The 144,179-nt window shown below is 45.4% G+C and overlaps 2 protein-coding genes across 2 annotated transcripts in view; one reads left to right on the top strand and one right to left on the bottom strand.

Annotated features, from left to right (window-relative positions):
* Positions 1 to 57,002: 57,002 nt before the first annotated feature.
* Positions 57,003 to 97,217, bottom strand: LOC119650900 (pickpocket protein 19-like). Its single transcript, XM_038054080.1, has 7 exons — positions 97,180 to 97,217; positions 77,040 to 77,661; positions 76,673 to 76,805; positions 76,556 to 76,609; positions 76,342 to 76,477; positions 63,890 to 63,990; positions 57,003 to 57,208 (listed from the first exon to the last, which is right to left on the bottom strand). The coding sequence occupies exons 1-7, from the start codon at positions 97,215 to 97,217 to the stop codon at positions 57,003 to 57,005; spliced, it is 1,290 nt and encodes a 429-aa protein (XP_037910008.1).
* A 44,678-nt stretch (positions 97,218 to 141,895) lies between these two features.
* LOC119650901 (degenerin del-1-like) overlaps positions 141,896 to 144,179 on the top strand; it is a 13,674-nt gene continuing 11,390 nt past the window's right edge. Inside the window, exons 1-2 of the mRNA XM_038054081.1 lie at positions 141,896 to 142,011; positions 142,148 to 142,286. Of these exons, the coding sequence (XP_037910009.1) occupies positions 141,921 to 142,011; positions 142,148 to 142,286 (230 nt within the window). The 5' untranslated portion in view covers positions 141,896 to 141,920. The remainder of the gene's footprint in view (positions 142,012 to 142,147; positions 142,287 to 144,179) is intronic.

Here is a 144,179-nt window from a genome sequence, read left to right on the forward strand (position 1 = left end):
CTCTTTCTGTACACGAAACGTCGCGAAAGTGAACACTGGGAGGTTTGTCGAAAATTTTGGAACAAGGGCCGCGCTGGAGGGTATGTCCAGGAGATCGGACTCGGGCATGTAAAATAGTGTGAGCAACTGGCGTGATATGAGGGTAATATTTATTCGCAAACGATGGAAACCCACCTACACAGATGGAAGGTAACAGACTGGCTCGCCGTCCGGCATCCACAGTCAACTCTACTCAGAAGATAGCCCAGATAGCCTACCATGCGAAAGTTGCATCTACGATAATTGAAAGGGCAAGTTCCAAGGAGAACATTCGAATAGTGTTGGGTGTTCGCTCAGGAGCCCTGGGTGTAGCGGGGGCAGATTAACAGTCTGCAAGGAGGAAGCATGCAGATACTTTTGTGAAAAACGGAGAGCTTTCATAATTCTAAAACGTGATTTAAAATATGTATGTCTTTCAGTGTTCCTGCCCCGGGCAACTTGTAGCTATCCAAGTCACACTGTAAATCTGGAGAAGCATTTGAGAGGCAGTCGTGGCATCGAGATACTTCCTAGGAATCGACATATGGGTTCCAGCGGAAGAAGTCGCTAGAATGGTGAAGTACCGTGAGAAGAGGGCGTTACCACTTCTCCTCGGCTGCGATGTTAACGCCCATCACGAAGTCTGAGGAAGCAAGGTGAGTGCTTTCTTGAATTTATTCCTAACAATAAGCTAGAAACATATAACTTAGGGAACACTCCAACAATCGGACCAGCACTAGACAAGAGATATTAGACACAACTCTAGGAAATACTCTAACGAACGGGTTGGTCAGGAATTGGAGGGTGTCAGATGAACCCTCTATGTCTGATCACAGAATAATTAGTTTCGGCATTGAGGGTAACTCCGAAATAAAAAGAAAAATAGGGAGTCCCAGGAGAACGGGTTCGGAATCCTATGCAACGCATCTGAGTAACAACATGGCTGAACTTCAAGGGGGCGGTGACATCAGGGTCGAACTGGAACTAGAAACAGTAGTGGAAAACCTCAACACAGTCGTCATTAACGCATTTAAGGCCAGCTGTTTGGCTAAGACTGTTAAGTCATTAATAGATGTACCATGGTGGAACAGGAACCTGACCAGAATGAGAAAAGTGATATGAAAACTCTTCAACCTGGCAAAACAAACTGCGTACTGGCCGAGGTGCAGAAATGCACTGACTGCGTATAGCAACGCGATCAAGGAAGCAAAACGGAACAACTTCTGGGAATTCTATGAAAGGATCGAACAAATCACAGAAGCAATCAGGCTCTGTCTGCTTGAAGGAGGATGATTTGACATTTACCGAGAATGAGGAGGACAGATTACACCTACTTTTCAGGACTCCCTTCTCGGGGTCCTATCCCATGGCAGCAGGCGACAACATTCTGCCTGACACAAAAACAACGAATAAAAGGAGAAGAAAAGAGAACTGGAAACTGGCAAAAGAGGTATGTTCAGAAGCTAAGACAAGGTGGGAAGTGGGAGCTTTTGAACCACAAAAATAACCCAGACTAGATGGCATTTTCCCAGCACTAATCCGGAACGCATGTGCTACGGGATGTCAGAGAAACAAAAAAATAGCACTGTGTGCGTTTTTGGATATCGAAGGAGCATTTGTCAACACATCGCACACAGAGATACAAGATGTCCTGAGCCCCAAGGGAGTGACAAACACCCTAGCTTTCTGGACTGGCAAAATTATAGAGGGTAGGCAAATAGAAGTACCTACAGGTATAAATTCTATTGCCATGAATACTACTCAAGGTTGTCCACAGGGCGGGGTACTATCGCCGCTTATGTGGAATATGGTAGTGGACGAACTCCTGGACGTGCTAACAAATACTGGAATTCAAGTCTAGGGTTACGCGGGCGACATTATTTTAATCTGTAGGAACAAATATGAGGATACCCTATGTGATAGAATCCAAACTGAACTAAGGGTTACTAGCGCCTGGTGCAGAAAGGTGGGACTGCGTATCAATCCGGCAAAAACTACCATAGTACCATTCACTAGGAAACGGCTACATGAAATGGAAGTGAAACGAGAAACAGAGGTCAAATATTTTGAAATTACGATGGACTAAAAATTACTCTGGAAGACACATGTCGGAAACACTTGTCGGAAATGAGGACATAACCAACGGCATCCCTCAAACTCCTTCTGGGATTAACCCCTATTTCCATCTGCACATACAGATGCACGCAAGGAGGACAATATTCGTGATGGGCGGGAATATCAGTGAGGCGGGGGGCTGCTTAAGTCGATGGTTTAAACCAGCAGTTGATTTCCTGGTACACTGATGGTGCCATTGGTCCGAGAAAAATACACTTGGACCAATGGGTAAGCACACTAGAATATTTATATTCTCGTCGACAGCGAATGCCTTGAGGAACTGGATACGCTCAGCTTGCACAATAATATCTGGGTACTCTGGGTCAGGCCATGTTGGGCTGGAAGGAAATGAGGCAGCGGATAAACCAGCCAAGAAGGGAGCACGAACGCCTTTACACGGGCCAGAATCCTTCTCGGGAATCGGAAGTAGGTTCATGGATATGCCATTCAAATATGAAGACGAGCGGATGAGGGAACTATACTGGACCGGCCTATTAGGAATGGAGCAGTACAGGGTACCTATTGGGGGATACGAACCAAAGCGCACAAACGATTGCTTAAACCTCACAAAGAAGAACCTCCGAATTATAGTGGAAATTCTCACTGGTCACTGCCGCAAAACTATCACTAAGGAAGCTAGGGATATCTACGGACGCTGCCTGCAGGTTCTATGCGGAATGTGATGAAACCTCTATGCACGTTCCGAGACGGTGTTCGGCACTTGTGCAAAGTAAGTCGAGGCATCTGGGAGAACACTTAATACCAGATGCAAAGTTTAAAGATGAAAGAACCATGGGGCGAGTCCGTCTCCTTGTTTTAATCCGCATTTCTTTAGGAAGCATTGCGTTCACGCGCCAAACACCTTTTCATGGAATTCAGTCTTAACCATCAACAGTTTGGTTGTTCGTACCAGTTTTTGTGGTAGGCGGAACCCGCGCATGATAAGATCTAGTACTTCTCACTTGATGCTCATATAATACGCTTGAAGGAAGTCGACGTAGAGCCGATGCACATCGTTATTGAACTCATAGCACTTTTCCAGTAGTTGTTTGAACATGAAAATTTGGTCCATTTTGGATCGTCCTTTTCGAAAGCCACCAATTAATTTGTCCGTATATGTCTCTAACCTAGCTTGGACGATTTTCGTCAGGGTCTTGTAGGACATGCACAACAATTTTCGCCTATTGGCACTGAAAATAATCGAAGAAGTCGCATCCTGAATTTCTATTCATTCACTTCAGAATCGAGCTATCAGACATATTCATAGTGCATGGTCTTCAGAAGTTATAAAGGGAGCTGTATATTTTGCGGAATACGGGAGCCATAAAGCAAGTAGCAATTCACATTGATTATCAAATTCTAGAGTATCAAATCGGAAAATCTAGTTCACTTTAAGCTTCCTTGCACTCGCAAACAAGCATGCCACTGATTATGGTCCTTGAGTCTTCGATTGTCCAAATCGGTCCTTTTGAGTAATACATATGTCTCAATGTAATTTCTGTTGGCATGTTGCATCCATGTTAGAATCATTAATGACTGCGGTCATACCGGTAGTGGCCCTTTCACCCGATCCGGGTATGACATTTAGGTCTCTTCCTGCAAGTTTAAATCCTCTTCACAAATTGAATTTTCCTGCAGTTGCAGCCTGCATTTTGCAGTTTCAATTTCAGTGTGGAATAAAGGATTCAGAGGCCTTCGTTACTATCGTTGGTCTTTCATTCGACATTCTCCATTTATTTTTCCACTCCATTTGATAATAACTCTGGGTGAAACAATGCAATCGGCGACGCTAATTCCATCAGATTGATTTTCATGGGTTATGGATGTCCTGATGTCGTATTGGAAGACCCAGTTACAGGTTGATTCAGATATACCAAGACGACATTTTACCTTCTAATTGTCTAGTAGCCGTAATTGTCGATGTAACATTCAGAATTTTACCTTGATTTTTAAAGAGTCAATTTCCGAAGAGTGACACTTGCGAAAAGGATAAAAATATCGCACTACATTTGAACCTTTGGAAGTAGGCAGTTCATATCGTATCCAGAAGATTTTCGGTTTACATATCACTCCTCTCAACTATTCCACTGAGGATATTCCAATTTACGACTGGGATTCCATCATGCCCACCGGTAATTCACCCCTAATCCCACGTATATCTTGCCGGCTCAATCTCACTCACCTATTAAACTATCAACAAAGTCAGTAGATATGCAACAAGTTAGTGATTGCCAGGATTACTACTGCCGCACTGTAACCGTATGTCTTAATCTACAGACATATGTGGAATACGGAATTGGGTTTACTACGTATTGAATACAACCACAGGATTCTTCCTCCATTCAGCTTGCGGTCATTACAGTGTTATAGCTCCCCCGAGTATATTTTAAAGCCGTTGCTCAAGTTCATGCCACCCCATAAAACCTATCATCCAATTTACGGTAATCATTTCGATAAGTTCTTTGCTTTTCATCTGATGTTGCACTTTTTCTAGGTTAATTGCATATTGCAATCGACAATCCCGAAAAGGGATTCGCATCAGTGGGAAAGAATGTCCCTATTCCCGTAGTGACCAACGAACAATAGCAGTAAACGGTATTGCAAGGAAAGAACACAGAAGGACGAAACAGAACAATATTTTTCTTTGTTTTCCTAAGTTTCTACCCTTGTAACATTTTCCTTTCATTGTGTCGCTCGCCGGAATCAATGATCCGAAGGGTAATAGAATTACGGGCCACAAGGACACAAGGATATTGTGTCCCTGTGCTTACATACATGGCACATTCCTCCCCATTTTCTCGTTGGAGTTCCAGCCCCAGACGATGGCAGCCTGATGCGATGTTATTTTGCTGTTTTGATGCTTTCCAGTCACATTCAGAAAGTCTACGGATCTGGGGTGGATCGCGAAGGATTAATAATCGCTTGTCCAACATTTTACGCTGTCGTCAAGTACAAGAAGGCCCAGGGCTAAATTACATCATATTGAATTGAATTTGAGCTGAGACGTTGTCGTCTGGAATGTAAATGAATGGGAAAAGTTAAGAGCATTTTCCAGGGAAGGATGAAGAAAGCATCACTAGTTTTTGGAGAAAGGAAGACTCGACAGCCAATTTATAAACTATTTCGGAAATTTTCAATATACTACAGGAGCGCAAGGAAGGGAAGTATGTGACTGAAAGCATGTATCAGGGTTGCTTGATAAGTAGCTGGGTTTAATGTGAAAGAGAAGGGTCTGAGTTTTGCAGCTTACATTCTCAGACTTTTGCCAATTTCGCAACTCGTAGTAGTTTTCTTCAATATCCTTTAAAGTAGCATTTTTTTCACCAATTTTTGTTGAGTCACACGGCTTGAGTGTATTGATTTACCCCTTTCCAGTTTATCTCATTCTATGACATTTCTTTGCATCTTTTTCATTAACTTTAGGGAAAAAGATGCAAACATCTACAAATGGTAGTTCCGCATCAAATAAGTGAACTGTAGAAAGAATGCCTTCTACGATGGAGATGACTTAGCTCATCTAATCCAAATCATTTCGCCTCCTTTGGCACTAAGTTTCCACATTGAAGGTTGAAAACTGACACCTAATCCCTTAACAGAACAACATATGTGATCTTTCCGTGGATTAAACGGCTTGAAACAAGCAGCAGGTCTAAGGTAGAAAATGGTCCAAACGTTATATGTGGTTATCATTGACTGTTAAATGGGGATTAACACTAAGCGCAGTTGTTGACAGCTCACTGAAATATGTTCCAGCTCCCTCCAGGACATCCCGAGAAGTTTTGTCTTATCCTCCAGTTGAGGCAATTCACTCGTCTCCCATTTTGGAATAATAAATTCCATTGTTTGGTAGGAGCCGCAACGAAGCTGACATCCTTTCTTAATTTATGACCTATTCACTGCCAATTTGAAATAGTAATAAAAAAAATTTAAAAAAAAAAAATTTAAAACTTTCTCCTACCGAAACATCAACAGCGCCTTGAATAGGGAGTTGACCTCATGCCAACGATCTGTGGCTATCGAAAATGGACTATAATTCTGAAATTGTGGACGCTCCTCGATAACGGCGAGGGTTCCCAGAATACTCGCTTTCCCCAACTCGAGATATAAGCTCCAACTCCAAAGGTACAAGCTGGACATTCTAGACCTAAGCGAAGTAAGATGGTAGGACTCTACTCCCTCTTGCCTCAATAATGTCAATGGGCTTTTGTACTCCGGAATCCCTTGTTTGGACATGCAACAGGGAAACACCGTCTTAGTGACCGTGTCGATAAAGCCTCTATCCACTCATCATTGATAAATCAGCTGGGTTTGAACAGACATACTCCGCACGAGCAATCAGATCGGCCACTGTGCGTAACATGAGCGACGCTGACTTCGGCTTCGAAAGGCGTCACCATCTTATGATCGCTTACTTTCGCTTGCGAGTACTGTTAGCCATTTCTTACAGAGTTGAAGAAATATGACACCTCAAATTCAGCATTGACCGCTTGAATGAATTAGTTTTTGTTCGACAGTAGGTGAGTCTTGCTGATCGACGATATCGATGACCACTGAGTCGCGATATAAAAATGCTCCTTTCTCGGGTGATCTCAGGCCATCGGCCACGCCCCGAAGGGAAGACCCAAACTTAACTGGCGTCGCGGAACCGATGAACCGAAGTCCTTCCGTTCCGTTCATCGATTCGTTTCCTTCGCTATGAGGGATAATGGGTACGACGCACTCGAAATTCTATATCTATCGAAATCCCTAAAGTTAAACGTTGTATGCGTCGTGACGAAAAGGAGTTTGTTATTGCGCTGGTCCGGCAAATGGAAGATGCTGCAAAAAGCAATGATTGAAAGAGTGTATACCGCATCACAAAATAACATGTGGGAGCAAACCTTTCAATGGTCTTGCAAAGAATGATAACAGTAGACCCCTCATCTACGATGACGAGCAACTGAACCATATCACATCCGATGAGGTTCCTCATCTTGTGAATAACAAGGTAAGTCACCGTTTCATATGAATAGGGATTATTCCTCCACGCAGACGGGAAATCATTCCAATCATACGGAAATCCTGGCAATCCAGAACCTTTCCCAGAGAAAAGAGAGTGGGTAGGGGATGATCGTTACGATCCTAAAGAATATCTATATGGTTGCCTTTCACCCAAATTCCTTTCACTTTATTGGAGGAAAGATGCCTTCTTCCGTATCAGCATGTTACGGTGAGGATATTTTTCATTCACAAGAGGAGAAGCTTCACCGGATTCAATAGGGTTAAGGACCTGGTAAAGTGTTCTTTCCAGCTCTTCAGTTGTTCAACGCCGTGAACGACAAGTCGCCCGAAAAATCCGCGACCACATGCAAACTCTTTCGTGATGCGGTATGCAGTTCTGAAATTATTGCGATGTATGGCATCTTCAGCTTGCCTGACCTGAATTCTCTTTTATCACAGCGTACGCTGCGATGAACTTCTTGGTGTTTCGCTCGGTATCCCCTTCCCGAGAAAAGAGCATTTTTGATGGCGGCCCAATGCTCGTCGATATTCTCAGGAGCGTTACTCAGTAGATCTGCCATTCGGTCAGCAAGATAACTCTCCCGGGGTCGAGCGACAGCTGGGTCATAGTAGCAGTAGATGTTGAACTTATGGGGTCGCAGCTCCCCAACCCGGCGAAAAGTGGCGGGCGCAAACGAACATAGGCGACCAACAAATGGTGATCGCTTACGAGGTCGATGCCAGCGCCTCTTTTGTTACACACATTCAGAAGAAAACTCCTAAATCTACTGCTAATCACGACGTAGGCATTCTGATTGCTCGTACGACCTTTTGGCAGACTCTGTGCTCAAACAGTGTGCCACTAATGACGAGCGATGGAAGTTGCAGAAATTCATGAACCTCCCATCATTACCATTACGGTCGTTACAGTCGCGCTTGCCTATCATATGTCAGAGGAAAGGGCTTGGCATTTAGATCACCTATTTCGATCACAATGTCACCTTTAGGAGGCTTTCACTAAACCGCATTTAATTGCTCATTGAAAGCTTCTTTCTGACTCCATCGGAGTACGCAGAGCGGTAGTTAGCTGGCGGTTCTCCGTCTCGGGCTGATTCCAGTTAACCCGTTGAGGAGTTCCGTCCCCACGTACTCGAGGAGGGTGATCAGACCCGAGTCTGCAAGGAACTCATCTGAAGTGGCTCTGCCACGAAGCCTCACCGGAGGTTATCTGGTACCATGGGAACCGGGATGGCCCTCTGAGAGCATATGCTCCAGGAGAATTCCTGGAGGATGTGTTCTCGGCCCGGTTATTGGCGGTTGGCCCCTAGTGGAAGTTTCATGGTGGTTGCGGTTATGCCTACATCGCGGGCAGAGCTCCTCGGAGCTCAAGCGTGGAGTTGCGCTGTACAACTCGTGCGCCGTACCCCTTAGTTGCGGCAAAGGTGTTAGATAGGCCTCGCATCCACTGGTATGAATGCTGAGCCTGCACTCAGTATAAACCAGAACCGCTGTGCTTGCATGGCGGGGCTCTGATTGTGGTCACAAAATCAATCCGCGTTCGAAGAGGACCGTGGGATTATGCCTTCATGGCAGGTACTCACGTTAAACCCCCAGGACTTTCGTGACTCCATCGGAAGTCTTCGTTGGTGCGTCGCATTGAGCAATTGTGATGCGCCTTAACCTGGGCCGAAATCTAGCAGTTAGAAGTCTATCAGAAACCGACTCCCAAGTCAAAACCGGAAACTGGATTCACGTCTGGTACTACTTGACTTTCCAGAGTATAAAAGCACGTTGCCGCAAGAGGGAGAGGAGTCCCACCATCTTACTTCGCTTAGGCTCAAAATGTCCTGCTCATATCGTTAGAATTCTAACTCAAGTGGGAGAAAGCGAGCATGCTGAGGGCCCTCGTTACCATTGTCAAGAAGCGTGCGCACATTCCAGAAACCTAGCATAGTCCGTTTTCGTTAGCGAAAGGTCGTTGCGGTGAGGTCAGTCCCTATCCGAAGCGTTGTTGATGTTTCGGCAGTAGAGTTTGAAAATTTTCAGGTTGCTAGCCCACAAATTTCTATCCCTTTTAGTCGCCTTTTACGACAAGCAGGGAAGGCTTTGAGTATATTCTTGAGCCCCAACTCACACGGCGGTCTGTATCCGTACTGATTGGGATAATTTGAAGGGCATCTGCACGCTCGCTGCTGTCGCAAAAATAATTTCTAGAGAGAGTCTCCTACGTTGACCATATCAGGCATTTGGCGTGCTCTAAGCAATAGGTGCATTCTGAAGAAGCTAATAGCTATTATCAGAGCCATATATGATAGCGCGAAACGTCACATGCTGCCATCAATATTATTTCTTCTTGTTATCAGCGACATACCTCATACTGCCTTGTTCCGAGAACGTAAGGTAATTCAGTGGGCTATGGCATCTTTCATCGAATATCGACTACGCTGATTCTGTTTCTAGATCCAATACTGTGGATTTACTCTGGGTACTTGGTCATTGTGGTGTAGAGGGAAATGAAATCTCAGATGTTTTAGCAAGAGAGGGTTCACCTTTCCCCATGCCTGGACCGGGGGGGTGTCAATAGCATTGGCTGATGCTGCTATCAAAAACTGCGACCAAGCTTCCCATAATGGCAGGTGGCGAAGCCTTAATGCTGCTAGATAGACCAAACTCTTCCTGTCAGAACCAAAGAAACATATTGCAAAGTTTATCCTTTCGAAAACCAGGAAGACTTGCAGAAGTATTGTGGGCATTCTGACTGGCCATAATTCAGTAGCTGGGCATATGTTCAGAATAGGAATTATCCAAGATGATACGTGTCCACCGTGTGCGTGCCACATCTATGGACGCATCAGACGTCAGATTTTTGGTGCTGATGTGCTCCAACTGCAACGGGTAGCATCACATCCACTAACGGAAATCCTGTGATACATAAACGAATCCGTGATATTCCGTTAAACGAGGGAATCGAGTACAATGGACCACTAAGGTCTGAGTGCTCAGAGGCGTTGCCTTTCCCCCACCTCAAACATAAACACACTGATGATATCTGCACGCTTTCTCACCGGGTCATCGACTTTGGCCAGACGACTCTGGATTAGGAAACAGAGGCAAGTAAAGTAGGACTGAAGATAAATACCCACAAAACCAAAGTTCTGCATCCGATGGAACAACACCCTCTCCCTATCTGCATCAATTGGCAGATATATATCTAAGAAGTGTGGTTCCTGCCGATGGTGGCACTAAACTGGATGCAGCTCGGCGCATTAACAGCGCTAGATCCGCTTTCGCTGACTTATCTAAAATCTAGGTATGCAGGTATCAATACACCCTGATAAAGTTGAGTATATTCAGGGCTAATGCTCTTTCTTGGTTGCTATATGGGACTAGCACATGAAAAATGAACCTCACTGTCACTCGAAAGATATTTCGTGAGCACCTGTCTGTGACGAATTATCGAAGTACGCTGGGATGATATAATTTCGAACAAACAGCTTTGTCGGCACATAGGCCCTGTCATGCGCAGTAAATGTGATCGGAATGCGTGACGGGGGATACATCACACATTAAGAGGGGGCGACAATTGCATCGCTGATTATGCCATGCAGAGAAATCCACTCTCCCAAGATGAGCGACGGATGGGTTGCCTCAAGAATACTTGCCACAGCAAAGTAGAGAGTACGCGGTTCTTGGAAAGTTCGGGGGGGGGGGGTGAGACGGGCTGAAACGTATTTCAGGTAACCGCAAACGATGGCGCGTAGGTATGACTGACACGCTACAGGCCACCAAGGACTAAATGGCAATCATGTATTAGACCGCAAAAATTTACCTGCCGTGACGAATTGGAGCTCTGAGGTGGCCAGAATCAAGTATCCGACGAGAAGCTCTACATGGAGGCATCGAAAACGTTGCACTCACCCGGAATTGCTGGTCGGGATGCAGTGGACGAATGATTCAAAGTCTAGTTAGGGTGATCGGACTAATAAAGTTGTTGCTTGCCACAACGGGGCTCTGATTGTGGTCACAAAACCAATCTGGGACTTAACAAGACCGTGAAGTTAGGTCTAAATAATGACTACTCACGTAAAACCTCTTCGACGTAACCACCGTGGCGCTTTTTCAATATGGACGAGATGGGGCTCTTTACACCACAGCTCGGCTCCGTGATATCAGCTGAACGAAGAGGGCCAATAAAGCTTGCCACTACAATCAGCGTTATGGGAACTGCGAAACACGCGCTCTATCCAGTTTAAGTTTTTCAAGAAAGATTTGTAAGTGGTATTCCCTAGAAAATGGTCCAGCGGCGAGTATTGGAATAGGAGGTAACATTTTCCATTGGCATATTATGGATTATCAAACTGGCAATGATACATGAAATAGTCGCTGAAAGTACTTAGTTTGCGCAGAAAGAGAACCACGAAGAAATGTGGGTCTCTTCAGGTGGGACCAATTTCCTCCAAATTGATCAAGCGTTAATCGGACACCGCCTCCTCTTAACCTTGATTGATGTCTGAAGCTAAACAATGGCCAGGACAAATTTGGGCCACGGTCTAACTAGCATGATACCCCAGTCTTGAACCTCAAAGAACTCGAGCGGAGGCAAAGGTCAATTACGAACTTTGCCGAATGAGGAAGTGGCCTTATAGACGGAAAGGGGAAGCCTGTGAACGTGAGAAGTACAGGGAGGAGCTACACCAGGAAGTTTTGCCTACAAGTTAGAAGAATTAAACCACATACGCTTCGATGATGGATTGGCCATATCAACTAAAGACACGATAACCAAACCGGACAAAATGACATCCTTAACGAAAAGGTGGCATGCCAGCTTGCGGTAGCCAAAATATATCTTGGAATCTCACTGTACAGGACTCCTTTTTATACTTTCAATGCTGAAGTGAACTATATATAACTATAACTTCGCAACTTTCTCGTTGAGCTACTGAATGCAATTGTTTCCCGTTGGACCTATCATTTTCCTCCAAGTTCATATTGCGCTGACAACCACATCAGTACAGTAAGCGTAATATTACTGACAATATAATCTCCAAAGTTCACTGAATTAAACTTGACTCCAATGTCAACGCTCAATGTCTGCCTTCAATTAATTAATTTGAAAGACATCTACCACTTTCAAGAATGCCACTCGTGCGGAATCTAACTTGGCTGAATCTATATCTAATAATTGTGTAATTAAATTCCCTAAAGGACGAACGAGCAGCCGATGAACGAGCGAGTATTTGAACGTTAATTGAGATGGTTTATTCACCAGACAGTGGAAAGTTTATTCACTGGCGAATAAAATAAAAGACCATTTAATGTACTTTGATCCTGTGCTCCTTAAAGCGAAACGGTTGAACTCCTCCAACGGAGTACCTACGTTCGTCGGGAACCTCAGGAGCGCGGCTCGCATCACTTAAAATATATCTCGGGGTTCATAAATAGCTGCCAAAGAAAGGAAAGCTTTCTATTGGATTCTGGTTGAAGATTAAGGATAATCGGCAATTCAAGGATATCTCCGGAGTGAATTTCTTGGCGGTTAGTCCACTTGGTTGAAGACGGTGGTAATACAAAAATTAAGCTATAACACGATTTTCGCCAATACACTTAGCGTCCATTAACATTCCGGACTGAGATAATTTTCCCATTTTGCCGGTAAATTACACTTGTTCTGGTTGTTGGAGGATTTCAGGCGAAGGAGCTTTGAAAAGAAAAGTGTCTCAAGTAGACCTGAATGATTTGGAGTATTATTTTCAGCGCAGCCTTATATCCTCGTGAAGCTCAGTTGAAGTGATTTGTATTAAACATCCATTGGCGATTAGGGAGAAGTATCTGCTGGTACTTACGGGCAGAGTATTTTGAGGTAATGGTCGCTGAACGTCTCTGTTTTATGCATACTGAAATGTATCCAAGAATGAAGTGTAAGATATTTGGATGGATTATAACTCTATGTTATCCATATCTCAATTTGTGGCCCCTACTAAGCCCCGCTGGAATTGCATACTGGTAGACACAAAGGGTTGTAAAGGAAGAGGGGTCACAATAGCGTCTCAGGTGCGGAAATGTAGGGCCTTTGTGGTCTTGCAGATTACCCACTGGGGAAGCTATCGCCAAACCTTTTGGTTATGTATCAAATGCGCACTCATCAAATGAGGAGAAGGAAATTCTGTGTTCGGTGCAGCGGGAGTTGTTTAATCTTAATGGACCAGACATTCCCAGGCTCTATTATTCTTCAGCAGTTCCGAGGATCCTATTTGAAATCAACGATGGGATTAAGTACCGACTGTGTACTGATACGTCGCTACTATAACTTGTGTATTGTTGCGTAGTTACGGCTGTCAGGTGACATGGTCAGAAGGTTCGATGATATTATTAGTTTGGAGAAGAATTGGAGGGGCCCCAGTCAAGATCGGCTGCAAAATTATTAGTACATGAAGTTCACCAGTATGTATGGTTGGCGGCATATAGCATATATCAGGTAATTAGCCGGCCAGCCTCACTGCTAGAATTAGCTACCTTATTCGTACTTCGAGACGAACAACATTTTGTCTGAGAAGCAGAAGGGCTGCCGAGACAATCAAGAGGTTGCAAAGAGCAACTCTTTATTGACTCAATAGTTGAAGGACAGCAATTAGATTCTAAAGAAATCTGCGCCAAGGGTTCCGACAGCTTCCCACGTACCTGTATAATCGATGTGCTATGTCTGTATCAAAAACTTGTTTTTGGCAACAGTCATGGAAGAGTGGCATGTCACCATGGAAGTAGTTGTAATTACCGATGTAAACGACTACTATACTTTGGGGGCGACGAGGCGGTTTTGGTATTGTAGCAATGAGAGAAGCATTCATAACCTGCATGGCCTGAGTAATAAGGGGATTGGAATGTGTCTGAATGGTTTTGGACCAGAAGACGAAGCAAAAATTAGGAGAGGTCTATTAAGCTGCTTGTAATAGAACAACTAAATTTCCTGGGGCTCTTTACTTTTAGATGGCATACAGGGATTTGCTGTAGTCTACATAACGATGAAATCTATGAGTGATACCACGAGCGTCTGGTTGTGGATAAAATCCGACTCAACAGGTTGCGGTGGGTGGGTCACTTAATCCGTATGGATAAGGATGATCCAGCCTGGAAAGTCTATATGGGCAATATATATGGTAGAAAAAGAAGACGAGGCAGACCATGCCTGAGATGGAGTAATGGCGTAGGTGAGGACGCCAGACAGCTTTTAGGGATATCGAAATGGTGGACCTCGGCTGTCTGGAGTTTCTTATTAAGGCAGGCCTAGACCGGATATCGGGTGTTGCGCCGTTGATGGTGATGATACAGGGATTTGCAGGAACCATTGGGACGGTCTATTGCCTTCCAAAAATGGAATAGGTGGGCAAGGTGGAAATTCATTGTTACCCCTCGATAATTGACTTCCTTCACGGTGGAAACGTGTGTATAAAGGATTTTGTGGGAAAAGACCGCAACGTCTCTCTTCATTTTCAGCACCATCCTCATGTCGTTTCATACTTCCATGGATTAAGGGATACTTTTCAACGAACAACGTATAGGTAAAGCTCGTCCAAATATCATCTCGGACAAGCTTTGCCAAAACGAGTGTTTTGGGTGGGACGTGTAAACGATCAAGTTATCCACGTACTGTAGGATTTTGATGGAATTAGGTAGGCCAGTGGTGAATTAGAGAATCAGGGTGGCTCAAAGGACTGAACATTGGGGGGATGCCTGCTGGGCATAGAAATGTATGAGTATGAAAAGTGCTTAGGGTTTTCTTTGGCTCTGAGGCAGAGCATGGACGGAAACTTCTCTCCGTTTGAAAGACAAAAAGCGCATGATCAACTGAGAGATTAAGTGTGGAAGTCGAGAAGTGTGCAATTGGACTCACACTGCTATTGGATAATGGATTTGATTCTCTACTCGACATATTGGCGAAGGAAGAAACGATGGAGGTAGGGTTATACCTATAAGGATTAAAAGGGCCTTAATTTTTTTCATGAATTGGAGTTGTTGAAAGTTGAGGAAACGTGAGGAGCATATTTTTTTAGAACTATGGATGGAATATAGTTAGGACCTAATGGTTTCTTGTTTTTAAATGTCATGATCGACACCGATGTTCGGCATGATCAGGTTTATGGAAGGAAGTTCTACCAGTAACCCATGCGATGCATGGAATGAGCGAAGAGGTTTTATGTGGACTGGATTCGATAGAAAGATAGGATTGACTGGAGTTGGCAGATTGTTTTGATGGCCGGGGTTGCTTAAATTTGGCAGGATATTGGCCTGCTCGAGCAGGGGGATGGTTTTTCTGATTTCCCTGAATATGATATGATTCAGCTCGATGTTGGCATTTGTGGTGGTAGTTGGGGTATAGGGACGAAATTATAGAAAATGGTGGACTATTTCCCCAGTGAACTGGTGTTTGGCGTTTAAGCCTTTACAGATTATTAGAAACAAAGTTTTAACTTGTGATCTTATTGGTTGGCATAGAAAGTAGGAATCCTGGAAATCGAGGGACCGGTCCCAATTATAAATGCCAGTACTGAAGTCCGAGTACGATTGAGTTTGAATAGAAATGAGAGCAACTTCAAATGATTTAAAGCTGCTGGAAGGCGGGATATATTAGTAACGAAGGAATTCCTCGGCGATAAGGAAGGCTCAACAACCACCGATGGAGAAAATATTGGATGATCGCCTCTTAATACGGAAAAGATTAAACTTGGTGAAAACTCAGTTTGCGTTTATGGTGCAACCTGATTTCCCACAGGAGCTTATGGAAAACTCGTGCTTGCGATCTCAGCATGTTGAAGTTGATATTCAACCCAAGGGCCCTAACATCCATTAATAGAAAGCAGGATACTACTCGTGGTGTTGAGGATCATTGCAAGATGCGAATTCGAGGAGATCAGGATTGGATACGTTGAATGCGTTGGCTGGGTGGGTTTGGACGGATAGTATATGTACTTTTCGGCGTCTTCTGCGAATGACACAGACATAACTCTGGCAGTTCTTGCATTGCAATATATGCTTGTTTTTGTTGATTCAAAACGAAGAACGGTATTATTAATGGCTTAAATATTTGTTCTTTGGAGAACAGCAAGTCAAATGTGATCAGCCCAATCGAATGTTCATTGTTTTTGCCCAGGTTGTGACCAAGGGCTCAATGCTCACGGCATTATAAGCCTATTGCTTACCACCAGGATTTTCTTGGCTGTAGAGTGGTCTTTGTGGGTTTCAGTAATGAATTGACGGGAATTACCTGACTTGTTAATCAGGTTATTGTCAGGAAAGATACGAGGAATGGTTTGCTTGATTTATTTCAAATCATTCAGAGGTCGCACTACAATGAGGGGGAATTTTTCTACTCACTTCCTAGATTTCAAGTCGCTGATAATTGTGTTGCTGGAGATTGCGTGGCTGGTTTGTTAACTAGTGTTTTCTGCTTTGGTCTTGCGTAGAGTGCTTCCTACATCATTTGGGGCTGTTGTTGTTGAGGTACTGACATCGTTTGCGGGGTTGAGTCCTTTAAACGCCTATTTAACCACCACTTCATGAAAGATTATGGTTGCTTGGACTCCCCGGTTTAAATCCTCCTGCGTTTTGTTTAATGAAAGCGCCTCCTCGACTTTCTTCGACTTTGCTCTTTCATCAGAATTAGTTGGTTCTCGATAATATTATCCGCTACAAGTATTATGCTCAAATCCCTCACCGCTTCCGTAGATATCCTGAAACTCTCACACAGCCAAGTTTAAATCATGCAGAAGTACCCGATTCTGCAAACATGCTCGATGTTTGCACCACTACGAAAGCCCCTCTATTGCTTTTAGGTAGGTAAGACCATCTTAGTCTAGATATTTCAGTGAAGATGTCATGATCCATTCAAGGCCACTATGTCTTTCAATTAAGATGGGATGAAAGAGGTATCCGATATTCTGACAAAAAACTGTGAATGACCAAATGCAACCCCGGACACCGCTCGCGACTTGAAATGCTGCGCCGGCATATGTAGGTTGTAATGATAACAGCTGCTAATTTCTCCGGAACACCCCTCCCTCCTCTTCCGCCCTGTTATGTTAGCCACTGTCATTGTACTAACTGAAAGCACCCAAATATTCATTGTCGCATTGAGAAACATCGTTCAGAATCTAAATGTGCATTTCCTTCTTCCAGTCCATGAGAAAGGTGCCGAATTCCCCCCATTCATGGATAAATAGGGGCAGCAGATTAAGCTTCAGGTTTTGCGATGAACACCTCCGCCGGGAAATCGTGAAAGCTGCCAGCTTTACTCCGCTTAAACGTTTCGATTACTGAAATGATTTCATTTCTGTTTGGAGGAGCTTGACTGTATGTTGTATGACTGACAGCCGTCTCGGAGTGTTTCTTCCACTTCTTCAGATGATAACCATAGGGGAAGCTTGCCGTTAACGGTACACACAAAACTATCGAAAGATTTGCGATTACCTGCAAAGCTCTTTCGATATCACCACTATCTGCGGTAGTTACTGGTTAGCCTAATCAAGGCAATGGTAAAATTTCTTTTGTCATGGTAAACGCTACGCTGCTTTTTTTGTATTCCCACCTGCTTACGTTTATCAATCTGCCTTCGAAAATTCATATTTCTTACGGCATCCTTTTGAGACGCGACTCATCAATTCACCAATACCGACAATAAAAGCACTCAGTGTGCATCAAAATTGGCCGGTGGATGCAGCTGTTGAGATGCCCAAAAGGATAATCCGGGCTGACTACCACGAGAAAATGGCTTACGTGGAATTTATACAAATCAGAGAAAATTGACCGTGTATGTCCGTCGACACATAAGCGTTAGGCCAAAGGGGAACGAACATTGTCAGTTTGGCATGGTTTATGGCATGGCGGCATGCCGACAAAATAAGGAAGCAGACACCGTTATCGTCAATAATCCTTGCTATGGAGCGACCTTAACGAACTTTCTGCGGTTAGAGCTCGACAACATTGATATTTCCGAGCTGTGCTTCCAACAAAACGGGGCTGTATGCCATACAAGCGAAACACCGTGGCGAACGTTTCTCAACTGGTTGCCGCGTTTATAATGGGGCTAATGCTACTAAGCCAACCACTTTGTACGAGCTCGAGACCCATATTTGTGACGATATTGATGAAATATGATCGCATATATTGGATAAACTCATCAAAAATAGGACCGTTCGGTTGAAATACCGCCAAAAAGTGATGTGCTATTCCATATTGATCAATCCCGCTGCCCTTCCAAAATTCTGCAGGTTAACTCTGCTCTAAACTAGTGATCAGGAATTTGACTCCGCTTCTCGAAACTCTTAATATTAACGGAAATACGAGCTTTTAAATCATTCCAAAAAAACTCCACCACTTTTTGACCATCGCCTCCTGGACACATATATGATTCCGCAGGTCTAGCTCTTCTTTATAGTAATGATCTCGGCTTTCACTTCTTTCCAAGAAATTCTCAATATTAACACAAATACGGGCGGACGATTCCGCCACTTTTCGGCCATTTTCCCACCTCCTAGAGGTCCGAACTCCTATATCATTCTGCAGGTCTAATTCTCCTGAATACTAATAATTACACATTTCACTCCATTTCTCGAAATTCTAAATGTTAACAGTAATTCGGACGGTTGAAATTTTTCAAAAGATAAAGGCAGGTAAAGGTATTTCAAGGCATTTCAAGTTTTCAAAAGATTTCTCCACCTTTCGGCCATTTTTTAATCTCCTACACCCGCCAACCCCATTTTACACGTCTAAATATCGCGCCTCAAAATTCTCAATATTAACAAAGAAACTGGCGTTTAAAATGTTTCAAAGGACTGGCTCACTTTTCTTTCAGTCCTACTTCCTACACCCCCCAAACCCTATACCATTCTGCAGGTCTAAATCCACTCAAAACTGGTGATCACGGATTTGGGTTCTTTTCTCAGTATTCTCAATATTTACGAAGATAAGGGCGAATCCTCCAATTTTTGGCCATTTCCCCACCAGCTAAATCTGCAGGTCTAGCTCTTCTCTAAACTAGTGATCACGAATTAAGCTCCTTTTCTGGAAATCCTCAATATTAACGGGGATATTGGCATTTAAATTTTTCAAAGATGCCTCTCCTGTTTATTTGATCAGCTATCCTTGATGTTTCACCAAAACCATCAGCCATAATTATACGAGGTCTATCCAATTGTCCATATGACTAGCGATGCAAAGCATAGAAATAATAAGAAGAAAACCAGTTTTTTCATTGATAGTAAACCGAGTGTTTTTTGGCATAGGACATTGCTTTTTTTTAGGATTTTTCCAAAATAAAACGTAAAAAAAATAAAAGTATTCATAACTAGGGATCCTAGTATCTAACTTGCAATTTACGATACAAGAACTCATAAGAATACTACGTTTGCAGACGGAATACCAAGGCAATGGAAGGAAGAGATTACCAAATAGATTCACCGGTCGACACCGGAACAAGCACAAAGCAGGACGGAGTTCCTACTTTTGAACCTGTCAGTGAACTCTTTCTACTTATTTCAAAAGGGAAATCTATGGATATAGTGTTCGTCGAAATGCAGCCAATTTAACAGTCGGAAAATATTGCAACCCCCCAACCCAATATTCTCAATACTCTCGACCACTATAAAGAGACACGCTTACTTCAAACTACTTCCATTAGCCGTTTCTAAAAATATCCTAAAAGATTATCATCACCCCCAATAAAGTTGATAAGTAATTTGAAATTGAATCAAAATCTACATCAAATTCTGAAAAAGATTTCGCGTGTTGAAAACGTCTTGTCGCTAAGATGATGGAGCGCATAAAAACAAGTGTAAATATTCCCTTAGTGAGCTTTGATTACACACCGGAGGGTAGCACATAAAATTTCCCGACCTGTACACAACATCTAAGGTGGCCCACGTATAGTAGGTAATCTATTATCATCCCTCGGGAGGGAATTAATATTAAGAGGTCGTACGGAAAGATTGATGGAATGAATATACTATGCGTGGTGGAGACAGGGTGAACCTTGCTTCTGTTTATCGTTTACAGAATAAGGACGACCACGAGCCCCTAGATTAATTATGTAAGTAGAAAATCAACACTTAATGAACGATAAGTTGATAAACTCATAACGGCAAAGTTTATTTGATTCCTCTCATTTCGTATATTTATCAGATGGAATAAATAGAGGAAGTAATGCAATAAAGAATTAATGGTCTGACCGTACAAATGATATTATCTGAAGATACATATGTTTGGGCATTCGATGGGACTGTGCGTTAAGGGATGATGGCCCCTTTGTGTGAATGACATCGATAGTCACGGCAGCTGTAGACATTCGAAGCGCCATATATGGGGCCGTAAAACATCATCATAAACTCCAGGCTTAGGTTTTAGAAATATAATAACGAGTGTGGTGTCACTGAGGAAATTTTGTGATATTAAACTAGTAAGCATTGGGTATTCATCCTTGACATCAACGGTATCATTTATCAAGGCCAAAATATCTGATTTATGATAAATATTGTACTAAATCTTCAATACCGGCGACTAAACCGAAGAAATCTAGAAAAGTATCCGCAGAAAATCGATCCCTTAATATTTCTGTCCGACAGCTGGTGGGCAGTTTCCACATACTTTTCCACTAAAAACGGTCAACATAATTAGGGTGAAAATGAGCAGCCTCAAGCTCAAGTTGTTTAGGTGAAAGAGACGCACCAATTCACTGTAAATTCAATAGAGCCCAAAATGAATTCACACCAAATATTAATCAAGAGGTCATAGGAAGTCACTCCTTGGGTAGACCATAAACTTCCTGGCATAGTAGCAGAAACTATTAGCCTAAGCGAAGCTTACTCTATCAGTACGCTAAGATGCAGATACTTCTCCATCTTTCCCTCTCAAACGAACAATATCGAGTTTGGCCCTAACTTAAAAAAACGACCTCTCTTTTTTTCAAGGATTATCTCTATTTCATCTCATCAACAGCAACTGCTATCCGGTCTAGGACTACAGTAGTAAGGAATTCCAGATATCCCTAGCTGTCTCTCGTAAGCCGTCACTCTCTCTAAGGCAAGGTCTGTCACGTCTTCTTTTTCTACCATAGATATTGCACTTATAGATTTTCTGGGTTGATCATCCCCTCCCATGTGGACTAAGTGACCCGCCCATCATTGTCTTATACAGTAAGAGCTCCGGCCCTATGGTAAGATGCATCAAACGCGACAGTTTGGTATGCTGAAATAGGCTCTGTTGGCACCCAACAATCATGCGCCAATTTCGCTCAAGAAGATACAAGAAATTATCAACTATCTCAAAGTTGTACTCTCCTATCTTTATTCTTGTCACTTAACCAGTCTCATTTGATACTGTTGCCACTTTGGTTTTTGGTGCTGATGTTTCCTCCATGTAGTTTGTCTTGCCTTCATTAATGTGCAGCCTAAAATTTCGCTCCAACCACCAAATGTTCGATCTGGATGAAGCTAGATTATACATCTCAGGTTATTTCTCCTATAGTGTCAATATTGTCAGCATTGGCTCGTAGTTGAGTGGAATTGAAGTAGCGTAGTCAGTCTTGTTAATTTGGTGAGGATACCGGTTTCTCTCACGGTTGAGTCATAGTTTCGCACTGGCTATACTATGTAGCATAGGCGGCTTTGAAGTTGATGAAAAGATGGTGCAACTGATGACCATTTTCCAACAGTTTTTCCATCCAAAAACTCATTTCCTGGGGTCGTTATTATCCGATGCTATAAAAACTAGAAAAATAACACTGTCTGCTTTTAGACGTCGAAGTTTTCGAGATGCGCTAACTTCCAAGGGAGTTGAGAATCCTTTGGGCTATTGACTGGGCAGGATATTAGGGAGCAGGCAAGTAGAAGTGCTGACTGGTGCAAATGTCTGACGAAATTGACACTGAATTAGTCTATAGAGGCACAAAGGTACCCTATGTGTCTGCAATGCAAGGCGTGGAGGTGAAATGAGAAGCAGAGGTCAAATATTTGTGAATTACACTCGACCAAAAACTACACTGAAAGGGGCATGTTGGGAACATCTATATGTCAAAAAGCTACAAGGAATTCAAAGTGTGGGTCCATAATAATAATAATAATAATAATCGTTGGCACAACAATCCATATTGGATCAGGGCCTTGAAGTGTGTTAGAGCACTTCATTTAAAACCGTAACGGTACACTACAGAGCACTGTAGGAGGCAATGTGGTCAGCATTACGCTCGCCCGAGATTATTACCCTAATTTGACTCAGGTACTCATTCACAGCTGAGTCGACTGGTATCCGACGTTAAATCACGATACAAACCCCACTGCCGCCAGCGAGATTTGAACCGCGACCTTCCGTACGACAGCCTCGCGCTCTAACCACTCAGCTATCTGGACCATAACAGGAACGAAATGGGGGTGCACCCTCCAGGTACTACGCTGAATGATCGCCTATGAAGTGGTTATCTTGACAGACAGAACCAAGCTCAGCCCAAAAGCCAAGGACTTACACAAACTTCAAAGAAGACATGGTCAACGGCAGCCTTGGAAATCTTTCTGGGCTCGACTCTTGTTTGTCCCCACGTAGGGGTTAAATTAGCGACTGATTGCTTGCTACACTGACAGGTCCCTTACAATATAGGGAGCGGATGTGGAGGTCATTGTTCGAAGGAAAATGTACCTTGAACCAATGGCTAAATACAGTAGCATATTTCAGCCGGAATTCAACCTCGAAGCTATTAGGACACTTAGGTTTAAGCAGTTGAACTCCAAACTAGGCTGGGAATATGTTAATAAATTGAAACTCACGCAATAAAGTCCATATATACTGGCTTCCAGGCCACATTAGGTTAGAATGTAATGAGATAGCGGAGCCATTTCAGGAGAGGACCCGGAATGCCGCTATACGGAGCAGAACCTTTTTATGAAATCGGAAAGGGACTTATGACTATGAGGCTAAGAAAAGAAAACGATCGGCGGGAAGAATTATACTGGGCGACCTTACCAGAAATGGAATAGTCCTGGGCACTGATTGAAAGACATGAACCCAAGCGCACGGAGGATTGATTAAACTTGAGGATCATAGTAAAAATATTCCCTGGTCATAGCAGGCTTAATTATCAGCTGGAGAAGCGAGGGACATCTGCGGATACTGTCTGCAGATTCTGCAACGAGAATGGTAAAACCTCCATAGATATTCTAGGGCAACGAACGTTACTTGACTAAAGTAGTTTAATATCTCTGGGAGGATACTTAATAGAAGATGTCAGGCTGGAATACCTGGAAGTAGAAAAAATCTTATAGCTATTAGGTTTACTGTACCAATTACCTAGCTCCCTATTCGAAGTCGCTAAATCTCCCATCAGGTGCGTTCCTTGGTGGAAAGGAAACGCCCACCTGTTGGTAACTATGAGAATCATACAAAAAAACCGAAATTGAGGAGAAGGGGAGAAAAAAGGGCTTTGGAAACTTAATACCGGAGTACCACTACTCCGTAGTGAGATACTTAGCTACTGTGTCATCAAATTTTAAAAAAGCAGTGGAGGGAGTAGAACTGGTTTCGTTCTCTGTTTAGAAAAACTTCGATTATACGGAGATACCTACCCATGCGTATACAAGCCCTTGCGATTGATTGTGATACCTCCTTTGGACACTATGTAGTGGAAAAATTCACAAAGAAGGAAACTACAACTGTTAACAACTACAAACCACAAGCGGCTTTTAACGCACTAGGTAACAAAGTTAAGGAGCTCTGCAAATTTATTCGAATATAACGACCACGATAAGAGACCTCATATTGGTTTACGGAAGGTCCCCAGGACCCCAACTCTCACGAGAGTGAAACATGTAATAAAGACAGCTGAAGTTATTGGCGAGACTCACGTAGCGACAATTCAGTAAGAAGGAAGTGGACCTCAAAAGAAGGATGGGAAAGCCTGGGTAAAGATGGCACCTAGGAACGCGAGAGATCGATGGAGAAGACGACTAGAGATTGTCATCATCTACAAGTGAGGTGAATGATCATATACTGACACTTTCTGGAGAGTGAAGGGAGACCCGGTACGCAGGTATGTGCCGGCTTAGGAAGTAGGTGGAACTGACACGGTGCATTAAAGTCTTTTTTTTGCGGTGATGGAAATCTTCCAAAGACACTGGTGCACATGTCCTCCACGTGAGAATTTCAAACACTAAAACAACCCCCTAACTCCTATCCCCTTCCCCGCGGAACCACCGCACAGCGTTTCATCGTATCCTCTCCCTTTATCCATCGATTGCTTTCTCGACCGCTCTTTTCCCGTCCCCTCTGCCTTTCTCAAACTGTACTGAGTCTAGTCTAGTCTAGTTTTCCTGGCAAGCAAGCATTTTACTCCAATTATAATATATTTTCCGTTGCCACTGTTCCTCTCAATGTCTCCCCTAGATTCTTCCTTCCCTCTGCGAATCTTGGACAAGGGAAAAAAACATGCTCCGGGTCTTCCGGAATACCATCACAGCTGGGACAGTTGGGTGAGGTGTCAAGTTTAAACGTATTGAGGTGAGAGAAACTCCATGAAATCATAGTTTATCTCACCATACATTCTCTGCGTCCATACCTTTATGCTGGAAATCAATCTGTGGGTCCATCGACTCTTCTTCACCCAATCCCACCGCTGTTGCCACCCGCTTACCGATTCCTCCCTTTAGCCGTTTTTCACGTGCCGATCAGAGGAAAAATCGGGTCCATCATAGATAATCATCTCGTCGGCCAAAATGTCGATCGGCATCATTCCAATTACCGCGTAGGCCGCTTCTTCTGATATGGTTCTATAACCACAGTACACTCTGAAGACGGTCTTGATAATAAACCCCGTTCATATTTTGAGCATTGCATACGCTGCGTGGAGCAGTATAGAGCTCACCACTCTGACTATAAGCAGTGTACGAGTGCATTGGGGGCCCCCAAAATTTTGCATTATCCTTGCCATGCTAACATTGGACGATTTGGTTCAAACATGTTGTAAGCGCTCCTTGAAATTCAGCCCCCCATCATCACTCCAAGGTATTTAATTGGTGATTTTGAAATGGGGATATGCCTTTCCGTTCGGATACGGGCAGTGGCTTCCTTACGCCGCTTTGTGATAAGCACCGCCTCATTTTTTTCCGCCACGAGTGCAAGACTTGATCTTTCAGCCACTTGTTTATAGCAGTGATTGTTTCGGATGAATACAATTCCACATCCACTAACAGTCACCGCTATGTCATCGGCATAACCCGCTATTGTGGTCTCGCTGGCAACTGGAATGTTGAGGATATCATTATACATGATGTTCACAACAGCAGCCTCAGCGGTATTCTTTGGTTCCATTGTCTATGTCGTACCAGAGCCTTCTCAGTTCTACCTGTTAAATAGCTATCGATTAGCGCGGGTACACTAATCGCCGCCATTGGCTTCCTTACTGGGTTCCAACTGGCAGATCTCACGCATTTTACACGTCAATCACATCGCAATACTTGCTAATGCCGCCCCTTCCGCGCATCGCGTTTTCAGCCACGTCAGTGGACCAGTTTGATTGCGTCAACGGTTGATCTGGGCGTACGCAAGACGAATTGTCTAATAAGTCTCCAAGATTCTCTACAGCCGGAAGCAATCTGTTGTAGATTATTCACTCGAATATTTTCTCCATAATGTCCAATAAACTTATAGGTCTGTAGGAAGACTGTTTACTAAGAGGTTTCCCAGGTTTAGCAAACAATACTAGGAGCTTCGTTGCACCAACGCTTCATAGATTTTGAGAAAGCTTTCGATAGCGTGACCTGGAGTGCTTTACATAGAATGGGCATTCCGGAGAAGCTGGTAGCTATTTTCAGAGCGACATATTATATATCACGTGTTGCATCGAGGTAAAATCTCCTAGGATTTGAAGTCCGCCAGGCTTATACCCCGACACCGATATTATTTCCTTTTTTTATCCATGACGTACCCATGCTGCCTTGTCCGGAGGACGTGGAAGAATTCAATTGACGATGACATCTTTCCTCAAACACCTCGACTACGCTGATGAAATGTGTTTGCTCCCCCACCGGGTCATAGACCTTGCCCAAATGGCACCTGATTTGTAAGGAGAGGCAAGTGGAGCTGAAGATAAACACCAACAAAACTAAGATTCTTAGCCTAGTGGGTCATCGAATTCTCCCTATCTTCTTCAATAGCCTCGATTAATTAGCGTTATTTCTGCCAACGCTATCATCGAACTGGATGTCACCTGACGCATTAGCAGCACTGGATCTGCTTTCGCTGTCTTGTCTAAAATCCGTGGAATTATTTTAATTCCAAGATCAAGTTGAGACTGTTCAGTGCTAGCCTTCTTTCTGTATATATCATATATGGACATATACAGCTTTAAGTCTTCTTCAAAACCTGCCTGCGTTGAAGAACTCATGCCTGTCACATGTCAGCAAGTATTTAGCAGGGGCGACAATTACATTACTACTATGCCGTGCGGTGGAAATCACTCTCCCAAGATGGCTGACGGCTGGGTCGCCCCACGGGCACTTGGTGCAGAACAATAGAGAAGAGGAGCGGCCATCTCTAAAAGTTGTGAGGAATACCAAAGCGCATTTAGGTAACCGGGAACGAGTGCGGGTAGGTGTGGTTGACACGCTATACCCCACCAAGAGGTAAATGGCAACCATATATAATATATTAGAACATGAAACTGGAATAAGTGGCAACAGGCCGGACATTTTTATTGTCGGCAAGGATGTAAGGTCACCACGAAGTAGGAAGCTCGAGTCTTTGGAAAAGAAGCTCGACCTTACAACCGAGTCAGCAAAAAGCGCTGCGGAAGCCCATGCTCAAACTGCCATCATCGACCTAACAATTGAAGAAGCTCTCAATCTGTCACCATCAGGGAGAGAGCAGACTGGGTTATGTGTCGGTTTAGCAAGCAGGTGAAATGAAACAGTACTTTAGAACTTTGGATTCGGGGCAGAGCGAAAATATGCACCAGTGCGAAAGATACCCTCAATCACTGCCGGGCGACCTACTCTCGACAACCACTCGCGATGTCGATATGCCCACAATTAGTGAGCTTTATCAAATTTATCTCCCAGGAACTAGTTTCTGGTACGGGACATATAACCATGTCATCACTGCGGGGGTACGATAGGGCACCGTACTGGGTCAACTGCTGTAGAATGTCATGTATAATGAAGTACTTGGGCTTCTCGTTCCAGAGGAGGCTAAGATCGCTGCTTTTGCTGACGATCTGATTGTAGTTGTTATAGCAAATCACTCAATAGATGGAGGTCTACGTGGCACAAAAAAGTGTTGGGCTGACGCTGTTGAATGAGCAAACGGAAGTGGTCTCAGTTACAATTCGTAGGAAGAAGAACACTCTGACAGTGGAAGTCGGTGGATATAACTACATCTGTAAGTGGGTTATCAGATACCCGGAGATAGCTATGCTGACAAACTGAAATTCAAGGAGCACCTAGAATATGCATGTCAAAAGGCAAATTGGTGCTGCTTTTAGAACTACATTACATGAGGGAGTACTGGTGGTTGGTCTACCATTTAAGATGTATGGAGGGGCACATAGAATGCAAAATTTCTCATCGTATGAGCTCTATTAATGCAGATGACACGAGCCTTTGAAGGGTCGGTGGACGCCCAAGCTCATTTCCAGCATTAGGGTATGGCGTGATTGGAAATACGGCGAGACCAATTGTCGTATTACCCACTTCCTTACAAGACATGGTGCTTGCTAGAGGGAGTATTCGAAACGCTTCACCTTGGATGAGTTGACGAATTATCCTTGATGCAGCAGCATACCGGTAAGTCCAGGCGGAAAGAGATAACTAAGCCAAGCGCTAGGAAGGAGCATGAGTTTGGTGGAGATGATACTGAGGTCCAAGGAGAGCTACCTTCAAATCGTAGAGTCGTAGTTAGGTCGAGGGAAGACGAGAAGTGAAGTAATACATAAATTGTCATTTCTCGGGGTTGGGAGAGAAGAGACATGGTGGTTCTTTGTGGGTGCGAATCGCACACATGCCCGCACTAGTTCAGACGTGCGATTTATATACCTCCGTGTACGGACAAAAAAAAAACACTATGATGTTAGCAGGAGGAGGGAAGGCCGGGAGTTTCCACCTTCGTAAAAAAAAGACAGGCAAACGGATAAACATGGCGGTAGACAATACACGCAACTTTAAAAACGAGGGTTCCCTGGAAGCCCTAATGTGTCTGAACGAGGAAATAAGAGTGAAGTTCTAAAAAACATGGGGTGAAAGATCCGAGATTGAAAAATCCTGAAATGTTGATGGACATAATCTAGAAATAACGATGACTCTTCCAATGGAACCCGCTTTTTATAGAACCATTCCCAGCAGAAGGACTGAAAAGTGTCAAACCAATATTAAATTGAAAAGATAACTTGCTAATTTCATTTCAAACACTATCGCAACAGATTAGTTACGGAACAAGAAAGACATTTTGCTCGGAACATGTAGTTGAAAATGGCTTCCATCCCTACCAGTGGAAACTCAATTCGGATAATCTGTTTTTCATTGATTCCCTCGCATTCAAATTTAATTCACACGACTATATGCCATCTGTCGTACGCCAAATGGCATTTTCATGTAAATCCATCTTTCACTAGATACCAAACCCGGGAAATTGTAGTTTTCTGTCACATCTTTCAGATATGACTCGTCTTAAATTGCATCCGAGAAAAACTCTTGTGGAAGTCTCCACTACAGAAACACATATCCCTGAAATTTAAATTCGCAAATATTCTGTGCTTGCATTTGGCTCAGATTCTCTAATGGAAAGAAAAACTGCCATCTGCACTTATGGGTAAGTACCTCCTCCTCCTCCTCTGCCATGTTCAAGCTATGGAACTAGTTAGCGTCCGAAGACAGGAACTGTGATAGTGGGAAACAGGACGGAATCGGAAATGTTCACACGGAAACATACCAATCTGAAAGAGCGTATTGAAAAGTTACGGAAAGAGTTTTGCAGAAGTTACGGGTGTTGAGTTGCCAATGGGGATTTTCCGGACTTTTGAGAAAGGGTTGTTTGTTGTCTGGTTGTAGTCTTTGTTGTTTGTTTATTGCTAGGGGATGCCTAGCTTTTCAGAATGTGTCCCTCCGCACCGTTCGATCCCAGTTCCGTTTGCTTGTATTAACCTTAGACTTTGGTTGTAATATTGAAAACTTTATTGAGGGAAGCACCATACAGGAGGGCTGAAAACTATGGACCAGGCTGAACTCCCTGGATAACTCTACATACTCATTTAAATGCGCCAACACAGTCTACATGCAATTTGGTTTCGATTCAACTTTGGCGAAACCTTCATGTACGACTCTACTTATGGCGGCAGGAACTTTTCGGAATGGAGTTCTCAAGCATCCACAACCATTTACATGCCACGAGAGAATTCTACAAAACTTTTCCGACCAAGTTGAGTCAGGCATTTGCTACGAAGTTGAAGATGATGCATGTCCTGATTTCCCCATTTGCACAGAATATCGGGAAAGTGCATTTCTATTCTCTGGCCACGATTTGCATATGGCATTAGCAGAAGAGATTCTGCTTGTTTTCCTGATTTGCATATGATCGAAGAGGGAGGGACACTATTGTCGTGCTTTGGCTGTTCTGTCGGTTTCCAAGATTATATGCAATTTGCAAAGTATGATTGGAATGATGGACGGTATCTGACGCTAAGATATTCAATACTCTTGGCTTCCCAGGGAGGGAATATTTGAATATATTTGAAATTCCAATGGCAGAAGCCCTGATGTGATCAATTTTCCTGCTGTAGATTGATAGTAAATGGAGTGCTGAATGTTTGAAAACAAGGAGACAAGATGGTAAAACATTGTGCTGAAGCACCAGACGAGGTGATGATAATGATAACTGTGGGATTTGCACACGTTTTCCATCAATTAGTCCCTGCAACAGTTTAAAATGACTCCGTGGAAGCAATGCTAACCATTCCCAGCCAAACAAAAGTAGCGCCATCAGAGTGGAAGGACGAAACTGAACATTGTCTGCTGCTTCCAGCTCGACCTGATTCTTTATTCATTACATGTTGCCGCATCTCTTTACTGTGTGTTTGCTTTCACCCTCGGAAAATATACATTCCGGTGAAAATAAACATCGCGAGCCTCTCCCCGGGTTTCCATTCCAATTTAAATACGCTATCATAACTTTCACAACGGTATCAGACTTGTCACAAAATCAACTTTTTGATATTCTCATTTTGACTGGGAGCTGCGAGGCGAGTGCGAAGGGGTTGTTTCCAACGCCTACCCAGGATCTATTTCGCTACTTTCCCCGACCTATACTCCACGTATGCGACTACAATTCCATAGGATCCGCGCGCTCCATATGCAAATCAAGAGCTCGAATTCCGTCAAGCAGAAAAAGCTTACGTGAGTGATTTTATATGTTCCATGTCAAGGATTGTTATCCTTGTTTTTGTCGTTCTGCATATATTTATTATTTGACTTTGAAAGAAGCTTTCTGATACTTTAATACGTTTATCCCACCTTCTGGAGACGTCCTGACGTGTGTGAGTTCCACGTCTGAAAGGTGGAATTGCTTCTTCCTTTCAAGGATGTTCGCTGGAGTGCAACGCTTGTTGATTATAGTTGGCTTTTTCGCTGGCACTACACATTTGTTTTGTTTTGTGCTGAACAAAGAGTTTATGCGGAAAATGAGAAGTTGCATCTGTTGGGATGGTAGACACGAAAGAATCCAATATGTGCTGTGTAAACTGCCTCTGGGACGAGACTGTATGTTTGTCTTCATTCTTTCTGAAATTATTCTCCGTTGTTTACCTCACTTAGTTTCAATGTTTTGTTTACCTTGAGAAACCATAGGGATGTAGGCGGGTATTTATTACCCACAGGGAGACGATTATTCTGACAAGAAGTACATAGATCGTCAGAATGAAACTTGCATTTGTCACACTGTCAGGGTTTGTCCGATTCCTTGTCTGTCTTCCTCTCTCTCTTTGACAACTGTCTCAAAAACGGTTACCACTATCGACAAAAAATTTAGTTTAAAGGTTGGAACAATGGCTGCTATAGGCAGCTCATCAGATGCTACCTTACCCCTACCATTAAGTAGATGACGGACCCGGAATTTTTGGTCTCTACATGACGAAGCATTTTCTCATATTGTCCAATAGGCATATAGATCTGTAGGAAGATAGCTCATCAGGAGACTTACCAGCTTTAAGCGACACTAACCTGAAAAGTTTCCATATCCTAGGAAATTTTCCATCAACCTAGCGTGTCTCAAACAACTCCACAAATATGTCCACCTTCGACTTAAAAGCAGCATAAGGGCTTAAGTATTTCGTCGTTACAGCCGCATATAAGGATCTTCGGGGCGGCAAGCAGTTGATAGTCTTATGCGGAATAGAGCCTTCTGATAGCCAACCTATCTCTCCCTGGGGTTGATACGTGGCTAGCCAGGAACCAAGCCAATCGTCTATCAAGACGATTAACGAAACGCTACGGTTCTAAACTGAGGAGTAGAAATACATTTCTCCTAATCCTGATGTTTGAAAACTGACTGTTTTCAAACGGAACGTCAATGATATCTGGTTGCCGCAGTGAATAAGCCTGGTCTGGGCTATGGGATAGCGGACATCCTAACTCCCACATAGGTGGGATTCAAATGAGTACTCCTGTAACAAACAATATATTAAAAACAAGAAACAAGCCGGACCCCTTTCCGCACACAAACTGGCCTATAAGGCGGAAGCAAATCTCCGCAACGCTGAGAGCCACGTGACCACACCTAAGAAGGGACAAGTTAGGAGGTCAAGCAGTCAAGCCAAAGTCAACATTAGACTACTGCAAATATCGCAACCAACAAATACCCTCGGTCCCAAGTCAAGGACCGGCAGGTATAAGTGTGAGGTCACAGTGATGCAGGAGCTAAATGGTATCTGCGCTATGTGAAGGAAGCCTGAAACCAGAGGAGGCCCTTAAGAGGACTCAGGACTGACCTAACGCTTCAGCATCAGAACTAAGAAAGCGGGGAGGAGCAGATATTAGCCCGCCAAAGGCAATTGCTACCAAGTAACCTAAACCGAGCAACTAGGTCAAGAATCAGATAGTGTTGGATGAGCCTTGTATGTCGGATCACAAAATAATAATTGAATTTTTGGCTTGGTGGCGGAAATCTTCAGCTCTGACTCTCTGCCGACAATTTTCAACTTTCTTTTTAGCATTCTGCTACCAATGCTAGAAATGATGATTCTCATTGTGTTTTTCTTCTTTTTAGGCTTTTTTGGCACCGTCTTAGTCTACCCTAACGTACTATTTGACATCACCTTACTTGGCGTCGCTAGCATTTTTGACACTATTTTTCGAATTCCATTGTTTTTCCTCCATCTGCGAGTATACGGTTGACTGCATCGCCGTCGAAAGAGTAATTTTTGAGTCTCCTTTCCCCTCTTCTCTCGATTACGCATCTTGCAGGTCGGACTTCTGTTCCGCAGTCTCTTTTCCCAGAATACCCTCCAATCTTATTTCTACATATTTCGGGGCGCTTACAGGGCCCCTTTGATCCAGGTATCTTTCCGCATTAGATGTTGGGGGGGATCTCATAATCTTTGAGCCTCAACTGAAGAAATCCGGCTCTCGATCCCAAAGAGTCACCCCTGACCTTTTTCGCTCGGATGCAGTAGGTAGTTATAACGGTTTGTGATACCTACTATTCTTACTTGAGGCATCCTTCTAGGCTTTCTCTAAGGGTATTGTAGCAAGTGACGTAATGGCTTTAAAAAAGTCCTTGTCTAAGCTGCATAAAACATTAGATGATACAGTGGCCAAACTGTTCACCGGAATGGAGTGATAAAGACGACTGGGAGCTTGCTTGTTTACTCCCAAATGTTCCCGGTACTGGAGTTCCGGCAGCAACTGCATCGTGAGTTTGCACCCTCTTTCTTGGTCTATATTCGTTTATTATACTGGGTGTTGTTCCCACAGCCATTTTTCCCTTAGTGGGCGTTTTCATTCCACCTGCCCGACCTTCTCATAAATATGCTTATGCACACCGTACAAGTACTAAATATTTTTGTTGTTTACAAGTACGCATATTTCGCCGGCTACTTGCTGTCTTTATTAGTGCTTGGGTTTGAATCAGGGAAAAATTGTTTTATTCTACTAGGTATGGGGGGCGGTGGTATTTAAACCCTTAATCAGTTCTTCCACAAATTACTCGTCAGTGTTGTAAAAGTTTGCTGGCTTTCGACCACGTCTAACTTCCTTATATCCCTTATGCGCTTCATCAATCCCACCCTAGAATATTAGTGCACTCAAACCGAGTAAAGCAACTGGGCTTGATGATTTCCACTCACACGGAAATCCTGGGAACACGAAATCATTCACAGAGAGTGGAGGAAGGGGGTGATAGTAGATCGCGGACACTCACCTTGACTGTGGCAAATGTGGGGGTATCTGCGTGTTAACTGGCGTTACAAAGTTAATAGACAAAATAATCCTGGAACGCAGCAGATAGCAACGCGAGAGTTTAATCTAAAGCCTTCCGTATTGACTACATCGGACCATTTGGGAACAGTGCGCGAAGTTTAGATCCTCGATTCACCTACTGTTCATCGATTTCCAACATGCTTTCGATAGTGTGAACGTGGAAAGCATCTGGCATGCTCTACTGAAGAGGTGCATTCTGGCGAAATGGGTCAATAACGCGGAGTTCACTCAAATGCGCTTGAACTAGCCCCAGTACTCCCCGAGACGCCCGGACTCCTCCCTTACTGATTTCCGTTAAGTGTTCTAAAAGGACTCACTCGTTGGCCATCTTGGAGGAATAGATTATACCTAGCCGACTACAAAATTTTCGCCACTCCTTAATATATGACTGACTGCCTTCCGATTACATCGCCCTGGTGGGACATGCCTGCGCGCTGACAAAGCCTTTTTGTTTGAAGTAGTACGAGTTCACTGTACTTCAAGTGTTTGAGTGACAATGGTGGTTACCATCCTCTTTCACGTCCTCCACACAAGGCAGAATGAAAAACGTCACCGATAACGAGAAGAAATAATATCGGTGACAAAATGCAATCCTGAAGAACTCCGCTTTCGGCCTAAAATTCCTCTGAGATTTTACCTGGATGCAGCGCATGAAATTTTGCGCCATTACATGTCGTCTTGATAATAATCCTGCGTGAAGCACACCGACTACAACCCCTGTTCATGCTGTCGAAAGCTTTCTCGAAATCAATGAAAGGTTGTTGAAGCGAGGATCTAAACTCTGTGCACTATTCCAAAATGATCCATAGGGTAATGGTGTGGTTAATGAAGGAGGATCCGGAGCAGAAAACAACCTGCTCTCTGTCGATCAAGCTTCCGAGATGTTCTTTGATGCGCTCCAGGATTATTTTAGTTATTATCTTTGCAACGGCAGGGAACACGCATACTATTCCAAGTGTCACACTCAAAACAAGCGCACTTCTTTGGGATTTTGATGGGAGTGACCCTTCTTTCATTCTCTAGGATGACCCTTCTTTCATTCTCTAGTATGCAAATTTGCAGAAACTTCAGGTGCAGTGATGAATAACACAGCGATGAGACAGTTGCGAGCAAATTTACTCTGCTTGAGTGAAGAAACGGTCCGTATCGGCATGTTGCGGGGACCAGCCATTTCATGCACAATCGAAGGAGCTTCACCGGATGTGATACGGTTAAGATTCACCGTGAAGTGTTCTTTCCCCCTGTTCACTTGGCACTCAATGTCCCTCACGGCACCATTAAAAGATGATGGAAGTTTTTTCGTGATGTGGCATCTACGTCGAAATCATTGCGTTTGGCGACATCTTCGGCTTCTCTGATCAAAAAAATTTTTTTGCAACAGTGCCTACTATGCTGAAGTTTCTCTGATTTTATACGGTATCGGATTTCGAGTGCGGCACGCTCCCTATCATTCACAGCTGTCAATGGAGCCTTCAGTCTCATTCGTTCATCGATCCATTTCCACGATTCCGTAGTCAGCTAGATCTTCTGATACCCCTTCGAGATATGGCCAACAACCTGCGCAGGACCCAGGGTAGGACATTTTTTATGGCGACCCAATCGATATTCTGAGCCGAGTTGTTCAAGGTAGACGCCGTCCAACCAGCAGCTGAATCATACAAATGGCTGATGGTGAACTGGGGCGGTTACAGTTCTCCAACCCTGCGAGAAGTGGCGGACGCAACATACATGCGGCCATCAGATAGTGATCCCGTTTGAGGTAGATGTCAGTGTCACTCTTGTTACATATATCTAAAAGATAATTCCTAAATCAGCAGTTGATCTGAAAGAGGTCGATATGGTTACTCGTACGGTGCCGATCAGTCAAAATCCAACGAATTTTTTGGCAGGCTTTGTGCTTGAACAATGTGTCACCAATGACGAGGGGGATATCCATAAACCTACCACCCCATATACGAACAAAGTACGGTGAGAACCCATCTCGGCATTCAGATCACCCATCACGATCACAATGTCACTTTTAGGAAGCCGCTCCTTAACTGTTTGCATCCTTTTCACCACATTGGAAATGTCCGTTGGTGTATAACATGGTACAAATGCGATGCACTTTAATATGCACCGGAAATATTCAGTCAGAATCCTCGTAGAGACTGGCTCCCAGGTCAAGAGACCATACTTTGTGGCAGCCAACAGAAACAACCCTATATCGGGTTCGCGACTGTTATTACTTGGTTTTCCTGAATAATGGTAAATTGCCGTCTGAGGCAGTACTCTTCAGAGTCCCACCATCTTACTTTACTTATACCCATAACATCCAGTTTATATCATTGGGATCCTCACTCGAGTTGGAGAAAATCAGCATTCTGACTACCCTCGATGCCTGCCGTTCTCCAGAAGCCTGCGCACATTCTATATCCCAGTCATAGTCCGTTTTCAATAGCGAAAGGTCTTTCGCATCAGGTCAGCCCCTATCTGAGGCATTGTTGACATTTCGGCAGCAATGACATGTCGAAATTGGCAGCATGCCTGTCTCCCAATTTCTTGTCTTTTACGACAAGCTGAGTAGACTTTGAGTGTATTCTTAAGTCCTAACACACAGAATGACATATCATAGCGCAAAATGTCATATTCTGAATTGAGGTAAAATCTCAGAAGAATTTGAGGTTTAAAGCGGAGTTCGAAAGGCCTGCAACCTGACACCGCTATTATTTCTTCTTGTTGTTGGTGCCGCTCTTCATTCTATTTTGTCCGGAGGACTTGGAGGAGTTCAATGGGTCATGGCATCTTTTCTTGAACACATCGGCAACAATGATGACATCTACTTGCTCCCTTACCGGGCTATGAACCTTGACCCAATAGCCCTGGAGAGAAGCCAGTTGAGCTGAACTGACGATGGTCGACGCTCGAAAAATTCTAGATCCATTTGGGGGGGGGGGGCTGACAAAGCTAGCGCAAGCAGTGGAGACCACAAATGGGTCGATATAAGAGCTCTTGACGAAGAATATTAGAAGAGGATTGCAAGCGTCTCGGGAAGTTCAAGCGCATTTTAGTGGATCGTGTACGGTGGCGGCAAGTGCTGTTGATGCACTTTGGTCCACAAAGGGGTGAATAGCAACTATATATAGGCGCTTTTGACACACCCTTCGACACACAATCGTGCGCTGTATACGACTTATGTTCTGTACCAAATTCGGTCGGTGGAACTTCCTTCCGCCGGTATCCCTCCATCCTCCTCCTGCCACGTTCAGCCAGAACTGATAACAATGAGATCTTTGCAATGGACCATTGCATAGGGTACCTGACTCGAGTCTTGATTGTAATCAATCTTGTGAAACTATCTGAAGTGGGTGGCGTGTGAACAACTCGCAACCCAAAACCCATTTCATTGGAGGTAGACTATCCTGCTTCATTAGAACGATATATTATATCGAAATATTTTCCTACTAATATCCATTTTGGTTACTGCTGGGGCCGTTCCAACATATTCACGTGACCATTTACTCGAAATCGTCCCCAGGTCGTAGGCATCACTCCGACGCATCGGTGCTGATGCTTAGTTAGCATCCATTGCATCTGGAATAGTGTGCACAATCGGCCCGGGCAGAGGATATATTGGTAAAAGCACCTCCGTTTCATCGGGGTTATGAATCTACGCCAATAAATAAACGTGAGCATTTCCGCAACTCTTCCTTGCGATCAAAATTAGTGATAACCTCCCTCGCACCAATAAAATTCATACGATTCAGTTATTCGCTATCTAAATTCGCCAGAAAAGCCTGATTGTTTTAGATTGATTAATTTTATTATTTCCTCCTGGTTTCCAGCCAAAGTTCAAGAACCTTTTCAAGCAATACCAGCAGTCTCCCTTAACAATTCGTTTGGTTTAGTGGCCATCCCGAAAATTTATAATGTCAACGATCTAAATTTCCTCGAAGCACAATGTAGCTAGGGGATGAAAAATTAAGATGAGTTTCGGCAATTCTCCATCTCACATAAATTCCGTTTTTGAAACTACACTTCCTTTTAATGTAATGAAACGTTTTGTAGTTTTTTTTTTATCTTGCGAATTCATCTATAAATTCACAGAATGCGAAGAAGATTATATTCTAGATATTTCAAGAAAATGAATTATGAGAATATTTGCCTGAAGCATGAGAAATGGAGCGTTTTCCAAATGTTTGTTTTCCGGATATGAATTCAAAATTTTCCTTTCGGGATCTTGATTTTATGATGAATTTTGCCCAGCCTGGAGGAGAAGCAATTTACTCGGATAATATTCAAAAACATATGAACTGAACTGTGGTAGACAGCTTCTGAGCGCTTCCATGCAGACTATTTTAGGAGACGCCGAATGTCGGTTATATATTTTCCCCCCACCCTGTCTGTCTCAAAAATGGTTCGTTACAAAGCCAGAACAAAGAATAAAATCTTAGAAGAACACAATCGCGGAACCTTTGGCTTCATCGGATATTCTGCAAAATAAATTCTCAGCCGATATCGTCCTGTTCCGAAATGCCCGACTATTGATGCGATACTCTCGTGAAGTCCATTTCCAGCTTCTATTCCAGTCATTGAAATATTGAGCCAGCATTTTACGACCTCGAAATTGCCGAAGCGGCTGTGTTCTGGAGGATCGTAAATTTTCGAATCACTCACATAATGGGCACATTACAAAGGACTGCAGTTGGAGGACACCAGACCACCTATTACATCCACGATATCGTATGGAAAGCACAATATAACGACTATTAGCCATCAGCAGACTCTCCTCGTAAATATTGGGCCCGCCGGCATAGGAATCGCCATTTCGATGATTCCTTGTTTTGGGTCACATCAATCTTCCAGTCGCGGGTCAAAGCATATTCTTTCTGGACTTTGCCCAAATCCCTCAGATTCAGTCACCTGGGTGAATGCTGAAAAAGGTAGCTTTGAAGAAAAATTGACCACTTCGATGCCGGTCACATCCATTTTCGGTTATCTTGAGCGATTTGGGTTTCCGTTTTCCTTTCGGAAAGGTCTACAGTTTGTCTTATGAAAAATGGATGTTGTATTCAAATATTTATGGCAACGTGAATTCTGAAGGACGTGACTTTTGTTATGCAAAATCAGATTTAGGATGAATGAATGAGGATCAAACAATCTATTGGTTATTACACTATACAAGCTATCAAGGTACAGGTGATAAAAAAATATTGATTCTCTATTCAGCTCTGAGAGAATAAATACTTCCGACAGGATATCGTGGAAAAATTCAAGCTCTCTTGAAAATCGGCACAATTTCAACTAGCCTTTTCTTAGCGAAAACGAGCTTTGCCGAGATTGACATACCCAGGGTAAAAACGCCATGACAACCAATTATAATACAACTAAAAACACGATCCGGTTGGCACCCAGTCCTCAAAGGAAGAGCCAAAGCAAGCTCCCATTTGTCAGAGGCTCACTTGCTGAGGCTAAAGTTACCTGCGGGTGAGCATCTGCCTTCCGCCTTCTTCCAAAATATTGCCATCGGGCAAACCACTTTCGAGTGAACCGCCTCCAGGCAAACCACACGCAACTCCTCAGTGCAAAGGGCAGAAAAGTAGGTTTAGCCTATATCGCATAAGTCCTCCTTTCCAGCCATTTCCATGAGAAGATGCCGGACTTTCGGCGCGGGTTCGTTAATCTGAAGGACGCCGTTTCGGGCACGGAGGGGCCAATCCTCGAGACGGTGATTTTAATGCTAGGGCATGTCTCAGGCAGACTCCAGAAAGAAACGGGTGCTGGAAATTGCGGGGAGAACCGGGCTCGTAGTTTTATAGACCGGATCTATGCCAACTTTCCGGCGTCCCGATTGCGAAGGAAGCATCCCTGACATCACTTTTGCGTCAGAATCTAAGCCACCATCGTTGGATCGGTGGCGAGTTTTAGAAGAATTCCTGGCAAGTGTTTCATCAGTGCATCGTGTTCAAAGTGGTTCACGCTACTTGCCGGGGTAACCAACCCGGCGCTCCCCTTGCGCGGGGAATGTCACGAGGGTGAACATCAGGAAATTCGTCGAAGTTTCAGGAATAGGCAGAGTCACGCTGGAGTGCGCTCCCAGGGGTGTTAGCTTTACAGCTGACACTGTCGTAAACTCCGTGATGAACCTGATAACGACAGCATGTGAGGCTTCCATGTGCCGGAGGGACCCCAGTCGTGACAAGCTTTCTATATACTAGTTGACGTCAGAAATTGCTGACCTTCGGAGGGCCTGTCACAAGCTGCGCAGTTTGGCAAAATATTTACACGCCAGCCAGGATCGTGGCTAACAGAACCTGGTCAACGAGGTGAATGAAGGACCATGTGGACTTGGCTATAAACTAATCACCCACAAAAATGGAGCTCTGCGGAAGCCCTGCATACTAAGCACCGACCAGATGGACCGTATTGTACGGACATTATTCCCCAGACATCTGGTAAGGATAGATATCAAATGCATGAGGATTGCCCACTTCTCACATTGTGAGAGCTCGAAGAAGCGGTTCTCACCACGAAAAACAAGAAAGCGCCAGGTCCTGATGGTAACTTACAAACTGCTGTCGCGACAACGGCCAGACTTGCTGCTCGGGACGTTCAACGTTTGCTTGAAGAAGGACATTTTTCCTTCTTGCTGGGAAAGAGACCCGAAGCTGCCGTCTCCATACCGACCGCTGTATATGTTTGACACGACTGTGGAAGTGCTCGAAAAGCTCTTCAGGAGTGGACTCGCTGAATCGATTCGCGCTGCCGGGGACTTATCCCCAAGGCAGTTTGGGTTCAGAACAGGGAGATCCACGGTGGATACTGTTATGGAGGTCGTGGACGCGGTTCGCCGAGCCGAGACACACAGTCACCGATCTCGGCGGATAGTGCTCCTCATAATGCTTGATGTCAGAAATGCGTTCAATTCCGTAAGACGGAAACATTCTTCACACACTAGACACTAGACACACTAGACAGTAATTCCCACGTGCCGACTTATCTCTTCCGGATATTGAGGGTTTATCGGAGAAATCGCTCCTGCTATATAAAATGCTAGAAGGCCACAGGAGAATGGAGATCTCGTTGGAAGTATCACAGGGATGAGTCCTAGGACCGCACCTCTAGAACGCTTCCTAAGATGATTTCTGAAACTCGAAATCTCAGAAGAGTCGTACCTGGTCGGTTAAGCAGACGATGTTGGGCAGTTGTTGCCGGATGCACTGTTGAACAGGCACAAAGCAGACTTGGGATATTGATGAGACGAGAAAGTGGATGAGGGATTGTTCATGGTTTCAGCCTTGCATTGGAAAAACCGAAGTAGTCATCTTGACCAAAAAGAGAAGCTCAACCCTGCGTCCCATATGGCTTGTCGACTATAGAGTCACAAGGAGACGCCTTTTTATGGGAGCTGTTCTGCTCAATGGCGCAGTGGTATGGGCTGATGCCCTTGACAAGAAGGTGCATTGTAGCACCGCACTGAAGCGCAGAGAGGGGAAGCTTTGCGTGATTGTCGCACTGTCTCAGAACCGGCCGTGATGGTGATCGCGGGAGTGATCTCCGTTGCACTCCTTAGCAAGGAGGTAAAGGTATCTACAGCCGCAACTGTGAAAACTTAAGAGAGGTGATTGCACGTGAAGGACGTCAACACACCCTTGCGGACCAGTAACTCTCTTGTCAAAGTGAGACAAGTAGCAGATGGACTGCACGACTCATTGACAATTTAGATCTGTGGCTGAACCAAACGCACGGTGGAAGTGATTGCTTCCTTCTCCCACTTCTAAGTGGCAATGGAGGTTTTCAGTCTTACCTGCGCAAGATGTGAAAAAGATTGGGAAGGCGCGATCTCCTGACTGTGTGTTCTGCAATGGAGTAGCGGACGACCCTGAACACACATTTTTCTTTTGTGAAAGGTGGAACTGAATATTACGGATACGGAGGAGCTCTCTCCAGACAACATTATCAAAAAGATAATGAGGAGTGCAGGCAGCTGGAGTCCTATTGCGCCCTACGTTCGGGGCCTTCTTATTGCGTAGAAGATTGAACTCGGCGGAGGAACCGGATGGCGAAGGGTTCCCTGAACTAACTACTCCTTTCCTCCCCTCCTCTCCCATTGGTGAAAGGAATTCCCTGACTTGAAGGCTCTCAAAGCTGGGGGAGCCGGAGGGCTAGCCTGCATTAATGTGGGCTTGGGGTCCGTGAGCACGGTGAATAGCCTGCCCTTAAGAGAAAAACGAAAATATTTTATGGCGAGGTACGCCGCGAGTACTTCACGATTGTAGGCGCTGTAGTTACGTTGAGCTATTTTGAATTGTTTTGAAAAGAAGCTCAACGGTTGCCAGGTTTGATTCAGCCGTTGGTGAGGAACAGCCAGCAATGTTGCATCAACACGCTATTATTTGACCGATTCAAACGCATGGACGGCCTCAGCAGACCACGCAACCTCGCGGGAGTCTTTAATTTGGACCCAGACAAGTAGGCTTTCAAAATCGCTTAGTGATGAGCATCATTGGGCAAGAAACAACGACAGAAGTTTAACATGCCCAAGAACCTTCACAGATCCTTTACCGTGGTTGCCAGGGGAAAGCTCTTTATCGCCTCAACCTCGTTTGGGTCATTTTGGACACCGTCAGGATATCAAGTGACCGAGAAGTTTTATCTACCTCTGGAGATATCTGCATTTCTCAACGTTTAGGACAAGGCAGCCTCAAGGAAACCTTGCAAAATGCACTCGAGATGTTCCAAGCGCTCAGATTCTGAAGAGGAAACGTTCAAAACATCATCCATGTACACGATGATGATGATGATGATGATGATGATGAACTTCTGAAAAGCCTGCGCAGAGTTGCACGAGCCGAAATCAGTTTATCAAAGTCTTGTTCTGCAAGTCAACCAGTGGCCCATAGTGACACAGAAAGTCTGCGCCTAAAATGGGGATGCTGATATCCGCCAGAACGAAACGCCACGAAAACGTTCGGTGCAGTCCGAGACTCACGTCCACCTGCCTATAGCCATAGGTGCGGATATGAGAAGAGTTCACGACCGCTAGCCGTAGGTTTTCCGGAATTAGGGTGTTTGGACAGGGTACTGGGAGAACCGACACCGGAGCGCCCGTATCGACCAAGAAGCAATGTCTGCTTAGGGGATCGAAAATTGTAAGGTGAGGTGGTACTGCGCTTTGGGTAGCCGTCGCCAAGACACCCAGCGAGCCTAGTTTTCGGTACTTTAAACGTACATTTGGTGATACATTTAGTCGCTTGGGCTCCGTATTTCCGTTGGTTCTAGGAAATCGTCTAGGCCGTGCGATTACACGGATGCCCACTTCAAGCAGCAGACCTCGACCGTGATCGCGTTCGACATCTATCTCCCGAACACAAAGTATCAACCGTCGCTGCGAGCGTCGGTTAGTGTAGTCACCATCGACTTAAGCTCGTCAACCTCTCGAGTTGTGTCACGGGAAATTTTCACGACCACGGGGCACGCATACACCTCGTGTACTTTGTCAGTCGTGGAGGACCACAATTCCAGCGATCCCAAGTCTGCGCAGGATAAGATGACGCAGATACTCTCTGGGAGTCGTTGCAGCCAGAGAGACTTTGGCAGTTCAGAGCCGACCTTATCCCTTATCCTTATCCCAACCCAGCTGCTTCATTTCTCGTAGCAATTTCTTGGGGGTACGGTCGTCTATCATCAGCTCATTCAGCAAACGATTAAGCTCTGCTTCCCCATTCACTGAAAGGGGCCAAATCAGCTGCTCCTCCAAGCGGCCGTACGAGTACTCCCCGTCCGTGACGAGTCCTGTAGTCTCCTTGTTAAGACCGATGGACGCGTGGTTGCACCTAATGGTGTCCGGTATGACTCCGCCAGCGCAAATTGCGCCTCCAGTTGGCGGAGCCACGCAGCTGGATTGCGTCGCCAAAAGAGGGGCACCCTAACCGTGCCTTCCGCACGACATAGTTCTGCAGATTCAAAGGAGAGCGAAGAAAAAGAAGTGAAAAGGGAAGGGACGGAACACGGGAGCAGGGGAGCACAGGAGTTGCTTTCGCAACCGTTCAATGCGGCTTAGAAGCACGGTGGTGCTCAGGTTCGCACCTCTGATGTGCTGCCACACTGGTACCTAGGACATGAGTGCGGGGCTATCGCATGCAGTGAGAACTAACCCGAAACCGAAACCGATTACTTCTGGCAGACTGGCCCAAATACAATAGCCGCGGTATTTAGAGAATTACTGCCCAGAGTTCCTAGATTTTATCTCACTTAACTCTAGCACATGCAACTTATATCGTTAAAAAGTTTATTGAAGTTCGAGTAAGCGAGCATTCTTTGGATAGTTGACACCATCATTGAGCTTTCCCCCGTGCTAGCTTCCACCGGCTGACAAAAGCGAAAGGTTATATATAGTCGAGAAATTAATCCACTTCGAAAGCGTGGTAGCTGTTTCCGAAATATTAGGAATTCCGCCTCTAGTGATAAGCAAGGAATACTTGGAGTGAACTTTAAACCCCCAATTTCCAGGGTTGAGACACTACCTCAGCAGGGCACCGACTACCCTTCTTAATATTGTAGTAAAAACCATTGGTCCCCGTGGTGCTAGCGCTACCTATCCTACAAGAGACTACTGACTGACTATTCAAATTGTCAGGCCTCTTCCTTCCTCTTCTCTCAAACGGGCTTGGAACCGTCTATACCGGAGTTCATTTTGCCTGCGATGTTGACCTTGAAATACGGTCTGCACGATGACTCCGAAAAAAGCCAACCATTTCTTTCATACTCATTTTCATTCATATATTTTCTACACATATTATCCCAGCTTTGCCCCCCCCCCCCCCCATCCCTGCAAACAAAACATTTTAAATCTCCTAAAAGGACTATCATTATTATCATATTTGAATCCCAAAAGGAATGTGTTCCCACATACACAAAAAATTCAGACAGAAAGGAATCTCCTCTCCTACCTTGGAATGAAGTTGTTTGGGCCAATAATGAAATGCCATACGATTCCGATTCTTTGAAGGACAAGATGTTGACCATTATCAGGAGGAGAATGAGAGTCGTAAAAAATAAGAGCCTCGAATTCGAAAGGAGCATCGGGCGGCGGAAATGTCTCAAGTTATCGAAAAGCAAGACCACGTAATCAGAAGGGAAAAAGGTTTCATAAGTCGAAACACAAAAACAAAAATGAAATTGTGAAAAAGGATCAATGGAAAAGGAAATTATCACCAAGTCACAAGAACCGATAGCAACTGTTCGATAATGTTTGGTCTGCGGGATGACGATAATGTCCGGGAACCTTGAAAAAACAATCTCACCAAGGTTACCAAATGAAACAAAAAACACATCAAGGACGCTACCAAATCCTTGGCTACTACGCATCGTTGGATCTCAATGGAAGATTTAAGATGAAAGCTCCTTGAATGCTTTAATTCCGATATAAACGCCAGATCAAATGTAGTGAGTTTGATTTATAACTTAATTAAACTGAGTGTCCCGAATGCTTTGGACATTATACTAGTTTGGGGGGCCACAAGCGTTGTTGCTGGGCGTCCTGTCCACTAGATAGTAGTGCTATTACTAGGGGGCAAACTCTTCGTCCTTTTCCGACATTTCTGGATATGCGATTGATGTCTTGACCAATTAGTAATTAAGATTTTTTAATTTGAATGACCACATTGAGCAGAGTCAGTGCAGACCCCAAAACATACTCACAGATCTGTAAAAAAATTCCTCATTATTTCCAGCTTAATTAAAATTGAATCCTGCAAATATCCCAACTTGAAGAAAGCCGTAAGCAGCAGTTACCTACGCAATTTTGATTCAATTTGCTTTTAAACAGGATTACACATAGGGAATAAGGATAAAGAGCCAACTTTTTCTGTCAAACACGCGCTCTTATTTGAGTTGGAGGCTAACCTTCCTTTAATCCTGAGAAAATGGAAGCTGAAGACGTAGAGGTGCTTTTTTTTTCAAAAGGATGTGGAAGAGTATAATTGAAATTCATATGGAAATAGTGCTGAAAGCTTTTTTCCTGAGTTTGTTTATTTCATGGCTCCCACCAGCCTTAACTAGGATTGAGTAGGTACTAATTTGTGAGTAGAAGGCACTTTAAATATCCTTCAGGCAATTGCATCCATTATTTATTCAGTCATCAAATTGAGGGAATTCAAAGGAACTTACAGCCTTACAAATTGCTCATAGCTGAAAAAAGAGGGAATTCTCGAAGGAGCAGCGTCCCATCTTCCAGGATAACCCACGTCTTCGTATGTTGATAATCGTCAAGTCATTCATAGGGACGTTGTGTAATCTTAAATGCCAATCTCCTCTCCTTAAATAGCAGAGCGAAAGATTTTTCGTTCGTCGCATGTCTAGATGTTGTTAAAGCACAAGAAACTTTGCTTCCTTCAATAAATCAATTGAATGTCACTGTCAGGATATCCTTCTACGACGTTTTGCCTGGTGTCTCTTGGATATGATGACGATGGCGACGACAGTGAGTTTTCGAGAGAATCTCACTCCCTTTCATGATGATTATTCATGTATCCTTCATGCACGTACATTCCCATATGTATGTCCTTTGTATGACAAAATGATTTATTGTTGATTCAGCTCATCGCCCTTCTCGACAGCAAGTTCAAAGTCAAGTTTACGATGATTTTCAAGTGTAAATCTATTAAGCGGCATCTCGAGAAAATCCTCTTTTCATGATAGCATTTTTAGAAGCTTCCGGGATTTGAAATGGGAGAGTTACCATTTTTATTCCTTTTCATTATTTTATCAAAAATTAGGTAATACCTGCAGAAGTGCGTGAGATTCTCATCGACTGAAAGCACTTTCTCTGTCCATATCCCCGAAGGACTACCAAAAAGTATTGTTTCGCGAAAGGGGTACATACCAGCAGGTTGAAATCACGCGCCCGTCACATTTTCCAGACTCGATCCAGTTCCTTTTTGGACCACGGTTATTTTTGCGTTCCCTACGCTCGAATTTGTTTCCGACTTCAGCACTTCCTCCACGAGATTATAATGTCCAATAACTACGTTGAGGAGGTCATTCAACCTTCCGCCTTTAATCCGTGAATCTCGAATAATGGAACATAACATGCTAAGGGTCCTCAGAAGTTGGGGCTTGTTCGGAACAGTCGGGAGACTTCAATCCTCTAAACGATGCAAATGCCTTCTGTAACTACTGTGCCCCGTTCGGACCTGTTTTAGGTGGTAATTCAATTTTCCGTGTTTTCGCTGAACCTATCTCTTAATACAGGGAGTCAGTGCATTGACCCAGGGACTTCATCCGGAGTCCTCTCAGCGTTGTTTCCATTTCCTGTACAATCCTTTTCTGTGGCTTTTCGGAAGCTTGCAGTCATCCCGGAAGGATTCGCCCTCGTTTTTTGGTAGAGACAATACGCCTCATTGGTTAGAAGATTCATGGGAATTATTCCCGTGATGATCCACGCTGTCTCACTCATGATTTGACAGTATGAATGGTTTCACTTCCATCCGCATTTTCGGGCTGCTTCGTAACTGCAACCACTACCGATTGATTCGCAAAATCAACCCTTAACACGCGAAATCCAATCATTCCGTCATTTATTTACTATTTACTAACGACCAACGTCAAACCAGACCTTCTACCATTGCTATTGCATCAGCCGAAGAACGGGTTCGACGGAATCCATACTGTCGCTCCAATAAACCGCCTGCTAGCTCAACGAACCGGGGTAGCCTCTTTTAGGTCACGATCTTCAACATCTTCCCATAAGATAGATGGGTCGATATGAAGAGGGTACGCCAAATGTTTTGTGGGGATTCGGTAGCAGAACCATTCCCTCACCATCATTATCAATAACAGCGCAACAACCGATATCTGGTTTAGGTCTTCCTTAGTAAGGGACTTCAGACATCCCGGTCTTGTGCTGAGGTTCACCAATTCTATGCCCTTAAAAGCTATCTGGAGTCGTGGCCTGTGCGATTGCTACATCCCAGGCAAAGTTGTTTCAGAATGTGGTGGTACGGAGCTTAATGTCGTAATGATAATATGAGATTAGGCGGTGGCCAGGGCCATTCTTTGTGGTCAGAGGCGACCAAGAGGGGTGAACTACACCAAGAATCTTAAAAAAAGTGACGAAATTGATCTTGAAAGTCCGGTCGCAAATACTGAAGCTTCTCCGAAGTGTTCCATCGATAGGTGTTCCCTTCCCTCTATGATAGCCAGGCTCCGGAATATGAGGATCTCCTTTCAACCCATCAAACCCGCATCATGTGGCCGTAACCAATCCGCGGGTCCTATCTCGTTGGCATAGTGCTCCGAGCTCGAATAACAACACCACTCAGAATCCCCTCTGACAATCAGGTGAGAGTGAATACTGAAGCCATTCACATCAGAGCCCTCCGCAACACCTATAAGAGGGAAATAGATGTCGCAATAACCGCACTCAAGAGAAATCCTGTAGATGAAGCGTCAACAAATGGTCTTCACAATCACCTGAAGAACGTTATCATAAATACGCCTACAAACATACTTGGCCCCAGCCGCAAAAAACTCAGACCCTGCCTGACATGAAACAATGGCATAGACCAGGACGACAGGGAGGTTTTAAGGATATCGGAAACGGCGCAAAACCGGGATGTCTTGAGTTCCTTATTAACGCAGGCCTGGACTGGATACCTGTTGTTGCACCGTTATTAATGACGGAAAGGTTACTAAAGGGGATGGAGGGTTTTGAATCCTTTTTATGATTTGAAAACAGCACACCATACCACGGATGTGCAAAAGCTCTTTGGCGACGATATTGATACTACCCAAAATTCTCACATATGCCGACTTCAATGAGGATTTTAATGACATAAGCTGATCATTCTCGGGTTAAGTAAAGCTGGTAGAATCTTTAGAAGCACTCCTCTTCCCAATGTGGCACCCTGCTGAAATGCTGTAACATCCCTGACAAAAGTGAGCGTAAATTCAGTACTGGATTCCTCCTTAATGCATCCACTAAGCGCGCCTTCATGACGAGGAGCCGCTATCAGACAAAGTATTAACTGGAAAAGTCTGGTCCGGAATGAGGAATACCTGAATGGTCTAGTGTAGATCTTCAACGGAAACTTCCGATACCGAGGAGAAGGAACCCTTCTATAAGCAAAGGAATGCAGCCCAAGAAAGATTTTGTAAAGGTGATATTAGGATCGTGATGCGTGGTCTGAATTCTTAGATGGGTTCTTGTAATACCTCGGTCATGTGATAAAGAAGGAATGACGAGCAGTTAGGTTTCAATTGACCGGCATCGCACATCTAATCAGATTGAGCACATCGAGATCAAGGATCGGGGGTGAAGGGCCTCCTAGACCCAACTCATATATTTCCTTGCTCCAGCAATATTTCGGTAGAGGGAAAACTCTATTGTTAAACAGACGTCAAATATCTTGAACAGCAAGTCTGAGGAGACCACATGTTCCTTTGGCACAAGTGACGTTATTGGTATTACTACCCGTTGAGGCTTTATAAGATCTGGCCGACTTTTGAAACTTGAAAACGGATCGACGAACATAGAGAACTGGAGACCCTTATTGCCGCTGCGAGTTGCTGGCGAACTTGATGCATTTAGGCTGCGATACTTCGGTAAATCTCGGGAAGTATAGCATACTGTGCATCATAATGCGCCAGTACAGAAGGGAATATATTAATGCTGTAGTCAAGGAGACAGATGCTGCTATAAATGAAAATGATTTCAGCGCACAGGGTACCTCCTGAAAGAACTTTCAGGTGGTCACAGTTCTTTTGGTAGTCAGTCTTATGACCCTTCATTCACGACCGTAAGTGGGTGGAGGCCGAAAGTTGACCGCATAACATCATCAATGAACTCGGGGGCATAAAGCCTGTGTACCTCATGATCTCCCGTGAAACTGTTGCTCACAGCTTCTGCAGCTCCTGAGCTTCTGCTTCCTGCCCCATTCGTCAATCTTGGAAATCTGAGACCTTTTCCAAAGAGAGGAAGACGGGCATGATTACCAAAACTCCGGAAAGGGCGCCCGTCTTTGGTAAGACAATTATACTCACTATGATCTGAATACTCACTTCTCGTGGGATCCTCTTCTTGACATTGTATAAGTTGATGCAACAATCGATAATTAGCTCCTATCTTGTGTCGAGCTAGCCTAGATCCTTGCTTCCCATCGGCAGTTCCTTCTGCGAATTTCTCTCGTAGAAGCAACAGACTACTCAGCCTGACGTCGATGTGTGTAAGATAACTTTGTTATTGATATCTTTGAAGGTCTAATGAGTTTTCTTCCAGGAAAAAAGGACCTTTATAATTCTGAGAGAATGTGGTTGCTTGGAGGAATATGAAAAATCGAAGTATATATTGTAGTTGCAAATGATACCTATGCTCAAATAAGAGCAGATTGCTCCTATAGGTTCTTATACCATGGGTTCATCTAGCGGAAGTTCAGATGAATTTTCTCGCCCTTTCCTAAATATTTCTATGAACTTATCTCTCTCGTCCTTGCACATGGTAACTCACAACACCAAATGCTATAAGTAGGCAATTTGTTTTGTAAATTTTCCAACAACTTAGCGAGTTCTTCAACAATCTTCCAGAATGTACTTTTCCAACCGGAACCGAAACATCGGGAATGGGTGACGTTATAGGACATATTTTTGCACCACGTCTGGTAAATTGAATACGGTTCGAGAAGCAACAGAATGATCCTTGCGTGATAGGTTTCACATCATTTCCCCCATTCTCTCGAACGGGTGCCGACAGAAAAAAAATTGATGATTTTGCACAGTGTCCTGGACGTGCTTTTTCCTTTTGATAAAAATTCACCATCCCGAATTCGATAAGAGTCTTATAAATGGGAGCCATTCTTCACTCTTTTCTTCCCCCGGGAAAGAGGAAGGGGCGAAAATAATCGTATAACTGAAAATATACACGAAATACATAAGATTTGAAACGTCAACAGAAGTTTGATGACCAAATGATGATTTTAGGAACACCTCCATCCATTTCGTGTGTATTTGGTATGCAAAAGGTACCAGGGATCGGATATTTTCACTTCATTGTGAAAAGGGAAAAATATAATTTAGTTTGGCCGGAAAAGTTGAGAAGAAAAGCTGATCTGACATACTTTGAATTTTAAATACCAATGGATAGGAGGACGAAGCTTCATATTTAAATAACACTGAGACGCTTCCTGCTTCAGTGTGATTACAAAGGACGCCCACACTATTAGAGGAGCAATGAATTCAACCATGGAGAATATGGGAATATGGTTCGGATAAATTAGTGGAAACCGCATCCACGAATAGTTTAAGGCAGTAGATTTTTGAGTATATGGAGAAGTGCCCTCCTTTCTCTTGAAATTGATGGGAAGGGACTGGATAGCACTATCAACCAGATGAGTTACTCGTCTTTTCATTGTGCAAACCAATTCGAAAGTTTACTTTGTAGTTCTGGGTGAGTGAACCCAACATGACCTCTCTTAGTACCTGTGATAAGAGCTCTTCAATAATTGGGAAAATGGATTCAATTAAGATGTTGGATGATAGCCTGCGCCTGAAGGAGCTCGCTTCGAATAGAAATGAGTATTTCAACAGATGTATATGTGTGTGTGGTGGGGGAGAAGCTACAGCTTCTGAGCGCTCAGACCGTGTTGGCCCATTGTACTCGCCACCCCCGTCTAACGGAATATTCCGGATTCGTTAACGTATCGCAGGATTTCTGTTAGTGGATGTGATGCTACCCGTCACAATTGGAGAACATCGGCACCAAAGATCTGATGCCTGATGCGTCCATAGGCGGGACATTCACATAGGAAATGCTCCGTGGATTCCGCTTCCTCATTACAGGAGGGACACGTATCACCTTCGGTAATTCCTATTCTGAACATATGCCCAGTTAATGAATTATGGCCTGCCAGAATGCCCACAATACACCTGCAAGTCCTCCTGCTTTTCGACAGGATAAACTTTGCGGTACGTATGTTGGGTTCTGGCAGGAAAAGTTTGGTGTGTCGAGCAGCATTTAAGCTCTGCCACCTGTCATTGTGGGACGCTAGTTCCCAGTTTTTGAAAACAGATTTAGCCAATGCTACTGATACCCCAATTGCTGGCTCCGGTCCCTGCATAGGGGAGATTGACCCCTCTTTCGCTAAAGCGTCCGAGATTTCGTTTCCCTCTACGCCACAGTGACCAGGTGCGCAGAGTAGTTCCACCGTATTGAATCTAGACACAGAATTCAAACGGTTTCTGCATTCCTGAACGATTGTCGAGGTGATCAAAGTACTACTCAACGCCCTCAATACAGCTTGGCTATCATTGCAGACTGCGATGCGCCTGCCCTTCAACCGCTTGTCAATCACCCAGTTTGCCGCCCTTAGGATCGTGTAAATTTTGGCTTGAAAAACCGTTGCATATTGTCCCAAAAGAAAAGCCCATTTCTGGTTTTTATTCGAGAGATAGACCCCGACTCCAGAACCCTCTTCTGTTTGTGAGCCATCGGTGCAGAAGACTTCCGTATATCTCGCCACGCATTCCTCTAGGACTTCCCAGTTCTCTCTACAGATTTATGCGGACACCAGAATCGAAAGGGATTGTAAGAACTGGATTCAGTACTCCCAGTAACTCTTCCAATGCTCTGTACCCCCACATCCGTTGTTTCCCCATAGATTTAACGAATTAGTCTACGAGCTGCTCTCATTGCAATGCTTTGAATAAACAAATCTAAGATCTACAAATTGAGTAATGCATTTAGAGCTGTGTTGGACGTCTTGCTCACGGCACCGTAACGGTTTACGGTGAAAACCTTTTTTGTCTTACCTTAATCCACCACAATACGGATACATAAGCGAACATCGGTTAAATGATAGCAACATATATCCACATTACTACCTGAGGCCTAAGTCCCCATGTCAAGGCAAAGAACCGCCTCCACAGCCAATAAGCTATGAGACCCCGTTTCAACTTTATTTCTACATATTTGTTCCAAAGAAGCTGTTGGTCTAGAATAGCTTGCAGATATTTCACTTCTTCGGAGAGTTGAAGGGTTGTACCCCTCATCTCTGGAAGGCAAAGACCATTCAGTTTCCTCCTTTTTGTAAATAATACAATTGTGGTTTACTCCATGTCCATGCCTGAGAAACACACACCATTCCGAGATCTCGATCAACAGCCAGCGCAGCCAAGTCATCCGCATAAGCTTGAACGTGTATTGACAGATTTTGCAGTTCGCATAGTAGTGAATTGATCAGCATACTCCACCTCCTTGAGGGCAGCCTTTCATCGCTTCCGTTGTTAAGTAGCGATCAATACCCATTTCAGCACACAATAATCTCTGCGTTAGCATAGCGTAGATCCACTTTATTAGAGTTTCGTCAACACCATACTCTCTGGCGGCATCACAGAGTTTTTGGAAGGGCGCACCGTCAAAAGTCCCTTCAATGTCCACGAACACCACCATCGCGTACTCAACCTTCAGTGTTGCATCCTCTATCTTTGAAACCAAAGAATGAAGAGCAGTCTCACAGGATTTTCCACGTTGGTACGCAAGTTAGTTTTCATTTAGGGGATGCGACTCTAACGCATTCTCACAAATGTGACGTTTAACCAGTCTCGCCAGACATTTTAGCGAAAATGATGTTAGGCTGATTTGCCCGAAGTTCTTTGGATTAGAATGGTCACCTTTCCCAGGCTTTGGTATAAAGACTACCTTCACCTACTGCTAAGAGGAAGTCACGTAGCCCAGAGCAAGACGACCTCGAAAGATATTTCTTAGAAGTTGCTCTAAGTTCTCTATACCCTCCTTTAGTATCGCTGAGTAGATGCCATCCATGCGAGGTGCTTTGAAGTGTTCAAATAATAGTATAGGAGCTCTCGCTTTTTCATTGGTAACAAACGCGCTGGCAGTGTTCCAATTTCCCTTGCAACACCTCCGTGTTGAAGGATTTGCAGAAACCGCCAATTCTCTTCCTCCCACTTTTGAGACCTGTTCTCTCGGGTTTTATACTTCCAAGAGAGTCGGTATAGACTCAACTCTGGAGTTCGTGAAACAACCATCCTATTTTCTAAGAGAATCCAACTTGGTCAACTCATCCTTATTAAGGACTCTGCACAACCTGGAAGTCTGCCTTTCACCTTCTAGTTCCTCACAGTATGCTCTAAAAGAGTCTCGTTTCGAACGTTTTACGAGCCTTTTGTATTCACACTGTGAGTTTCGGAAGTTATTTAGATGTCGTCTGGTTGATTTCCTAAGTCTCTGCAGTTCTCGGTTCCACCATGGAACCGTATTACCACGTTAGCAACTGACAAGCCTTTTCAAACCACTCTAAAAGTGTGTGATTCAGAGTTTTCAATTAATCTTCTATCGCCAAAGGAGTCCTTAGTTGCCTAGGGAGCTCAACTTTGTCGCCAAGAAGTTCATTGATCTTCGTCCAATCCGTTTTCCCGGGATTCCGGCTTTGTATTAGAGGCTGTTCGACTGTCGACGGAGAGCACAAAGAATGATAGGGTAAGTAGCTTCCTATTTTTAAAATCCCCAAGTATGATTTTGATATCATATCTGGGACAAGCTTCGAGGGCATCCTTCTCCGTCTCTACAATCTCCTCTGTAAGGGCGTGAACGTTAATGAGACTTATGAATTTGTCTCGCAAGCGCAGAGTGCATAGCCTTCCGCTTATGTTTTCAAAGCCTATAACGCGCAAATCGTTATTCCGTTGTCGTTGCCGGGTTCGTCATTGTGTCCTCCGTCCTGTCCGAAGCTCCTGCTGTGGTTTCGTAACAAGTTGTTTTCTGTGTAGGTATGACAGCCCTATCCAACCCCTAACCTTTTTTTTTTTTTGAGGAGGTGGAAATCTTCAAAAGACACTGGTCTGGACACACCAGCGTGTGGGATTTTTACCCACTAAAACCACCCCCGACTCCCTCCCTGCCCCGTGGAACCACCATAAGGTATTACATCACGGGGCGGAGTCCGCTCACTCCAGCTTAATTCCATTTCTTCTATACTCGGCGTACGTGACCGCGCTTTTCTGCTTTCCTCTGCCTTTCGAAATTTATCTTGAATAGATGCGATCATGGAGTTGACCGCATCCCAATTCTCTACCAGCACCTCTACTAGAGTCTCCTCTAGATTCCTCCTTTCTTCCACAAATCGCGGACAGTGGAAGAATACATGCTCTGGGTCTTCTAGGACTCCTTCGAAATTTGGACAGTCGGGTGTCCCATGTCCCGTGAGAAACTGGGTGAGATTATAATTAATCTCACCGTGTCGTCTCTTCAACCACTCCTTGATGGCAGGAATGAGCCTGTGAGTCCACCGACCCTTTCTCGAGCGTTCCCACCGTTCTTGCCATCTATTTATGGATCTCTCCCTCTCAGCGTTCTTTGTCTGCAATAAGGGAGAGATTGGCTTCGCATTGTATATATTCGCCATTTCATCTGCCAAGATGTCAAGGAGCATCATTCCAGAGATGACGAATGCTGCGTCATCTGACACAGTCCTGAAGGCAGAGCATACCCTCAGGGCTGTCCTCCTGTAGACTGCATTCAGTTTGTTGGTATTAACTGACATTCGCAATGTCTCGCTCCAAACTGGGTCACCACCCTGGCTATAAGCAACTTAGAAGTATGCCGTGGCCCTCCCACGTTCGGCATAATCCTGGCCAGGGCCATACTGGCAGTGGATGATTTATCACACACATACTGTACGTGTTGCTTATAGCTGAACTTCCTGTCTATCACCACGCCCAAGTATTTGATGGTCGGCTTGGAAGTGATGATATGATTCCCGATTCTAACACGGGCGTAATTTCTTTTCCGGCGCTTCGTGATGAGGACCGCTTCTGTTTTTTCCTCCGCAAGCGTCAGACCAGAGCTCTCCAACCAGCATTTGATAACACTGATTGCCTCGCTTGAGTATAACTCAGCATCTTCGAGATGCTTTGGGGCAACAACCAGTGCTATGTCGTCAGCGTAACCCACCACTGTGGCTTCCTCCGGAAGGGGAAGATTAAGTACATCATTGTACATGATGTTCCACAATAGTGGGCCCAATATGGAGCCCTGTGGGACACCCGCGGAAACAACATACTCCTGGGGTCCGTCATCAGTGTCATACCAGAGCCTCCTTTCAGTTAAGTAACTATCGACGATAGCAGCAAGATAGGCGGGAATACCAACGTTCGCTAGGGATTTGCGTATTAGATTCCAATTGGGCGAATTGAATGCATTTTTCATGTCCAGGGTTGCTACCACGCAATATTTGCTGGTACTACTCTCCGTGAATTGCATCTTCGGCCAAGCCAATAACCAATTTGATGGCATCAATGGTTGATCTGGCTTTTCGGAACCCATACTGCCGATCTGAAAGGCCGCCTTGGCTCTCAACAACCGGGAGTAATCTATTATAGATTACCCGCTCTAACATTTTCCCCACCGTGTCCAAAAGACATATGGGTCGGTATGACGATGGTTCACCTGGAGGTTTACCAGGCTTAGGCAGAAGTACCAACTTTTGTCGCTTCCAAGCCGCTGGAAATATTCCTTCGGACATGTAAGCTTCGAACAACTCAGCGAACATGTCCGGCCTTGATTTCACGGCAAGCTTAAGGGCCTTATTCGGTACTCCGTCCAGGCCCGGCGCTCAATTGTCTCCTATTCTGCTGCAGATCTCCAGCAGCTCGTCTCTGGTGACTGGCGGAATTGCCGTCACATTCAGAGGTGATCCAACCCCTAACCTGGAGGACCAGTTGTTACAATTAGTCCCGTTTTTAAGCGTGGGAGACTCGCCTTCATTTTTCGCCGTCTGCAGCTATTCGTTAAGAAAGAGCTCCCAGCGGTTACCACGTGGAGGTGGAGATAGGGTTTAGTAGTACCAACAGCACCAACAGCTACTGGTGTTGGTTCAGCGGGCGTTTGCCAGGTTTTATGCTCCATCGTGGGTACCACTACACGTTTCGTCCTGGAACCTATACTACCCTTTGACCGCCCAGTATTACATGACCAAATTTTTCCAAAAATTGTCCAAGAGAGAGGGTTTGAAAACATAAAGGAAACATATCAAAGATACGATTTCTAACATTTTTCTGTATTCATTTCTGTTTAAATTTTATTTAAATTTAATTAATTTAAAGTCCGCAATAAGAAAATTTCTAAAAAGGTGTTTGTGCCAAAAATAATGCTATCTGCAGAACAATCTATTTTGTACATTTCAGAAAATTATTTAGGTGATCTCTAGTGTTACAAATCTTTCAAAATTAGTACCAACAAATATTGTGTTAGTTTCCTTATGTAAAATCTTGTCTAATTAGAAAAACTGGAAAATTGTGACTCTGAACTGAAGAAATATTAGTTTTCCCAGAAAATGTTCTTTTTGCTTACACTGAACTCCAAGCAACACTTCTAACAGACAAAAATAGATTTTCACGATTTTTCGTCCCCTAGTAATCCTCAACGAATATTTCGCTAGGAGCAACGGCAAGAATCCTCCGGGAGGCTGCAGATACTTTATTTGCTCTTGATGTTTTCATTTTATCAATTTGGTCGCGCATGTACACCCAAAATCCAATAGTGAAATAGTAGATCAACTCAACTCCGCTGAGGATAGACGCACCAATAAATAGTCCTGCAATACCACCAAAGGCGACTGAAATGATACATAATAAAAAAACAATTAATAAACATGGGCAATAAAAGTCCTTCCTTCACTTCCCATCACCTGGTTCTAACTAGAGCTGGGCAATCGGAAAGGACGTGCATCAGGGTCTTGCTTTCCACACCGCAAAACAGTGAGCCCGTATTATAGGCCTTGCCGAATCAGTTGATTTGGGCCCGTATCCTGATGTACGCATTCGCTCGTATCTGGCGACGCTCGGCTCTAAGTGCTGGAAGGTCACCACCGAGGGTACCCCTAGGCAGTCGAAATTCGTCGCGAGACTCGGGAAGGAACACGGATAGTCCCCGGATCGGCAAGAATGCGGATGTTGTAAAAGACGAGCGTCGAAGGAAGCACCCTGCAACAGCGTTTCTTTCACTGGGAGAACGCATACATGAACTCTAATAGTTCATCAAGGAGAGACGGAACATCCACCAAAATAGCAGGGCTCTAATACGGAGGAGCAAAGCGCCCAAGCATAAGGACCGAAGAAGACACAGGTAACGACTCCTCAACATAAGGTAGAACGCGGACAAACGGAGAAAGGACGGAATAAGTAAACCCATTGGTACCCAGCAAGCGGCCAAGAAGGCAAAAGCCTCTTCGCCGAAGAAACCGGCCTAAGGTTCGGGTAGTTTGCGGCCCTAACTTTGACAAAAGATTAAGAGTCTACAGTTGGTAACTCGGATAATGGAGAAAGCTGGGCGGAAAAATGCGGCCCAATGAGAAGAAAGAAGGTTCGTCGGGAAATAATTATTGGCAGACCTGGGCCTGGGGTATGAGGCGTACATAGAAAGGGGATCTAATGCTGGAGGTATGCAAATCCAACCAGGAAACAATGAATAGTTTTCACGGCCAAATGGAAAAGATGCTAGATGAGTTACAGAAGTGAAACCTTGAACCTCGAGTGCAAAGACCTAGACGAGGTCACATCACGAGAGGATATCTCTGTCGCGCTAAGAAAACAATTCAACTCTAGCGGAATAGGCTAGAGGCTAGAGGATGAAGAAGGCGCACGGAGATACTCAGACAACAATTATTACCTTGCCAGTTGAAACAAGGGTTAAACCGATTACCGCTGGCAAAGTAAACACAAGTTGGGTCGTATGCCGACTTAGGGCGCAAGTATCTCTCAAGCGATGCTTTAGGTTCCTTGATTTCGGCCACTTTACAGCACTAATAGATACTAATCAACCTTAACCACCGCAGCTCAAGACTTGCTCTCGCAAACCATTCGAGGGTCGAATGTGACTATGAGAAGATGCTAAACGGCTTGGTATTAGATGCTAGACACCGCAGCCCCAAAATCATTGCCGACAACTTCAACACGGGACCTTGGACTGGGAAAGTCGAGTGACGAACACCAGGAGCCAAATCCTGCGTGAAATGTTCGCGGAGCTGGACGTCGTAATAGCTAACGTTGGATGGATGCCCACGATTCGAGGCAGAGGGTTAAGCTCGATCGCCGACCTGACTTACCTCAGTACTCGCTTGGGGTTTAGAAGTAGGTCACGAACTGAAAGGACTGCGCTAGAAAAAGTGAGCGAGCAATGCCAGCGGGTAACTGAGACATGCGACTATATAATACCACGACGAAAGTTCCTTCACAATAATAACAAAAATACTGGTAGAACCAAGAAATCTCTCTGTTGAGAGCATTGTGTCTGCGAGCGAAGAGGTATTACCAAAGGACAAGGGGGAAGCTGGACCATCGGCAGTTGGAGAAAGAATACCGTGATCTTCAAAGTACTCTCAAGAAGACTATATGGGAAAGTAAGGGAAATCGCTACAAGCAGTTGTGCCTTGAGGCAAATACGAACCGATAGGGCACTGCTTACAAGGTTTTAATGAGCAAGATTCGTGGACAAAAATCATTCCAAGTGACATGCCCGTGGCTCTTATTCGAAATTATGGCTCTTCTTCTGCCGCAACAGGAAGAAAATGGACCTCAGTCAACGGTTCAACAGGACGCCTCCCAATCCGCGGGGAAACCGAGGAGCAAGTACAAGAGATTTGTGGACGAATTGGGTATAATGAGGCTCAGGGATTGTGAACAAAGGCCTGAAGTTGTCTGTTAAAATCAGGCCCGCATGTCTCGTAAGCACATTTGAATCGTTCATGGCGGAAGTCATGTTTCCCGCAGAGCGACCGCTACCGGCAGTTTACAGTCTTGTAGACAGTATAGGTTTTATAGAGCGCAGTCCACGGTCGATACAGTAGCAAGAGTCGTGGATCTGGCTCGGGAGACATCGGCGGCTGGTTGGTGCTGCGCGGTGGTGATGCGGAATGCCAGGAATGCCTTCAACTCGTCCAACTGGGGTTGGCAACGTTGAATGGTTTTGCATACCCCCTCGCGATGGTAGTAGTTGCAAAATTCTCCGCCTGGACGTAGAACTGTTAGATGAAACCATTCACGCAATCAAATCATGACCACAAGTGGCGAAAATACAGCTGGTGGACGATAAAGCGGAGACGGTGCTTATTACCAAACGCATAAAAAAAAATTCTGTCAAAGTCAGGTAGTTTCAAAAACTATCACTAGATACCTGAGCTAATGATCGATGCCTTGTTGAGCTTCAAGGATAATGAGCAATGTCGCAGGCCAAAATCTATTCACCGGTTGCTTATCCCAGGAGTCGTGAAATCCATTCTGCTAAATGCGGTTTCTATCTGGGCGGGCGCATTGGACAACACAGCGAACCAGAGAAGGGTCATTTCATCATATCGGCCAATGCGCTGACGGCGTGCAGTGCATATAGGATAGTGTCTATTGGGGCAGTGTGTGCCATCGCGGGGATGATTCTCTCAGATCTTCTAACAAATGAGGCATACTGTCTTTACCGGAGAAGGAGGGTGGATCAGGCCGAAGTAACTGCGGCTTCTAAAAACCCACTGGGAAGAACCTGAACGGGAGATGGCAGCAACGATGAGATATTTCCGAAAAAGGGCGCTGGACCTGAGATCTGTCCAGGCTCAGGAAGCTGACGAGGTAGGTCTTCAAAGACCTCCTGAGGAAGTAGAAGTTCGCCATCAAGACTGCCAAGAGTCAGTCCTGTTTGAATTACTCTCAAAACGTTAGAAGCACCGCAAGGCTCAATAAAATTCTTTCCAAGGAACACAGGAGTTCATACCTCCTCAAGCAGTCGAAAGGCTCCTGGACGGAATCTTCTGGTACAACCCTGGAGTTACTGAATCAGATGCACTTCCCCACCAGTGAGTTGGAGCCTCACCTGGAGGGTATGCAGCAAGAAATTGTTATGCCGTGGCTTGTGGAAATTTACCAGCGCTTGATTTATTTGGGATGGGTACCTTGGAGGCACGCGTGCGTGTGTTTCATACAGAAAGCATACAGGCACGGTCATGGATCCGCGAAGGGCTTTCGATCAATCACACGCACCTCTTTCATTTTGAGGACCGTAGAGAGAGTCCTAAACATCCACTTAAAGAGGATTATGGAGAGAAAGCCTGGCTCTAAATCTACCCCCCCCCTTCTCTTAGAGCTATGGGTGTTCTGCAATCCTGCCTAATAGATGCTTGTAATGTACTCCTGGATTCCAGACTTCTACATTAAATACGCTAAGCATGCAGTGCTGGAAGACTATGTTTGTTCGTTATTTGGAGAATGGCCACGGTAACTTTCTAAACAAAATATCTCGGAAATCTTGAGCATTCTTCACGGACTACCCCTCATGCAAGCAAGTTTGCTGTTGACTTTTCAAGCAGAGCAGAGTACAAGACTGGCTGCGTGTTGCAAGGCGATGACACAGTATTCCTCACCAACAGATCAAAGATTGTCCGTGAAGTCGGTGCGGAAGTTTTCTCGGATACACACACTGCAGCCGAATCGAGCAGTCTCCCTGGATTCGCCAGTATATTCTAAGCGGAAGTTCTGGCGATACTGGAAACGTGTCGATGGCTGATGCATGATCCGAGCCCCAAGTGTAGAATATCAATTCTGACCAACAGTCAAGCCATTAAGGGCTTGTGATTAGTGGCGACATCCTCCAGGTTCAAGTTCACCCTATTCTGCGTTCCCGGTCGTAGGAACATAGAAGGGAAAGAGCGAGCAGACGGAATGGTCAGCAGGGCTCTGCTCTTGCAATCCCTCGATATGCTCAATCTGTGTTTGGGTGACGACTGTTAAGGGTGAAATCTACTTAGGAGTTGCGGACCTCAGATGGCGAAGGTCCGCCAACAGTGACAAACCAAGGAGGATTTGGTCTACCTTTAATAAGACCCGATCATGAGAGACCCTGTGCTAGAGGCGTGAACTTGCTATAGGGGACCGTGCCGAAGTAGCGGGGAAGTAGGATTTCCCAGCTCTACTTAGAACCAGACTACGAAAACCATTCTTTGACGATCTCAGATAAATCTCTAGTTTCTAGGTCGAGGAGCAGCTGTCCTTCGTAAACGCTAGTAGCTCTGAAGATTCGATCCTTCTGAACCCTGCCCCTTTACTCTTACCACAGCAATATTGACCTTTGGAGCTGGTGGTATCAGAACGGGGCACTTCAGAGCGGCCACTGACACCTACCTAGCTACCTCCATTACTTTTTTTAAAGTTTTAACTTTGGTGCGATATGATGCGATTGGTGCGAATAGGTGTACTGAGAAGTTTAGCTTCAACAGCCTAACCAAGCTTTCTCAATCCAAAACTCCTACCTTAATACGACGTCGATGTTTCCCTTCCTGAAGGAAACTAGCAAAGTTTGGCGAGTCATCTTTGGAGGTTGGTTTCCACTGACCGATACTACTGATACTGTTTGCCACTTTTGCAACACCAATTTCTGTCTTTTCCAACATTTCATGGAGTAGGTAGTCGTTATGACCATTTTAACGAAGGGTCTTTTTCAGCAAAAGAGTAATATAAGAGTAGATGGTGCCCACTACGCTGTCATTCATTGCCCTGTCTCCTGATTGGCAAACAACTTGTCCTCCGATAGCGCACCTATCATTATTTATTCTCATCCCCGTATGAAGCAATCTCTTTGTCCGCGATTATTACCCTGATTTGAATCATTCACAGCTGACTCGACTGGTATCCGACGTCAGGTCAGAATATAAACCCCGCTGCGACCGGTAAGATTTTAACCGCGACTTTCCATACAACAGCGCATTGCTGTAACCAGTGAGCTATGCGGACAACAAATATACAAATAGGAAGGACTTTTAAACAATGAAATTCACTACGCTACACCCGTTACCTATCATCGAGGTTTTGCTGCAGGAGATGTGAGACAAAGTCTTTCCTACGATCGATTTCCGCAAGTCCTCATACCGAATATTGATCGTAGTCAAGGACACCCCGAAAATGACGATCGCAGCTCCATTCCGCCTCTTGGAATTCACCCGGTCAACAATGGGTACTTGCAGCACAACCCAGTTGCTCCAACGGCCCATGGGTCATCTCCTGCGGGACTGTCCGTTTGCGCGATGCTACTTGGAGGACATACTTATGACTTCGGATGACCTCCGTCATCTGCAACAGCCTCTTTCCCCCCTATCTCTCGTGCAAGTACGTAATTAGCTCCATTGTATCGTCAAGAAAGTGCCGCGTAGTCTAGACGCCCAAAGCTAAAGTTGCCCTTTGAAACAGCAACCCACTACTCGCCAACGCGGCGACAACCTCGTTCTTGGTGCCGAACTCGATTTTGGTCCCGAGAATGGATGAATCAAACACCGCCATCAACGACTCCCTTGAACAGAAACTTCACCGTGATATCTGGCGTCTCCTGGGTTCCCTCTCCAGGAATTTATCAAGTTCATGAAGGGAACAGACAATCAGATAGCAGCTCTATATCTTCATATTCATTCCAAAAACGATTATCAAAGCCCAAGCGAATGAACAAGGAATCAACCATATAGTCGGAAACCTCAAGGAAGTATTTCCGTACTTGAACACTGATGACAAGCTATGAACCTATTCAACCAAGGAGTCTCGCCAGAATCATCAGTCCCGCGATCCATATAGCCCTTCGAAGGACTACCAAATAAGCGGGTATCGTTCAGTCAGTAACTAATTGACTGTGGCGACACCAACCCCGATTCCAGTCTCGCCTGAAAGCATAAATTCAAACCGACACCTATCATTGCCGTTGGTAGCGCACCCTTAAGCCGAACTCTCCTCTCACAGCAGTTGACAAGAACTGTTCCTTGGCAGTAATAATTCGAGGATAAAAGGAAGAAGTCCTTCGAGATCTCGTTTTCCCTCTCTTTAGGGTCTTCGCCTAGCGAAAGATATGACGTTCTCCGAGGCTCTAAGCTTGAATATTTCAATCTTAACTAGTGGACCCTTTAGTTTTTTTTTTATCGATGACTCTCTCTCTCTCTCATGGTAACTATGTATTCACACTTAATTACAAAACTTCATTCTGCAATTAATTATAGAACATTTGATTCAATTCGAGACGTGTTAATAATCGACGCAAATCCTTCTGATTCTGAAGCTTGACTGACTCCGGTGACTACTTTGACATGAAACTTCCCACTTACGCACAAGTCATCTGTTGTCAAGTATTCTAACTAAATATAGACCCTACTATTAGACATTTTTTGTGTCCTAGCTAAGTGTCATTACTAGGATTTTAATTGTTTTCAAACATACAAGTGATTTTCGGAATAATATTTCATATCGTTTCTGGATGTGCAGCTTCTTATTTTACTATAACTTACCGACTAAATCCAACCATCCAAAAACAACTTCAGTTCTGTATTTGGTTAAGGTACTATACTTGTAGTGAAAATTCAAGTAAATCCGCTCTTGCTTCATTCGCCTGAAAGACAATTTTTAATTAAAAATCTTGACCATGTTCATAAAAGTTATAAAATTATAAATAGGGTACACCAAATTCATGATTTAGAAGAGCAAGTCAACCAAGTCCCTATCTTTGTCCTGACAAGTCGATGCACACCGATGTTGAGTCAATGAGAACGGTGTCCTGGTAGTAGACGGCAAACATCAATCACAAATATTGGCCAACCCAAAGTCGATTCAACACCATGAGGGGTGTCTACCTAAACGTCAGTAAAGGCTGCTCTACCCTATAAACTCAATCTGAAGGTTAAAGGATACCTACTACTGTGTTGGTTTAATTAAAACCAACTCAGCGTTTTCGCTTTCTTCCAGTGCCCCCTGCTTGCTGGAAGAAAGGCTTCAGTCTGTCCAAGGAGATCCATTTGGGCGTGCCACCGACGTACGTCCAAATTGAGCGAGTGCTCCTAACGCTCGTATGGTGACCGCAGCGGCTTCCCGAAGGCATCAGCCCTCACCAGAAAGGGGTTACAAAATGTTCCCCAGGGATGAGGATCGCAGGCTGCATATGACGAGATGGCGGAGGTGACTTTAATTTGGAAACGGCCTCTCGTATTTGGCGCAACAATCCGGTCTTTCCAAGGCCGTCTTCTTTGTCGAGGACCAGTTCAGCAGGGAGTCGAAGGTTCCCCCCGTATACCAGCTCCGCAGGGCTGCCAGCAAATTCTTCGCGGACGGTTGAACGGTTGTTTCGTTCTGTATGGCCTCCAAGCAAAACGAAAGACAAGACCGGCGTCCAGAAAGGCTCATTGCGAGCCATAATGGCTTTTCAAGCTCCAGCAAGAGAGTAGATTCAAATTGCATTCCCCTGTCTGTGATGATGGTGCCGGGAACACCAAAACACGGAATTCACTTTCGACAGAGAGCCTCATGGACAGCCAGAAATACTTGCTAGAGACTAGCAATGCTCCTGGTCGTCGTTGCCCCTAGACGTCGAACTGTCCCACGACTAGCGCAATTACGGACCCAGCCACCAAGTCAGATGACTCCCGCCGGTTATCCGTACCGGACCTCAAGTATCTCCTTCTTATTAAGTGGATTTGCATTTTATCCCTGGCTGTCAGGTATGGGGATAGCTTTCTCAGTGAGTAATCTGCAAGACTGCAAAGTTCCTGCACTCTCCCCACCTGCTCCCTGAGATGCTGCGGTGGCGTGTAAGAACCATTGGCTAACAACACTCTCCCTATTTATATACAAAGCATTTGGGCTTTCTCGCGTGGGAGAAAGATTGTACCAGGAACTCATTCCCGATGGGCAGATATATTATTCTAGGGTAGTTGCATTTGACCGATCTGACAATTAAACAGGTCCATAAGGCTAAACAGCATTCCAAGTCGGGCTTACATGTATATTTACATTTACAGACATACTACATTCCTGCTTTGTAACAGATGGTGAAGGAGTCGGAAGGAAGAAAATAAAATGTAAATTATGGAAAGCAGTGGATCCAGGGTGAGCATTGGTATACTGCGTGGACAACAGCCAACGAACACCAGTGCTCAAAGAGCAGGGACCATCAAAAGCACGTCTGAGATAAATATAACAGACTTCAGGAAGGAGACAGGTCTCAGTGGTGCCGGTGTTAAATGGTACCTGCGCTATCTGAAGCAAGGCCTGAAACCAAAAGAGGCCCTTAAGAAGACTCAGGACAGACCTAAGCCATCTCTAACGGAGCCGAGAAAGCGGTGAGCAGCAGAGATCAGCCCGCATGAAGGGAATGCTCCCAAAAAATCCAAACCTGAAACCAAGGGGGGAAAAACCCGGGCAGGTCAGGAATGAAGGCAGGACCCAGGAAGCCCGCCATTAGCTATGCTAGTGCGGTCAAGAGCATTCGACTGGCCATACTGCCAAAAAGGTTTCCCGAGCAAATACTGATTCGTGAGGAGCAGGAAATCATTGAGGACCTTGTCGTCAAGCAAATGATCAAGGGTTGGACGTCGAAACTGGTGTTCACCGGAATACGCTTTCGACTAGGCCTTATACTGGTGGACTGCGCGACAGAGGACACCGCAGAATGGGTTAGAACCATAGTTCCTAGATTGCCACGCCGGGAAGGGGTGGAACTGTCAACATGTGCTGGGGATGATATACCAGGAGCACACATGGTGATAGTTTTTCCCCCAAAGGCCGTGGCAATAGAAACGGAAAACCTTATGAGCCTCCTAATTGCTCAGAATGAAGATCTTCATACTCGACTATGGAGAGTCTTCAGAAGCAAGGTAGAGGACAAGGGTAAACTCCTCACGATCGGCGTAGATGACCGATCCCTGGGGGCAATTAAACGTCGGAGTTGTCATATCAACTACCGATTTGGCAACATACCCGTGCATGTGCACAGGGAAAAGCCGAGGAAAGAGACCTCGGAGGAGGCATTGGGTGGAAAACTTACCGAGCTCCCTGAAGAAGTATCGAAAGCCATTGAGGCGGGAAGGACTGGATCAACCAGGAAAATAGACCTGCTGCCTAGTGAAGAGCAGAAGCTGGACGACCTAGACCTAGGACTCCTAGGGCTCAGGGTGGACAGCAACGCGCCATATCGGAGGAGGAGGGTGACACTCCGACAGTGGAGAAGAGATCCAAACAATAACGGAACCAATGGCCAGCACTAAGATAGCCCAGATAAACCTCCACCATGCGAGAGCTGCATCTGCAGTGATTGCAAGGGCAAATTCCAAGGAGAACATTGGAATAGTGCTGGCTCAGGAGCCCTGGGTGTACCGGGGGCAGATTCGCTGTCTGCAAGGAGGAGACATGCAGGTAATTTGGGACTCCTCCTGTGAAAAACCAAGAGCTTGCATAATTCTTAAACGTAATTTAAAATACATATGTCTTTCGAGGTCTTAACCGGGGACCGTGTGGCTATCCAAGTCTCATTGGAAGCCGGGAGGAGCACTCGACAGGCAGTTGTGGCATCGGGATACATCCCAGGAGACGAGAGTCGGGCTCCACCGGAAGAAGTCGCAAAACTGACGAAGTATTGCGAGGAGAGGGCGTTACCACTTCTTCTCGGCTGCGATACCAACGCCCACGGCGAAGTCTGGGGAAGCAGCGACACCAGGTCAAATATTTGGGAATTACGCTAGACCAAAAATTACTCTGGAAGACACATGTCGGAAACACTTGACGGAAGCCACGAGGACTCTGATGACTTGCAGATCCATAGGAGGAAAAAAATGGGGTTGCAACCCGAAGATACTACTTTGGATATATACTGCAATAGTAAGGCCAATGATTACCTATGGAGCGGCAATCTGGGCAGAAAGAACCGAACTCAGCACACAAGCCAGGGAATTACATAAACTCCAAAGGCTGGGTTGCGTGTGTATCAGTAGGGCAATGAGGACATGCCCAACGGCATCTCTGGAGGTGCTTCTGGGATTATCCCCTCTCCATCTGCACATACAGATGCAGGCAAGGAGATCAATATTCAGGATCGCCGGTAGTACGAGTGAGGCGGGGAGCTACCTAAATCGCAGGAAGATTGATATTCCTTCTAGGCGGTATCCCGAATTACTGATACCGAGGGACAACATGACAACGAGGTTTCACCTCGATAAGAAGTTTGAAACACGTTGGAGTAACAAGGCAAACTGGGAGAGCGTGGCTGCGACATACGACTTAAACCAGCAACTGATTACTTGGTACACTGACGGATCCCTCACAGCAGAGGGAGCGGGTGCCGGTGTCATTGGTCCAAGGAAAATATACTTTGAGCCAATGGGCAGGTACACTAGCATATTCCAGGCGGAAATATATCCTGTAGACAGATGTGTCTCCTTTAATCTCCAAAGGAACCACAACGAGCAGAACGTTGCTATTCTCACCGATAGCCAAGCAGTAATCAAGGCAGTTAGTTCGAACTAGGTGAACTCTAAACTGGTATGGGAATGCCTTGAGAGACTGAATACACTCGGCTCGTCCAAAAAGTCTGGATACTTTGGGTTCCAGGCCATGCTGGGTTGGAAGGCAATGAGGCAGCGGACGAACTAGTCAAGAAGGGAGCAAGGACGTCTTTACACGGGCCAGAACCCTTCTGTGGAATCGGAAACGGTTTCATGGCTATGAATCTAAGAAATGAAGAGAATCGGTTGAGGAAACTATACTGGGCGGGCCTACCAGGGATGGAGCAGTCCAGGGTGCTTATTGGGGGATACGAAACGATGAGTACAAAGGATTGCTTAAACCTCACCAAAAAGAACCTCCGAATCATTGGGGGAATTCCCACTGGTCATTGTCGGCTGAACTATTACCTAGGGAAGCTAGGGATATCTACGGACACTGCCTGCAGGTTTTGTGAGGAAGAGGACGAAACCTATATACACGTCCTGGGACAGTGTTCGGCACTTGTGGAAAGTAGGTCCAGGCATCTGGGAGAACACTTAATACCAGATGCAAAGCTGAAAGATCTGGAAGTGGGGAACATACTAAAGTTCCTAACGGTTACAGGCCTGCTTAAGATACTATGATCAATAGGTACATTATAACCAGTAAATGGGGGACCCTAGTTCTTCAAGGACGCGGTGCGACTTTCCCTTAACAGAATAATAATAAAAGATGGCGAAGGAGTTGGAAAGAAGAAAATAAAATGTAAATTATGGAAAAGGAACCGCCATCGTCAATCGCCTTCATCTATAGTTCAGGAAACAGCGAGTTAGACCAAGTCCTAGTAGGAATCCGGCGAAGGAAGGGAAAACCCTTCAAATAACTACGAATGTGCTTAGAGATGGAGTCTCCCTGAAATAATGCTGGTCTGATGTAAAAAAATGTCCCAAAGAGAGAAAAGGTAGTTTATCGAGTAACCATTGCTGGAGTTCGATACTTCGGTTACGATGACCGTCTTGTTGTTGGTGGTGCGCAATACTCTTTGCCCACCTCATTCGCAATAATATGTATAGGTAGTGGTAGAGACTAAAGTGTCCGTATCCGCCGTTTCTCAAAGATTTCATCTGTCAATTGCATTAAATTTAGACTCTCCAATCAACTCTCTTTCTCTCTCTTCCTCTGCCATATGAATTCCAGCCTAAAAATTGTCAAACACAGTCCTGCATTGAAACGTGAATTGCAGACTATGTATCTAACAGAGTCCAGTGCATAAATGCTTGTACTAGCTCGCAGGACAGATCAAATCTGTGTCGCAAATGTGGAGAACAAGACCATTTGGCAAAGGACTGCAACGGAATGCCCAAGTGCGTACTTTGCCTGGAAGCAAAAAATAGTGACAGCACCCACATTGCAGGAAGCAGTAAATGCTCAGTGTTCAGAAAGGCGTTCATAAATAAGGCCAAATGAAGTTTATGCAACTCAATCTGAATCACTGTCGAGCGGCCCAAGACCTACTTTCCCAAAGCGTATTCGAGAACAACGTCGACGTTGCGATTGTATCTGAACAATACGAAAATCTGCATAGCGGAGTGTGGATAGCAGATAAAAACAGTAAGGCGGCGATACAGAGCTGCGGAAGCCAAGCTATAGTAGATACGAAAAAACATCCAGAGGACGGGTTCACCCGTGCCAAGATTGGAAGGATTTACATCTACAGCTGTTACGCAGCACCGAGCCTCATATTAGAGGAATTCACGTCATTGCTGGAGAAACTATCTTTCAGTGCAAGTCGCTACAATCCCGGCGACTTTAACGCAAGAGGACGAATATTGCTGGAGACATTCTCGCGCTTGAACGTGGTACTTGCTCTGGGTGAGCCAACACATTCCGGAGGGGAGAATTGCAATCGGTGGTAGACCTCACCTCCGTCAGTGATACTCTAATCAGAGACTTGCAGTGGCGTGTCAGCGAGGAGTACACACACAGCGATCATCAGGCTATCATCTTTCAAACCTCCCAAAGGAATAATTTGAAGCCATTAAAACGAATAACGATGAGCCGGGTAACTAAGAGATTCGACGCAGAAATGTTCAAGGAGGTACTTCTGGAAGATAACATACGTTGCTATCGGGAAGCGCACAAAACAAAGTTTCACAGGTCGTGGAAAAATTGCAGCGGGCATGCGATGCTGCTATGCCTCGACGTAGCACTTTCCGAGGACGAAATCCTAATTTTTGGTGGAATTCCGAAATTTAGGAATGCCAGAAAAAGTGCCTCAAAGCTAGGAGTGCAAGTAGCTATCGCAAAGAGCAAATCCGAACATATCAAGCGGATGTGTACTGAAGCTGACTCTGACCCATGGGGTGGCGCATATAGGTCGGTGATGTCATCACTAAAAGGCAAGCGCTCCTCACCAATTACTTGCCCAGAGTTGTTGCAGAATATAGTGAAGACTCTATTCCCAGTGGATGTGAACGGTACGAGTCTGCCTGCAGTACATTTAAATTCCAACGAAGTTCCGATAGTAGTAAATGAGGAGGTTCTAGACGCAGCAAAAAGATTGACTGAAAAAAAGACTCCAGGACCGGATGGAATCCCTAACATTGCCCTGAAAGTAGCTGCCAGGAGAGCGCCAGGTATGTTTGCCCAAGTTTTCACGGCATGCCTTAGGGAAGGAAAATTCCCCGAGCAATGGAAGGTACAAAAGCTAATACTCATTCCAAAGGTAGGTAAACGATTCGGTAACCCCTCCTCATGTATGCCTGGTCAATACCATTCGCAAACTATTTGAACGAGTAATATATAACAGACTGCTCGCTATTGCGAAAAAGGAAGGAGACTTTCCGACAAACAATTCGGATTTCGTAAGGCAAAATCAACTGTCGACGCAATCGGCAAGCTGACTGGCTTGGCTCAGGCTGCAATAGTAAAAGGAAAATGCTGTGCAGTAATAACCCTAGACATAAACAAATCGGAATACCGGGAGCTCGCGCTTCGGGTATAAAGGTTGGTATAAAGGTAGATGGATTTTTTTCAAACTTGACCAAACTATGCATTATGTTCTTCATTATACGCATGCCAAATTTTGTACTTCTGTGATGAACATAAGGGGGGTGCCGGGTAAATTTCTAAAATGTGGAAATATACTATTATTAACTTTATTTGTGCAGATATCGGAACCGGATATATTTTGATGCCTAGATTTCGTAGAGCTGCACCACTGTGATTTTTTTCAGATTTTTCGGTTGCATAGGTTCTGAGAACGAGACCTGTTACACTTTTTGAGGGTCATATTTTGAGCCCTCACTCCCCTATGTTTCACCCAATATCACAAATTGAACCAGTTTCGAAAAGTACTAAATGAGCCCTTTCATTTGATACCCCACATGGCTACATTCTGTGAAAAAAAGTTTGCACCCTCCATTCACATGTATGGCGAAGAACCCAGAAAGGGGATCTCATGTTCGAGCTGAAAAGAGATCCACCGCTGGCAAAACTGATGACTTTCGCACTCAGGTGAAAAACTCCCTTGGGGAGAATGCCGCAGTGCGTGCCCAAAAACATGAGATCTATATACAATGTAAGGACCTCGATGAAGTGACATCGAAAGGTGAAATTTGTACTGCTCTGAAGGAGCAATTCAAGTTGAAAGAACTTACCGAGGAGTCTGTTGTGGGCTTACGAAAAGCCTACGGTGGTACTCAAACGGCCATCATACGAGTACCAGCGGAGGCAGCGCAGATGTTGTTGGCTGCCGGAAGGGTTCGGATTGGATGGGTTGTCTGCCGTTTAAGAGAACAGACTTCACTAAAAAGGTGCTTTAAATGTCTCATGTTTGGGCACTTCTCGAAGGCATGCACCAACAGCATTGATCAATCCGATCGATGCAGAAGGTGTGGGAGAAAGGCCATATTGCCAGAGAGTGCAATAGGGACCCCAAATGCCTACTGTGCGAAGTAAAACAGGGGCAGGATCACCGGCATATTGCCGGAAGTGGTAAATGTCCGAAATTTAGGAAGGCGCTCACTGCCATGAGAAAATGAGGTTTATTCAAATTAACCTCAATCATTGCAGGGTCGCTCAGGATTTACTTGAGCAGATCACGTTCGAATCTGAGATGGAAATTGCCATCATAAGTGAACCATATAGAAACCGTCACGGTGGCATATGGGTCACAGATTCGACTGGTGGAGCGGCGATATGGGCTTGTGGTCGACAGGCCATACAATGTACTGCACGTCAGGCAGCCAGTGGCTTTGTGTGGGCAAAAATAAGTGGTGTATATGTATACAGCTGCTACGCCCCGCCAAGTTTGACACTGTCTAAGTTCGAGCAAATGCTTGATAATCTTGTTCTCGACGCAAGGGGACGAAGTCCAAAGGTGATTGCTGGTGATTTCAATGCTTGGGCCCTAGAGTGGGGCAGCAGAGAATCAAATGCTAGGGGGCGCAATTAATACAAGCTTTCGCGCAGATGGACATAGTTTTGGTTAACGAAGGTGCTGTAAACACCTTCCAGAAAGGGGGGTCAGGCTCAGTTGTAGACCTGACCTTTGTCAGCCCTTCGCTGGCGCGTGGTATGTCCTGGTGCGCCAGCGAACGCTACACCCACAGCGATCACCAGGCAATCTTATTTGAGACACGTGTCGAGCCTCAGGGCAAAGAGCTATCATGCCCGATACCGAAAAAGATTTCAGGCTGGTCTGCAAAATCTTTGAATGAGGAGAGCTTCTTAGAAGTGTGGTTAGATCAACCTGATAAAGCAAGCGCCTCTATGGAAAGAGCCGTCCATCTGGCTCAATGCATCGCCAAAGCATGTGACGCGTCCATGCCTAGGAGGTGCGCATTCCCCAGTAGAAGACCAAACTACTGGTGGAATGATGAACTGACCGGTCTTCGATCAGCCTGCCACCGAGCCAGAAGAGTGGCTCAGAGGGCGGTAGGTGGAGTCGATCAAGGGCAGGCCTGCAAAACCCTCAAGTTCGCCATTCAGCGAAGCAAAAGGAAATGCTTTAAGGAACTCTGCTCAGAAGCGGACGTAAATCCGTGAGGGAGAGCTGATGGAATCATGATGGGACGATTCAGAGGCCGTTCATCTCCGCAGATCACGTGTCCCACCCTCTTGCTGAAAATCATCCAGGGATTATTCCCCCAGCAAGAGGAGAGCACCGACACATTCCAACCACCCCTGAATGTGACGGCAATCCCGTCAGTCACCAGAGACGAGCTGCTGGAGATCTACGGCAGAATAGGAGACAATAAAGCGCCGGGACTGGACGGAGTACCGAATAAGGCCCTTAAGCTTGCCGTGAAATCCAGGCCGGACATGTTCACTGAGTTGTTCGAAGCGTGCATGTCCGAAGGAATATTTCCAGCGGCTTGGAAGCGACAGAAGTTGGTACTTCCGCCTAAGCCTGGTAAACCTCCAGGTGAACCATCGTCATATCGACCCATATGTCTTTTGGACACGGTGGGGAAAATGTTAGAGCGGGTAATCTACAATAGATTACTCCCAGTTGTTGAGAGCCAAGGCGGCCTTTCAGATCGGCAGTATGGGTTCCGAAGAGCCAGATCAACCATTGATGCCATCAAATTGGTTACTGGCTTGGCCGAAGATGCAATTCACGGAAAGGGTAGTACCAGCAGATATTGCGTGGTAGTAACCCTGGACGTGAAAAATGCATTCAATTCGATCAATTGGAATCAAATACGCAAATCCCTAGCGAAGCTTGATATTCCCGCCTATCTCGTTGCTATCGTCGATAGTTATATTACTTAACCGAAAGGAGGCTCTGGTATGACACTGATGACGGACCCCAGGAGTACGTTGTTTCCGCGGGTGTCCCAAAGGGCTCCGTATTGGGATCACTATTGTGGAACATCATGTACAACGATGTACTTAATCTTCCCCTTCCGGAGGAAGCCACAGTGGTGGGTTACGCTGACGACATAGCACTGGTTGTTGTCGGAAAGAATTTCGAAGATGCTGAGTTATACTCAAGCGAGGCAATCAGTGCTGTCAAATGCTGGTTGGAGAGCTCTGGTTTGACGCTTGCGGAGGAAAAAACAGAAGCGCTCCTCATCACGAAGCGCCGGAAGAGAAATTACGCCTGTCTTAGAATCGGGAATCATATCATCACTTCCAAACCGACCATCAAATACCTGGGGGTGGTGGTAGACAGGAAGCTCAGTTATAAGCAACACGTACAGTATGTTTGTGCTAAATCATCCACTGCCAGTATGGCCCTGGCGAGGATGATGCCGAAGGTGGGAGGGCCACGGCATACCTCTAGGTTGCTTATAGCCAGGGTGGTGACCTCAATCATGCTCTATGCGACCCCAGTTTGGAGCGAGGCATTGCGGATGTCAGTTAACACTAGCAATTTGAATGCAGTCTACAGGAGGACAGCTCTGAGGGTATGCTTTGCCTTCAGGACTGTCTCAGATGATGCAGCATTCGTCATCTCTGGAATGATGCCGATTGACATCTTGGCAGATGAGATGGCGAATATATACAATGCGAAGTCAATCTCTCCCTTATCGCAGACGAAGAACGCTGAGAGGGAGAGATCCATAAATAGATGGCAAGAGCATTGAGAACGCTCGGGAAAGGGTCGGTGGACTCACAGGCTCGTTCCTGTCATCAAGGACTGGTTGGAGAGACGACACGGTGAGATTAATTATAATCTTACCCAGTTTCTCACGGGACATGGAGGATATCTTCAATACCTTCACAGGTTTAAATTGGAGACCTCACCCGACTGTCCAAACTGCGATGGAGTCCCAGAGGACCCAGAGCATGTATTCTTCCACTGTCCGAAATTTGTGGAAGAAAGGAGGAATCTAGAGGAGACTCTAGGAGAGGTGCTAGTACCAGAAAATCTGGTGCCGAAAATGCTAGCACATCAAGAGAATTGGGATGCGCTCAACTCCATGATCGCATCTATTCAAGATAAATTGCGAAAGGCAAAGGAAAGGAGGAAAGCGCAGTCATGTGCGCCGCGGGGGGCGAAATGGGATTGAACTAGATTGAGCTGGCTCCGCCCCGTGATGTAATACCTTATGGTGGTTCCGCGGGGCAGGGAGGGAGTCGGGGGTGGTTTTAGTGGGTAGAAATCCGACACGCTGGTGTGTTCAGACCAGTGTCTTTTGAGGATTTCCACCTCCTCAAAACAAAAAAAAAGAGACAGACGGACAGACAGACACCGTCTCGATTCTAATAAGGTTTTGTTTCACACAAAACCTTAAAAATGCGTTCAATAGTGCAAAATGGAAAAAAATCATCGAGGCACTCGACAAGATGCAGGCCTCGAAGTACATTGTACGCATTGTGGTCGAGTTTGTCCTTGGGGGAAGACTTTACTGCGACTCGGAAGATGGGCTAAAAATATTCCCGACAACTTGCGGAGTGCCACAGGGTTCTGTCCTGGGTCCCTTGCTGTGGTTAGTTATGTACGATCGAGTGTTGACGCTACGCCTACCGGACAACGTGACAACTATTGGCTTCAAAGCACCAAGACGAGATCGAGATCTATGCAAATGAAGCAATATGGGAGATCAATTCCTGGTTGAGAAATTCTGGCCTTTCATTGGTGGGTCAAGACAAAGTCGACGTCTTCTGCTCTCCAGGGTAGTCAGCTCCGTGCTACTCTACGCAGCTCCAGTTTGGGCAACTGCTCTCAATAACAAAGTCAACTGCCGAAAATTGGGAATGGCGTATCGGCTAAGTGCACTCCGCGTATGCAGTGCATATCGGACAACATCAGGAGAAGCAGCATATGTACTACCAGGGATGCTCCCCATAGACATCTTGGCGAAGGAAAGTCGGCGACTCTACGACAAAACGTATGCAGCTGGCACGGTGGGAATCTATCGAACGGTGGCAAAAGCGATCGGACGAGTCCCAAACTGGTCGTTGGACATACAGCATCATTCCGGATATTCGGAGATGGTTTGAACGAAACCATGGCGAATTAAGCTACGAGTTAACACAATTCTTAAGTGGACATGGAGGTTATCGTGATTTGGTCACGACGAATCACCATGCTGCCCAAGATTTGGTAACGTGGCTGAGAATGTCATACTTGATTGCCCCAGGTTCACCGCGCATCGAACAAGAATGGAAGCGGTCGCAGACAGGCGTTTAACACCCGAAAACATTGTGGAGTTTATGCTGGAGTCAACGGATGCCTGGAACCAGGTTATAAGGGAACTGCAAGCTATTCCCCAACAGCTTAGGCAGGAAGAACTACGACGAAAACAGGGAAGGGAGAGAACCATAATGAGCCGCAGTTAAAAGCTGATCCAGCCCCGCGTGGAGTTCTGTGGGGAGAGTGGAATGAGAAGGAGGCGGTTTTAGTGAGTAGAAGTCTCACATAACTACGTGACAGGGGCCAGCAGTAGGTTTTGAACCTTTCCACCTTCCAACGCCGAAAAAAAAAGGCTATGTATCTGAACTAAATACTTAAACTAAACAAAGAGTTCAAATTTACTCGGAATAAGGCCATTCTGGCGTTTCTGCTTGATAAACCAAAGACTCGCAATCTGGTGGACAGAAGCATACCATTCCACTTTGATTTTTATTAGCGGTGTCGCCGTCGATTTTGAATGTCTCTAGGTTGAAAAAATCTGAAATTACAAATAAAATGTTTATGGGCAAATATAAATGTATCCCCACTGAGTGTTTATCCTGAGATATCAACCTACGATTATTTTTGACCAAGCATTTAAAATCCGAAGCTTTACATGGTGTATAATTTCCTGCGTAAAGGAAACATGCAATACTATACAGGAGGCCATAAAAAGGATAGAATAGCAACAAACCTATTGGGAAAAAGGCTTCCAGGGTGCAGTTGCATCGGTCCACAAGGTAGTTCTGCCGGCATGCGGAGAGGCAGTTAGAACGCGAGTATTCGAATCCCGGTAATTTTAGGTACTTCGAGTCGGTAGCCTCGTCCTTATTAAGGTACATGAAAAAAAGCCCAACTTACTTAGTTTTGGGTTGAAATAAACATATGAAACTTACCGCAAAAATACAGCCCCGAGATTTAGGATCATAACGCCTAGTTGACGGGGTTGCATATGACAGAAGGGGGGTCAGTTTTACAAGCAATGCATGTCCTCCTGGAATAAATAATCCACTGTTTGGCCAGGCAAATGGATGAAACAACTGGTCAATGCAGATACTCACCTTCACACCATTCGGATTAATACTTCCTGGTACTCTGGATTCGGGTGACCCTGGAATAGCGGTCAAATCTATTCCGTATTCCCATCCGGCCAACGATGACCTTAGAGGCAAATCGTATATACTCCCATTTAATCCGTTGGTATTGAATGAATGACAAAATCCAAACTCAGATTTTTGTGGTATGAGATCTCTGCAACACTTGGCATACCAATAGAGAATCCTGCAGTCTGAAAAGTGGTCCTCGCAGGGATAGCTCATGAATTCCATTAGTTCCGAAATATTTATTGAATCTAGAGGTTCAAGTGAGACATTCTCAAACTCTCGGAAAGGAAGGAAATTTCCAAATTCAAATGATTCCAATTTAGATGTAAAACCCTGAAATAGATCCTTCACCTCCTTGGTGCCGTTTGGAATGAATATTTCTGCAGCTTCATCTATTTTCGACCAATCCACACGATTGGAAAAACAAATTGTGATGGCTGGGAATAAAATATTACCGAGAGGGTAATCTATGCTTTCTATCACGGTCTGAAGTGGCGAATTGTTGAATCGATTTGCCAGCAAAATGCTTATATAGACGGTGAAGAAAATGGACAGGATCATAATGCAAACCCAGATAAACCTGTCGGAAAAAAAAAGTATATTTTATTATGGGGGTTTCGATCATCCAATATAGCTATCATTGTAGATCACTTAAATTCAGATGGGAAAGGTTGGATTAGGTTACCTCAAACCAGGAAGGAATTAGTTGCCATTCCCCTTTGATTGGGATATAATACGTCTACGACGCCTATGATTCAGCTTCCTCCATGACTTTTCGAGAAACTTGCACACCTGCTCCACTGTTTTAGGCTATGAGTTCCTCTTTAAGGTTTTGTGTAAAACAAAGCAAAAGCATCGAAAGCCACAGTGTTGGACTTTACTCCACTAAAACCACCTCCCCTCACTCGCTATGCCCCGCGGAACTACCTGGAGACATTACATGGTGGGGCAGGTTAAAGCCCTATCGGGTCGTCAGCGGCCTTTAACGGATCGCTTACGATCCGGGATGTGACGCCCCCGAGGTACCCAAGTAAGTAGTTCTGACCCCCTAGCTGGTAGTATACCTGCGTCCTAGGTAATAGCCTCGAGAAAGCGAAGCACGAATGACCGGTATACGTCGGGACACACTGGGAGTCTCCGGAGCCGTCGACAGAGAGCTGTCGACATCGATGGGGTGATGTGAGCGTAACTCTGCCAAGCTGGTACTTTTGACGTGTATCAGGAGCCAGCCTCTTTGGGACCCTGGTCGGCTAGTGTGCATTGATCCGGTGTTAGTAGACCGCGTTGCCCCGAGCGAGCGCAGATTCATCCGTGAATTCCGGGATTAGCTAAACATAAGTCAGGCCCCAGGGAACTGGGGTAGGGGTTGTGTCTCCGAGGGTACACCCATTCCTGGTGAGTTTTCCATGGAGGAACACATAAACCAATAAAAAAAACTGGACGAAACAACAGGGAAGGGGCAAAAACGGCGTTTGGGCGCAGTTCAAAAATGAGTCATTCATCGCAGCGATCAACGAAAGAGGCAGCGAAGGCTGACATACACGATGTGACACTGGGGCGCCCAAATAAAGAGGAAGCCTTATCACGTGGCGCGACTGACCGTGCGGAGATGGCAACTCCAATACCATGTAGGCCCTCTGTTCCGAAAGAAAGCCCAGTCAGAATCGCTAGTCCTGAGCAGCTGGATTCGAACACACACTAAGTGAAGGTGCAGTCGACCGTGTTAGCTAGAGCCGAAGAGGAAATTCTCATCAGGAAATGCGAAGCACTGGTGAAGCAAAGGCGTCAAAAACGGGCTGATGGAACCGGAGGAACTATTGGATTGCATCTCCTTCTATAGGCGAACGTGGAGAGCAGCGGGAGACGATTGGAGAGCAGAAACAGCCGCACTCCCTGCTGAGAACACTACTTGCGTCAAACGGACCGCAGATAGCCCACTGCAAAACGAACTGGGGAAAAAGTGGAAAGAGGACGACGTGCCTGAAGGAGACTTTATCGAAGTAGTTTCCAGGGCCCAAAAACAGAAGGCGAAGACGGAAAAAAGGAAAAAACACGTCTCTCCAAAGACAAAGAGGCTGCAAACCAAAAGCCATGAACCGAAAAGACTAGGAAACGAAGAAGGACTAGACCGTCGGCTTTGCTCACTAAACCGACGGAAGGTAAAACATTTGCGGAAATCCTTAGTGGAATCCGCTACAGGATGAAACCCAAAGACAAGGGAGGAAAGGTGTTTTCCATACGGAAAATAAAGAGTGGTGGGGTCGTCGTCGTTGGGGAAGAAGGCTCTTGTTCCAGCCTAGAGCCTATGTGCCCTTTAGAAATCCGGAATTTTGACTGCCTCACAGAAAATATGGAAGTGGAGGAGGCGATAAAGCGTGAATGTCCAGAGGTAACTAATGCCCGGATAGGAATCACCTCTGTAAATGCTCGAGGCCAAAAAACTCGTCGTGGTGGAAGTCCCCGAGAAATATGCGAGGAAACTACTGAGCAGCGGGAGAATCAAAACTGGATGGGTAGTATGCAGGATACGAATGCAGATAGTCCCCACCAAGTGCTATAGGTGTCTGGACTATGGACACAAGGGACCCGGACAGGAGGAAAGAGAGAGTTGCGTTCTCTGCAGAGATCGTGATGCGTCTAGTGAGAGCATCGCACACACTGCGGGCTTAGGGCAGTCTCTAATCTTCAGGGCGGAACTGGAAAGGGCTAGAATGCGAATGGCATGATTCGTATTTTACAAATTAACATCCATTGGAGTGCAACCGCTCGCAATTGCTAGCACAGTTCCCTGCGGAAGTAAATACTGATCTAGTGCAGATTAGCGAGCAATACCGAAACAAGGACAGGACCTCATGGCATCTCGACTTATCGGGCACTGTTGCCATCTGGGTTCGGGACGACCTTCGACTTCGTGTTCTTGCTGAAGGCCGAGGAAACGGGTTTGTCTGGATCCGGTGTTTAGGGATAACGTTTTTTAGTGTTTACCTGACGCCAAACGAGATGGTGACGGACTTTCGGCGCCGGGTTGATAGTACGAGTAAGCGGTGATTTTAATGCCAGGGCATGCCTCAGTCAGACTCCAGAGGATTCTGGAAATGGCGGCGAGAAACGGGCACGTAGCTTTAAACACCGGATCCGCGCCAAAGTTTCGGCGCCCAGACTGTGAAGGAAGCTTTCCGGACATCACTTTTGCGTCTCTGGCATCATCGGTGGGCGGGTGACGAGTCCTAGAAGACTTCTCGACAAGTGATCACCATTACATCGCGTTCGAAGTGATCGATGCAACGCGACGCTCCCCCTACCTGTGGAATGTCGAATGCGAGGGTGAATATCAGGAAGTTCGTCGAAGCTCTTGGAGAAGGCAGAGCCGCAGTCAACGGCGCTCCGCGCTGTGGTAGCGTTGCAACTAACACCGTCGTAAATTTAAGAAGCGGTTCTCACTATGAAAAACAAGGAAGCGCCAGGTCCTAATGGCATCCCGGCGGAAGCTTAAAAACTGGTGTTGGGCCAATCGCCTGACTTGCTACTTGAGGTGTTCAACGCTTACTTGAAGAATGGGGTTTTTCTTTGTCCCTGGAAAGTAGCCAGACTTGCTGATCAGCAAGGGTGAAGGAGACCCGAGGCTCCAGTCTGCATACCGACCGCTATGTATGGTTAACACGGCCAGGAAAGTGCTAGAGGAGCTCATCAGGAGTAGACTCGCCAAAGCGATCCGCGCTGCGGGACAAGACAGTTCAGGTTCAGAGCAGGGAGATTCACAATGGATGCTATTATAGAGGTCGAAGATGCGGTTCATCGAGCCGAGACACACAGCCGCCGATCTCGACGGATAGTGGTCCCCATAACGCTTGATGTCTGAAATGCCTTCAATTCCGTAAGATGGACAAATATGCTAGGCACATTAGAAAAATCAAGCTACGTGTCAAGCTATATCTTGCGGATATTGGGAGACTATCTGAAAGACCGCTCCCTGCTCTATAAGACGCCAAAGGGCTAGAGGAGGATGGAAATCACGCCGGGAGTAGCACAAGAATCCATTCTAGGGTCGAACCTCTGGAACGCTTCCTATGATAGTCTGCCAAAACTTGATATGCTCGAAGAGTCGCACTTGGTCGGTTATGCAGACGACGTTGCGGCACTTGCTCCCGAATCCACTGTTGAACAGGCGCAAAGCAGACTTGGCATATTGATGCGACTGGTAAGCGGATAGATGACTGCTCACGGTTTCAGTCTTGCGGTGGAAAAACCTAAGTGACCTTATACTCTGCAGCGACATCCTCCAGGTTGGTGGGGCAGTGCAGCCCTGCTCTGGGTTCCTGATAATAGGAACATAGAGGGAAATGGGTGGGCTGCCGGACTGGCCCAGCGAAGCTTTGCTCTTGCCAGTCCTTCGGTGGTTACAGTCTGCGCCCCGTTGGCGGCTACCAAATGGTGAAATCTACTCGGACTACTTAGCAGCCATGGACGCCACCACCTGTGCAGAGTCAAAGAGGATATGGCCCGGTTATAACAAAACCGGATCGCGAGAGCACTTGTGACCGACGCGTGCAAATACATACAAGGTTACGGCGGTTTGCAAAGATCACTAGCCTATAAGGGAGCATGCCATCAGACTCAGCATACTCTGCAATTCGCAGTACCAAAGGTGTGTAGAAGAGGGGGAAACCCTCAGGCATTGCCTTTGCGATTGCTCAGCTCTAACTAGAACCGGACACTAAGTGAACCATTTTTTGAAGGCCTTAGAGAGATCTCTAGTTGCAGGGTGGGAGAGCTGCTTTCCTTCGGCAATGGTTCGGGATGGCTCCGATTATCCAGCCCGGTTGGACTCAGTCTCCTTGCACTCATCACAACAGTTATGGTCTTAGAAGTTTGTGGCGTCACAACGGCGCACCACAGCGCTCTCCTGAGTGGCTACTGGTACCTATCTACCTATTCTAAATTCACCTATCCAGGATTTCACACGGTATCGGAATGCGTGTGGGTCACATCCTCTGTCATTCGCAGCGATCCGCTTCCACAATTCTGCCGTCAGCTTGGTCTTATGCCGCCCCTTCGGGTTGTGCCCGATGATCTGCTTAGTATCCAAGAAAAGAGCATTTTTGATAGCGGCCTAATGCTCGTTGATGTTCTCAGACAGGTTACTCAGCCTGTCTGTCGTCCGATCAGCAAGCTAGCGGGCATACCTGTCAACTCTACGAAAACTTTCAGACGCAACACCCAAGCGAACGTAATCCACTGCTAGAAAGCCACCCCTTTCAAGGCCGACATCAGCACCACCTTGCTATGCACATTCAGGGGACAATTTCTAAATTTACTGTTCATTGCAATGTGCTAAATTTGATTGCTGAACCTCCCACCATTATCGTTACGGTCATCAAAACCATGTTTCCCTATCTCACGTCGGAGCACACCTTGTCATCCAGAACACCCATTACGCTCAAAATGTGACCTTTTGGAAGCCTCTCTTGAACTGCGTGTAATTAGGAAGCATCATCTCCGTTGGCGCATAAAACTGTATAATTCTGATGCTCCTTAACATCAGGGTGGAAAGAAGAAGAGAATCACTCTCCAGAGTCCTACTATCTTACGTCATTCTGGCCCAAAATATCCAGCTTATATCGTTGGAATTCGCGCTCGAGTTGGAGGACACATGTATTCTAAGCTCCATCGCTACCGTTTTTGAGGGGCGTTAGCACATTCCAGAAACCAATCATAAACCGTCTTAATAGGCAAAAGTCATAGCCACGAAGGTCATCCATATCCGAGGTACTGTTGATGCTTAAGCGACAATATAGTTTCGACTTTAGCAGCCTTTCGTAACCAGCAAGGATTAATTTGAGTGTATTTTTCAGCCCCAGTTCAATGGGAATACATTTCGTCACTGTCAGCCAGGATGCTTGTTTTGAGTCCCCGCAGTCTCCACGTTAGATAGGATTTAACACGATATTATCTGGTTCTTAAAAAGTAAAGGCAAGTTCAGACCAATGAAAATGTCTTCTGGAGCCCACGCAATCGAATTTATTCTTACATTTCATAATCACACTTGTCCTTACGAAAAGATATTTGGTTAATAATTTATTATGGAAAATACCTTTCAAATAATTTCAACTCATTTTCAACTACGTATCTCACACCATGAAAGGACGATCGAAGTAGATACATTTTAAGAAATGATCCAATACCATACGCCGAATCCTCCTGCGCATCAGTCTCATTCTTTTCTGCAACCACACGCGTATTCCAAAAATTCGAACGCTTCTCCCTCGAAAGGAAATTCTTCCTTAGACAACGAGAGTCTTCCTTAAACGGCATTCCGAATCGCACTTAGATAGATACTGCGAACAACTCGACAGAGAATGCACAGATATTTATAATGAGGGCATTGGGGGGGGGGGGGGGGGGGGGTATCTGCTTTAGGGAAGGGACTTACATTGTTCTCCTCGGGAAGCCAAGTCCTAACTCGTAAAATTCACCTCAGCAATATGTTTTCATGGAGATCGGTGGGTGGAAGGTGGGCTTTCCCTTTGGCACAGTTCGATATCTGATTTTGATAAAATAAAGCCCTGCATTCGAAATAAATGTCCCCACAAGCATGTATGTACGTTGACTGTGCAGATTGCGGACGACATGGAAGGATAGGATACGGTGCATTTGAAATTGCAGATAAGGAAAATCTAATAGATGTGATAGCATGCATCAGCATGTGATTAGCTGGGGGTAATAAAATATGAAAAAAAACTCTTTTTGCGGCGGACAGCAGGCTCGTGAAAATGTGGCTGCCAAACCACGAAGCGGGCTCTCCATTCCTCTTCCAGTTCAAGGATCCAAGGACCCTAGTTCCAGGCTACTAGTAACTTCCTTCCTTCAGCAACTCTCTCCCGGCTCCTAGTGGCTACTTCCTGGCAATCTTGCCATACCATACTTTGTCAGACCAAAATATGGGAACCTGTCTCGGATTTTTAAGAGGGCCTTCGTATCATTCACCGGCCAAAAAAAGTGGAGGTTGGCTGTTCTATTTTATGAGAGTGGGAAGTTAAGTAGGAGTGGGAAAAGGCATCTTCAAATTACATGATTGAATTCACCAAACTTATTTTTCTGTCATTTTTAAATCGGAACGCAAAAAATAGTGGAAGTTGGTGAAGGCTCGACAAACCATAAATAGCTCGAAGAACTGGAGAGAGGCTAGCTTTGATCGAAGGCATAATTTCTTATATAAAAGGTCCAACAATATACACCATCGGTCGGCACACGTTATAAAACAGGTACCTACCTTGTCCCAAAAAAAGGACACTGTGCTTCCAACCCTTTACAAAATCATAACGTTCGTTCTTAGTGGAGCGACCAGTGCTCTTCTCGAGAGCTTGATAGAGGAGCTGCAAAGAGCATCTCATTGAAGTCCAAAGAAATCTCTTTAGTTGCTAGATTCATTACGTCAAACTGGGCTAAAAATAGTAAAGTTTGAGGCGACACTCATGGAAAGGAGGTATACTACCTTGCCAGTACGCTCGTCTGAGGATTTAATCCTCCCCGAGCCCATCCGCACCCAGAAGACCGAATTTGTCCAAATTCATTATGCATCACCCTAATTCTGCCGTCGAGTGGATGAATTTTCCTCGGGTGGGCAAGGGTTAACGTTGCGGCACATCATCACCGCCAAGTCGACTCGGTGCACGCTTATTTTTCCATAAAACATCAGACGAGTCCTTTGCCTCCGACCGTTTGAAAGGAAGTTTGTGGGTTGCCTGTACTTTACTGCTGTGTCAGATATGTTACTGGATTACTGGAGCGTTTAGCCGTCTAACTCGGATCTGTTTAACACATTACCTTAGGCTAGGCCTATTCAGTATACGAATAAAACCCCGTGGCTCAGGGAGTCTTACCTCTCCTGGCATCTCTTCTGTCCACCTCCATCTTTTTGCCCTAAGAAGGCTTGAGTGTAACATGCCACTCCGCTCCACGTGTCCTCGGTCTACACCATGGCCTCAAATATAGTGTTTGGGACAATTCACAACCATCTGTCGAAAGGTGATGGCAATGGCGCTCCCACCTTTTACAGAAGAAAAAGGTGTGTCTGACATCAACCACTAAACCCTTTCAATAAATGTAGTCGAACAACCGTAATTTCTCGATTGTGTGCAGGTAAAACTGAAAATACCCATGTCCCTTAGTTGCTGGGTTCGGTAATAGCCAACCTCACTTTCAATTAACGACGGCCGCACGTTTTTGATGAGATGCACTGTCCATATATCCCTCGACTCTCTATCCCAAGACTTCTACCATGCGCAGGGAATGCGGGCTCTCCCTTCACAAGCGACAGCTTCCTATTTCTGGGGTAGATATGATTTCGCACAGTACCATGGAAGGCCAGCGAAGTAACTCCCACTATCACCATTACTCCTGGCTCCGAGACGGTACGATTGGCGGACATAACTCGTAGAGCGCCTTGTCTATGTACTTGCATTATGTGCTTGCAGTACATCTCCTTACTGAGGAAGGGGCCGCACTCATTACCAAGCAACGCCTACTGGCTAAGCTCCCAGATTGGACATCAGCCGACAAATCGCAAATATTTTAGCGGTAGCCTTGTCTCCGGTAGTACGAACCTGCTCAAAGAAGCTCATCTTCGTGTCTATCATGATGCCGACGTTTTACACCGCCCGCTTCGACAAAACCATGGTTTCACCAACCTGCACGGGGAGGAGTGTGAATCTTTTCCTTGATTAGGACAACGCCTTCAATCATCTGTGCGCTGGGCTTGCTAAACCGTGCATCCAGTAACCAGTGCCGCAACATCATCCACGTATCCGAGCAGATGCGATTCATCTCGAGTCGTAGCGGACTATCGTATAAGGCAATCCAAAGGTCGGGCCAAGGATAGACCCCTGACCCACCTCTGATATCACCTTCATTCTGTGCTGTCCAGTTCAGATGTCGTAGCTAATTTCAATAGTCCCTCAATATCCGCAATAGGTAGCCTGAAGCCTAGAAATGATTTTCCAGTACCTCAAGTATGTGGTACCACCTCGCAAAATTAAAAGCCTTTCTTACGTTTAAGGTCACAAGGAGCACCACTCTCCGGCGATGGCAACTGTGTACCTCAACCAGCTTCACCATTTGAACCATCTCCGCAATGACATCAATTGTAGATCACCCGGTGCTAAAACGATACTGTTTTGGTGAGTAGTCTCCTGCAGCACGTATTGCGTTAGGCAGTCTTGGCTTGATGAGCTTCTTAAGCAGCTTCCCCGTTGTGTCCAACATACTGATAGGACTATTCGCTGATTGTGCTTCGTGATCGCATTAGCCAATGCTTATCAGCACAAGTTTCGCAACCTTCCAGCTGAAGAGAATAACACCCGCTGTCAAACGTGCATTAAATGCGCTAAGTAGCAAGTTCAGCTTATAATTACATACAAATTTCAACACTTTGCTGAGAATACCATCAGGTCCTGGTGTTTTTTTGCCCTTCATGAATAAGAGCGCTTCCCCTAGTTTCTATAGAGTGAACAGTACCCATTCCCACATCGGCAGCGTCAGCTCGGATGTGGTAGACAGGAAAAACAGCCTGTACGAGTGTATCCATCCAGAAGAAATTAGACTTTATCGGACTTCAAAATTCAGCGGTAAAATTGCTGCCAACGTCATACGGTGCGAAACAAACCGCCAACATCAGCCTATCAGTGAAAGCAGGGCTCAAACCGTTGGTAGCAAGAGGTTCAGCAACGACTTCGAAGTTAGCCCAAATTGCCGACAATGCATAGGGAAGGAAGGTCGGAACTACCAACATATTGCTCGCTACTGCTGGGCATCCCTCAGCGCAAGTTGTAGATGAGGCTAATATAAATCAACCTCCATGGTTTCTGTGGTGAAGCAGAAAAAAGCAAAAGTCAGTATGCTTCCTAAACTCAATTAGCCATCTTGAGATCCACCGTCAAATCGTCCGATCTCACTGGTGGATACAATGGGAAAAAGATGGAGAGAGTCATCTGCATCTAGACTGTTAGAAAGTGGCACACAACCGCAATGAGCCATTGGAATACCGTTGTGGATTTTGGCGCGCCAGTTCTACGGTGTTGTGATGAGTTTGCCAAAAAATCGCTGAACTCTGCAGGTTGCTGTGCCAGGTTGGCACCGTATGTCAAAAACGCATCTATCCCCCAAACTGGAACCGAATTAAAGGCGCATTGGCTATCATATTTGGTATGGGACGGATGAGGGTACCAAAGGGCAAAACGTCATAGTGGCGGTATCACAAGGCACGATACTGGGTCCTCTGTTGTGGAATGCCATGCATAATGAGTGCTTGCTCCAGAAAAGGCAAAAGAAATGAGTCCACTCTATCATGCAGGACGCATAGAAGGGCACATAGAATGCAGAACTACGGCAAGGTCCGAGTCGTATGATCTCTAGCAACGCAGATGATATGAGTCAGCGAAGAGTTAAAAAACCAATGAGCTCATTCCCAACATTAGGGTGTGGTTTGAGCAAAAACACGGGGAGACCAATTACCACAATTTCTCACGGCACTCAGTGGTTGCTACTAGTAGTACCTGCATCGCTGATTTGATTGTAATGGATGCGATGGCATACCGAAGGATCCAGGCCCTGAAGTATTTCATTGTCAAAGAAGATGAAGAGAGAGAGGGAATATGAGTCAAGCATTTGAAGGAGCGTTACTGGGAGTGCGTAGTTACAGAGAGCTAAGGTTAAGCTAGATCAAGGTCACGTCTCAGCAAAAAAATACACGATGAGTTACTAAAGGAAATAAGGAGGGGGGAAATTAAGTGGGTTAGAAGTACATGTGCCTATAGGCAAGCTCTCTCCGCGAAGTAGTACCTAAATGGTGGTTTCGCGAGGGCTCAGGTTGGAGGGACCGGTGACGGATTTTAGTAAACGCTAGCTTAACACACGCACGCTCTAACTCCCGCATGGGAAGGAGTGTGGTGTATTTACCGAATGAAAAGATCATATAATTTATTGATTTCCAAAAAAGCTCTTAAATCTTCTTAACATGGGTTATTACTTTGTTTCCTTTTTTAACAACACTAATTATGGGAACATAAAAGCAAGGACATTTTCTATATTAAACTTCAATTTCATGGTCAGCCAATCCCCACCCCTAAGCCCGAGTGTTCTGGACTTTCTTTCTGATCATCAAAGTACTCACAAGGTCAACACCGAGATTTTCGTCGTTAGTAATTTAAACTGCCTCACAGAGAGCATTTATGAAACCAATTATTTTTCTAAATTATCCTTTCACATTGTCGCACTATGCATGCATGATTAGTATACATGATGGGGTGGAGACTCCTTTCGCACTGCAACGCCACGCAAACATATTACTGAGGTGGGATCCTTAGCTCTAGCTGTAGAACAGTCTTTTTTTCTCCATTCCAAGGGGGGGAAATTCAAGCCCCTTCGCAACCCCCATTTGAGCCCCATATGCTACCTTACTACTATATATTACCAATATCTTTACTTTCTGTTCCGCAGTGTCTATCCAACTGTGAATCGAAATGTTGTATGAAAAGGACTTCCTTTATCTAAATAAGGACTTCCTTCCGGGACAAGGGTGTTCACACTCCACGAACAAGCGTCTGGTTGCAGTACGGGATGAAAGTGATGTCCAAGAGAATCCGGCGCGTGGTATTAGATCATTTCTTAAAATGTATCTACTTCAATCGTCCCTTCATGGTGTAAGATATATGGTTGAGGATGAGCTGAAATTATTCGAGAGGTATTTTCCGTACCGGATTAATTACTAAATATCCTTAGATAGGTAAAAGTGCGATTGCGGCAATTATGAGTTCTAAAGCATAATAAAAACTTCGTTGGCGGAAGTAGAAACTGAGTAAAGGGTGTTGGGAAACATAAATGCGGAAGGATTCTCGTGTTAGAAGATTTTGAAAATTATGTTTGAAAGTAACTAAGGTATTGAAAAAAGTGAAGAGAAACATAGCCTTTGAGCACTCAGACCGTAGTGTCCCATTATGACCCTCTTTAGTTAAAGCATCCTCAATTTCAGTTCCCTCTTCACCGCAGTGACCAGGTATCCAGACTAGCTCTACCGTATTGAACGTAGAAACAGAGTTCAATCAATGCATTCCTGAATAGTTTCCGGGGTAATGAGAGGACTACTCAATGCTCTCAGCGCAGCCTTGCCGTCTGACCTTCAACCGCTCATCAATCACCCAGTTTGCCGCCCTTAGATTCACATACATTTAGCCTGTAATTTCATGTTGTCCCAACGGCCTTACTGGTTCTTACTTGAGAGGTGGACTTCTCCTCCAGAGCCCTGTTCTCCTTTTGAAATAACCGCGAATCAAGCCGGGTTTGTCAAAAACTGCGGAACTACTGAAGCAATACACGCTGCGAGGTTACACATGGAGAAACACCGCGAGAAAGATCGTCCTCTCCACATTGCTTTTCTGGATCTAAAGAAAGCGTTTGACCATGTGCCACACGAACTCATCTGGTATGCTTTACGAAAACACTTAGTGCCAGAAGAACTCATGCGCTGAGTTCAACTGCTCTACCACTATCCGAAAAGTAAAGTTCAAAGTATGGCTGGCGGGTGTATCAAAACCGCTTCGTGTCTCTGTTGGTGTTCATCAAAGAAGCGTTCTCTCACCACCCCTCTTTGTTCTTGTTCACTTTCACATGGAACATCGAACATACAACGCCCTATACACTGCTTTATGCAGATGATGGTTTCCTAACATCTGACAGTAAAAATGATCTCGAGCAACTTGTCCAAAAATGGAATGATTACTTCATGCAACACGGTCTCAGGTTGAATCTAAACAAAACTAAATTTTTGATGACCAATCACTGGCAGCGGCATCTGCCCAGAACTGAGCTATTTAAATACCTCGGATCAACGCTATCAGCCAATGGAGAACTGCTTTATGAAATTGCTTCACGCATTAACGCAACCTGGATGAAATGGCGTTCCACAACTTGTCTCTTTCTTATCGAACTATCAACGAACGTCTCAAATCAAAAATGTATTGCAATGTCATCCGTCCTGTCGCTCTCTATAGTTCTGAGTGTTGGCTGACTATAAAAGACAATGAACGGCGTCTTGCGGTAATGGAGACGAAGATATTGCGTTGGACTAGTGGCATAACACGTTTTGATCATATCCGAAATGAGGATATGCGCGATCGTTATGGGATTGCATCGATCGTGGAAACATTACGAGCGAGGCGTCTTCGATGGCATGGTCACGCAATTGGTGCTAACGAGAATTCACTTGCCAAGATTGGTCTGAACATTGAATTTGATGGTAAACGACCCAAAGGCAAGCCGAAACAATGGTGGCTTGATGCGCTGGATGGGAATTTAAAAACCTCGAGATTGCACCCAGATCGGGCATTCGATTGAACCAAATGGCGAAACCGATGACGACAAGCTGACCCCGCTTGTGAACGGGACAAAGGCTGAAGAAAAAGAAGAAGGTCTAGAAGACTTCCATATATCCCGCCACACATTCCTCCGAAAGATACCAGTTTTCTCTGCGTTTCAGGGAAATTTCGTATCTTCTATCAAACAGATATATGGGGACCCGAGAATGTAAGAAGTGAATTCATTTCTGCCAGTAACTCCTCCAATGCTCTGGGCTCTCAACGTCCGCTGTTTCCTTATGCTTCCTAATCGAATTAGCCTATGAGCTTCTCTCATTGCAATGCTGTTTTTTCTACCAGGAGTTAAAGGGTTGTACTCTCCATCTATGAGAGGCAAAGGCCATGCCATTTTTTGCACATTTGATATTTCGACACATCATTCCATTATCAACACCAGCTTGAGCGTGTATTGGCAAATTTTGCAGTTCACATAGTAATGAATCGATCAAAATACTCCGTAGAAATGGCGATAGCACACCTCCTTGTGGGCAATCTTTCGTTGACTCTGCTGTTAAGTACGAATACCCCCCCCCCCGCTCCCGACAAATACCCCACCGCAAACGTACATTTCAGAGTTCCATCCTCTATCTCTGAAACCAAAGAATGAACGCAGAGTCACATGACTTTTCACGTCGGTTTTCATTTAGTGGGTGCAACCTTAGTGCCTTCCCTCAAATGTGACCTTCAGCCAGTCCCTCCAAAAATTTCAGTAAGAAGAAGTGCGTTGGGTTTGCATTTTTCCAGACTTCGATATGTATCTTACACTTTTTTATTTTTTTCCGGATGGTGGTGGAAAACAACCCGGCTTTTCCATCCATATCTCCGCGAGACCACCGTCAAGTATTACTCCGCGAGCAGGACTCTGGCTTACACCAGCACGATTAAGTCACGTGTCCGTTGCGCTTTCCGTGTATCGCAGTTGGTGTTGCGTTTACCACGCTCCAATTTACTTCCAATTTCAGCATCTCCTCCACGAGATTATGGGGTCAAATAACTGCGTTGAGGAGGCCGTTTAACTCTCCTCTTTAAATCGCGAATCTCGAGCAATAGAATACAACATGCTCCAGGTCCTCGTGTATAGCGTCGTATGCGGGACTCATTAAATCCGAAGCGATGCAAGTACCTTCCTGTATCCACCGTGTCCTGTAAGGAGCTGCGCTAGGTGGTAATCCCATCCTCTGTGTTTTCGCTCGATCCATATTTCAAAACATCTCTCAGTGTATGGATCCAACGGCCCTTTTCGGAATTATCCTAACGTTGCTGCAATTCCGTGTACAGCACTTTTCTAGTAGTTCTTCGGAAGTTTGCAGTAACATCGGCCGGATTCGCATTGCTTTTCTGGTAGTGACAGTGTGCGTCATTCGCTAGAAGATCCAAGGGAACCATCCCCACAATAACACACACTGCTTCACCGAATATTGTCCTATATGGGCTGCACATCCTCGGTGCGATTGGTCGGTATGCCGAACTCACCCTTCCCTAGTTCACCATGTTGTCCACTGCTGATAGGAACTGCGTATGGTAGATGGATTCCACCTGCCTTCCGATATTAGCCGTCGTCTTTGCTAAAATGAACTAGCTTCTGCTGACTTTTTGCGTGAAGCTCAACTTGGCATCGGTCCAAAACCCCAGGTATTTAATCATCAATTTTGAAACGACCTCGTGATTACTAACACCAGATTTTGACAATATTGCTTTTTTTCCTACGATTAGTAATAAGGACCGCCTCCGCCTTATCGCCCATTATGTTTAGTTTAGTTAGTTTAGTTTAGTTTTCCTCGGAGTGTTTTATAACTACTACCACCACCAGATCGTATGTAAAGCCAATCAACGTTGCACACAGGGGCCCCAATACGAAAACTTGGGAAACTCCTGCTCTCACAACATATCCCTTCGGTACGTTATCCATCTCGTACCAAAGAAGTCCCTCCGAAAGGTAACTCTTAGTTATATAAGCCTTAGACACCCAGTTTAGCCAGGATGCCTTTAATCCTACTTCAGTTGGCTGAGTTAAGGACATTCCTGACATCCATTGTCACCAATGCGCAGCACTTACCAACAGCCCAAGCCTCCCTAGTCAGGTCCACGACCATTACGACCCATACTGCTGCTCGATGAACAGAAGCAGCCTGTTGTTTATCACCCAACTCAGGGCTTTGTTTGGAATTCCGTCGCATCTCAAAGCCTTATTATTCTCAATTTATCTACAGACCTCTCGTAGTTCCTCCTCGGCCACTCCGGAGATTGAGAAGACGTCCAGTTGACTGAGGTCCAGTTTCTTCCTGTTCTGAGAAAAGAATTGTGATTACTTTGAATAAGAGTCGCAGGTAGGTCGCTTGGGTGATTTTCGTCCATGGATGTTGTTGATTACAACCTTGTAAGCAGCGCCCCACGGGTTCGTATTTGCCTTAAAGCAAAGCTGCTTGTAGTAATTCCGTTTATTTTCCCATATTACATTCTTGAGGCCACTTCGCGGTATTCTTTCCGTCTGGCGATGTTATGGTTTCCCCCTTGTCACGTGGCAAAGCCTCCTCACTTGTAGACACGATGATCTCAACAACGAGATTGTTTGGTACCATCAGTAGTTTGGTTTCCTACTGTAGTGGAACCTTCGAGTCGCATGCCTCAGTTTCCAGCTAACATGATTGACTCAATTTTGTCAGCGCCGGTCATTTCCTTCCGTTCTTGACCTCCTTCTAAAGCCGCCAGGAATGTCCCTTCCTCAAAACTCCTGTGGAGCAGTCAGCTGTCCTGGTTGTCCCATTATTGCGCATTGCACTGTCGTCTCCTTTGTTTCTGATGTCAAGAAAGATGGCCTGGTGGTCACTGTGGGTGTAGTATTCACTAAGCCTACTCCTCTGCCTCGGAAGGTGGGTACACATTCAACGTTGGCTAATACGATAAACAGCTCCGCGAAAATTACAAGCAGAGTTGTCGTCACTAGACTTCCTCAGTGCAAGTCCCACGGATTGAAATCGCCGGCAATAATTTTGAGACCGTGGTCTCTAGCGTCCAACACCAAGCCATCTAGCAGCTTCTCATATTGTCCTAATGTTGCAGTAGGAGGAGTGTTACAGCAGTAGGTATAGACGCCGATCGCATTTGCTCTTGCAAAGCCGGCTCCCTGGAATACCATTCTTTCTAGATTGGGTTACATTCCGCATGCCCCATTCGCCGGGTGGTTTGAGATGGCGGTGAGGAAAACGGGGGAAGAAAGAAGATACCGTTGTGCTTGCCTCAGCGGGATTCTGATTGTGGTCACAAAATCAATGACTATCTTAAGAAGACCGTGGGATTAAGTCGACGAGGCAGATACTCACGTGAAACCATAAAGACGTAACTGCCCATATAGCCCCATTTCCAGATGGACCTTTCACGCACGTTGAACGGCCGTAATTTCGGTAAGGTTTGTAAATTACCGGCACGTCCACATTCATCTTTTGGATGGTTTAAGAAAGCAAGTGTTCAGCTGCCTCGCAATGCTTGAGGCTGCCGTCCACTCCGTTTTCCGCATTGCATAATATGCATGGTGGATCTCCAGTACAATCCTTGATAACGTGGCCCTCTTCGCTACATTTCCTGCACCTTCTAAACCAATCGTACTCACGGAAATCGCGGTACCTGAGAGATACTTGCTCCCTAAGTCGGCACAAGACCTAACCTATTCTTACCTTGCCCGCGGTGGCCAAAAACCCCTGATACGCACAAGATAATAATAGCGGTCTGCATCTCCATATGCCTTCTTCATTCTCTTTATCGCACTTTCTTCTATTCCGCTAGAATTGAATTGTTCCCTTTGCGTGACACAGACATCTTTATGTGACCTCCTCTGCGTCTTTGTACTCGATTACTATCTGTTGCTTTCTAGCTTTCACTTCTGCTTGCTCATCTAGCACCTTCTTTTCTTCTTCTCGCGTGATTTGTTTAGCTCCAACATCAGATCCCCTCCTGCGTACCTTTGATATGACTCACACTGCCGCCCAGGGCTGTCAATTCGGAGCAGAATTTGACTTCACGAAGGATATCGGCATAAGACATTTCTCCTTTCTTAGAAATAATGATTATTTTCGAACGAATCTTTTTTTTTCCCATCTGCCGGGTTTACGATCTGTAAATTCTTCCCCTTTTTTCAAAGAAGCGGTTCACTTATTCTATCCCTACTCCGTTTGGCCACGTTCTCACTTAAGTAATGTTGAGGAGCGGTCACCTGTGCCTTCCGCCTGACTTTGCCACCTGACGTTGAGCGTTTTTTTCTTCCACCACCCTAATAAGGGACAACTCAATGTCCCGTATCAGAGCCCTGATGTTTCGATGGATATTCCTCTTCTCCTTAATGAATTCAGATAGTTCATCTATGAGTTCTCTCGGTAAAAGCAATCTTATACGTTCGAATTTTATAACAGGATTATTCATGTCAATCCGAGGACTATCCATGTTCCTTTCCGACTCCCGCAAAGAATTTCGAATGCCTAGGGTTAACGTGGTCCTCAGTGATGACCTTCTAAATTTTAAGCTCCTTCCAGTCCACACTACAAGAAGTAATGTAGCGTTAGATGGCAAAGTAACCAAATTTCCCACGCACTATCGCCGCTGGATATCGACGCCAGTAGCCCGCTTGCCCACTCTAAAATGCCGCCGGGGTTGAGTTTTCGAAGCACAAAGGGACGTGCCTGATGGGAGATTTGGCAATTCCAAACAGAATGAAGACTATCTTTACCTCCTACCTCGAGGTAGGCAAGTAAAAAGAAGAAAACATTTCTCAGCAGTCGCTCTAAGTCCTCTATACCCTCCTTTGGCACCACTGAATATACGCCATCCATGGCACACGCTTTGAAGTGCTTGCAGGCCAATATTGCCGTTCTGACTCATTGGCAACCACCGCTACCGCCATGTTCCAATTCCTCGTGAACCTTCTGAAAGGGTTTCCAGGAAACTCCCCCTTTCACTTCTGTCATCTGTTCTACCACATGATGGACTTCCAAGAGGCCCGGCAACTTGGCGGACTCATCCCTTTTAAGGTATCTGCACAGCCTTAATGTCCCCCTTCCAGTTCAGTACAATACGTTCTAAAGGAATCCCGTTTCAATCACCTAACGAGCCTCTTATATTCCCTCTGTGAGTTCCGCAAGTTTAACCAGTTTTCATTCTTACCACTTTTACAAACACGGTTCAGAAGTCGTCTGTCAGGAAATCCACTTTTTACAGTTTACAGTTCCACCAAGGAACCATTTTTCCACTTTTGCCTCGACAAAGAGAGCAAACCTCTCCACGGCACTATAAAAGTTTTCGATTCAAAGTTTCCATTTTATCTTCTAACGCCAAAGGAGCCACACTTTTTGGCAACAAATTAATTGAACTTTGTCTAATCCAGTCTCCTTACGTCTTTGTATTACAGACTGTTCGCCTAAAATAGACTAAAATGTAAGTGGGACCTCATCTAGCACCCCCTAATCTCTAATCAATAATAAGAACTTTGGGGGGTCTATTACTCCACTTCTTCTTGGCACAAAGAATGTGTGGACGCAACCTAAGTTTACAGTCATGAGACCAGCTGGAGGAATGAAATGAAATAACTTCTCTCCTCTGGGATTGCATTTGCTACTGCCTGAAAAATATGTTGAACGTTCGCGCTGCGACCCATTAAGACCACTAGATTCTGCATAGGCTACCAGATCCTTTTGTTCTTGCGTTGGTAGAGGACACAAAGAACCATAGGGGTAAGTAAGCAGAGAAAACTATGACGTTTTTTCTCTCATCGTTATTCTGGTAGGAGGCCCTGGCATGTTGTCGGTTAATTTGACACACTTCTATGTTTTTCGACATAAACTCAACCTAATATGCCTCCTCTAGTTTACAGTGTCCGGTTTGCGTAGATCAGTCGTCCAGCCTGTTCCCTTTCTTCCGGAAGTTCCATCCATGGTTTCATTGTAGGGAAGCACACCAAAAATGCCCCCGAAGACCATTATTATTCTTCTCCCTCAAAATGAAGATGATGTTCTACAGCTTCCCGGTATGATTGACTTTCAATCTATTCAGAAAAAGGGGAACACCATATGGTGACTGTCCTTGAGTTCCTTCAAACTCTTTTGTTCCAGCTCGAGCACCAACCTGAAAACCCTTCAACTATGTTTGCAGATTTGCCCTTCCTGGCATTTTTACCTGCTGGAGACATTTTACGGCAGTCTTATCAGTGTACTCCAAATAGAAGAGTCCATCACCAAAGCCTTAGATGAAACTCCCAGGGTAGCAGTCAGAAACGAAGCTACAGTTTGCACATAAGTCTTCTTGTTTCTCGCCTTGGTATTCGTGGAGGCAGGGACCAGCTTCGTTGTGATCTCTCTCGCTGATTTCATCACCTTCCGGCACACTGGTCCTAGTCCTCGCAGAAACCGTAGATGTAGGACCTAGCGCGGAGTACAATTAAGCATTGCGCACGAGATCATCCAGTGCAGCAGGTTACCAGTTTATCTCAAACTTCCGCCGAAGAATCCGCTAGTGATGCAGCTATGTTTACGTCCTCATTGCAGAAGAAGCCTCATTTTCTTCTGTAGTGCTTTCCTCTACCATTAGTCGGGGCCTGTCCAGGTTCACTTGGCTTAATTAAACCGGTAACGTCCACGTCATCAGCTTCCCTTTGTTCCGCTCTCCCCGGTAAGGGGAAATGAGGGGATTCGATGTCTGCGACTTCTTACCACTTGAAGAGTTCAAATCCAAAGTTTCCATACTCCATTTTTAGACACCCTTAGTGTTTACTACTATAGACGCCCCCACCACAACAACACGGACACAACGGTGTCCGAGAAAGTGCCCTGGGGGCTACCAAACTTTTTAACCCTGCAATTTTAGGGAAATAGCAACAGAAGCAAAATAAGTCGAATATTTTTTTGGCAGGTTGATATGGACTTGTATAGTGACATTGTCCATTTTCGGGACCACCTACCTAAACATTCTACTAGCAAACCGATTCAACAGTTCACCACTGCGGACAGTTGTAGAAAGTACCGCTTATCCCATCAGCGATATATCATTTCCTGCGGTTACTGTTTGCAGCCATTCCCGTGTCGACAAGACCAAAATAAAGGAAGCTAAGGAGAAATTCATTCCGAATGCCACCGAGGAGATCGAGGTTTTATTCGATTCATTGGTTGGTGCACTGGATGACGCTACCTCTAGCATTTTCTTCGACGTTCTCCCGTCAGAAGATGAGCTACTTCCCCTTTCGGATTCCATAAATATCTCGAAGGCGATTCAATTTTTGACCCATTCCTGTGAAAGTTTGTTTACCGACGAATGCTGGTGGCGTTACAAAACATTTAGATGTTGCGACATTTTCGTGCTACAAAAATCTGAAGTTGGGAGATTTTGCTATGCCTTCAATTCCTTAACGAATAACCTTGGTTTAACCAAATGGGACGAAAATGAACCTGACTGGCCTGTAAGCACGTCAAAATATGGAGCTCGGAGTGGACTTGCGATTAATCTAGGACTCTCTGCCGTGAAGGTAAGAATATGTGCTTCCTTGTTTCGTATGACTTTTGTTTTGGTTTTTGGATATCAGGTCATAATACATCATCCTTTCGGCTGGCCATCTAAAGCATTTAGTGTTCTTGGTGGAAGGTCAGCAGAAATAATCTTGAACCCTATACTTTCATATGCGATGCCATCCACTCGCCGTTATGATCCTATATCCCGTGATTGTGTTTTTGAGGTGAGTTTTCATTGCCCTGTGGAAATAAGTTGCTGTGATTTGCTTTTTTTTCAGATTTCTAGGTTCCTAACCTTATAACCTTATAACTTTTGTCAAATTGCATGAATTTTCAAATCCCAGAATGGTATTCAAACATATTGTTTTCCTCATAAACTATTTAACCCGGCCATTTACGTGCATATGCCTAACAACCTAGCGGATCAGTTCAGGCAACGACGAAACATCTATTTATGGAGAAATTGTTGTTGTTTTAGATTTGATCACAATTTCGAACTATTGATTACGCAAAGTATAGCTGGTGTCCTTCTTTGTCTGTGGCGGGCGATTCAAGAAATCATCGTATTGGAGTTTTGTGGCATAAAAGGCAAGCGGGAAATTTGTAGAAAAGCATCGTCTGCTTTCGCATTTACCATTTGTGTCATTTGTGAGCTCGGTTGGAGATGTGATAAAACAGCATCATTCGGTCACCCTCCTTTAAAAAATGATGCCTCCTCCAACTGAAGATTTTTTTGATATCATTATGGTGAATTTTGAATTTTCAAGCCTAGTACATGAGGGCAAGAGGATGGGGAGGATAAATAGAAGAAAACGGATGGTCGCTTCTTATCGCATCAGGGAATTGCCACGGTCACTCCCCGCCCCTTTGAAAATCCATAGCGCCTTGAAACGAGCTGTTCTGATACCAAACCGGTAGGATTTATCTTTAAAGGCCATTCTTGCAGGTGGAAAGGGTAATAAGGGAGAGGTGGAACTTCTTCCTCAAACCCCTTTGAACAATCATGGTAGTTACTCCCCCCGCTTAAAAGTGGTGGCAGAACAAAAAGGAGGAGGATCTTCACCATGACAAATTCTGGTTTGCCCGCCCCATGGTCTACCCTTTCTAACATATAGAAGAATCGAACAACCCCTGTTAATAGTATATGATGAGTATTTTGAGAGACCATAACTTTTAAGGGTGACCGTCACGAGTTTTCATCAGATTTAAAGAGCGGGCGTCTTCCTTCTCGGTGGGATGGGGTTAAAAATTCAAGTGCGCAACCAAAAAGGAGCAAAATAGCTAAACGTACACGAGAAACTGTATACGCCAAAGTAGATGTAAGGAGTATAAAATGAAGTGCAAGTCTTTCCTTCATATCCCAAAATTAACAACAGAATTAGAGAAAACAATAACAAATCGTAGTGGCCACATATTGAAGAACTTCAATGGAAGTAGAAATGCTGACCGGTCGGGGCTTATTCCCAGAAATCATAACCCATGGATTTATTAAGAGACCTAAGGATACTCCGATGGCGCAACACACAGTGCTCGCATGGATTCTTTCGCACCATTGATCGCGGTTACCTGATATGCGTTTGAGCCTCCCTACGATTTGCTGAGATGCCTGTACTCCTTTTCCACTGTTCTGCACCAAGTACCTTGGAGCGAACCACTCGTCGGCGATCGAAGAAAATTGGATCAACTGCATTGCATAGTCCGCAATTCATTTGTCGCCCCTCTTTAATGTGTGACCTTTTCACCTTTCACCTTTCAGGCCTATGCGCTGACCAAATTTTTCGTTTGAAATAGGGTCAGGCCGACGAACCCCGACGATGAGAAGCAGACAGGTATTGACGAAAGCTTGGAGTTCTTGGATAACAGTGGAGTTTACTTTCCACGTGCTATTCCCATATAGCAACACAGAAAGAACACTAGCACAGAACAGTCTCAACTTGACCTTGGTGTTGAGACAGCTGCATTTCCCGATTTTAGACAGGGCAGCGAAAGCGGATCTAGCTGTCAATGCGTCGGACAACATCCAGTTCAGTGGCACCGTCGTTAGAAACCACGGTTCCTAGATAAACAAATTCATCGATTCGATGCTCTACTCATTAATACAAATTAATACATTAATTTCCAAGCAAAAAGATGTCATCAGTGTAGTTGAGGTGTTTGAGAAAGGATGTCATAGTCCACTGGATTACTCTATATCCTCCGGACAAGGTAACATGAAGTGCGTCGTCCATAACAAGAAGAAATAATATCGGTGACGAGGTCCAATCCTGATGGACTCCGCCTTGGACCTCAAATTCCTCTGATATTTTAACTCGGTGTGCCACATGATATTTTGCATCATCATATGTCGCTCTGGTAATAGCACTCCAGACATACTCCCTGCTCACATTATCGAAAGCTTTCTCGAAATCTATGAACGGGAATTAGCCTACTTTCTGTCGGTCAAGCTTTTGAGATGTTCTCTGATCCGTTCCAGGATTTTTTTGGCTATTATCTTTTCGATGGTAGGGAGTACGCAGATGTCCTTGTAGTTGGATAATTGACGTCCTCCACAGGGCAATCGAAAAATTTGCGACCACTTGCAAGCTCTTTCGTGATGTGGCATACACTTCTGCAATCATTGCATTCTGCTGCATCCTCCTCTTCCCTGTCCCACGCAATAGAAAATCCCCTCTTCTAACGCGCATACAATGTCCAACTTACAGAGATTTCGCACGATATCCGAATTCAAGAGCATCACGCCCTCCCTCCCACACAGGTCAGCAGTCTTCAACCCTTTTGGTCAGCGGTCCGGTATTTATCAGTGCACTTCTGGTCGGATCAGCAAGATAGGTCTCCTACTGTCGAGCGCCAGCTGGATCATACAAACGATCAATGTTCAACTTGTGGGCTCGTAGCCCCCGCGAAAAGTGGCAGACACAACATGGAGCCAAACGTAAGCTGCCGAAGCTGGAATCACACCAGCCCTTTTTAAGGACAAGGCATAAATACTGGCAAACTTTTATACCATAAATTCTGCACCCATGCAGCCCAGGGTCCACGACTTTAGCGACCTATTTATGGCTCATCGAACCTCCCCTTCGATAACATCTGCAAATTCATGTCCGGGATAGTGGCACGGCGGACGTCTTTGGTGATAATGCACTCAATATGCTTTAACCCCCAAATTCCACCCCAACACTCTTTCGCTTTTGATACCGAAAACTGCACGGTATGGGTACTCTCTAGCGATTCGTTGAGGGATTTGAAAAAACTCCACTGACACCTCGTACACGTTGCATTCTGAACACGTCTGAAGTGACTTTTGCAATACCACCGCAATCGAATTAGTGTATCCAGAATTGAAACGACGGGTTTTCATTCAAGATGGCATAGCACCCTTAAACCCTCTATTTTTCATCTACCTGCTAGCACTAGGTTTCTCGGTAAAGAGCGAACTGTTAATGACCGATATACGCTGGGACACAATGGGAGTCCCTGGAGCTATCAACAATTACTTGGAGTGATGTGAGCCTAGCTCTGCTAAGGTGGTTGGGAGTTGTGACATATGTTAGAAGCCAGCCCCTTCAGGACCCCTGTCGTGTAGTGGGCATTGAATCAGTATTACTAGGCTACATTGTCCCGAGCGAGCGCTGATCCGTCCGTGAATTCCGGTATCAACTAAGCGTAGGTCAGACCACAGAGTGCTGAGGTATAGGCTTTGTCCCCGGGGGTATACCCGTTCCTGACTACGCTCCCTTACACACGATGCACTGGTAAAGACTTAAATGACGGATAAGAAAAATATAAATGAAGAAATAGTGAGAATAGAGAACGAGTTTACTGCGTTTATACATAGCACGCTCCAACCCTCATCGAAGGACGCAGCAAGGGCTGAAATTACCGACGAGACTTCGGGATGCGCAAACAGAGAAGATGACTCGAAAAGTGATACAAGACCTGGGACGGAGATGGTATTCCAGACAGTACCATGCAGAGCTGCTGCTACGGAAAGAGACACAGTAGAAACTGCTGAGGCTAAACAGATGGCTTCGAATATAAACCGAGTGGGAATGTTGTCGACTGCTCTTGCGAAAACCAAAGAGGAAAAGCCTATCAAAAAATGCGCGCAGTTGTGAGCACATACCGTTTGTGAAATTCCTCCAGAAAAAAAAAACATCAGCAAAGGGGCGAAAAACTAGCTGATTGAGGTGGAGGAGCTGCTGAAGAATTTCGCACTACAGGCGGACATGGTCAAATTACGCCAGAGGACAACAGATAAAGGTACGTTCAATGAAGCGGTCAAGGAGCTACGGAGAGAGAAAGCTTTGGTTTCCAGCCAGGAATCCACGTGCTCTCTAGAAATCCAAAATTATAGAAAACAACGAGGTAGAAGACGCCGTTAAGCGCGAATATTCGGAGGAAACAAGGAGCAAATATCCGGATTAGTATTACCTTTACGAACTCCCGAGGCCAAAAACTCGCTGTGGAGGAAGTTCCCGAGCAAACAGAACTGGAAAAAGTTAGGACGCCGCCAATATGATCCATATCCTACAGATAAATATACACCGGAGTGCAAAGGCTCATGAGTTGCTAGCGCAATTAGCTGCGGAGGCCAAAGCTCATCAATAAACAGTACCCAAGCAGGGACTCACCTTCATGGCACCCTGACATATCAGGTACCGCTCTGGGGTTTTTGACGCCCCCACCTTAGGGTTCTCGCCCAAGGTCGATGGGACAATTTTGTCTGGATTCGGTGTTAAGGGGTAACGTTTTCCAGTGTCTATCTAATAGTGAATGAGACGATGCCGGACTTTTGACGCAGGCTTAATGCTCTGGATGACACACAGAGGGGCGGATTTGAATAAGGCATGCCTCATCCGGACTTCAGAGGGAAACGAATTCTCGAAATAGCGGCGAGAACAGAGCTTGTAGTTTGAAACACCGGATCCACCTCAACATTTCGGCAGCCAGGCTGCGGGAGAAGCATTCCCGATGGAACCTTCGCGTCAAAATCTAATGGCACAAACTCTTGTTATGCGCTCTTTTTGTACGTGCCACGTCGCAAAGGTGGACACTGGAAGGTTCGTCGAAACTCTTGGAACACTCCTGGGATTAATGGCGTTGAAGCTCACACTGTTGTCAATTCAGTTAATAACGACAGCCTACGGAGCTCCTATCGATGTATTCTTGGATGCCAGAAATTGCAGAGCTCTGGAAGCCATACCTCAAACTCCGCCGCTTAACACAACGTCTAAACGACCGGGAGGAGACATTCACCAGGTACGAAATAAATAGAAACCAAGCTCGAGAGGCAATTGTCTCTACCACAAATAGAAACACACCAGGACCATATGGTATTACGGCATAGGTATCTAAACTGGTGCTCTAACATCAACCTGACTTACTGCTCAACGCAGTCAGCACTTATCTGAAAGAGGGCGTTTTCTTTTCTTGTTGGAAGTGGCGAGGTTTGCGGTGATCAGCAAGGGGAAAGACGACCCTGAGTTGTCCTCTTCATACCAAACGCTTTGTATGCTTGACACTACCGGAAAAGTGCTCGAAAAACTCATCAAAAGCAGACTCGCTGAAAAGGTAAGTGCTGCCGGAGACTTATCCTCACAGCAGTTTGGCTGCAGAGCGGAGAGATCAACAGTTGATTCTATCATGCAAGTCGTGGATGACATTCTACAAGCGGAGGCAGACAGGCACCGAACTGCCTTTAATTCCATAAAATGGAGAGACATTCTAGACACACTAGACGATACTTTCCACGTACCGAGCTATTTCCTACCGATATCGAGGGATTATCTGAGGAACTGCTCCCTGCTCTTTGAGACGCTAGAGGGCCAGAGAAGAATTTAGGCCACGTCGGATCTATTCCTAAGGCGGGACCTCTCGAGCGCTTTCTATATATAGCCTTCCTAGACTCCACATACGAGAAAATTCACGCTTGATCAGTTATGCAGATGCCGCGGCCCTTGTTGCTGGATAGATGGTAGTTTCAACCTTGCACAAGAAAAAACTGAAGAAATCAGAGAATTCTGACCCTGCGGTCCATAGTGATCGGCGAGTCGATAATCGGGTCAAAATCAACGGTAAAGTATCTTGGATTGACTGTTGACTCAAAGATGAGCTCTTTGGGCTAATCAAAGCAGCCACGAACTATTGGAAAATATTGGGGCCCTACGTCTAGCAGGCGACGTCTCCTGATTAGTTCAACGCAGTGTTTCCTGATCTACGACGCAGAGGTATGACAAGGAGTCATATCGTAAATGTCTCGCGCGTGTACTAAGACGGTGAGCTTTGCAGGTAGCTTCTGCGTATCGGACTGTCCCTGAACCGGCCGTGATTGTCATCGCGAGAATGATCCCAGTTGCTTTGCAAAGGTGATCAAAGCGCATTTCAGAAAAACCAAGGAAGGTGGTTGCTAGTGAAGAACGGCAACGTACACTTGATGAGTGGTAACTCTTTTGGCAAAACAAGTGAAGAGGCAGGTGGGCTGCGCATCTCATTGGTAACTTAGCCTCCTCATCCAGCTCCTAAGTGTGTATGAAAGCTGTTACTCTTACCCGCATAAGATTGAATAGGCATGATCTCCAGATTTTGAGTTTTGCAATGGAGATGTAGACGACACCCATCACACCTTTTTCTCTTCTGGAAGATGAGACGGGAATCATCAGCAATTCTATTTAACTCAGGGAAGTCGTCCCGTTGCAGGAGTCCAACACTCTGTACGAAAATGCATTCAGCTATTGAGCATTGAAGAGCAGCTTCGTGACACCCAATCGCTAGATAAACCTAAACATAATGCGGCGGAGGTTAGACAGAGTCCAAACGATGAGGGAAAAGATTCGGAAGCAGGTCTCGCAACGAATTTTTCCGGTACAAATCCACTGGATCGGGAAACTCCGGCAGGCAGCAGGAAGTTAGCACGCATCGAGACTGGTCTACATGGGCTCACAGTGGGACGATCGGCCCGTTCAAACATTTCTTTGAATCTAGAATGGACTATGACATTGAGAGGTACGGCACGAGGGGGTTGCTGTCCTGGAATTGAGCATATTGACTCAGATCATACCCACGAGTTCCAGATATGCCTTCGTTTTCCAGGGACCTTAGCAAATTTAAGTCGTGCCGGTGCATGTTTAACTCTGCCTATGAGGGTTTGGATATCGGAGAGGCTGCAGGGCAAATTAAATGGTAACGTGATTCAGGGCCCGGAGCACTTGGAGGTTCATGGGGGAGCTACGATAAGGCTTGGGAAGTCTTCAATATGCTCTATAGCAATCAGACTCAAATGAATATTCCTTTAGATTCGTAGAAAGACTCAAGTACATTCGACAAGGCGCTCAACACTATGAGATCAGTGGGTCAGAACTTAGGAGAAGCTGGGTTCACTTACGAAGAGGGTGTGCTTTTCATCCTCCTCGCAGGGAATTCAACTCATTTCTGAGAAATCCCAAACAACCCGTTACCATAGAAAATGTAGACCAATTTTTGGAAAATCGCTTCATCATAATGACCCCTGGGTGGGGTGGTACTTATGCGTCCTTGACAGCCACGGGGTCGAGTCAAAACAACACGATGAAAGTACCAATGCATTACAAACTTTGGATGTTCTCCACCTGCCACGAAATAGAATGCCGTAAGCTGAAATGCGAGATATGTCATGGACAACACGTAACGATTCTACATCCTGCATCCTTGCAAAGATTAGCGGGACAGCACGTCTGATGATGCCGAATTGCTCCTCTAACCTTCCAGTAAAACACCATACTTCTCACAGCAGTGGTCATAGTGAAAGCACAAAATAAGTGGCTTCCGATTCGGATGAGAGCCCTGGGTCGAACGCCACCATTGCTCATATGTCTATAGAAGGGTATAAGCAAAACTTTGGGAATATTTTGGATATGCCCATCAATCACGGTGAAGATAACAGCCTTGAAGAGGAAAACTGCGAACACCTTCACCAAACTGAGCATTACCGCGAAGCAGATGCCCGTCACGAGAAGCGGCGGGAGAAGAAAAGAGAGCTATAGCAACAAGTTGGGAAACCGGAAGTTGGACGCTTTAAGTACGAAAGGTTTTGTGTATTTCTTAGTACATAGCACGTAATATATCCATATATTATGTGAGAGTATACACTTTCGAGTGATATTAACATTCATTCAATTTTCAAAGAAGCAACAACTTTGACATATTATACCCTTGTTAGTAATAGTGCGATTTCCATCAAACTTGGTAAGATCATGCCCCACATTATAGCCTACATAAATTTCGTGGTGCTAGGATGAACTTAAGGGGGGTTTTGCAACGCATTATTAAAAATTATAGTAATACACTATTAGTAACCTTATTTGAACAGATATCGGTATGGAAGGCATTTCGGAGCCCAAGCACCATATAGTGGCAGCATCCTGATTTTTTTCAGATTTTTCGGTTGTGTGGTTTCTGAGAATGGCCCCCTTAAAGAAATCATCACTTTCATCCCCCCGCACTCCCCACCTTTCCAACAAATGACAAACTAAGACCCCATTTGAACAGTACGAACCGAGACCTATAATTTGATACCCCACATCACCATATTTGATGAAAAAAACATGTTCACCCTCCTTTTGCATGTATGGGGACCCCCCCCCCCTTAAATACAACGTAACAGGATATAACTCACTGTATGCGTGATCGTTCACCGTTCCCATCTTTGTACCAAATTTGGTGTCAATCGCTATAGCCGTCTCCGAAAAAAATGCGTGTGACGGACAGACACACAGACTGTACTTAATCTTCCCCATCCGGAGGAAGCAACAGTGGTGGGTTACACTGGCGACATAGCACTGGTTGTTGTCGCGAAACATCTCGAAGATGCTGAGTTATACTCAAGGGAGGCAATCAGTGCTGTCAAATACTGGTTAGAGATCTCTGGTCTGACGCTTGCGGAGGAAAATCATCACTTCCAAGCCGACCATCAAATACTGGGGGGGGAGGGGGGGTGATAGACAGGAAGCTCAACTATAAGCAACACGTGCAGTAGGTTCGCGACAAATCATTAACTGCAAGTGTGGCTCTGGAAAGGATGATGCCGAATGTGGGAGGGCCACGGCATACCTCTAGATTGCTTATAGCCAGGGTGGTGACTTCAATTATGCTCTATGCGACTCCAGTTTGGAAGGAGGCATTGCAGATGTCAGTTACCACTAGCAAACTGAATGCAGTCTAGAGGAGGACAGCCCTCAGGGTATGCTCTGCCCTCAGGACTGTCTCAGATGATGTAGCATTCGTCATCTCTGGAATGATGCCGATTGACATCTTGGCAGATGAGATGGCGAATATATACAATGCGAAGCTAATCTCTTCCTTATTGCAGACGAAGGACGCTGAGAGGGAGACATCCATAAATAGATGGCAAGAGCGTTGGGAACGCTCGGGAAAGGGTCGATGGACTCACAGGCTCATTCCTGTCATCAAGGAGTGGTTGGAGAGACGACACAGTGAGATTAATTATAATCTCACCCAGTTTCTCCCGGGGCAGGGAGGATACTGCTAATACCTGCACAGGTTTAAATTGGAGACCTCACCCGACTGTCCAAATTGCGAGGGAATCCCAGAGGACCCAGAGCATATATTCTTCCAATGTCCGAGGTTTGTGGAAGAAAGGAATAATCTAGAGGAGACTCTGGGAGAGGTGCTGGTCCCAGAAAATCTGGTGCCGAAAATGCTAGCACATCAGGAGAATCGGGATGCACTCAACTCCATGATCGCATCTATTCAAGATAAATTGCAAAAGGCAGAGGAAAGGAGAAAAGCGCGGTCACGTGCGCCGTGTATAGAAGAAATGGGATTAAGCTAGAGTGAGCTGACTCCGCCCCGTGATGTAATACCTTATGGTGGTTCCGCGAGGCAGGGAGGGAGTCGGGGGTGGTTTTAGTGGATACAAATCCCACACGCTGGTGTGCCCAGACCAGTGTCTTTTGAAGACACCACTAAACTTAGAAATGTCTTTAATGCCTCAAGCCACACCTCTAATGAAGTTAGCCTGAATCAGAGGATTTCCTCTGACCCGAAACTTCAGACTCGGACTATCCACTATATCAATCATTACATCTTTAAGAGTCATTGTTTATCCAGTTTCATATGTTCTTTTTATCGACTAATTTGGTTATCCTTTTTGCATATATCGTGTCGATCTACCAGGATGAGGCCGCCGAGCCGAAATATTTAAAACTACCCGGACTGCCATATATGAAGGCCAATTGCCTTTCGGCATGTCGACAAACCCGAATGTTGGAAAGATGCAATTGTGTCGCGGAACCTTTCTTCCCGATCGGTTTGTTACTATCCAACCCTCTGCATAAGATCCTGAATAACATTACATGTTTTTCGTACAGGAAATTATCAACCATGCACAACTTTGGATATTCAATGCTTGTCTAATAATACTGGTAAGTCTATGTCAGGGAAATAGGATCTGTGGGTGTGACTGAAATACAGATGTATATCAAGTCAGAGTAATATTCATCATGATAGGGCAATTACCCCGAAAATTATGTTTATCATTTCAGAGGAGGATCCGTTCACTCTTCAAAAACAGTGTTCCTGTACGCCAGAATGCGAGATGTTGGATTATAATCCGGAAATCTACCCGATGTATTTCCTTAAGTAAATATGGCTTGTTGTTTAGTTTACAACTTTAGTTTATATCAGCAATTTGCGAATGATATTTTAATCTAGGACAATATTTAATTCCTTTCAAAACAAAGCTCGGAACCAAAGGAGGTTATGTACTTCTCCCTCAGCCTTTGTTTCATCTTGAAGCGGGGTCAGCTTGTCTCGATCGATGATCGATTTTGCCAATTTTCTTGATCCTAGGTCTGCTCTGGATGGAGTTCGGAAGCTTTCAACTCACCACCTAACGTATCATGGCCACATTATCTCGGTTGGCCTTTTCGCGGTTTCTCATTGACTTCCATGTTCAAATCAATCTTGACAAGTGAGTTCTCATTAACGTTAATGACCACATCATCGAAAATGTTCCTCACACAAAATTTCTACGACCGATGCAACCCCATGTTGATCGCGGATGCTCTCATTTTGGATGTGATCTTGGCATATCACGCTACTACTCCAACGCAACATCTTTTCATTTAAAGATCATATTTCTTTTCATTACTGCGAGGCAACGTTTATTGTCTTTGATAGTCGGCCAACTGTAAGCACAACAAAGGGCGACAGGGTGGACAATACCGCGGCAAATTTTTAACTCGAGACGTTCATTTAGGATTGGGTCCCAATTAGATTCAATTCAATGAGTGAATAATCTGAATCTTGACTTGGGGTTTGGATTATTTTTTTTAGTTTCAGATGTCACCTATAGTTTCCCAGAGTTTCTTCCTTACTCGGATGCCTCAACACGGCGTAGTAATCATCGACCGATCTCTAAGTGTAAAAATCGATGAGAAACGACCAAGAGGTCGGACGAAACAACGCGGGCATGATACGCTAAATCATGATTTGGGATCCTTTCATCTCCATCTAGATCAGGCCTAGCACCAAGCAGACTGACGTAATCGATCGAATGCTTGTGAACGGGCAAAGATTAAAGAAGAAAAAATCGACTCCTTTCTTGAAAATTATCCAATGATTATTTCCTCCAGAAGAGAGGAGTACTGGCCACTTTCAAAGGGCTCTGGGTATTATAGAAATTTCCGCAGTCTCAATGAATACAAAAACACAGCCTACCAAGTTCAACTTTCGTAAGGCGAACTTCGTAGGTCTGAACTCAGCCCTAGCGTCAATCAACTGGGCCCCCTTCCTCTCTCCATTTACGTGTGACCAAACACTCACCAATTTCTATACCATTTTATCTGATCTTCATCTTTGTTTCGTTCCCTCCTCTCCTAAGTGCTTATGCTCTTATCCCGCCTGGTTCACCACTGAAGTTCACAAAAAACTACGTCAAAAAAAAACTGCGAGGAAGAAATTCCTGTCTTCTAGAAACGATGCTGACTTAATTCTTTTCAAATCTCTACGTTCCTCGGTCAAACCCTTAATAAGTCCAGAAACAAATATTTGACCAGTGTGGAAGACTTACTAATGTGCGGAAACCTGAAACATTTCTGGTCCCACATTTGCAACTTCCGCTGCCCTGCCCAGTTATTCCCTCCGTCCATTAAATTCTCTGCCTTCTCAAGTAACTCCCCCCAACTATCTTGTGATTTACTCTACCGCTACTTTTACTCAGTCTATGTTCCCCCTCCTTCCTCCGAACCCCTCCTGATAGTAGATGTAGCCTGCCCCACATCGCCTACCATTCCCCTTCTTACCCCTATCCTTGTCGAGTACCTCATTAGCAAACTTGCTGCCAATGTCGGACCTGGCTACGACGGTCTTCCAAACCTCTTTTTGTTCAAAACTGGTAGGTCCATCTCCCTCCCCCTATCTCTTATTTTCAACAAAAGCCTCGAAGAGAATCATTTTCCCGGCTTGTGAAAAGAGGCTCTCATCATCCCCATACACAAAAGTGGCGATCGTACGCTTGCCGGGAATTACCGTCCCATTACACTACTCTCCTACTGTTCCAAAATCCTGGAAAGATACGTCAAGCGACAGGTTGTCCGTCCACTTTGACCAACACATAGTGAAATAGCAACATGGCTTCGTTAAACCTAGGTCCACTGCCTCCAATCTGCTTGACTTTGCCAACTTTGTCGCCAAATGCCTAAATTCACAGCAAGAAGTGCATACCATTTACGCTGACATCAAAAAAGTCTTCGACAATGTAAATCACAAAATACTTCTATCCAGACTCTCGTCTCTAAACGTTCCCATACCACTCGTTCTATGACTTGCCTCTTACCTTTCCAACCGATCCTGCCGCGTGTCTTTTGACGGCTGTACTTCCCGTTCCTCCTACCCCTCCTCTGGCGTCCCACAGGGATCTATTTTGGGTCCTTTGTTATTTTTATTTTTTATTAGCGACCTCCCCTCCTTACTTGTCCCTGTTTGCTCTATGCAGACGACCTTAAGCTGTTTTCCGCTATATCGTTACCTTTGGACCGTGTTTCCCTTCAATGTAACCTGGACACTCTGGTTCGTTGGTGCTCGACTAATGGTTTAGCGCTAAACGTTAGAAAGTGTCACTCTATTTGCTACTCCCTAAAATCCTCACCCACTTTTTTCTCCTACTTCCTTAAGGGGTATTCCTTATCCTGCTTAAATTTCACTCAAGACCCTCGGAGTCACCTTCGACAATAAGCTCCCCTTTAACACTCATTGCCTCGATGTCATCGAACAACAAAATTGTCAGGTTTCATACTTCGCTCCTCCTCTGATTTTGCCTCCATCCAACCCTCCTTAGCTCTCTTCAATTCCCTCGTGACGAATACCCTCGAGTATTGCTCCGGGATCTGGTCAACCCCCCCCCCTCCCCCGTAACTGTGATTGTCTTGCCCTTGAAAACGTACATGTAAATTCACCCGTTCCCTCTTCTTTAAGGAAAGCTTCCCTCGTGTGGACTACCCCTCCCGCTTCCGCTTTCTAAACCTTCCTTTCCTACAACAGCGTAGATCCTATCTGGATCTATGCACATTTTTTAAACTTTCCTCGGATCTGCGGGACTGCTTCGCTCCTGACGAGATCAGTTGCCATCCTGCGTCTTATAACACACGTTGCGCAGACATTTTCAACGTGCCCTTCGCTGAGCTCAAAGTCTACTTTCATTCCCCAAGGCTTTGCCGAAATTACAATACAGAACAGTTTGGTCCTTTCAACTTCTCTATTTTAAGAAGTGTTAAACGTAGGATAAGATTTTTGCTTTCTCCTCCTCCTGAGGACAATAATTAATCGGAGTTTACTCTGTTTGTTGTCCGTTAAATTAAATAAATAAATTCTTATCTTTCAGAGAATATAATTCTAAGGATGTGACTATCGTGGATATTCACTTTCAGCATGGAACCCTCATTAAATACAGAACTGATGTTGTGTATGGATGGCTGGATCTTTTAGGTAAGAATCTAAGGAAACTAGGCTGAGTACAACTTTTGGTATCTTGGCCGAAGTTTGTCACACTCTTATGTATTAATGTTTGCACCAAACGGTCTTCTAAGTACCGGATGTAGCTCTTTTTTCGTCTGTAACCATCCTTTTATCAGGTCCTTTCAATACTCATGTTCACACTTAAACTATTCTGTTTTTCAGTCGAAATTCGTTGGAGAACCTAGCCAGGCTCTAGTTAATTTAGCAATTCCTAGGTAAACCCATTTCTACACCAAACCACACCACACTTCGTATCAAATCAGACCCTAGATAAGTGTCAAGTTTAGGGGTAGATATTGGACAGATATACTCTATGGTTGCCACAATCCCCTCAATTGGGTTCACGCGTCACTCGCACCTACCCGCCATTACTGTTGATTTTCAAAAATGTGCTTCGGATTCCTATACATCTTCAGAAGAAACCTACACGCCTCTTCAACTGTCCTATGTATGTAACTTAGGAAGGACCAACTGGTCCGTCAAACTGAGACCGTGAATTCCACAGCATTGCAGTCCTACTAACAACTTGGTTTTGTTGGTGTTTACCTACAGTCTCACCTTGCCTGGATTTTTTACCAGATCTAAACTCATGTGGCCAGGGCAACGTGGGAACCTCAGCCCTCAGGGGCCGTCAATGACCTTTAGCGGGTCACTCACGATACGATGAGGTCCCCGAGTAAGTTCCTATTTGGCAGTGTACCTGCGTGCTAGCTAGTAGCTTTGCGAACGATTCTCGGTAAACAGAACTGCGAATAACCGGCACAAATCGAGACACACTAGGAGTCCTCGTTAATGGGGTCATGTGGGCTTAGCTCAGCGAAGATGGTATTTGTGATGTGTGTCTGGAGCCAGCCCCTTCGAGATCCCTTTCGTCCCGAGTTAGTGTTGGTTCGTCCATGAGTTCGGGGTAAGCTAAACGTAAGTCAGGCCTCAGGGAATTAAAGTAGGGGCTTTGCGGTCCGCTCCCTTACAGACGCTGCGCTGGTGACATTTGCATGGAGAACAAACATAACAGAACGAAAAAATTGGACGAAATATCGGCGAGGGAGGAAAAGCTTACTGCCTTCGAACAAATATATCATTCACGGGTGCGTCCAGCAAAAGTGGCAGCGAGCTCTGAAACACCCGATGTGCCAGCGGGACACCCAAATAAAGCCTTAACGAGTGACGCGACTGACGGCGCGAGGATGGAATCTCCAATATCGTGCAATGTCCCGGTTCGAGAAAAGTCAAATCGTTGTCCTGAGCAGGTGGATTCAGACATGCATCGTGTGGAAGTGCAGTCGACCGCCCCAGCTAGAGTCGTATAAGAAAGCCTCATCAGGAAATGCGCAAGACAATGTCAGCAAAGGTGTTAAAAGCGGGCTGATGGAACTATAGGAGTTACCGGACCGCATCTTTTTCTACAGATGAAGGTAGACATCAGCGGAAGAAGAAAAGATAAACAGTCGCACTACCCGCTGAAAACACTCTAAGCGCTAAACGGATCGCAGATAGCCCACTGATCTAGTGCCATTCAGCGAACAACACCAGAGCAGGGACCCGGATTCATGGTATCTCGACTTATCGAGTACCGCCGCCGTCTGGGTTTAGAACGGCGTTTAATTTCGTATTCTTGCCCAAGGCCGAATGAATGGCTTTGTCTGGATTCAGTGAATGACTCAACTTAAGTGGAGAAAATGAGACCAAGGAACAGTTGCTTCTGAGGAAAAGGTTGCAAGCTAAAACTTGAAGGTAAGGGGGGGAAAAGGTTGACAAACTATTAAGTCACTATTGAAAACACCAAACCGAAATTGGAAGCACAATGTCGTAGTAAAACCAAACGAGTCCTTAGCACTAGATTGGGCGCCATTTGGAATAATCTAATGGGTTGCGCCACGACCAAAAGAAACCATTTTGTTTGGCTCCAGCTAGCGAGGAAAACCATCCCAAAAACTTTAAAAGTTGGCGAAATTTGTTCAAGTCTGACCGCAAGTATTGAAGCTCCGCTTAAGTGTTTTATCGACACGAACTTACACGCCACTGTGCTAGCAAGGCCCTGGAATGGGTAGGCCTTACAATAGGCACCATACGTAACGACCGTAGATTGGTAATTGATTCTAACCATTTTAGACATCGCTGGAGCCTGGATGGATATCCTTGATGTCATCAGTTCCAGAATTCGCTTGACAATTTATGTGTTATTTGGCATCGCCGTACTTCCCTGACACTGTCAGGTGATTGGTCTGACAGTGCAAACAAAGCCCTCTCGATCAGGGAATACCCAGGAGTGAATGTTGTTATCTCATGGGGTTAGAGGCTTGCTGTTTAAACTGCACGTCAGTATATCAAGCTTTATCTATTGGCAATACCCCTCGTCGACGGAATCTTACATTATGGGTTGGCTTTCAAGGATACCTTTACTGCCTTGGTACATGATCAAGATTTTCCGAAAGTCTACGAACTCGACAACGTGCGCCATGCCATCAACATCGATGCAGTGCCCTTATTTGGTGGCCTTTAAACTGGAGGCTTTACGGTAGTTTGAAAGGCGGTAACTGTCCGCCCAAACCAACTGAAGGAAATGCATATTTTGCGATTCCTTAACATCAATTATCGCTACCGAATTGGCGAGCTTAACGCATGGCAATACCTCCATTCCAAACTCCAGAATTTACTAACGTTTATAGAGCGGCATACCTATAGCTTGGCTTTCGAGATGGTCAAGGTATTGAAGTTACGCTCTTTGAAACAACGTGCAGGACCATCAACTGGCGTAAGATCAACGGACTACAAGTTAAAGCATGCTTTCTGCCAGGGTCTCCATCGAGTAAGTTGTTATCAACGGTTGGAGACAATGGCTGTGGGCCAAAGGTTTGAGGCGCTACGAGGCGCATGCCCCTGTTTCAACTCCTTAGACCAGGCCATCCGCCTAAGGAGTGTTCTTAAGGCATCATATGGTGTTTTACCCCAGTCTCCAGTGCAACAGCAAGCTTCGTTCCTATCAAACTTTGGACTCTACCATTCTTCTTTGGCAAGGGCTATCAACAGTTCTTTTGGCGAGGGCAAGATCCTACATAATTGGCTAGTCTGACTATCGACTTTTAGTCCGAGCATTGTGCGATACGAAATTACGGCGAAACTACACAGATGTGGACATTGTAGGCGCTGTTCACTCATTTAGCACAACGAGAATTGGTCTCCATTCACAGCATTTGGAATTCACACTTACTCTGGAGATGATGGTCATGGCGACTATTACCCCGGTATGTCAGTCAGTGCTAATTCAACAATCGTCATGCCGGCGTCTTCGAGGACTGTAATTGGTGAACCGAACATTGAAGCACCAACAGGCATCGGACGTCCTTCTCGCAACTGCAATTTGGAGTTTCATTATGGAGTCCGAACTTCGCAGGAAACGACCTTTGCGTACACCCAATTCAATTTGGTTGGGTTCTAATTGGTCCAGCTTCTGCAGCGTCGCCCACACCAACACGGATACAGTCATTCATTTGCACTTCGACTACGACGAAGTACGCCTGGATGACCTCGTACAACGTTTAGACTAAAAAAGAAGCTACCTAATATCAGCCATCACGAGAAACAACATTCCTGCTCCGCATCTCCACCGGTGCTCATGCGCGAACTACGGACGGCAATTATAACATCCTAATCCCATTTCGAGGGGAGTTTCCAAAGTTGGGTGACTCTTGGTTCTCTGGATGTACACCGCTGCAGTGCGTCCGATCCTAACGTATGTTACGGCTCTATTATATGGTGGCAGGCTTTGAAGAAAAAATACAATAGAACGAAGCTTAATAGGACTCAAAGAACCGCGTGTGCAGGTGCTACTGGGGCTCTATAGTCCTGCCCGGCAGATGCTCTCAATGTACTCCTGCATCTTCTCACCCTAGACCTCCACATTAAGTATCTTGCAGCGGGCAGTGCCGTCAGACTACGTGAGTCCGGATGCTGGGCAGCAAAGTCCTACGGCCACAGCAACATCCTAGACGAAATACCTCGAGAAATCTGGGCATCCCACACGGACTATGTCACACGCAAGAGAAACTTTACTGTGGAGCTTCCAACCAGGGCAAAGTGGAAGACCGGCGCGTGTTGCAAGACTATGAAACAGTATTCTTTACAGACGGATCAAAGATGGCCTATGGAGTCGACGTGGGGGGTTTTCTCGAATGCACATAGTGTATCCAAGTCGTATGGTCTCCCAGGTTTTGCCAGTGTATTAAAGGAGGAAATACTGGCGATATTGGAAGTATATCGACGGCTGGAGCGTAATTCGAGCCCCAAGCGTAACATAGCCATTCTGACTGACAGCCAAGTGGCCATCAAGGCCTTGTACTCAACGACGACATCTTCCCGGCTGCTGGGGCAGTGCAGATACGTGTTCAACCGTCTGGGCGGCACGCTCAAGGTCACTCTCCTCTGGGTTCCCGGGCACAGGAACATAGAGGGGAATAAGCGGGCTAACGGATTGACCAGGCAACGCTCTGCTCTTGGCAGTCCCTCGGCGAATACAGTCGGTGTTCCACTGGCGACTGTCGGGGGCCGAGTCTACTCGCACTACTTAGCAGCCGCGGGCCTGAAATAGCGAAGGCTTACAAGGTGTGCCAAGTCAAGGAGAATTTGGCCCGTTTATAACATAGCCCGATCACGAGAGCTCCTGTGCCAGACGCGTGCAAATGCATTCAAGATTACGGCGGGGACCATGCCGCTCGGCTCGGCATACCCTACAATTCGCATTGCCGAAGCTGCAGAGAAGGAAGGGAACTCTCATGCACTTTCTCTGCGATTGCCCAGCTCTGGCTAGAGTCAGGCTGCGGACAATGGGTAAACCATTCTTTGGGGACCTCAGAGAGGTTTCTAGCTGCAAGCTCGGAGAGCTGCTTTCCTTTGTGAATGCTACAGGCTGCCTCTGAAGATCCGAGTCGGCTGGACTCTGCCTCCCTGCTCCCATAACAATCTTAGGAGAGATCTTAGGAGTTTGTGGCATCAAAACGGCGTACCAAAGCGCTAATTGGGCTCCTTGGAGCGGCCAGTTATACCTACCTACCTACCTACCTTGGCGAACAGCTTTGCGGGAATTTCACCGCTTTGAATGACGTTTTGCATTCAATCCAACCTTCAACAGAACTTTCAAGTCATTCGTTCACATCCTCCCGCAGTTCAGACAATTTCGAGTAACATTATCTGCAGATACCAAAAAAATGTTCTGACGACTTTGGGTGGCACTCAACCATCGTATCTACCAGCATATTTGGCGAGAGCATTTGGGTGAACTTTCCGGACGTTATCATCTAGTGCTGTCCGTGTTGCAGCAGCACGCTTTTGACAGCCCGTAGCAGATTTGAGAATAATCGCCCGAGCTGAAGCCCTTTGCTAATCGTGTTTGGAAAATTCAGACTCTCGCATCCCCAAAACGAATGGCGTTATGTGAGATCTGCGGCGAATCCAGCTGACCGTACTAGTTGAGAACTCTTAATAAAGCTTCTTAATCATCCTCTTTCCAGACAAGGCCCAGCCTGGATTACCACTTTGATAGTATTTGTAACGACTTGATGAGATCCGGTAACGGGCAAAAGACCACCCTAATTCTTCGGAGTCGAAAGAGACACCTAAGGGACTGAAGTGTTTAATAGAACCCCATCCCTACATTCCCAAAACTGGCAGCACAGAGGCGAGCGAGCGCGTATTTACGCAAAACTTCAGTGAAGCTTCAATATTTTTAGATTTTTTCAATAGCTCTCTCCTCTGGATCGACTCTCTCCTGGGTACCGACTTTTTCTACATATCGAGCAATCCATTAGATGATTAGGTCGATTTAGCGAACTTCGACGCTTGCTAGGAACTGTGGCTTGTATTCGGGTTTGGACTCCGTCTCGATGATATCTCCTAGACATTTCGACAATTAGCGCTCATAAGCTGAGCCAGGCGCTGACAAATGGAACAAACAAAGGCTTTCGCAGTAGAGCTCCAAGCACTACGTTGCGGCTCTTGACTACAACCGCCCATTCCTTGGGTGGCTTCGGAATTGCAGGCGAGTTAGTGGCAACCGGGACAACCTGTTTCCCAGACCCTAGTTGCAGACGTCATTATCACACCATGAGCTGTTGGCCCTCCTTTAGCAGCCATCAGCCCCTTAACTCCCCCCTTGTACAGGGCCATGTTCCCGGCATCCTGATGAGTACGTTGCTGTATTCGAAGATGACCCTACTCGTGACGATCCAATTTTCAGCAGGCAACGAGTGCAGTACTCATTAAGGTAATTGAGGACCTGAGCTGCCAGGTGTACAGTAGGATCTGGTTGTCTTTGTATCTAATCGGAATTAGCAGGAATTCAGAGAATTAAGTACCAAGTGGAATTTCATTTTTCCACGTGTTCCTCATTAGGAAGGATTATCAGAGGCAGTGGTCAAGTCAGCTGAGCACCACTTGACCCGATTAGTAAGAAGGTAATCCCTTGGATTGGTATAATTATAGATACTTGCGGTGAGTTGCGAGACTTGCTTTAAATCTAGGCCAATCACGCCTCTGCAGTATGACTCAGAAGACAAAGTTGCGTTATCTGCAGCCGAATGTCTCCTTGGAATATCAGGTCAATTCCCGCGGTGGCAGAACCTAAAGTGCCTGATCTTCCAGCCAACTGGCTGAATTCGCCAGAAATTATGGCGACGCTAGCACATACTATACAATTTAGAGGCAAGCACCCACGAGATCCTGCCCTTCCCTTTCTATCTAAAGACTTGAATGTTTTTAGTAACATCTTACCTTGATTAAAATTTAACCCTTTTCATGGTTATTTACTGTTCTTCAATCTCATTTCAGTTGCTTTTGGTGGTATTGGAGGACTACTTATGGGCGCGTCAATCTTGAGTGCAGTTGAGCTGATCTATTATTTCACCATCAGATTTTGGGTGTACATGCGCAATCACTTTGGGAAAGTGAAAACTTCTAAAGCAAAAGAAATATCTCCACCTTCACCGAGAGTCATTTTCCCTGGTACCAGCGGAATCCTCGTTGGAAAATATTAGAAGGCGACCAGTGCGCAAAAATTAGTGAAAAGATGTGTTATTTGCTAGAAGTATGGTTGACCACTTCAATTTGTCTCTTAAATGTATGATCAACCTATGGGAAAGCCATAGAGTTTCTGGCAATAATACTTGGACCTTGCTCCCAAAACCTAAGGATTCTGATCTACGCAGTGCGAAATATATACCACAAACAAGTGTTTACGTTTGATACCACTAACTCCAGTTTTATGAGTGACTATTTTTCGTATTTTTTGTGAGCGAATTAATAAAAATACCAAAATTACTAATAAACCGTGTTTTCCTGATGTTAAGGTTTTGTGAAAAACAACCCTTACCGAACCGGAATACCTGTTTAGCTGCCGATCTGTCTGTTTTATTTTCTCTAGAGAGGGAAACCTTGGAAACACAATACCACACCAGGCTAACTTTCACAAAGTCTGCAAACCTTCCCCTCTCTGAGTAAAACAACGGACCTCCCCCTCGGACACCACCTTGTCGTGGAGAAGAGCTTTTGGTAGTTTACTACTACACTAAGAGTGCCCAAAAACACATGAAGATGGAAACAAAGAATTATAACTCTCCAAGTGGTAAGAAGTCACAGACTTCGAATCCACCCCCGACTATGAGAAATCAGGTCGTGGTCGAGTCACGGATTTTGGAGGCCTCACCTAATTCATGTTCCCCCACGGACAGGCTCTCCACTTCAGTGGAAAACCTATACCCGGTGTCTACGGCGCGGTCAGCCAAAAAGGATAGTATAGCAACTCCCTTAATGAGAGGAACTGGAAATCTGACTACGGCCGGTCGTTCGGTGACACTGTTACCTAACTCTTCTAAAATACGGGAGAGGAAGCCTCAGCAGAAAGAAAGTTCAGCCGCAAAGGAGAAGGGACTACAAGCTTGCCTAGCAGAACCTTCTCCTCCGCCTGTATCCGGAAAAACGGAAGAAAGGGAAGCTGGTAATGTGGACGCAACTGGTCTAACGCCGATATGTGAAAATAGATCCATGCAGCCCTGACTCGGTGAACCTGGGAAGCCTTCTAGCCGACGATAACGGGAGGCACTCCAAAAAAAAGCGAAGTTTCTTGGGATTGAGGACATGGACGTTGCTACACCACCAAGTGTGGCGATATCTAGAGAAATCGGACGCAAGAATGCGGAACTTTCGGTGGAAAGTGAGGACAAGCTGGTAACCCCTTTGAGATTCACACTAAACGCAGTAGACTTTTCAGTTAGCAGTGGTTTTCATATTAGACTGGACTTATGGCTACAAACATAAGAGTTAGTCAAATCAACCTGCAGCATGCCAAAGCTTCTTCCTATCTACTGGCGGCAAAGCTGCCAAAGTTGCAGGACTATACTTATATATTTGTGGTTCAAGAGCCATGGGTTCGTTTTAACAGAATCTGTGGTATTGGATCAGTCAAGGGGACCAGAATCCTCTTCAATGAAAGATCCTCGAGACCGAGGGCATGCGTTCTGATGTCAAAATTGTTAGAGGCAATCATGCTGAGACAATTCTGTTCCCATGACCTTGTTGCAGTCAACTTACAATACCAGGTTAATCATCATCATCATCAACGGCGCAACAACTGGTATCCGGTCTAGGCCTGCCTTAATAAGGAACTCCAGACATCCCGGTTTTGCGCCGACGTCCACCAATTCAATATCCCTAAAAGCTGTCTGGCGTCCTGACCTCCATCTTAAGCAGGGTCTGCCTCGTCTTCTTTCTCTATCATAGATAGCTGAGTGGTTAGAGCGCAAGGCTGTCGTACGGAAGGTCGCGGTTCAAATCTCACTGGTGGCAGTGGAATTTGTATCGTGATTTGACGTCGGATACCAGTCGACTCAGCTGTGAATGAGTACCTGAGTCAAATCAGGGTAATAATCTCGGGCGAGCGCAATGCTGACCACATTGCCTCCTAGTGTACCGTTACGGTCTTGAATGAAGTGCTCCAACACACTTCAAGGCCCTGATCCAACATGGATTGTTGCGCCAACGATTATTATATACAGATATTGCCCTTATAGACTTTCCGGGCTGGATCATCCTCATCCATACGGATTAAGTGACCCGCCCACCGTAACCTATTGAGCCGGATTTTATCCACTGCCGGACGGTCATGGTATCACTCATAGATTTCGTCGTTATGTAGGCTACGGAATCATTCATCCTCAGGTTAATGGTAAGAGGAAAAACGTGTCAGTTGCCTCTGTCTACTACGATTCTTTGTGCCCTCCGCCGACGCAATAACTAAGGGGTAGTGTATGCAGAATCAAGTGGCCTTGAACTTGGAATAGGTTGTGATGCGAACGCTCAGCAGAGGAGAGAAGCTGTTTGATTTTACCACTTCAGCTGGTCTTATGACCGCGAACGCAAGGTACGCCCCTACCTTCGTCGGACCAAGAAGATATGACGTATTTGACCTAACAATCTACACTTCAAAATTGTTAGAGTTGATTAGACAATGGCGAGTGCTAGACGAGGTCTCAGTGTCAGATCACCGATACCTAGAATTCAATCTGACTATTGCGGGCGAACAGTCTGCAGTACAAAGACGGAACCCTAGGCAAGCAGATTGGACAAAGTTCAGTGAACTTCTTGGCAATAAAGTACAGTTCCCTAGGCGACTAGGGACTCCTTTGTCGCTGGAAGATGAATTGAAAACTCTGAACTGCACACTTTTAGAGTGCTATGAAGAGGCTTGTCCAATTTCCCGAGGCCCAAGCGGTAAAACGGTTCCTTGGTGGAACCGGGAATTGCGAAATCAACAAGGCGACTTCTGAACCGGGTTTGTAAAAGTAATAAGAACGAAGACTGGTTAAATTTCAGGAACTCACACCGTGAATATAAGAGGCTCGTTAGGTGATCGAAACATGACTCCTTTAGAGCGTACTGTGAGAAACTGGAAGGCGAAAGAGAGACTTCAAGGCTGTACAGAGTCCCCAGATTCTCTTAAAAAACCCGACGGTACTTTTGCGAGCTCCAGACTGGATTCAGTACAGACCGTTTTGGAAGAACACCCCCCGGGGGAACAGGTGAGAGAAGTGGCAGGGGGAGAATTGGCGGTTCTTGCAACACCTTCAACACGCAAGTGCTGCAAGGGGAACTGGAACACTGCGGAAGCGGTTGTTACCCATGAAAAGGTGAGAGCTGCCGTACTGTCCTTTGAACATTTCAAAGCGCCTGGCATGGATGGCATCTATTCGGCAATGCTAAAGGAGGGTATGGAGCACTTAGAGTGACATGTAAGAAATAGTTTTCGAGAATATCTTGCTCTGGGCTACGCGCCTTCCTCTTAGCAAAAAGTTGAAGTAGTCTTCATACCGAAACCTGAGAAAGTTGACTATTCTAATCCAAAGAACTTCAGACAGATCAGCTTGACTTCATTCTTGCTCAAAAGTTTGGAGAGACTGGTGGAGCGTCACATTCGTGGAAACGCACTTAGGTCACACCCAGTTAGCGAAAACCAACATGCTTACCAGCGTAGAAAGTCCTGTGAGTCTACTCTTCATTCTTTGGTCACAAAGATAGAGGATGCAACTTTGAATGGGAAGTACGCGATGGGGGTGTTCGTGGACATTGAAAGGGCTTTTGACTGTGCTCCTTTTCAAAAACTTTGTGGTGCCGCCAGAGCGCATGGTGTCGATGATGCTTTAATTAAGTGGATCATGCTATGCTAACGTAGAGATTACTGTGCGCTAAGGTGGATATCGGTCGCTATCTGACTACAGCAGCAACGAAGGGCTGCCCCCAAGGAGGTGTGCTTTCGCCACTTCTGTGGAGTATGCTGATCAACTCAATACAATGCGAACTGCAAAATTTGTCAATACACGCTCAAGCTTATGCTGATGACGTGGCTGTGCTTGCTGCTGATCGGGATCTTGGAACAGTGTGTAAGAGCATACAACTTGCCGTTGATTTGATTGACAGGTGGTGCCTCAGACATGGTCTGTCAGGTAATGTGAATCTACGTTGCCATCATTAGGCCGATGTTCGTATACGCATCCGTAGTGTGGTGGGTTAAGGTGAGACAAAAAGGTTTTCAGCGTAAACTAGCCGCAAAGAACTGTGTGTCTGGGTATCACTGGTGCCATGAGCACGATATCCGGCGCACCTCAGAACGCACTGCTCAGTTTGCAGCCCCTGGGTATATTTATTCAAAGCACTGCAATGAGAGCAGCTCATAGACTAATTCTCGTCGCAGCCGTGGGGGACACAGAGCATTGGAAGACTTACTGGGAGTACTGAATCCAGTTCTTACAATGGCTTCCGATTCTCGTGGCCCCATACATTTGTTTGGTAGGAGATATGAAGTTACCCTGAACCGTAGAGAGAACTGGGAAGTCCCAGAGGAATGCATGGCGGGATATACAGAAGTCTTCTACAACGATAGCTCAAAAATAGAAGAGACTTCTGGAGCCGGAGTCTACCTCCCGAATAAAAACGAGAAGTGGGCTTTTCCTTTGGGACAATATGCAATGGTTTTCCAAGCCGAAGTTTATACGATCCTAAGGGCGGCAAACTGGGTGACTGGCGAGCGGTTGAAGGACAGGCGCATCGCAATCTGCAGTGATAGCCAAGCTGCATTGAGGCCGTTGACTAGTCTTTGATCCGCTCGAAAATTGTTCAGAAATGCAGAAACCATTTGAAGTCTATCTCTAGATTCAATACGGTGGAATTCGGCTGGGTTCCTGGTCACTGTGGCGTGAAGAGGAGCATAATGGTGTTGAGGTTCTGGAATAATTTCGTGTGCAGAATAGCCTCAACATCTCCACCTGCACACTGCTAGGCAGCAAAGCAGTTGACCGAGCCGATAGGCCAGAAACTTTCCTTAATAATGGCCTTCCTGAACAGGATGCTCGAAGCTTTCGGAAACGAACACGCCGTCGACTCAACTACGGCCGTTGGAAGTGTCGGCCCCTACGACCAGTAAAAGGGACAATTAGCCGCAGGCCACTTGAAGTGGTTTTTCCCGCTCTAGTAATAGAGAGAATGAATGCTCTGGGTCCTCCTATTCTGAATATATATACGTATGTCTAGTACAGGCTTGTATTCCAATTAACTGGCGCGATGTAAAGGTGATATTAATTCCCAAATCAGGAAACTTATTTACACAAACTCGAAGGTTCCGACCGATCAGTCTAACTTTCTTTTTCATAGGAGTGAAAAGACTAGTAGATCAGTTCATAAGGGACATTACTAGGTGGCTACTTCATTGCTGGCAACATACCTAGCAGAAATCAAATGCATGAATACAGCACTCCATGAGCTCACGGTCAAAATTGAGAAGGCTATGTGGCGGCACATCGGAGGCATGAACCACGACTGCATTGTCGGTGATGAATTCACTTCCGTCGACGCACTGTACTACCACCGACACGGCTGGCGGCCTGGCACGAGGCCACCAAGCGAACTTCCTTCCTTCCGATTCGAACCACCGGTGACCCCGATGTGATCTCAACACGCAACCTTCTGACCTGGAGTTTAAGTTTCAAACGCCTGAACGGCCTCAACAAACAACGCAACCTCACGGGAGTCCTTGATTTTGGGCCCAGATAAGTAAGCATTGAGGATCGCTTGGGGGTGAGCAGCTAACAACGATAGAAGTTCAACATACCCAAGAACCTTTATCGTGGTTGGCAGGGGAAAGTCTTTTGTCGCATCAACCTTGTCTGGGTCCTGTTGAATTTAATCGAGGGTAATCATGTGACCGAGAAATTTCAGTTGCTTCTGTAGGAATTTTAATTTTTTAATATTTAGAAGGAGTCTAGCCTAAAGGCAACAGGTATTATTGCATTTTTAACGTTTAGAACGAGCCCGGCCTAAAAGAGACCATCACCAAGCGATCCTCCACGCTTACTTGTCTAGGCTCAAAACCAAGGATTCCCGCAAGGTTGCATGGTTTACTGAGGCCATCCAGGCATTTGAAACGGTCAAACAGTAGCTAGTTGATGCTACGCTACAGCATTTTCTCGGTGTCCTTAGCTGTGTGTGCCTCACACACAGCGGTAGGCGCCGCTCTTCAGCAACGGATGAATCAAATCTGGCAACCAGTGAGCTTCTTTTCAAAACAACTCAACCCAACTCACCGTTTCTACACCGCCTGCAATCGTGAGCTACTCGCCGCGTACCTCTCCATTAAATACTTCCGTTTCTACTTTGCGGGCAGGCCGCTCACCGTGGTGTTCACGGACCACAAGCCCCTTACTCCACACCGATTTTATATGCAGAGCCTGAGGGAAAATACAAGTTCAAGGAGTTTTCTATCTTCGGCACAAACTCCTACTTACTCTGTTAGACCTCAGACGAGGGACCTAGGCTATTTATTACAGTCGATTTTCGCAAGGAAGTATTGCACGCAATACACGATCTTACGCACCCAAGCATCAAGACAACAAACCGGTTCGTCACTGGAAAATACTTCTCACAATCCATGAACGAGGACATAAACTCTTTTGCCAGACAGTGCATAGCGTACCAGAAGTGTAAGATCAACAAGAACGCAAAATAGGAAGTCGGCGTATTTCCTCGGTCGACCAAACGCTTGCACACCATCCACGGATACAAGTATTGCCCCACAATCATCGACAGCTTTACGCGGTGGTTTGAAGCAATACCTCTGACTGACATTACGACACTATCATACACCGAGGCCCTCTGTCGATGATGGATCCCGCGCATTGGTGTACCAGCGGTAATCATCACGGACCAAGAAATACTGTTTGAGTCTACTCTATGCTGGATATCAGAGCAAGGTTAAACGACTCCAGCACGCTGCGTCTGCTCAGGGACGCGGTTTAGAAACTGCGGCCGACTCCACCTTCCCAACACACGGCGCCGGAGGTCGACACCCCTAGGAATCTTTTCCCATGCCCACAGATCCTCATTAGGGTAGACGCTCCTCGGAAGCCGCTGCATCCATCATACTAAGGCCCATTAAAACTCCTGGAGTGACGAAAGCACTCCTTCAAGCTCGACGTTTGGGGCGGACTCAAATGAGTCTCCTTGTCGAAGCTGATGGTATCGCCGAACGGGGGGACTATGCAAGCAAGCGCCCGCGCACGGTACCCCCATTGATAGAATCACGTCCCGGGTTCCTCCACTGAACACGCGCGTTTTCAGTTGGGGGTGGAGAGATATGCCAGCACATCGGAGGCATGAACCACAACCGCATTGCCGGTGGTAAATTTGCCTCCGCCGACGCACTATATTGCCCCAGTATAGTGCTTTTCCGTGGCGCCGCCAGCCTTAGTAGATTGATTCAGTCACACTTCCATGAAGGTCGGCTAATTTAGTCCTTTTGTGAACCAGCCCGATGTCCCTGTCGGTTATGGGGATGTTATTTGTCTAGCGGGTGGCTGTCTTCTTAGTTCGACGATGATGGTCTGGTGATCGCTGAGGGTGTACTTCTGACTAAAGTGCCAGATCATACAACGCGTCAGTATAGGGCTCAAAAACGTCAAGTCTACGATTGAAGTATACCCACCTCTCCGAAAGTTGCTTACATTACCTTTGTTGGCCAGAACTTTATTTATCTGCGCAAAGGCCTCTAATTGACTTCGGCCCATTGCGTTATTCTCTCTGCTTCTCCATTCCAGGGCCCACGCATTAAAATCACCGGCAATCAGCTTCGGATTTCGTCGTGAAAAAGTTTGTCCAACATGTTTTCAAACTCAGACAATGTGAGACTCGGTGAGGTGTAGAAGCTATTTTTGCCCATAGGGTTTATTGTTCAGGATTCCTTATCAATAGTAATATATATGACCTGGTGGTCGTTATACGTATATTCTTCGCAAACATGCCAGTTTAGTCGCTTGACCAGCGAATCGATCCACCTGGCTGTCTGTCCGTCTTTCCGTCTGTCCGTCTGTCCGTCTGTCCGTCTGTCCGCCTGTTCACTTCTTAAAATCTGGTCTGACATTTTGAATTTAACAATTCGTTTGATAGGTTATCATACAGCGACAGTCACTGATGCGGAAAAGGGGCCAGACTACACAGCAATATACAAGGATGTTTCTGACAAGGAAGTTGCAGAGTCTTAAGGAGGGCGAACGAAGTGGAAATTAAAGCGAAGTTTGTCATCGAATATTACACCCGGGTCTTGGAAGGAGGCCAGTAGTGAACGGGGTTGTCCACTAAGAGAATAGGAAAAGGATGTTGGGGAGGGTTTAAGTGGATAGCACATCCAGTGGCATTTACTGGCAATACGGGCAGGTGAGGATGGAGACGAGGTCATTGATAAAAAACGGAAAAAGCAGGGGGCCAAGTGTAGACTCTGGGGGAACACCATAGGAAGGAGAAAAGGTTCGAGATGAGTAACCATGAAAAGAAACTCTGCAGGAAGGGTATGAAAAAAAGTAGGAAAACTAGGAGATGATTGAAGGAGGGAAGTTGAGTAGAGAGTGTTTAGAGAGAAGAAAATTATGGTCAAGGGTATCAAAGGCTTTGGAGAAATCAGTTTAAATAGCAAGTACCCTCTCTCGTGAATTAAAGCATTTAGCAACGAGGTTGGTAAAGACCAGAAGGTTTGAAGCCGTAGATCTATCTTCACAAAACCATGCTGCTCTTTGACAATGAGGTGACAGAAATGTGCGGTCAACCAGTCATTGACGTATCTTTCGAGGATTCTGCAGCAAGAGGAGAGAAGAGAGATAGGGCGGTAGTTCACAGCAAGAGAAAGGCCCCTGCTATTGACGATAAGGACCTCTTTCCAGCGATGGGGAAAGTAGCATTTTTCTAAACTTGGTGTAGATTATACACGGGGGGGAGGGGGGGGGGGGGAGAAATGTGTTTTTTACGGTTAAGAAGGAAGAGGTTAGGAAACCTATGGAGGCCAAGTCCGACATTGGGGTCAAGTTTGCCAATGAGGAACTCAACCAAAAAAGTGTAAGAAGAGGAATGGACGGAGATCCGCAACCATCTACAGTTAGAAGAGACGTAGAGAGTATAGTGGTCGAGAGAGATAACACGGAAGGGAAGTAAGTGAAGAGAAGGTAGCAGGATTGTTGTGGGGAGTTTGCAGTGGAGTAAGCAAAACTGAAAGAAGAAGGGAGAGATTCAGTGGGATTACGAAAATGACGAGTGTGCGACCAAAAAGGTTTGAAGTTACCACGGGCAAGGGCGGTTTCGACGCTCAATAAGTACCTTGCATGCGTTTTTTTAATCATCGACTTCATAGTGGAGCGCGTAACCTTAAAGTGAGCAAGGGCGGCGTCATTCTGAGTTGCCCAAAACTTCTTCCGCAGTGTATGTTTCAGGCGAATGTTATTAAAAATCTCCGTTGTGAACCAACTTGGGTACGAACGCAGGTAGGCAGAGGAAGAAGGGACATAACAGAAGAGGAGGTCGGACAGGATATTGTGGAAGATGCTTAAAGCACATTGAGTTGTTTAATATGCGAACCCAGTTGATAGACGCTAAATTTAAGTTGAAACCGTCACAGTTGGCTTTCCAGAAGTTGAACTTAGAAGATTAACGCTCGGTTTCGTAGTTTGAACAAGGGAGCTCGGCTTCAAAGTCAAATGGGGAGTGGTGAGCGTAAGTTTTAACATACGGGATGTGCAAGGAACTAAATAGATCTGACGCACGGGAAGGTTAAAATCTCCGCAAAGGAATAAAGGGAGGGTAGGAAATCTGATTTCTCGACAAAGTCCCGTCTTCCTCTAGATCGTTAACAGAGTTCTCTTGCTCGACAGGAAAACCACATCATAGGGATCATGATCTCCCAATAGTATTGCTAGGAAGGTATCACTTTGAAATGTTTTCAGGGACAAATCCTCATCTCCAGCCCCTACCATGCTCATAATTTACACTTATAAGAGGAACTCTAATTGCTATCACGCCACCATCACGATATAGAGTTTGAACAGATAAAAAATTACCATTTTGAAATTTACCCCCCTAATAAACAGAACATATAATTTATCGGCTTCAGGAAAAGCAGTTAAATTTTTTTAATTGTCTGTTCTACATTTTTAGTGACATTAATTATTAGAACATAAAGATAAAAACAGTCTGTCTATTAAACCTAAATTTCATGTTCAGCCACCTCCACTCCCACCCCCAAATCAATGGCTTCTCGTCTTTCCTCATTTCTAGCTGATCACGCAAGTTGCTCGCGAATTCAACTCCGAGATTTTAAAGTGCAACGTAAAGACCATTTATTCATTTAATTATCTTTGTAAATTATATTTTCAGATTATCCACACTATACATGCACGGTCAATATAAATGTTGGTGTGGATTCCTTTCCAACGAAGGCGCTCGGAACCTGTGAGAAAACCTACCTTTGGCACTCCGATCTCCACGCAAACATAATGCTAAGGTGGGATCCCAAGCTCAGGCCGTAACGGGCAGGGAACTCCCCTCTTCTCTACTTCAAGAGGAGAAGATTCAAGCCCCTTCCTGACCTTCATTAGAGCCACGTATGGTACTACTATATATTACCAATATCTTTTCATTCTCTTCCCAGTTTCTGGCAGTATCTATCCTAGTGTGAATCGAAATGTGGTACGAAAAGGACTTCCATCATCATCGAAGGAATTTCCTTTCTGGAGAGGGACGTTCGGATTCTACAAACAGGCTTGTGGTTGCGAGAGAGGATGAAAGTGATGTCCCGAAAAATCCAGCGCGTGCCATTAGATCTTTTCTTAAAAAGTATCTGCTTCAATCGTCGCTTCATGGTGCGAGATATGTAGTTGAAGATGAGCTGAAATTGTTTGAAAGGTATTTTCCGTAATAGAATAATCACAAAATGTCCTTAGATAGGGAAAATTGAGACTAGGTCAGGTGTGCTTTAGAAAAATACAAGTGCCCTCCGCGAGGCAGAAATTGAGAAAGCTATTGAAAGTGGGAAATGCCAAACATGGTCCGCCCTTTTGTCACAACTTCAACTATTGAGCATTTATAATGGTCACAATTTACCCTCTGGTGGAGTATAGGGCGTTAACCACAAGTGCTCCTCACCGTTCACGCTTACCTAAAATACGATTCGGCTGCTTCCACGATTTTCTGAGATACATGCACTTCTTCTATACTGTTCTGCGCCAAGTGCGAGACGACCCACTCGTCGGCCATCTTGGGAAAAGTGATTTGGTGGGCTCGCCACCAAAAATGAAAAAGTTATGAAAAGAAAATACGTCTACACTCACTGGAGGTTGCGACCAAAAGAAGGAACCGTACCGCACCGGCTTCGTGTCAGGCCGCCAGATGTGTGGGCGATATTTCAGTGCAACGGCGAAGTTGTTCAGACGTCTCCGCTATGCCGCCGCAGTGGAATCCACTCCCGTGGCCACTTCCGCCTTCCGTTCGCAATGCGTATGGGTGCCAGGCCCCTGCGCCGATCAAGTTGTTCGTTTGTAATAGTATCAGACCAGCGAACCCTGGCAATTCAACGCAGACAGGTATTGACAAAGACTTGAACCTTCTGGGAAACAGTGGGGGCGTTACTTTGCATCTCCCATACAGCAACACAGAGAGAACACTACCACAGAGCGGGGCGCAACCGAACTACTGGTGAAACCAATGAATTTCTATGTTAAGGTCGCCCTGCCAAGTAACAATAGTAAAGCGGAAACATGGGGGAGACCGTCAAGCCCAGTGGCTTTACTCCATTTGAGGGCTTTGATAGTCAAAAGGATTTCTCTTCTGCTTGGGGGAACAGTCCGCACCCGCAAGCTAAGGTAACTGGCCATTTCATCAAGAAGAGGAGGAACTTCATCGGATGTGGTACTGTTAAGAACCATGGTGAAGTGTTCTTACCACCTCTTTAGTTGTTCGTCATCGTGGATGAGAATTCGACCGTTAAAATGTTTCACAGGACCATCGAAAGATTTGCGATAACATCCAAGTCTTTTCTTTCTTGATGCGATCTACACTTCTAAAATAATTGCTTTTTGCAGCATCTTCGGCTTCCGTGACCAGAGCAATAGCAAATTTTCTCTTGTCATTACGCGCACTATGTTAAACTTCCCGGGATTTTGCTCGGCATCGAAGTTCAAGCGCATCACGCCCACCATACTCGCACTGGTCGATAGAATCTTCATATCATTGTGTTTATCGAGCCGCTTCCACGATTTCCCAATCAGTCGGAGTTATAACGCCCCTTCGTTACGTCACCGGCGAACCGGCTAGCGCCCAAGAAAGAGGATTTTTGAAAGCAGCCCAATGTTCACCGATATTCTCAGGTGGGTTACCGCTGTGTGATCAATAAGATAACTCCCAAACTGTCGAGCAACAGCTGCGTGTTACAAGCGATCGATATTGAGCTTGGGGTTTGCAGCTCCGCAACCCTGTGCAAAGTGGCTGACATAACACGCAAACAAACGTAGGTGACCATTAGATAGTGAGTGATCCCTTTCGAAACCGATGTCAGCACCTCTCTGGTTACGCTCATTAGACAACTCATAAATCTACTTTGTGATCGTGAACTGGTCGATCTGATTGATCGTACAATGTCGGGCAGTTGAAACCCAACTGACCTTATTCAAGTTCTGTTCTCGAACAATATGACATCAATGACCAGTTATTGGAAACTAGAGAAATTCACGAACCTCCCACCATTATCGTTATCGTAGTCAAGCCCGTGTTTCACTGTTGTCAGAGCCCACCTTTGCACTTAGATCACCCATCATGATCACAATTTCACCTTTAGGAAGCCTCCTCTGAGGCTCCAGTAAGGATCTACCACCAGTACCAGAAGGCCATGCACATTATGAGCAAGATTGCTAAGAATACTGGTACTGTCAACGAGCAGGATAAAAAGGTCCTCGGCGGTTAGGAGCCAGAATGGCAAAGGTGGAAGTATTCCGCTCCGCAAAGCTGGATGAAAACCGGCTAATCCGCTAGTCTTCCTCCTAGAGGAAATCACCCTACTAGCTGACAACCGGGTTTTTTTGGTGGAGAACTGGAGAGTGCCGGACCGAAATTCCTTCTCAGATCATAGTTGGACACTTTTCAGTCTCACAGACCCCAGTAGGATCCACTGGAAGATAATTGGTTATCAAGAACAAACTCTCTGGTTCGCAAATTCATAAGATTGGCGCGACAGACGAACTAGAGTCAAAGATCGGGGACCCGCTAAATACAGCACGAGGATATTGCCACTGTGGTTGTATGAAGGACTGTCCAGCCTCAGAAAGCTGACCAGAGAGATCTTCAAAATCTTCTACAGGCACAAATATTGAGAGCCATACAAGGACTGCCAGAATAAGTATAAGTCGGTGGTCCTGGTTGGACAATTGTCGGAACATTGGAATATAATAACAATAATAATCGTTGGCCCAAGAATTCATATCGGACCAGGGCCTTGAAGTGTGTTAGAACACTTCATTCAAGACCGTAACGGTACACTACAGTACACTGTAGGAGACAATGTAGTCAGCACTGCGCTCACCCGAGATTATTACTCTGATTTGACTCAGGTACTATTCACAGCTAAGTCGACGGGCTTCCAACATCCAGTCACGATAGCAAATTCCTCTGCCACCAGTGGAATTTCAACCGCGAAATTCCACTATGACAGCCCAGCGCTCTAACCACTTGAGCCATCCGGACAGCAAGTCTGCAAAGCGCAATAAGATTCTCTCCAAGGAACCTAGAAGCCCATTCTTTCTTAAAAAATCGTAAGGCACCTGAATGGGATTTTCTAGAGCCGCTGGTTCAAATGCACTTCCCGCCAACGAGGAGGACTATCAGTCAGAGCTATCCTTGAAGGGTATGCGGGCGCCCCAGCCGTTCGAGACTATTAAATCGGTAATTACCGAGGATAAAATTGGCTGGACTATAAACAGTTCTTCGCAAATAAATCTCCGGGTCCAGATGGCATAATCCCGGTCATGCTACAGAAGCAGCAGGGAAGGGTCGTGCCGTGACTTGTCGAGATTTATAGGAGCTTTATTTCTTTGGTGTACGTACCACAGTCTTGGAGACACTCACAAATGATTTTCATACCGAAAGCGTGCAGGCGCGGCCATGAGTCCGCGAAGGACTTATGACCATACAGCTTCACCTCTTTCGTGTTGAAGACCCAGAGCGCGTTATGGACATCTACTTAAGGACGATTATGGGGCGAATGTCTTTTTCTAAGTCCCAGCATGCCTAGCTCAAAGCAGATCCACAGAAACCGCTCTCCACAAGGTAATCGGCACGGTTGACCGGTCACTGCAGTAGAAGCAGGATACTGTAGCTGCCTTCTTAGATATAAAGGGAGCATTCAACAACTTTAGTACCAACCGCACGAAGGAAGCCTTGACCAGTATTAGATTGGAGGTGCTTCTTACGCATTGGATAATATTCATGCTAAGAACCAGGATAATCCATTCCGATCTGGAAGGTAGGCACTTGACCTGAGCTGTAAACGGAGGCACGCCTCAGGATGGCGGCATCTCTCCAGAGCTCTGATTAATAGTGATGGACGAAATTCTACGAATATTGAACAGAAGCGGGGTGAAGATGATGGCGTATGCCGGTGACTTAGTGTTAAGGAAATTTCTCTCATTTATGAGTAATATCACAGAGGCAGCGTTTGTCAAGGTGTGGCTCTGTGCTACAGTTCTTGGCCGCGTTCGAGAGAAGAATCCTCTCAAGAATTTTTGGCCCCTACATGAGGATGGACGATTCCGTAGCCTACATAACGACGAAATCTATGAGCGGTACCATGACCGTCCCGTTGTGGATAAAATCCGGCTCAATAGGTTACGGTGGGCGGGTCACTTAATCCGTATGGATGAGGATGATCCAGCCCGGAAAGTCTATAAGGGCAATATCTATGGTAGGAAAAGAAGACGAGGCAGTCCCTGCCTGAGATGGAACGATGGCGTAGGTCAGGACGCCAGACAGCTTTTAGAGATATTGAATTGGTGGACCTCGGCGCAAAACCCGGATATCTGGAGTTGTTTATTAAGGCAGGCCTAGACCGAATACCGGTTGTTGCGCCGTTGATGATGATGTGTGCTACAATATGTAGACTCGTCATAAACCCAACCAAAACAGAACTGAAGCTATTCACAAACAGGACAAGTGTACCCGAATTCCAGCTATCGTAGCTGAATGAACCGAGGTTGATTCTTTCTACAGCTAAATTGGAGATTGAACACAGAACTGATGATGTTGATTAAGAAGGCTTATATAGCCTTTTATGCCTACAAGAGAACCCTTGCCAAAAAATGGAATCTCCGGCCAAGGGTGGTTCTCTGGATGAATATGACTGTGGTGCGCTCCATCTTTACGTACGGTTCTATTGTACGGTGGCAGGTTTTGAACAAAAAGTTCAATAGAAGGAAGCTTAATAGGATTCAAAGAACCAAGTGTGCAGGCGCTATCTTGCCTCTTCAGTCCTGCCCAGCAAATGCTCTTAACGCACTCCTGCACCTCCTCCCCCCAGGCATAGTAAATACGTTGTAGCGTTGTGTTTGGATGATGGGCAGGGAAGCGCTGCGGCCACAGTACCATCCGAGACGGAGTACCTGACGAAATCTTGCCATTACCCACGCACAATGCCGAACGCAAGGTGAACTGACTTCCCTACCAGGGCAGAGTGGAAGACCGGCGGCGTGCTGCAAGGCAAATACGCAGTATTCTTCACTGACGGATCAAAGATGGACCGTGGAGTCGGTGCACGAATACACGTAGTGTATCCGAGTCGTAAGGTCTCCCTGCTTTCGCAAGTTTATTTCCGGCGAAAGTATTGGTGATACTGGAAGCCTGTCGATGGCTGGGACATGATTGGGGCCCCAAGCGTAACATAACCATTATGAGCGACAGCCAAGGGGCCATTAAGGCCTCGTACTTGTTAGTGTCATCCTACAGGCTGGTGGAGCAGTGCAGATACGTGCTGGACAGTTTGGGCGGCAAGTTCGGCGGCTCTGGGTTCCCGGTCATAGAACATAGAACGGAGCATAGAAGTGAATGATCGGGTTGACGGACTGACCATACAGGCCTCTCCCCCTAGCAGTCCTTCGGCGGGTACAGTCTGCGTTCCGCTGGCAAGTGTCAACCGTGGAATTTACCCCCAATGGTTAGCAGCCGCGGACCTCAGATGGCGGAAATTCATCACTGGTGGCAAGTCAAGAAATATTTGGCTCGCTTACATCAGAACTCGATCATGCGACCTCTTGTGCCAAACGTATGCAAATGCATACAAGATTCAGGCGGTCTGCACGGGGCATTGGCCCATAGAAGACCATACCGCCGGACTGACCATAAGGGTGAGTCCTCGCATTGCCGAAGCTCCAAGGAAGAGAGGAAAATCTTCAGCACTTCCTTTACTGTTGCCCAACTCTAGCTAGAGTCAGGTTGCGGACGCTCGATAAATCGCTCTCTGAGGACCTCAGAATGATCTCTGGCTGCAGGTTGGGAGAGCTGCTTTCCTTTGTGATTACTATGGACTGGCTTTGAAGATCTGACCCGGCTGGATTCTGCCTCTTTGCTGTCATAAAAGCAGTCACAGTTTTAAGAGTTTGTGACATCAAACCCGCACACCACTGCACTAATTAGGTTCCTCGCAGCCGCCTCTGATACTTTCCCATGCGGGATGTGTTTCAACAAAATGGTGGCTCGGCCAACCGCGTGGAGCCATACATCTCCGGACACGAGTGCTGGGATCGAGAGGAAAGATCCACAATGGATGGCATCCTCAATCGATATTTTATTTGTCTTACATGTGCATCGCGGCGCGACCTTTGAGGTTCCGCCTTAATCTTGGTATCTTCAGTATATTATATTGGAGGATGTTCCTATACTATATGAGTTTTATGAGGTTAACGAGACCCCCTAGTCCTCAAATCAATATTTTCGTTTCCAGGGTTTGCTCGCGTATTGATTTTTCTTTAAGTTGGCGCGATGTCCTTTCTTTTTTGGTTTTTTAGGTTTTGGTGCGGAGCCATGCATCAATTGAACGTGAAGGTTTGTTAAACGACACGTGAAGGATCAAAGTATTCAAGGGTTTCCCATATTCCCAAGCCTGACTGACATAGAGGCAAGCAAGCATGTGTCAACAAAAACTTCGGTGGTGCTTCAGTATTTGCGGATCCACCTCCATGGCCAATTTTGCCAACTTTCTTTTTCTTTTAAGATGTTAGGGTAGCTCTCCCCTCTTGGTCATCCCCGGCGACCCAGGAATATCTTTTGGCCATCGCTGAATCGCATTTATCTCACTATACTTCCCTTTTTGACTGCTCAACTCAAAGAGATTCGTTTAACCTCAAGGATAATATCTCAAATTGTAGTGGAAAATATAATCTTAATTAGCTTTGGATACCAACCCGCCCTGTAGCCGATACTACCCTTAGTTACTGGAACTTCAGGGAAATAGCATTAGAACTAAATTGAAATAAGTGTTCGTTAATCACGTTTAATTTTGCAGGTTGATATGGGCGTGTATAATGATCCTGTCTATTTGCGTCGTCACTTACATAAACATTTTACTGGCAAACCGATTCAACAGCTCACCACTTCAGACCGTTATTGAAAATGTCCGGTACCCCGTCGAAAATATTTTATTTCCTGCGGTTACAATTTGCCCGGAAGCCCGTGTCGACTGGAGTAGACTAGAGGAAGCCAAAGAAAAATTCATTCCCAATGCCACTGAGGATGTGCAGGTATTATTCGGAAACTTTGTTCGTATCCAGGACCGCACTATCGAGAATATTTACTACGATGACCCAAAGTACTCAGTTGCTAAAAATGAGACATTTCAAGCTTTCAATTCCTTAAACATCAGGGAGGTGTTCGAATCCGTAAAAAACCCCTGCGAAAATATTTTAAAAGACGAATGCTGGTGGGGTCACAAAAGATTTAGGTGTTGCGACATTTTCGTACCACAAAAATCTGAACTTGGATTCTGCTATGCGTTCAATTCCTTAGTGAATGATCTTGGTTTAACCAAATGGGATGAAAATGAACCTGAATGGCCTGCAAGGACGGCAAAATATGGACCTGGAAGTGGACTTAGGATTCGTCATGTGGGCCTTGAGATGACTGTAAGAATATATGCTTGTCGGTTTCGCATGGGTTTCAATATTTTTCTTCTTTTATTTTAGATAATAATACATCATCCATATAGCTGGCCAATCAACGGATTTTTTTTTGACTCTGACACATCATCACAAATAGCCTTAAAGCCCAGGGTTTCATATGTGACGCCATCCACTAGCCGTTATGATCCTGTATCTCGTGGCTGCATTCTTCCTGTGAGTTTTCCGTAACTGGAAAATAACTTATCGTGATTACGCTTAATTAATTAATTTTAAACTTACTATAGTCAACAATTTATTTATTTATTTAATATTTATTTATTTAATATTTATTTATTTATTTAATTTAACGGACAACAAACAGAGAAAACTCCAATTAATTATTGTCCTCAGGAAGAGGAGAAAGCAAAAATCGTATCCTACGTTTAAAACTACTTAAAGTACACAAGTTCAAAGGACCAAGCTGTTCTGCGTTGTAATTTCGGCAAAACCTCGGAATGGGAGAATGAAAGTAGACTTCGAGCTCTGCGAAGGGCACGTTGAAAATGTCTGCGCAACGTGTGTTATAAGACGCAGGACGGCAGGGGATGTCGTCAGCGGCGGAGCAGTCCATCAGACCCAAGGAAAGTTTAAAAAATGCACATAGATCCAGATAGGATCTACGCTGTTGCTGGAAGGGAAGGTTCAGAAAGCGGAGGCGACAGAGGTAGTCCACACGAGGGAAGTTCTTCTTAAAGAAGAGGCAACGGTGAATTCGTGTTGCACATTTTCAAGGCCAAGGCAATCACAGTTACGGGAGGGACACCAGATCACGAAGCAATACTCGAGGGTATTCCTCACGATAGAATTGAAGAGAGCTAAAGAGGGTTGGATGGAGTCAAAATCAGAGGAGGAGCGAAGTATAAAGCCTGACAATTTGGCAGCTCGATTGATGACATCGAGGCAATGGGTGTCAAAGCGGAGCGTATTGTCGCAAGTGACTCCGAGGTCTTGAGTGGAATTTAAGCAGGATAAGGAATGCCCGTTAAGAGCGTAGGAGAAAGAAGTGGGTAAGGATTTTAGGGAGTAGCACATAGAGTGACACTTTCTGACGTTTAGCGCTAAATCATTATTCAAGCACCAACGAACCAGAATGTCCAGGTTAGATTGAAGGGAAACAAAGTCCATAGGCGACGATATAGCGAAAAACAGCTTAAGCTTAAGGTCGTCTGCATAGAGTAAACAGGGACAAGTAAGGAGGGGAGGAAGGTCGTTAATAAAAAATAAAAATAACAAGGGACCCAGAATAGATCCCTGTGTGACGCCAGAGGAGGGAGAGAAGGAACGGGAAGTGCAGCCGTCAAAAGAGATGCGGCAGGATCGGTTGGAAAGGTAAGAGGCAAGCCATAAAACAAGTGGTATGGAAACGTTTAGAGACGAGAGTTTGGATAGAAGCATCTTGTGATTTACAGTGTCGAAGGCTTTACCGAAGTCAGTGTAAAGGGTATGCACTTCTTGCCGTGAATTTAGACATTTGGCGACAAAGTTGGTAAAGTCAAGCAGGTTGGAGGTAGTGGACCTACGTTTAACGAAGCCATGTTGCTCTTTCACTATATGGTGGCCAAAGTGGGCGGACAACCAGTCGCCGCCATATCTTTCCAGGATTTTGGAACAGGAGGAGAGAAGGGAAATGGAACGGTAATTCTCCGCAAGCGTACGATTGCCACTTTTGTGTATGGGGATGATGAGAGCCTCTTTCCACAAGCCGGGAAAATGATTCTCTTCGAGACTTTTGTTGAAAATAAGAGATAGGGGAAGGGAGATGGACTTACCAGTTTTGAGCAAAAAGAGGTTTGGAAGACCATCGTAGCCAGTTCCGACATTGGCATCAAGTTTGCTAATACCTTATTAGCTCGACAAGGATAGGGGTAAAAGAAGGGGAATGGTAGCCAATGCGGGGCAGGCTACATCCACTATCGGGAGGGATTCGGAGCAAGGAGGGGGAACACAGACTGACGAAAAATCGCGGCAGAGCAAATCACAAGATAGTTGGGGGGAGTTAGCTGAGAAGCCAGAAAATTTAATGGACGGTGGGGATAACTGGGCAGGGCAGCGGGAGCAAATGTGGGACCAGAAAGGTTTCAGGTTTTCGCGCTTTAGTAAGTCTTTCACACTGGTCAAATATTTATTTCTACACTTATTAAGGGTTTGACCGAGGAACGTAGAGATTTGAAAAAAAATTAAGTCAGCATCGTTTCAAGAAGACGGGAACTTCTTCCTCGCAGTCTCTTTTTGACGTAGCTTCTTGTGAACTTCAGTGGTGAACCAGACGGGGTAAGAGCGTAAGCATTTAGGAGAGGAGGGAACGTAACAAGGAACAAGATCATATAAAATGGTATAGAAAGTATTGAGTGCTTGGTCACACGTGAGTGGAGAGAAGAGGGGGACCCAGTTAATTGACACCAGGGCTGAGTTCAGACTCAGGAAAAGACGATTTCGGTACGGAGCTATTAGGGCTCCTCCGCTAGATGTCTTGCCAAGCGCAGCGCAGTCTCTGTCACAACGAAAGACAGAGTAACCTTCGCGGAGCTCAGAATCTAAAATCTTGTCATTCAGCCAGGTTTCAGAAATGCGGATGACATGATGTTGGAGTGCTAAGGCAGAAAGTTTGAAATCCGACAGCTTGGTCCTTAGACCCCTTACATTTTGGTAAAAGAGTGCATAATGGTCGGAATTATTCAAGTTCGACGAGACAGACGGGCGGGCCGGAAATTTTCACGAAGCTTAGTCCTCTGATAAGGCTTAACGAAGACCCCCTTGTGGTCAAACGGAAGATTGGGCTTTAGCATCGAAGTTGTGGGTATATGTCATTTTGAAGGAAGCTACCACTCAATCAGGAGAGTCATCCTTCGTCAGCTTCACACATGAAAGAGGTGACAAAGTTGAGTTGGTTTTGCTTCTAATATAGGCCAAAATTTCGTCAGACGTGGTGGAGTACGCTAGCCTTGACACGAACAACTGTTTTGGCGGCGAGGCGACGTTCAATTGGGGGCCGCTCGGGTGACATGAGGTCGGAAAGGCCTGCGGTTCAGCGGTGGCAGTCGTCGATGATACTCAGGAGGAAGCGTGTGATGGGGTTAATGCAGCGACTGTAGGACAATCGCCAGAAGTGCGTAGCGCATCCGATGCTGAGTTGGGAACATGTCCCTCGGATGGAGGACGATTTTTCAATTGGCTAGCGGACGTCGTCGGGTTAATACAATCTTTTATAGACGCACTGCAATAGTGCGTGGCAGATAGAGACAGAGAATTAGTCAACCGGGGCGACCTAGGTATGGCGCCAGTATTGTTGGCCACAGTCGCCGGCAAGGTATAAGCAGAGCCAGTCAGCGGCATCTCAAGAGCTGAGGCTACCCTCGATGAAGCTGCAGCTGCGTGTGTTGATGCAGCAGCTGAATTGCATCAGATACCGTGGTACCGCAGCAGGCGTTCAGTGAAAATTTTTGCGCAAATATCTATAAACGCAGAGGGAATACCCAAACATTTGGCGTGGAAGGTTGCACCACAGTACCCATCGCAGTCTAAAAATTTGGCGAGAGGCCCACGTATCTTTGTGGACCGATTTTCACGCAGACCAAGTACTTTCAACAACCATTTCGTGTGACACCGCTAATTGGATAATCCGCAGCTCGTTATCATTTGTATTTTAATGTAAGCTATGGGAGCCAACGTCCCCAAATCCCCAAGTATGATTTTGATATCAAACTTGGGACAGGCTGCGAGGGTTCGTTCTACTGCCTCGTGCAAGGCATCCTTCTCCGACTTTGCAGTCTCCTCTGTAAGGGCGTGAACATTAATGAGGCTTATAATTCTAAATTTGCCCCGAAAGCGTAGAGTGCATAACCATCCGCTATGTTTTCAAAGCCGATAACATCAGGTTTAATTTTTTGGCTGACTAAGAAACCTACTCCGAGCACATGGTTTACTGGATGGCCGCCGTAATATACGGTGTAGCGACTCTTCTCCAGGAAACCAGTCTCTGTCCAACGCGTCTTCTGTAACGGTTTTACATCAGCCTTATATTGGGACAGGGTATCGGCTAGCTGCTCGTCAGCTTCATCTCTGTACAGGGAGCGCACGTTCCATGAGAAAATGCGCAAATCGTTATTACTTTGTCGTTGCCGGGTTCGTCGTTGTATTATCCATCCAGTCCTAGGCTCCTGTTGTCGCTTCGTAACAATTTGTTTTCCGCGTAGGGGTGTCAGCCCTACCCAACCCTCAACATGGAGGACCAGTTGGTACAATTTGTCCCGTTTTTAGGCGCGGGAGACTCGCCTTCATCCTTCTTCGTCAGCAGAAAGAGCTCCCAGCGATCACGGTGTTGGTTCTACAGCCGTTTCCCAGGTTTTATGTTCCATCGTGAGCACCAATCCACATTACGCCTTGGGACCTATACTACCCTTTGGCCACCTATCATCTAATGATTTCTGATATTGTTTGACCATAATAGGCCAGTACTCAAGATGGCCAGCAGCAGTTTTTTATTCGAGTTGAATCGAGTTGAGTTTGAATTTGGTTTGTATTTAGAAATACATCCTCCGCTCCCTATAAAACGTTTGACGAGTTTCCCCTGCCCTGGTACGAAACCATGAAGATTTCTTCGCTTTTTGCTTTATTTTTTAGAGATTTCTCAGTTGCTTAAGGCTTTCTTTCGGAGTAATTGTTTAGCCAGTTTCATATATTCATTTTATCCCCCACTAACTGAGGTGTACTTTTTGCATGCATTGTCTATAATAACAAGGACGATCTTGCCGACCCGAAATATTTGAACTTACCCGGACTGCAATACTCGAAGAATAATTGCCTCTCGGAATGCCGACAAGCTTACTTCGTGGAAAAATGCAATTGCACCTTGGAAACTTTTTTCCCGATCGGTTTGTCATTCAACCCTTTGCAATGACGTCCTTAATAATCTTGCTTGTTTCTCATACAGGAAATTATAAGCCATGCATTTCTACGGATGTACGTGGTTGGTTTGAAAAGACTGGTAAGTTGAGCTCAGGACAAAAGATCGGTGGGAGGGACTGAAACATAGTGAAGCAAAGCCAGAGCGTCAACTTTCATCAGTTCGTTCCAGGTTTCTTTAATTCCGTCATTAAAAATAATTCCATCTACCATTTCAGCATTTTTCCGTGTGTTTTTCACTATTCGCGATGACTACTTCAGACCTGATATTGCAATTCGCGAAGAGCAGTGTGCCTGTATGCCAGAATGTGACAGGTTGGAGTATGGTGAGGAATTCTCTCCACTGGATTTGGTTAAGTAAATGTCGATTTATTATTTAGTGTATAAGTCTCGTTTATATCAACAATCCTTGATTGGCATCTCAATCTAGGACAATGTTAAATTCATTCCCAAAAGTCAGTTGACATCGCTATGATGATTTTACCTTGGTTATAGCTTGTAGCGGTACTTAGGACGGTATGTTTGTCTAAGAGTTATGGCCGATGTTGGAGGGTTCGAGCGAGTTCTATTAGTCATCGTGGGTCGGCAGAGAGCATATTTTTGTGATAGACTCTTTCAACATGCTTTCTCTAGTCCGTTTAGTTACTACTTTGGTTAGACCACATTCCCCTGAACAGACCGTCAGGATCTGACCCAATGGTACTAGCTCGTCTGGTTAAACGGTTTCAGTCTAACTGAACCATTTAGCTGATCGTTGCAGCTGTGTTAGATACTCTAGGCTCCATCGTTCAAACACCTGCTGTTTTAATTTTTCGACAAGCTGCCGCTTTCTGCTCACGTTATCCTCCGCAGTTCTATCAGGTAGTTCGAATGGGTTTTCCCCAATGAGGAGATATCCTCGAGGTATCCATCCAGGCACTCTCCATATTTGCGGAGCAGAAAAGGAGGCTATTCGCCTGGGGTTCCTCCTCTTTCATAATCACCCTGTCCTCGGGTTTTGATGGCGAAAAGATTGGACGAGCTTCTCCTTATCCAAGAATGTGTGCGACGGTTTACTTGGGATCTCGCCTTATGGGACTTTGAGCTTTACGGCTACCCTCGCTGATCTTAACGAGACACGAACGGAGAATGTCCTTAGTTCTCGCATACGACAACATGGAGTATGCTCGATGATCATCTGTGAATGGCTGACCTAGACACTGGTTCACACATCCGGCACCAGTTTTCCACTAACGGAATTATCATCCGCAAGCGCTGCCCGTTTGTGGCTCCTGGCCGCACAGCTAAAGGATTCTACAGTTCGTAACTCGTCGACCGGCTGTTGCTGATACTTATTTGCAGAGGTTGCTTGGACTCCAGGGCCTTACACACTCTGCTTGATCGATTGAGTTTAAATATGGTGGGCTAAGGCTTCTGCTCGTTTCCCAGGAGTTTGTTGTTATATTTTGGTATTTAGCAAGGTTCTTTTCATCCCGCTCGTCGACAGTACGACAGTACCGTCCTCCTTATTCTTCAGAATCTCGCTTTTAGTATGTATGGCTTTCTGGTACTGTCTCTTGAGCGGGAGTCCAGTCGGCCTCCGCGCTAGTCAGCCCTTGTTTTGAGAAGGACCCCCAACGTCGACTCTCTATATCGAGCCCGACGACACCTTGCTCCCGGAACTCCGGGAACGCTTTCAGCGTTGCTATACTAAAGCCGGCACCAACCCTCTCGCAGCCCAAGGAGGACGGCTCCCAGGATGCTGCTTCGGCTTATCTTTCCATCAGATCGGCTTGCCCTGCCTGCCTAAGCTCAGCCCGACCCAACTCACTCTTGGTCCGTGCGAAAACGGTTACCAGCGGCCACTACAAGGAAATCGTGTGAGAACTTGCCAAATTATGTGTGTACAAACCAATGGGTGTCCACCATGAAAAATGAGATGACGGTAGTGTTCAATGATTAAACTCGCGATATTCCCGCGACGCAAAATTTTTTCCCTGGGGATGTTCATGAATCCTTCCGCCCACTCTGAGCAACTGTTCCGAATCCATTAATGGAGCTGATCTTACCAGACTACTCGATTTTGATAATTGCCGGTTATTCTCGCGAAACTTGATCCCCACCGGGAATACTTCCTGCTGAGCTAAAAAAAGACGAATGGTTCCTGTCTTAACTCCTTAGAAGTTAGGAAGGTTCTGGCGGATTCCTTATCCATATCCGGTATTAGGTATCCACTCGAAAGAATCTTTGGTTGGATGAGAATTTTTCCAA

Source organism: Hermetia illucens, chromosome 3 (assembly GCF_905115235.1).
Source record: "Hermetia illucens chromosome 3, iHerIll2.2.curated.20191125, whole genome shotgun sequence".
In the NCBI taxonomy this organism is placed as follows: domain Eukaryota; kingdom Metazoa; phylum Arthropoda; class Insecta; order Diptera; family Stratiomyidae; genus Hermetia; species Hermetia illucens.

Coding starts and splice junctions, on each gene's coding strand:
- LOC119650900 (XM_038054080.1), bottom strand. CDS start 97,217: ATGGAGTATGGAAACTTTGGATTTGAACTCTTCAAGTG. Junction 76,806..77,039: donor TTAATCCGAATGGTGTGAAG/GTGAGTATCTGC, acceptor TACCTTAATAAG/GACGAGGCTACCGACTCGAA. Junction 63,991..76,341: donor CCAGAATGGCCTTATTCCGA/GTAAATTTGAAC, acceptor ATTGTCTTTCAG/GCGAATGAAGCAAGAGCGGA.